Below are 131111 nucleotides of genomic sequence, written 5' to 3'. Positions count from 1 at the left end.
TATCCTTTTATAAATTGTATCAAGTGTAACACCAATGAATTGAATCAAATGTAACACCAATGAATTGTATCAAATGTAACACTAAGATGTGGGGCTATCTATTTCCTGCTCAGACAGAGAACTCACAAATGATAATCAACAAAGTTCTTTTGAAATGTTAAAAAGGATAGGAGCATCTCAAGGTTGTGAGAGAAACAAGATAATGTAGTGACAGAAGTAAGGAAGTTGTTACAATAAATCTTTTGGATGTAAAAGTTCAAAGAAGATCTTTTAGAAATGTAAATGGCATCAAAGACTTAAGTTTTTTTAGGAGTAACATGTATCAAGAAGAGAAAGTATAAATGCCTGGTTTGAAACTTGTTCAGCGCGCTCTTTGAACCCAATCCAAATTGGGAAGAGTCTAAGAGGCCGCATTTACAAACACTTTTATTTTTTTATTTTCAATTTTCTTTTCAATAAATTTTTGCCTTTGTTAACCAGACTTCTCTTTGAGTTGTGAGTATCAAATTTTGGGCTTTTAAATCTCACAAAAGCAATTAAAACTGCAGAACATAGCTAATAAAGAAATATGAAGACCCCATGTTTTTTGCTTTTACAACTATTCATTTAGCAACCATTCAAAGTTAGAACAGAACTGAAAAAAATGACTTATGATTAGTCCTCACATTTACAACTCTCCCAGCATCCTCGTAGTCATGTGATCAAAATTCAGGTGCTTGGCAACAGGCATGTATTTTCACCAGTTGCAATGTCCTGAGTCACGCAATTGCCATTTTGCGACCTTCCCAGCTGGCTTCCAACAAGCAGAGCCAATGGGGGAAGTTGGATTCACTTAAAGATCATATGATTATGTGGGAAGAATCCAGAGAAAGAAATATTTTGGGCAATATTAAAAAGGCAGAAACTTCTAGTAGGATACAAATATGTGAACAAATATGTGAACAACCAGTTCTCTGTGTGGATGCTGCTTCCGGAAGTCCATTCTGGGCCTGGGCAACAAAAAATTAGCTACCAGTTCTGCTGAAGTGGTGCAAACTGGCTGAATCCCACCACTGCCTTTGGGGACATAATAGGATTAACCCACCAATACCAAAAGGGCACACTCAGACTCAGGTCAAAGTATATGACACAGGAAATACAAAGCCTCAAACAGGAACAGGAAACAACCTCAAAAGCCCCAGAAGGTATAAAAACCCACCACTCCCAGCTACATGCGGTCAGCTTTCCCAGAGCCATCTTTCTCTCTGGCTCTGCTCTTTAATAAACCACAACCTTCTTTCTAAAGCAGTCTCCATTTTGTTTATTCCCAGCTTGTACTGGACCCTGATGAAGATTTTTCTTTCAACAATTAACTTAATGACAGCAATGATTCACTTAATAACCATGGCAAAATAGTCCCAAAAGTGCTTTTTTATTGGCCAAAAAAGCACCTTTTGGACAATAATGACCTGGATGACTGAGAATCTCCATAGATGGTAAAACAGGATACAACTCACTTAACATTTGACTTGCTTAGCAATGAAAATCCTGGTCCCAAGTTATTCACTGGAGACAAATTCCTTGTGTCCAATCACACGTGGCCAATAAAGAATCCTATCCTATCCTATCCTATCCTATCCTATCCTATCCTATCCTATCCTATCCTATCCTATCCTATCCTTTCCTATTTTTCTATTCTATGCTGTGCTATTCTGTGATGTTGTAAGTCAAGCATTACCTGTAATGCTGTCCCAGGACCTGTTGAAAAAGTCCAGTCTTCAAGGTTTTCTGAAGGACAATAGTTGCCCACAATCACAATGATCATATACCTTCGATAAAAATACTTGAGTTGCACAATGTTGGGCCTTTACAAAACACCAGCAGAGAGCTGTGTTTTTCTCTTGGCTGCCCTAGATTGGCTGTTAGGATTTTTGCAGCCAAGTTCTGGCAGCCCTAGTGTGGGCCCTCACTTTAGGAGAAGGGATAGGATTAAATATTTGGTTACAGGTAGTCCTTGACTTAAAATAGTTTGTTATAGGTAGTCCTTGACTTAAAATAGTTTCTTTAATAATGACCATTCAAAGTTACAACACCGTAAAAAGTGACTTATTACCATTTTTCACACTTACAACCATTGTCACGTGATCAAAATTTGGATGCTTGGCAACTGACTCATATTTATGACAATTGCAGTGATCCAGGATCATGTGAACACCTTTTGCAACCTTCTGACAAGTCAATGTGGAAGCCAGATTCACTTAACAACCAGGTTACTAACTTAACAACTGCAATAATTAAGTTTGGAAAGGAACGTCTGGTGTTTGAAGCCGTACAATCTCTTGCGAGATGAGAAGATCGTTCAAACTTGGTTCCAATATACTCAATTACGTGCCAGGTGGAAAGAAGACCAGAAAATTGGTTTCTCAATGACTGATGAAAATTTGATAAAGCAAATTAGAAATCAGGGTCCAGCACATATTAAATGGATTTATCTTGCATTGATAGATATTGACTCAGAAACAGAACTTGTTAAAGACTGTATGATAAAATGGGCCCAGAATATTCAAGAAGTTATTACAATGGACACTTGGGAAAAGATCTGGGTGAGGAACGTAAAATTCACGCAAGCCCAAAACCTAAGAGAGAACTTTTATAAAATGTTTTATAGATGGCATTTAGATCCTAAAAAGCTTGCAAGTATGTATCCGAATTATCAACCTAAATGTTGGAGATGTGGTGGTGAAGATGCAACGTATTTTCATATATGGTGGACCTGCAAAAAGGTTAAGGCTTTTTGGATAAAAATTTGGTGGAATATGCAAAAGATCTTTAAGCAAAGGATAAAGTTTTGTCCGCAATTGTTTTTGCTGGGCATAATTACAGATGCTACTGTTGTGGACATTAAGTTGATGTTGAATTTAATTACAGCAGCAAGACTCTTAATAGGTCAATATTGGAAGAAGGAGGAACTGCCGACTATAGAAGAATGGACTCTAAAGGTTTCTGACCTGGCGGAAATGGCAAAGATTTCGGCTTACTTGAAAGATCATTCGCAAGAGCGTTATATTATGGAGTGGAAAAAGTGGATTGATTATATACAGAACAAATATGGGACTAAAAAGTTTCATTTAGCATTTGAATAACTTTTCTTTTCTTTTTTCTTTTTTTTTTCTTTTTATATGTAACATTAGTATTGCTTGTAGTCATTTTATATGAGCTAGAGGGCGATAGAATTAATAGTTTATTGTTTTTAGCATATGGATGTTTATGATTGTTCTTTGTTTTTATACCTTGTACTTAGCTCTGGGAAGTCGGGGTGGGGGGGTGGGGGGAATGGGGGGGAGGGATAGGGAGGGTTAGGTAGGGGTGGGGGGAGGGGGGATTGTTAAAGATAAAATGTACTGTAAAACTTTTCAATAAAAAAAACTGCAATAATTCACTTAACTACTATAGCAAGAAAAGTTATAAAAATTATAAAACGGGGCAAAACTCATTTAACAACGGTCTCGCTTAGCAATGGAAAGTTTGGGCTCAAATGTGATTGCAAGTCAAGGATTACCTATAGTTGGGTAAAAATCTATTTCATGATAGAGAAAGAACTTGCTCTACTTTAGGTGAAGATCCAAATCTTGCAGGATCTGATCAGGGACCATCTAGTTTGGCCTATTGTGCCACTCAGTGGCTGACCAGCCTATTTCATTATTTCTGTTTAGCCTGTGGGATTTGAAGTATGCTGCCTTTGGAATTTCTCTAGTACCTTTTAAAACTATTTAAATTTATTTATTTTGTATGGTTGCCCATTTCACCATGTGACTCTGGATGGTGAACAAAATTTTAAAAAGTTATTTAAAAAAACCCCACTTAAAATATTAAAATATATAGCAGCTGAGAATAAAGCACCGATATAAATTGTTGGCTATCACTCCATTGGAGGGCAGCAAAGATACACTATAGAATTCTGATTCTGGGAATTCATGGTTAATGTTGCTGGTCAGAAGGAGTTTATCCTCAGAAGCTTAGTGGCTTTTGGTGTTTTGATGCTCTTAGTAGAGCTCGCCAAGTTTCCCTCCTGAGAGTGTTGTCTGGGCAAAGGACAAGTGGTTTCTTATTGGGAAGATAGATACTCCACACCCTGATTGTGGCATTGTGGAAACTATCAGTCACTTCTTGTGGGACTGTGTTCAATTATTCACTGAAGGGGAGGGATTTTTTTCTGACTCACTCGAATGGCTCCCGTATTTCATCAGTATCGAGACCAGAGATCAACCTTACTGGTCATTAGCTAATTGTAAAAATTTCTTTTTGTCATCATGAAAAATTGGAATGTTAGCGTAATTGATATTTTTCTAAGAAGGTGGTGTTAGTGGGAGCTTCTGGTCCTGATACAGGTAGTCCTTGACTTACAACCACAATTGGGCCAAAGATTTCTTTGGTTAAGTGAAACATTTGTTAAATGAGTTTTGCCCCCATTTCACGACCTTTCTTGCCACAGTTGTTAAGTGAATCACTGCAGATGTTAGTAGCACCGGAAGCTAGTAACATGGTTGCTAAGTGAATCTGGCTTCTCCATTGACTTGTCAGAGGATTGCAAAAGAGGATCACGTGACCCTGGAACACTGCAAGCGTCATATGAATCAGTGGCCAAGCACCCAAATTTTGATCACATGACCACGGGGAAGCTGCAGTGCTGTGGTAATTTTGAATAGTCACTAAATGAATGGTTGTAAATCGAGGACTAACTGTACTGCATTAATGCACTTTTTTGGTACATTATGGAAGTGGTTTGCCACTGCTTAGATCTGAAATGTTTTCTTGACCTCTTACTCTAGCCAAGAACTCTAAAATTTCCAAGGGGTCCTCAACCAAGTAGTATCATGGGGGATTCTCTTTACAGTAATTTCCATGATATTCAAGGTCAGCTAAATTCTGCTACCTTTGGAAGCAGTGTCCCTAATCATATCGTGCTTATATTTCGTAATCTCTCTATCTTATTCCTAACAAAGTGTTTCTGGCTGGGGAATTCTGGGAGTTGAAGTCCACACATCTTAAAATGGCAGAGGCTGAGAACATGGCTTTAATAACAAGAACTGCTAGTAAAGACTGTTAAATGGTCCCCTCCCCCGCTGATCTGTTTTCATTCTTGTCACCCTTGATAGCATAATATTATTGAATGAAAAATCTTCATCAGGGTCTAGTCCAAGCTGTGAATAAAGATAATGGAGATTGCTTTAGAAAGAAGGTTGTAGTTTATTGAAGAGCAAAGCCAGACAGAAGCATGGTTCTGGGAAAACTGACCACATGTAGCTGGGAATGGTGGGTTTTTATACCTTCTGGGGCTTTTGAGGTTGTTTCCTGTTCCTGTTTGAGGCTTTGTATTTTCTGTGTCATGTAGTTTGACCTGAGTCTGAGTGTGCCCTTTTGGTATTGGTGGGTTAATCCTATTATGTTTCCTGTCCTTAGAATTTGGGTCAGGGTATGTAGATTTTAGGGGTCTTTGTCTTCCTAATTTCAGCAGTTTCTTCTAGCTTCCTAGCTCCAACCTTCCTGAATGGATTATTACATCTGCATTTCTAAAAATTGGTTTCTGCTGAGTTTCTACTTGGGGCTATTAGGAAAAACTGGGCTTGCTTTTCTGCCTTTAAGTTCCTTTGGAGAAATATATTCTGCCTTTTTAATATTTCACAAAATATTTCTTTCTCTGGATTCTTCCCACAATAAAAATAGCTGAAATCTCCATCCCCACTGTTATGTACTGGGCTCTTGAGGGAATACCACGTGGGTTGCTGGAGCAGCTAACGGCTCTCCAGCAACCCAGACTACAAGTCTCCTGTGCTGCAATTGGCTATCTCCAGGCGGCAATGGTTGATTCAAACCTATTGGCTGCCGCCTAGGGGCTAGACTATATATTGTGGCTAGTTGCAGCCATTCCCCCAGTACAGTCACTGCACGAAATAAACAATGAGTTACCCTGTACTCTGTTCTGCGTCTTCATTCCTGTGCCAAAGAACCCGCTATTTAACACCCACCATTTTCCCGCCTGCCCTTCAGGCAGGAACATATTCATTGAAATCTAGAGCAGTCATCTAATACTTCCAATTCTCAAGGCTATTAATATAATCCCTACCAATTCCTCTTCCCATCTGTGAAGACAGGAAGATATGAAGCTGGAAGAGTCTTGGCAAAATAGCAGCCAGTGTCCCTTGGGGAGTTTGATGGACATTTCACTGATAAATTGAAAGAGAGAGCTTACAGGTTTCCTGCACAGGAGTCCTGCTGCAAGTATCACAAAAGGCTGGAGTGCTTTAAGAGTAGGCAATTGGTCCAAATTAGCTCACTCAAGTGCCTGCTGGCTAGCTAAATGGGGAGAGGGGGAGAAAGCTTCCAGCGACATTTGTTGGAACTGGCCCACTGCCCTGGTTTAGCATCAGGCTGTGCCCGGAAAAGAAATTTTCTATATAAAAGAAGAAAACTGGAAATGCTCCTGTGGCCTTGGGCAACATCTAGCGATGGCAGTTGTATAGTTGAAGCCATCAATCTTTTCCCCAAGTCTCCCAAGGAGATGGCTGTACTGTTATATTCAACTCCATCATTATCCTTCTCTGTCACTGCCCTCTTTTTATGATGAATGTAAGCCCCATTCTTCTGCTGAATACCAACTTAAGCCTAAGATTCAGCCACTCAATGCTGCAAAATCCATAGCAAGGCCATTTTTTATTAGGCCAACTCTAAGATTACATATCAGCAAGGAAGCTTTTGCAGTCTCAGGCATTCTCCATCAGATATAATCGGAAGCAAAGGAGAAAGGAAAAAGATGAGAGAGAAAAGCTGATGAGCGATGTTCCGTTCATGTGTGCATTTTGTATTATAAAAGAAGATCAAAAGTGAGAAAGAATATCAGGCCTTACCATAAACCCTGGGACAACAAAATAACTGGAATTCTCTAGATAGCATGTATATTGAAATTATATGTTATTTATTATATTTTTATCATTTTCCCCCCAAATCTTTACAATGATATATGCAGTTGTCTCTCTCCAGTATTACTTTTGCAAAACCCTATGAAGGGCTAGGAAAAAATAGTTATTTAAATTAGAATGATGTCAACCGTGAAAGTCTCTTAGCTGATTAAGATTTTTTTCTAAACTGAAACAATAAAAATAGTTAATATAGCAGTGAAATTAATAATTAAAATTAACAGTTAAAATGGAAGTTAAAAGCTTGTTCAAAGAGAGATATTTTATGGACCTTTGAATAAATTAATTGCAGAATAACGGAGTTGGAGATCTTCTAATCTAGTCCAACCGCTTGCTCAGGCAGGAAACCCTATGCCATTTCAGACAAATGTCTGTCCAGTCTCTTATTCAAAACTTCCAATGTTGGAGCATTCACAACTTCTGGAGGCAATTTGTTCCACTGATTAATTGTTCTAACTGTCAGGAAAATTCTCCTTAATTCTAGGTTGTTTCTCTCCTTGATTAGTTTCCATCCATTGCTTCTTGTTCTGCCTTCAGGTGCTTTGGAGAATAACTTGATTTCTTCTTCTTTGTGGCAACCCCTGAGATATTGGAAGACTGCTATCATGTCACCCCTGGTCCTTCTTTTTATTAAACTAGACATACCCAATTCCAGCAACCATTCTTTATATGTTTTAGCCAGGCTCCCATCTCTGCAAGGAATACATTTCAGACATTATTTACAGAAATAACATTTCAGAGTTTAATGTCGAGTTTGGAGATCCAGTCAGTAGCTGCCGTTGTTACGCAGAGGAAGTCTTTAAAATCTCCTGGGTAACTTCTATTAGTGCATTCCCTCACTATATGTTGGATAGTCTGTCAGGGAGCCCCGCAATCACATTGTGCTGAAGGTGTCTTTCCCCATTTATACAGAGAATCGGCACACACCCCATGAGTCGTTCTAATTCTATTGTATGTCACCCATACTGTGTCGGGGTAGATTAAATCCTGGAGGTATACTATTAGGATTAATATGCTCAGAAATATCTTGGGAGGTATAGCTACTCCATGCTTCCATCCACTTTTGTATAGCGCTCTGATGTTCGGCCATTTCAGACAGTTGAAGTGGCAACAGAGAAAGCTTGATCTTGGTTACTGCCAGATAATCTCATGGTAATATGTGCAATCTCCTCAGATGATATTTATTTATCTATTTATTTATATCCTGCCTTTATTGTTTTTATGAATAACTCAAGGCAGCAAACAAATACAATACGCATGTCAATGGAGATTCTCAGACATCCAGGTCATGGTTGTTCCAAAGATGCTTTTGTCATGAGGCAACTGGACTTACTTCATTTTTCCTTGAAGACCTTTCTTCAAGAAGCTTCTTGGATGAGAAGCAAAAAGTCTTCAAGAAAGTCCAGTTACCTCTTGAAAAGCACCTTTGGACCACACAATACTCCTTCTCCTATTTTCCTCACAACAACAACGCTGTGAGGTAGCCTGGGCTGAGAGAGAAACTGCCCCAAAATCACCCATGTGCCTTTCATGGTTAAGGTAGGACTAGAATTCACAATCTCCTGGTGATTGACCCCAAATCACCCAGCTGGCTTTCATGCCTAAGGTGGGACTAGAACTCACAGTCAGCTGCTTTGTAATGTTTCTAGAGCAAACTGGAGTTTGTGTGCAGTTTCATATAGAAAGAGGCATTCTCTTAAATAACACTAAATCATTCACTGAGTTTCATGTCTGCGCAGAGATTTAAACCTTGCTGTCCACAGTTCAATCCAATAGTCTAACTTGATGGAAGATCCAGGGTCCTCCTCCTTACAGTGCCGAATTCCCAAAACCCACAAATCCAGCTGGTTTCTCCAGTCCAGTGACAGCAGATGGAAGTTGTAATCCAACAAGAATAAAAAGCACAGGTTTGAGAGAACTGGCTTTAGAAGTATAGCTCGGGGCAGACTTTCTGCTAGCCAAATCTACACAAAGGGTGGGACTGTATATTACAAGATGACATGAAGATTGAATGCTGTCCTTGAGGGTGGGAAGAATAAGTGTATAATAAATAAATAGACACTATAGAGAGACCGAAGGTCAATACTAACACCGAAGGCTATTCATCACAGTGAAACTGCATTCATCACAGTAGCAAACACTCCAAGTAAGTTACTTATCCAGAAAAAAGGGAAGTTGTCTTTGAAAGAATGTGTGCATAGACCAGGGGTGTCAAATTCAATTTCATTGAGGGCCGCATCAGCATTGCGGTTGCCCTCTGGGAGCCAGGTGGGTGTGGCCAGGGTGGGCGTGGCCTACTGAGTGGGCGTGGCTAGAGTGCGTATGGCCTACTGGGTGGGCGTGGCCAGCTCTACATCGTTGGCATCAAGGGTGCCTATGGGGGCCTGGGCAGGAGTGGGACAGATCTGAGGGTCTCTGGCAGAAGGAGGGTCTCTGGGCCAGGGCCAAGGCAGTAGGGGCCGTTCCCTCACTGTTTCCAGGATGGCTTCGCGGGCCACATGAAACCACTTTGCGGGCCGGATCCGGCCCCCGGGCCTTGTGTTTGACATGTCTGGCATAGACACAGGGAAAGAAGGAGATAAGGTCCAGGAAAAATATTACTAAACCCCACCCTCTCCAACCCACTACAGATTTTCATGGTTTTTTTCAGCATATCTGAGAAACTATATTGTACTATACAGGTAGTCCTTGACTTACCACCACAATTAAACCCAAAATTTCTGTTGCAAAGTGAAACAGTTGTTATGTGAATTTTGCCCCATTTTATTACCTTTCTTGCCACAGTTGTCAAGTAAATCACTGCAGTTAAGTTAGTAAAAACGGTTGTTAAGTGAATTTGGCTTCCTCGTTGACTGAACTTGGCTTAAGGTTGCAATGGTGATCACATGACCCCAGGATGCTGTAGCTGTAATAAATATGAGTTAATATCCAAGCATCCGAATTTTGATCACGTGACCACGGGGATGCTGTTGTGTGAAAAGTGGTCACTAAAAAGTCATTAAAGTTACAATGACACTTTTTCAATGTTGTTATAAGTTTGAATGATCACTAAATGAACCGTTGTAAGTTGTATTAAAAAGTTTTAGTGCTGCTGGAAATAGCCTCATTCACTGTTGTTTCTAAATAAGAAGCGGCAATTGGCTTAGCTGGTAGTCTGATTGTTGTTATGCCATATTTTGGTGTGCTGTTAACAAATTCCCTGAAAAGAGGAAATGGCATAAAATACATTTTTTGAAGCCAAGCTGTCAGTTGATCACAATATCACATTTAGGAGAAGATCAAACAAGGGTACCCCCTCATTGTGGTAGATAAGTCTCTTGGGCATTAAATAGTTCATTATTTTTTTTTGAGGGAGGGGCAGGAAGTAGGACAGCCAGCATGTTGTGAGAGGGAAAGATTGGGGTTTTTTTTCAATGATATTTAAACCCTGACAAGTTGATACAACAAGCTGTAGGCGAGTGAAAAAAATCAATGGGGCTTCATAGATAACAGCAGTAACAGCAGCATGGAACTAATGCAGGAGGATTATGTTCCTAAATATCAATATATTCATTAATTTCTGAGAGTTGTAGGTTGCCTGTCTCTGTCAAGGCACAGTATGGCTGCTTTATCAACATTTTCCCCTTGCTAGCTGGTTAGGATGGGGAGAGGGAATTTTATGTCTTTGGAAATTCATTTGTTAGTAAACGATTTCCAAATGAAAGGTAATAAAGTCATGGGGTGACCTCAATTCTGAAAGCAAGACCCATTTGATTGGCTGTGATTTATCCAGGTTTAGTTTCTTTTGAAGGATGATTGCAGAACTTGATCACTTTTAATAATTATGCCCAAGTATAAAAATATAGCTTGGAGTATTTAAAAGGTAAAGGTTCCCCCGCACATGCGTGCTAGTCATTTCCAACTCTAGGGGCTGGTGCTCATCTCCGTTTCAAAGCCGAAGAGCCAGCGCTTTTCCGAGGACGTCTCCATGGTCATGTGGCTGGCATGACTAGACGCCAAAGGCACACGGAACACTGTTACCTTCCCACCGTAGTGGTCCCTATTTTTCTACTTGCATTTATACGTGCTTTTGAACTGCTAGGTTGGCAGAAGCTGGGGCGAGTAACAGGCACTCACTGTGCTACGCGGCACTCAGGATTTGACCCGCCAAACTACCGACCTTCTGATCGGCAAGCTCAGTGTCCTGACCCACTGAGCCACCACGTCCCTTGGAGTATTTAGAGCAGTCCAAATTTATACAATGGTGCCTTCTACATTGTGATTCTGCTGTGCTACACTATTTCCACATAAAGTCCAAACCAAATAGTAAGCGATCACTCTCTGGTTGATTTACAATGTGAAAACACTGTACTAACAGTATCAATGAGAACAATCTGAATATATAATCAATGACCACTCTCCCTCTGTGGCTGACTCATGTGTAATTTGATAACTGATCAGAAGTAATGAGATTCAACATTCAGAATACAGGTACTGTAATCTTCAATGTATTTTGATAAACTAATGAAACAGTATATTGTAATTTGGGACTTAAATTATTTTAGCAACATAAAATTATATTCATCATGTGAAGTCTAAAATAAATTTCTCCAAATGAAATTCTAATAATAACAATAATAATTATCATTATTCCACTTTTACAGAAATCGCTGTGAGATGTAGAATGTTTGCTGACTTTTCAATCCCTAAATTCTAGCTTTACTAATGTTGCGTCTTAAAAAAAAGAAAAGAAAGCCAGAGCGAGTCATGGCTGAATGATAGATCAGACACTTAACATGTAGAAGATTTCATTCTCAATAACTCCACCCAGAAGGAAGAAAAACAGCAACACAGCATAAGGTCTAGTTCAGTGCTGTCAAATCTTCCTATAGCAGTACTGTAAAACCAGATGTCTTCAATTTATGATTGTAATAGAGCTTGTCCATTTCAGTTGTAAGTTGTAAAGCAGATCATCACATGACCAACTGAATTTTATGACCCTTTTTGGGGTAGTTGTTAAGCAAATACTGTGAAAACATTGTTTGCTATGGGGTATTTTTGCTGAAAATCCAAAGGAAATGCTGGTGTTCAGCAAAAATGTCATAAATTACCAGTACGTGACTAGGGGATATTGCAAATGGTCAGTGCTTTTTTTGTAAAAGAAAAAGGTGCCGGAACTCACACATGTCATACAACCTGCCTACAAGGTTCGCCTACAAGGTTCCTACAAGGTTCCATCCAAAAAAGGTGCCGGAACTCCATTCTGAGCGTTCTGTGAGAAAAAAAGCCCTGCAAATGGCCATAAATGCAGGTTGGTTCCTGAGCATTTGAAATGCAGTTGTGTGATTTGCAGGAGAGGGGGATGACCATCGGAACTTTGGAACCAAGTCATAAGTACCTTTGGATCTGTGGTAATTTTGAGTGGTTGCTAAGTGACCAGTCATAGACGGAGGACTACCTGTTTTAGGTATTATGAAAAAGGTACGGAGAGTAATCTGTCCATGTATTTCATTTTCATGGAAATATATTGCCAACAAAACAAGAAATGATTGTCCTGCTAGCCCAGTAATATCTTAAAGTTTCTGAGGTTGAGAAACATTGATTTAGAGCATAGTTGAAGATCCCGTGGTTGTTTAAGCTGTAGAGAAGAACGGTAGAATAAGTTGTGTTTTTCACATCAGGAGAATGGGAAACAAAATACTGTACAACTGCCAACAATAACTTTCTACATGATTTGGCTCTCTAAATATGGGATGGGTCATTCGTATCCCCTTGAGACACGCGTCTAGTTCCTGGATCTGTCGAAATGACATGATGTGCTTCAAAGTACGTGACAGCTTTGGGTAACATAAGGGAAAGCTTCGTCTCTTCCTTGGGCAGCTTGTTTACCTCTCAGAAGAGGGAGAGGCCAGACCCTGTTGCTGTTTCAAAACAAGCTCAGAGCCTCAAGCAATGTTATTTTCTTCAAAAGCAAACCTCAAAGGTTGTTATTGTCAAGTCAGGTGATGGCCACATTGGATTGTCAGGTCTGTTGATCTAGATATCTCATATATACAAAACAAGAGAGTTGATCTCTGTACCCTCACATACCACAGATTTCCTGGGCTCTGTGCAGTGAATTCTTCAGTTTAGGGTGTTCTTCTTGGTACAAAAACAATTGGTTTGGTTTTTTTTTGTTGGAAACTGTGAAGCTATGATGGTCTGGTTTTGGTGGATAATTCTTCTGTCAAAGAATCATGAGTGACACTGTAATAAGGAACCTCAAAGCCCATCCTAATCCTGCATAGTCTTCTCCCAATATGCAAATCAGTCCAGATGGGAAGCCCAGAAAGGAAGTGACGTCTCTTGCTCCTCTTCTACACCAACTGGCAAATTACACTGTATTGCTTCTGTAATGTGGATGCAGATAGAGGATTATCAGACATGTGTTGCAAAAATGTGGATGACCACATGACAATCACAAGGGGTTAGATTTTTCTGTATTTCACTTCTGTGGTCTAGTGATTATCTGGACACCTGCAACTTTGCTCTGGCAATCCAAGGAATTTAGTTACCAATACTCTTCCATTTCTGTAATCCCTTTTAAAGGCCATCTGAGCTGGTAGCTGTCTTCACATTTTCTGTTAGCTAATGCTGTGGGTAAGCTGTACACTTTTATTTGTCCCAAAACGCTCACAATTCAGCAGACTGCTTGGAAGCTCTCTTTCTTACACACCTTCAGAATGACCCTTAGTTTATGTCTCTGAGGTCTTTAACAAACAAAGATACAAAGATTAAAAATAAAAGTGGAGCCAAAGGTATATTAAGCTTTAAGCTCAACATTTATCATTTTAAAAAATGATTCATAAATCTCCTGGAGCAAAATGCTCCCATGGAAGCATATAGGCTAAATAACAAATACAATAAAAGTTGGGAAAATAATAAATGTAACAGAGAAGCAACATAAAACAACATCAAATGGAAGTGTAAGAACAACTTGGAAGCAAAGATGATAAAACATGGGCAAATTACAAAAACATAATTAGGTCTGCCAGAAATTCAGTATATCAAAGTTGGATCTAGAGTAGGGGTCCTCAACCCCCAGGCTGCAGCCCCCTACCAGACTGTGGCCTATTTCAAACTGGGCCATGAGAGTGAACCTCATGTGTGAACCTCAACTTGCGGCAGTGGCGAGCAGGCATGTATGCATGAAGTTCCGCTCACACAAGCAGTGGGCCCTCGCACTCGCACACAAAGCTCCACTCATGCAAGCAGAGGGCACTTGAGTGAGGGTGCTTGTGCTCACGCTTGAAGCTCCATTTGCGCAAATGGAGCTTTGCACATGAACACCCTCTGCTCACGCATGTGGAGCTTTAGTGCACAAGCGCAAGTGCCCGCCATTCATGCAAGCGCATTCAGCTCACACATGAACCTCCATTCGCATGAGCGGAGGGCATGCGTGCCCATCCCTCGCACCAATGGAGTTGTGCGCGCATGTGTGCACCTACCACTTAACACACACCCCCTCCCCAGGCCAGGCCGCCAAGGTGGAAAGGTTGGGGACTGTTAATCTAGACAACTTAGCTGGGAAGGACATTTCACATGAAATGTACCATGTTCTACAAAGCCTGGTCTTTGGATGAGCAGGAGAAAATCCCCAGATAACAAATGTGAAGTTTTGGAACGATCCTATTACTCCAGGAAAAATGTTCCTTCAATGAACCAAATCTCTAATTATTCATTATTTCAAATTATGCCTGGAAAAAAACTTGTATGAACTACAATCAACTGTTTAAATGTTGCTGAAATGTTTTGTAAAGAGAACAACAAGACAAAGAGAACAACAAGCAAAGCTGACTGCAACCCTACTTCTGTACCATGTTTTCATTTTATGTTGCTGTTCCACATAGAATCACAGAAGTTACATTTTTTCCCTGGCGGGCACATATTTCTGCATTGAGTAAGTAAGTTTATTTATTTATTTATGTATCTATTTATTTGTTTTTATATACCGCCCTTCTCCTGGAGGACTCAGGGCGGTGTACAGAGAAATAAAGTAAGAATACAATAAAAATAAAAAATTATTAAAACCCAAATCCATCAGGCCAGGCCGGCTTGTTGGAATAGATAAATTTTTAGATCACGCCGGAAGGAGCGAAGGTCGGGGGCCATCCGGATTTCAGCTGGTAAGCGGTTCCAGAGGATTGGCGCACCCACCGAGAATGCTCTCCCCCTGGGGGTCACCAGCCGACATTCTTTCACCGGTGGCACCCTGAGGAGGCCCTCTCTGTGGGAGCGCACAGGACGGAGGGATGTTAACGCTGGCAGTAGGTGCTCCCATAGGTAATCCGGACCCATGTCATGTAGGGCTTTGTATGTCATCACTAGCACCTTGAATTTCACCCGGAAGGCAACTGGAAGCCAGTGCAGCTCACGGAGCAGAGGTGTAATATGGGAGTATCGGGAGGCCCCCAAAAGCACTCGTGCAGCTGCACTCTGCACCAGCTGAAGCTTCCGAGTGGTTCTCAAGGGCAGGCCCAGTAAGTTAGCTTATTACTATTATTTATTTATTCATTAAATTTCTATGCCATCCATCTCACTGATACAGTGACTGTCTGGGCAGCTTACAATATAATGAAAACATTAAAAGCACTAGAAAACAATTAAAATTAGAAAAGGTGAATAGAAAAGCTAAAAAACTAAAAACCAACCAGGAATGATTTGAAGGTTATAATCTTGATATAACTTAAGAAATACTTAAGAAATACTTATACTTAAGAAATGGGAATGGGGCTCTTCTCTACCTGGTCAGTCAACCCAGTGATGGGATTCAGCTGGTTCGCACCAGTTTGGCAGAACCGGTAGCAAAAAATTTTGTTGCCGAGGCCCAGAATGGACTTCCGGAAGCAGCATCCACACAGAGAACTGGTTGTTCACATATTTGAATCCCACCACTGAGTCATCCCCAGTGTAGTAGGCGTCTGTCAGGGCCCCAGGCCAAGTGACAGAAACTTTCCTAGAAGGCCACCATAGGGGTGGACTTCACTTCCTACAGGAAAATATTCCAGAGGGCAGGGACCATAGCAGAAAAGGCTCTTCTCCCTGACCCCGCCAGCCAAAATTCTTTGGCCGATGGGATCCAAAGTAGGCTTTGTCTGCTGAAATGAGTGGAGTGGGCTAGTTCCATTGGGGTGAAACGGTTCCTCAAATACCCTGGACCCATGCCATAAAGGGCTTTGAAAGTAATGACCAACACCTTGAATTGCACCTGGAAGCAAACTGGCAGCCAGTGAAGCTCACATATCAGTGGTGTCACACATGTTACCTTAGGAGCCTTCAAAACTGTCTGTATTGCTGTGTCCTGTACCAGTTGTAGCTTCCAAATACTCTTCAAGGGTATCCCCATGTAGAACCCTCTGCCACAATCCAATTATATAACCTAAAAATTATGAAGCCCATTCATATCAAAGGTAATTTTTCTTCAGTTAATAAGTGTTCAGGTTCCTTATTGGATTTTTATTACAGCTGCAACTGACAGAGAAATAACAAAGGTAGACTTTAAAATGCAAAGGAAATGTGGATTCCTAATAAATAGATGATCAAAGCTCTTCTGTTCCGAAGGAAGGAAACTGTCTTTGTATTATGCCAGCTATAAAAAAATGATTAAAACTGAAGTGAGACAGGAAGCTGATAATTTGATTTATCATCTTAATGGCTGCACTTCATGAATAAATAATAGATGCAGGTTAATCTTGTCTCTAGTAAAATGTTAAAAAGGCAGGGGACATCTCAGCCATTTCTCTAACATATGGTGACAAGAACGATATTCTGAGTCTTGTTCCTCACATTTAGTTTGCTTAAAAGGGTTAAGGGAATAACTTATTTCTCTTTATTTAAGAGATAACGCTTGGCTTTGTTTCTAAGACACCAGGAAGCTTAACTAAAAGCCATGCACTTCCCATTAGCGTTATATCCTGGAAAGAGCAAAGTCCTGATGACCAGATCATCAATATACTTGGCCAAAGAACAGACTAAAAGCTTCCTTAACCTCCTTTGTTTTCTTCATTCTTCTCCCTTCATTCCAGGATGTATTTTTCTAGACTTCCTCTTCCAGTTTTCAATTATTTAATAGCATGTCAGCTACACAGTGAAAATCTGCTATGAGTGCATCCTACAAGAAGTTTTTTTCTCAATGGAAAGTAGGGAAATGTTTTTAAAGGGGTACACCACTTTAAAGCAACTGCACCATGTAAAATTGTACATATACATTTATCTATTTGTGTCCACAAATAGCGCTAAGCCAGAATGTAATACATTTGGCTTTTGTTTTACCCAACAATTGCAATTTTGAGCAATATGATATATAACTTAATGTGTGGAAGAAACCCAGCCATTCAAGATGTATTCAATAAGGCACAAGAAAGCAAATTATAGATCAATACAATGTCTGAACCCAGTCGATACCTGTGTCCTGGATATATGTGTGCCAGAGATTGAGCCTTGATGGAGCAGTGGGCTAATGCCTCCTTAAGTAACACCAGCTGCCTGCAATTAGTGCAGGTTCGCATCCCACCACGCTCAAGGTTGACTCAGCCTTCCATCCTTCCGAGGTAGGTAAAATGAGGACCCAGATTGTTGGGGGCAATTAAGCTGACTTTGTAATAATGCCGCTTGGGTGTGTGTGTGAAAGCCCTAATAAGCAGGCATATACCGGTACATAGAATGAAGGCTACTGCTAAGCTTGTAAGCCGCCCTGAGTCTTCGGAGAAGGGCGGGATATAAATGGAATTTAAAAAAAAAAGAGATTGACAAACACATAGGCATACAGCGGTCAATTTGATACTTCCTTCCAAGCTGAGATACAGCCTAGAATTAAGGAGAAATTTTCTGTCAGTGAGAACAATTGATCAGAAGTTTCCTCCAGAAGTTGTAGGTGCTTCATTGTTGATGGTTTTCCAGAAGAGATTGGACAGCCATTTGTCCAGAACGGCATATGGTCTCCTGCTTGAGTAGGGTGTTGATTAGAAGACCTCCATGGTATCCTCAGAGTCTGTTATTTGTATTCTGCTTGATCTAGCAGTTCTTCTTAGGGGACAATACTTTTAATTATACAAATATAATGTATGGATTGCAGAGATTATATATCCTATATATAATAATAATAGGGACTAAATGAGCTATACAACTCTGCAAAGCTGCATCCTATACTTAAAAATAACATTGCAGTTTTTAAATATAAACATAGAGCTTTATCCCACAATTTTCATGTGAACTCCCCCTTCTGCCATTTTCGGCCCTTCTTCCCTCTCTTTAATCCATGGTGGGAAGACATGAAGTTTGTCTCTCAGACATGATTTGGGAAGAGGTGGGAGAAATAGAAGTAGAGAAGAAAAATCTCTTCTGCAGAACCTATCAGTAAAATATATTATTTTTCTATAATTTCCCATTGAGAGAAAATGTTGCTATTAGAGGTGGAGTTTCAGACATGGTGCACATAACCATTTCTGTTGATAAGCAACAAATTGCCTGACTCACAAGATTCACAAACCTGGCAGGCTTAAATCACAGCACGAGCATCCAACATTATACTAATGACATTATACTAATTTGCCATATACGTTTCTAGATAATTAAGATGACCTTGGATGTTGTTGAGTATTTTTGGGCGGGTGAGGTTGCGTTCAGTTTTGTCTTGTTGTAAAGTTCCTCAAGACCTAAAAGTCCATTTACATTAAGTTTCAACTGAAAATTGAGTCTTCATATTTTGTTTAGAGATTTGTTTTACAAGCCAAGTTTGAATAATGGGCACCTACATCAATAGCATTTAAATTGCTTTTCTAGTAACAAACTGTTCGGTGTTAGGATAAGCAACGCTCTCTGTTTGCAGTTTGCCATTTGGTCATCTCCTTTGTCTTGCAGATGCCTTCCTTTTTGGAAAGAGTCCTTCCTCCTTATTCCATAGAGGCATGACAATGGACAGGGTAGAAGGGACAGTCACTATTTTTACCAACACAATTGCCAGCTAGATGAGCTATTTGTCTGCTGAGAGTCTGAGACAGTAAAGTATGATATGAGGTATGGTTGGCCTCACCTGCTATTGTGGAAACAGATATCATAGTAAAATGACCTGTATAAAACAAAAAGCAAACCAAACAAAAATATTATAGCAAGTTGGAACATTATATCTTGACCTTTCGCTATTAACTAAACAATCTGATTTTAAACTAATGACAGAACACTCTTGCCATTTTCTTGACAAGTGGCTATTATTCAATCTCATATTCATCCTGGTGAACCAAGCAATGCTGCTGTCTAATCATTGCAATCCAGCTGCATTATTCCTGAATCTATCTAATATCTTCTTAAAGCTATCCAAGCTGGTGTCTATTATTATATTCCATAGTAGTGAATACCTTGATTAAACAAGTGTTTTTAATTTCCTGCCATTTAGATTGATAGTGCAAATGAGCCATGATCCTTCTCTCTAACATCATCTTTATAATTGGTAGCCGCAGCCCAGGACTTAAACATATTTATTTTTAGATACCATAATTAGAAACCACCCATCTTCCTCATAGAGCCACTCTGGGCGGTGCATATGAGTCTGAACCTGTCGGGCCTTAGGAAACAGAGCCCTTATGACCATGAGCTCAACCATCTGCTTACTAGATTCATGTCTTTCCTGGCTGCCGAAGGCCTCCTAGGTGATATGTGGCTGGATTATAGCAGTGATAAAACGGCTGTTTTTCTGTTTCTTATAGAGGTGTTGATTCACACACACACCTCTTCATGAGTACTGTTAGACCCAACCGTATTGGGTAATTTTCATTGAAAGGCAGTATGCAACAGTTTCAGCAAGTCCTGTATGAGGCAGATTATCTGAACCCCTTTCAATCATCTTTCAGTCCTGGCTATGGGATGGAAACTCCACTGGTTGCCTGTTGTAAGATGTATAGCAGGAGCATGAAGGGGGTAGTACATCCATCCTTGCTCTCCTTGACTTCTCAGTTGCTTTCGATTCCATCAACCATAATATCCTTATGGACAAGCTGTAGGGGTTGAAGGGGCCTGCACTGTATTGTTCATCAGAAGATCCCACCCTTGGCCCTTAATTGAAACTCTAGTAAATTTTCCTAAGGATGTGTTTTAACACCTATTCATATCAATGTCTCCCATGCAAACCTTCTAACCTTCAAGTTATGTCTTCGCCATGAATATATTGCATGCATTTCATAACCTACGTAGCTGTAATTATATTGCCTCAACTGATACATCATTCAAGGGAAAAAAATACAGATCTGAGTGACATCAGTAAATATATATTTCAAAACATTCACGTCTCATTTTTATTTTTCTGTAGCTGCTTTATAACACATAATAGATCCTGGTAGAGTTTTTATGTAAAATCCCTTTGATTTTGTTAGTAATTCAGGTGCACCTGAACAGAAAGGTGATATTAGTGACTTTTTAAATATTAGTGCTATTTGTAGGGCTTTGCAAATTCTTCCACAGACATGCTTTGCAATGTTGTCTGAAGAATTGCTCTTCAAATAATTAAGGAGGCACAAGATCTAAGACCAATAAGGGGTCAAAACAAAAAAGAAATAGAAATTGGTTAAGAAATCAAGAATAATTCAGTTTCTAAATGAAATGAAAGGAGATTATTGCTAAAATAGAACCAGATATTTGTAGCCTTGAGTTTTAAAACTGTGGAAAAGCCTAAATACTTTTAATCCTTAGGAGACAAAGTGCTGTCCTTGAGAATGTGGATAAATTGTATATCTAGATCAATTTTTACTTTTTTACAAGAGGTTGATGTCTGAAAGGGGAGGGTAATATTATCCTAACCTTTATTTTAAGGATGCTCTTCTCTCCATTCCTGATGATTGTGATCAACTGCAATAACAACACTCTCTTGCGTGACAAGAGTAACCAAAATATCTGCTTGATAAACACTGGAGTGGCATCAAAAGGAAGGAATGGCAACAATTTGAAAAGTAGATAAGTTGTGCGCCTGAGTGTGCATAAGGGAACTGCTTTACTTAGGGATAAGGTAAGGAAACAAGCAGAGTGCTGCAAGGTATTTAAAAAAAAATTGTGGCCCAGACACATGGACACAAATCTGTATTCAGTAGGTAGCAATTTACATATGGGGATACCAAGTTTAAAAAACAAAGGCTGTTCTTTCACCTGCAATCAATGTTCATTGGTGAACACTGTATCGAAAGGAGTTTGGGGAACTATTACATACTTTGGGGCCTATAGCACAACTGCAAAAAAGAAAGGTGGACGGACTCAGTTACAGGGGCAACAGATGCTCTGTTGGAAGACCAGTTTGGGAGAGATCTTTGTAGAGAAAACCTATGCAGCCGCTAAGTGGGAACAATATTTTTATGGCACTCCATAGGTTGTTGTATAACTTTCAAGCATCATTTTTCCCCCAAAAAAAGCTTATGGAGCAATAAAAGCATGAACTGGTTTTGAAAACGTACAAATTCCAAGGGCAGCTTTTTATCCATCTCTTAGCGGGATCTCCCTGAGTCTTTTCTCCAAGCCTGACAAGAATAACTCTTGGCTTTGAAGTGCTAGGCACGGATGTATGATTTTCGAGGTATGAGACAGATTTAGAAGAATAATTTTGCCACCTTCTTTTTTTCAGAAATTTGGGGAGCAGTTTCAGAAGCATAACACTGTAAGGACAGGGGTTCGTTCATGAGGTTTACTTTGAATAACATCCATATGTCAGAGAAGTGTTATTCTTTTTTTAAAAAAAAAAACATTTTATTTATCTTAAAGCTTCCCTTCCCAAAGTACATTACCTTGGAAAATCTTTCCAGACTCACAGTCTCTCACTTGATAATGAACTATAAATCTGCTTTTTCCTTTTTGTACAATTTTTGTAATTATAATTGCCATTAAACTAAAGCTCATACTGCACCATCTTCTCCTCCACATCTGCATTTTATGTCTGTGGAGATTCCCAGTGTAAGTATATATACATATTTACACTGGGTATATAAGTACAGAAGGAGATTTTTAAGAAAAGACTGGACAGCCATTTGTCTGAAATGGTTTAGGGTCATTGGACTAGAAGACCTCCAAGGTTCCTTCCAGCTCTATTCTGATTGATTGATTGATCGTATAGATTCTCTATACTTCTACTGGCCTCTGTGAAATTTTTTTCTTCACTTTAAAGGCCACATGGAGAATTGGATATTCCAAGGCATGGGTGTCGAACTCGCCACTTCATGTGATATGACGTGTCGTGAGGTATCGCAACTCTTTTTGCCTTGCCAGAAATGGGGTGGGCGCAGCTTTGGTATGATGAAACTGACCCACAGGCTGGCAGTTTGACACCCCTGCTCCAAGCGATATGTTTTAATGAAGAGGAATGTGGAGAGTTAACCATTTCTTCCCTAGCTATAGTTCCCCTTAGGAATTGCCTATGTAATAATTAAATCCAAAAACAAATAGTACCAAAGGACAGTCAACAGACAGAGAAAAAGATCCAAGGCCCCACTGACAGAGAGTGTAATATGAGAAGGATTTGAGGTAGTTAAACACCCATCACGCTATTTTCATACATTTTGTTTAACATTTATGACTAATAGTTTGTGGAACAGGCATCTACGTATGCTTCAACACAGTTCTTTTAAAATCCTGTACTAACATATCAAAATCATTTAAGAACATCTGCAATAGTTTGATTCTTAACAGATGTCCAGAAAATTAGACATATATATTCAACATTTATTAAAAATGATAACAACTCCAAATCATGTTCTGACAAATAGCATATGATTGGGACATTTAATCTCAAAACATAAGCAACCTATATGAAATTTAAAACAATAAGTACTCAGAATGGTAGGAGCATCACAATCTTATTAATTTTACTTTTATAGCAAGGACACAATAATTTAAAAAACCCTACAAATTGGTAATTCTGGAAGAACTATTATATTCAATTTTTCAAGCATGCCTGCAGTGCATATAAATTAGTTTATAAAAGGCAAGTCAGATTTGAACCTTGACTTAGCTTCATATCTAAAAAAGTTATGCTTGAGTGAAAGCTTTAAATAGCTTCCTTGAAATTTCATAAAGTTTTAAAGAATGTTAGAATCAATTTTATGTTTTTACAGAAACCTGTTCATTGGGGCAGGAAATAGAAATATATTTGGACATAAGGCTCAGGCAAAGTTAAATATGGTCTGTAGATATTTTTGCATGAAAATTTTGTTAGTAAGAGAAATAAAAACAAAACCTCCCAGAATAATTATAAAAAACGTCCAGAATGTCCTTCTAGGTATGTTGATCTGGTACATCAATCCTGAGGACTCTTACTTTTGATTTATAATGATATTCTTTCAAATACAGCTTTACAGATGGAGGAACAGGAAGGACATTTATGCCATCGTAAGTTGTAGTGTTACAAATAACTGTCCTGCATAGATGTTGAAGGGAAAAGGGGAAAGTTCTGTGTAAGGGAGTCGAGAGAAGTGGCTCAAAGAACATACAAGAGCTTGGATCTTTATAATGTTCTAAAAGTCCAGTAATGTCAGGAGAATGGAAGACACATGGATCATGAGCATCAAAGCTGAAGTTGTGATTCCATTGTTCAATCCTGGCATGAAGAGAACGACTATAACGCCTGAAACTAACAGAAAACAAGTAATCCTCCTGGGCAGAATCGCGTAATAAAAAAGTCCCCTCTGGCTTTCCATCTAAAAGTGCTTCTGCAGCGTATTTATCCATCACGCCCCAGTAACATGGGTTATTATTGATCTGAAGGAGGTCAGGAACAAGACAATGAACATAATCAATCTGGGTGTGATATCTGAGTGGCATCTGCAGCTGCAGCAGGTCATCCTCTGTTTCCCATCGTGGTTTGTTTCTCTTCCTGGAGCTAGTGCAGAGTGTCACTACTTCATCATCAGAGTCCATGTCACTTTCCTCTCTGCTGATCTTTAGCTGCTTACCCACGGCAGATTCCTCTTGAGGGTCACATGGACAGGAAGCATTATCAATAACATTATTTTCCTGCAATACAGCGGAGTCTGGTTCACCCGCCCTCTCCATCTCTTTCAGTTCTTCATCTTTCCTTTCACCTTTTGATGAACCCATACTTAGCCAGCTTTCAGATTTTTGTCTTACAGGGGCAGTGTGCCGCTTGATTAAATGCCATCGAAATGCTAGCTCAGATCGTGGTGGAAAGGGGCATTTGTCCAGCATAAGCTCACTGATATGTATTTTTCTCTTTGGTGAAAGCCCTGAAGAATGCCGAGTGCTACAACTCTTTATGGGGAAACATTGTCCCATCGCATCCTGCAATTTCTGTTTAAAAGAACGGCCTAGGAACCTGTGACCACATACATGTTCCAATTCCATCTCAGTTGAGAAACAGCTCTGTTTTCTCTCCTGATTCCTCAGACTCAATGTAGGTTTTTCTGAGGCCATCTCAGCATTAGAACTGTTCTCATTCTTTTTTGTCCAGGAAAGCTTCTTTCCACTCCATACGTAACCATCCTTTCTGTCTGCACTCCTGCTCCGGCTGGTTTTGGGTCTTACATCTGCATTTTTAGGTTTCCTTTCTTTATTTTCTGCCATGCTTTAATGTTAAATGCTTCCTGAACTAATGAAGACAAAATTCTTCACAGAAAGCACTCGTCATGTGTTCTGAGGCTGTACCTATGAAAATGGGGAAAAAAGAGTATTCAAACGTATTTATTTCTCACATTTCTACGCAACTAGAATTTGAAGACTGTTTATAAGACTAAAAAGAATAAAAAAGGTTAAAAACTCAGTATGAACTTTTAACTGCTCAGAATAATATGACCACCTTCTGCAATGAGGTCAAGTTTGTCACTGATCTAATGTTTGCGGGAACAGGCTATTTCATAGGGGAAGGGCAACCTCAAAAATACTTATTCCCAGGCCACTGGTGAATTTATTTCGTGTGGAGTGGAGACCCACAATATTGTAACATGGAATGAGTATATGTTATGGGTCAATTTTACCTAGTAAAAAATGGTCGTGGCAGTACCTCTAGGAGCCAGCACATTTAGGGCTTTAAGAGTTCAACCCAACACTCTGAATTATACCCAGAAGCTTACTGGCAACTAGAACAAAGCCCGAAATATTGGTGTAACTTAGCAGCAACAGTTCTTTATATCTATACAATATAGACATAAAAATATCTATAGAAATAGTAGTGAGCAGATCATGAAAGACCATCTCCAGGTCTTTAGGGCCAATACGGTGCAGTAGCCAGTTGGACCAAAAGCCATCTTGCATACCTTACCCATCTGCCCATCAAGCAGTTATCACAAAACTATGAGAAAGCTGTGAGAAAAACTAAGTGATGGGCCTGTCCTTGTCAGGCAAGTGCTACCCTACCTAGAGTAACCAACAAAGTAGATAAGGAAACAGATGATCTCTGGGCAAACAGTAAGTCCTTCTTGTTTGGATACAGCCCCAACTTCTTTCATCCTATCCAGCCCCTCAAAGCCTCCAGGCACTAACAGCATTCTGGTAGTACCTCCCCACAGACCTCTCCAACAGCCTCACAGAGATGCTAAGCAGCAGGAGTGAGAGAATCAAACACCCACAGAACCAACTTTTCTCCTCCACTACCACTGATTGTAACTGCTAACTTAGAAGGAGGAAAATCATTGTGGAATAGTGGCACCAATCTTCAAACCATCCAGGCTAAGAAAATTACATTGGCAATTACACCAAAGGTCACTGAGAGGATTAAATGCATTCCTGTCATCCAGGTTGTGACAAAGCTTTTCTACTAGAGTGATTAATGTTGCCTCAATCCAATTCCTACTCTGGCGTATACTTAACCAATTAAAATGGATACCAATAAGCTCCTTCTCAAGCAGCTTTTTTTTTCAACCGCCTTAATTGGAATAGTAATATTGGAGACTAGATAATAATAATGCAGATTTTGGGGCCCAGGGGAGACACCTTCAGAAGGGGGCACATTGTCTTGTTATAGGCAACTGGGATAACCTCATCCACCAAAGAACAGTTATGAATCTCCTGTACTCATCTCTTCTCTCCTGCTCTGGCTATCTGGAAGCGAAATGGGAGTACTTGATACCGCTGACTCGATGCAGCCAGCAAGGGGCAGCCTACTTACGCCAAGTCCTTGCTGCCAACTCACTGGTGCCATCTCTTTGCAGCCCGCTTGCCCGCTCGCCCACCCTCCCAGCTTTCCATCCATCATCCACAGTGAGTTATCCTCACAGCGAAATTAGTGTTGAGATGTCCTGGAAAGAGATGGCGGCAGCGAGTAGGCAGTGAGGACTCAGCTGTAGTGAGAAGGCGGCCCCCTGCTGGCCACATCAAGCTAGTGGCATCGAGTCATCATAGATCCATCTTGAAGAGCCAGGAAGGGCATGGATCTACAGATGGCCGAGCTCATGCCACAAAGCCTTATATTTGTTTCATCAAATCTAATAAATTCCAAGTAACATAAGATGTTGTCCAGCCACCATTTCAAATCCCACAGATGTGGAATCAAGATTGCCGGGAGAAATATCAACAACCTAAGATATGCAGATGATATCACACTAATAGCAGAAAGTGAAGAAGAACTAAAGAGCCTCTTGTTGCGGGTGAAGAAGGAGAGTGCAAAAGTTGGGGTGAAACTTAACATTAAGAAAACCAAGATCATGGCATCCGGCCCTCTTAATTCCTGGCAAATAGATGGGGAACAAACGGAGGTAGAGACAGATTTTATTTTCCTGGGCTCCAAGTTCACTGCAGATGGGGACTGTAGCTAAGAAATTAAAAGATGCTTGCTCCTGGGGAGGAAAGCAATGGCAAATCTAGACAGCACACTAAAAAGCAGAGACATCACCCTGTCAACAAAGGTGCATATAGTCAAGGCTATGGTCTTCCCAGCTGCAATGTATGGCAGTGAAAGTTGGACCATAAAAAAGGCTGAGCGTCAAAGAATTGAGGCCTTTGAACTGTGGTGCTGGAGAAGACTCCTGCGAGTCCCTTGGACTGCCAGGCAATCAAACCAGTCAATCCTAGAGGAGATCAACCCTGACTGCTCTTTAGAAGGCCAGATCCTGAAGTTGAAACTCAAATACTTTGGCCACCTAATGAGAAGGAAGGACTCACTGGAGAAGAGCCTAATGCTGGGAAAGATTGAGGGCAAGAGAAGAAAGGGACGACAGAGAATGAGGTGGCTGGATGGAGTCACTGAAGCAGTAGGCGTGAGCTTAAATGGACTCCAGAAGATGGTAGAGGATAGGAAGGCCTGGAGGAACATTGTCCATGGGGTCGCGATGTCGGACACGACTTCGCAGCTAACAACAAAATCAGTAAACCATTGTACAACATCCTTAAAACGGCCTGACAGTAAATGCTCTTTATTCCCTCTGCAACAGGATATTAGTATCTTTAAATCGGACATCTGGACAACAGTCTGATGATGGAATGCTTCACCACCCTTATCATCATGATGCAGGATGGAACATGTTACCTATGTTCAGTTAAGTTCATCACTAATCACTTATCAAAATATATATGAAACAGAGCAGGCAGTCCTGCTTCCTGCACACTTATAGGACACCACAGGTATACACATTGCAGCCAGATTATAGCCCTTTTCAAGGAATATTCTAGCCCAATGTAGAGAAAATCTGGTCCCTTATCCTACCCTAAGCTTAAATCTACTTCAAAGAAAAGGATATTTTGGAAGAGATTTTGAAGGATAACTTCAAAGTAAACAACTAATTGCAATGTTGTGTGTGGATCTAGCAGTATGTGAGTGATTCTGTAGACAAGGAAAAACTATACAGTAAAAGTTTAATACAGGTATTCCTTGACTTATGATCACATAAGAATCAAGATCACGTGAAGTACTAATACCACTTTACAATGCCTTGGTAAGGCCACACCTGGAATCCTGCATCCAGTTTTGGTCACCACGATGTAAAAAAGATGTCAAGACTCTAGAAAGAGTACAGAGAAGAGCAACAAAGATGATTGGGGGACTGGAGGCTAAAACATATAGGGAACGGTTGCTGGAATTGGGTATGTGTAGTTTAATGAAGAGAAGGGTGAGGGGTGACATGATAGCAGTGTTCCAATATCTCAGGGGACGCCACAAAGAAGAGGGAGCCAAGCTATTCTCCAAAGCACCTGAAAGCAGGACAAGAAGCAATGGATGGAAACTAGTCAAGGAGAGAAGCAACCTAGAACTAAGGAGAAACTTCCTGACAGTTAGAACAACTAACCAGTGGAACAACCTGCCTCCAGAAGTGGTGAATGCTCCAACACTGGAAGTTTTTAAGAAGAGACTGGACAGCCATTTGTCTGAAATGGTATAGGGTTTCCTGCCTTAGCAGGGGGTTGGACTAGATGACCTCCAAGGTCCCTTCCAACTATTACTACTACTTCTTCTTCTTCTTCTTCTTCTTCTTATTATTATTATTATTATTATTATTATTATTATTATTATTATTATTACAATTAAGCCCAAAGTTTCTATTGCTGAACTGTCATAAATCACTATTTTCAGTGTTATAACTTTGAACTGTCATTAAAAGAATGATTGTATGTTGAGGACTACCTGTAAAATTAATAAGACTGAACTTGGTCAATTAAATCCAAATGTGTACTAAACATAATTTTCTTTCACAATTATTTGCTTATTCTCCCATTTCCCTGATCTCTTACAGTGATAACAGTACTGAAGATAATATATTTGCCAGAGAAAGCAGGCAGCAATTCAACTGTACACCATTTAGGCCTCCACTTTAATACTGTTCTCCCCACAGCTATGCCTTTGATTTCAGGGTTTTTTCCCCAAGGTGTTCTGACTAATACAACATCTTCTAATTTCCCTGAATAATCTATGAATTGAGACCTGCAAGACAGTACTATGCATTTTACATTCAGTAATGATTACTCTAGGAAATATGTATACCGTATGAAGTCTTTGAATGTCAGACTTGAGGGCCTTACTGAACACTCAGCTGTAACATCATTGTTCATCTTTGTTTTAAAGAACAGGAAACAGGAAGCTTCGCTTTTAATTAGATGGGGGAATATACATGCAGAAAAGCTGTCCAAACAGAAATAAAATTTTGCTCATGTAGACAGCTACTAATAGTAGATCCTATCTCTATGGAATGTTAAAAAATTGCATTTTATGATTTCTTCTTTGAAACGTTCATAGCCACTATTTAAATTCCTTAATAAAACATCAGCAGATCCTTCGAGTCACTCCTCATCTTTTAGGTCTTTCAGATAAATGGATCTGTGAGTGATAATGTTCTGAATCACATCTAATTGAATTCTAATCTAATTAGCTTTCCAGAGCTTCCTCCATTATCATGTTAAGACAGACAAACTATAGATTAATTTAACTTCCATTCCTGGGAAAAGTCCATTTTCCCATTTTCTTTGCCTGCCTTTGGACAAATGCCATATTCAAGCTTGAAAACCATTCAACAGCAAAAACCCAAACAAAAACCCAAATGAGAGATAAAGCAGGTCAACAAATAAAACATAGTCAAAAATTCATGTAATGCTTCTTTACAATACTAGTTCACACAAGCATGCTGTTAAGAGATGCTATTCTGTGCTGACACTTTCAGGTCATTCTTAAGAGAGAAACTAATTAAAATATGTCACCAATCAGTTATTCTAGTCATTTGCTATTTAAAATGTGTTTTTTGAAGGGTATCCCAAAGGCACTTGAAGCACCTAGGCTTTATGTCCTGAAAAGGATTATAAAAATAACTTGTTTTACTAAAAGCAATTTTATAAAACCCTGACATATGAAAATGCTTTTAAGGAACCGCAGAGGAAAGAAATGACATTACATTACATAAAGTAAGACTGCCTCAAGGTCTAATTCATGCACAGTACATGCCTTTCTTTGGCCTATTCTTTTGTGTTTTCAGAAGAGAATTTAGGGACACAATATTTTTGAAGTGTGTAATAACAGCATCTGGATCAGCGAGGCCACTTTATGAAGACTGCAATTTTGAAAAGCATCTTTAAATATAAGCTTATTATGACATTACTATGATATTACTAAATCCACAGGAAGAAAGCTACAACGGAAGAAGGTACACTCTTGTCTGAAAATCAGATTACTGTATTTCTCACAGTTTGCAAGATATGGAAAGTCTATAGATGGAATATATGTAAAGAGAATGTGTATAAAAAACCAAGTCAAGTAAATTAGATGTGTACCCAGTGGTGGGATTCAGCCAGTTTGCACCAGTTCGGCAGAACAGGTAGCTAATTTTTTGTTCTCCAGGCCCAGAATGGACTTCCGGAAGCAGCATCCACAGAGAGAACCGATTCACATATTTGAATCCCACCACTGCGTGTATCCTTGTCCTGAGTCCTTTTCAAATTCATTTGAGGGTCATCCCAATCTCACGAAGCACATTTGAAGTTACAGGGGCACCAAGTAGAATACATATGAACCAAGGAATTTGAATGGATGTTGATCAGTAGTTTAGCTTAGCCTAGGAGCAGTTTCATTTGTGCCTGATGTCTTCTTACAAATCTCCTGGTTAACCCTATTGTGCCCTACTCAAGTATTTTAAATATCCTTCAAACCTCTTATTGTAGCATTCATCAGATTCAACTCTTCAAGAGTCGGGAGGAGTATATGCTGTGGTTTTCCTAATTTCTATCCTCAAAATAGCAGTCCTATGGGATAGGTTGGTCTAGATAGTAACTGGTAGTCTTCCTAAGGTTCAGCTCAACCAAGAACTGGTTCCCTCATTCCCTCCCTGGAATGCAATTGATCTGGTCCTGGAGAATTATACTCTCACATTAAAGAACTATTCTTTAACCATGGTTCTATCGATCTCTAATCCTGCCTCTTTACCTTGCTCTTCATAGACTTGGTGATAGAACATATATATACTTTTTTGGGAAACAAATCAAGAAGTTGAATAGTGCTACATTTTCTTTGCTATTTCTTAGAGTAGAGTAGAGTGGGATGGGATGGGATGGGATAGGGTGGGTAGGATAGAATAGAATAGAATAGAATAGAATAGAATAGAATAGAATAGAATAGAAACAGAATAGTTGGAAGCAACCTTGAAGGTCTTCTAGTCCAATCCCCTGCTTAGGCAGGAAAGCCTATACCATTTCAGACAAATGTTGACCAATCTCTTCTTAAAAACTTCCAGTGTTGGAGAATTCACAACTTCTGGAGGCAATTTGTTCCACTGATTGTTCTGTCAGAAAATTTCTCAGTTCTAGGCTGCTTCTGTCCTTGATTAGTTTCATCTATTACCTTCATTCAGTAGATGGCATACTGATTCTCTTCCAGTTATTTTGAACATGTGTCAAGATGCTCTTTTTATATTTCTTAACATCTTTTGCTAAATCAGCTTAGTTGAAGCTTTCATTTTCTACAATTATAGTATTAGATTACCTGCCAATACCCTCCCTAAACAACTGGAACTCTTTCCACTTGTTATATGTTCCCTTCCCCGCTGCCCCTCTTTCAAACTGAAAACAATCCGGGCACGCAAAGATTAGTTCCAAAATACCAAACTATTCAGAGTCAGAACAGAGAGGATCCTCTCCCCAATTATTGTATTTCACAATCAACTTACCTTTACGTTTTTCTTGGTAGGAGGGATAAAGCTTTGGGCTGCACCATCTATATTACTGCAGATTTATTGAAAGCAAACACCTTGCTCTTTTTGAGTAGAAGAAACCATAAAGCAAAAGAAATACAAGTATCCTGTCACCGCGATTAATGCTTTTATATTAATTCAATAGTTCTCAAAACGTAAGGTGTGACCTCCTGAAAGCAATTCAGAAAATAGTCACAACTAAAAGAATGACATTGGCATGGTAATCAAGTTTAGGCTTTGGGGTATTACTAAGCTTATAAATTGGTTTTCAGCTTCCTTTTCTTGTGAATTGTCAGCAATACTGTATTCTTCAAACTATTATGTATGTAAAAGAACATTACTTTGAAATAAAGTTTTTTTTCATATTTTCATATGTTTATTCTATGAAATGTTTAATCAATTAAAATCCTTAATTAAACTTGTCCATTTTTTTGTACTTTAACTTAGGTGCAATAGTTAAGGCACCAGGATAAAATCTTGGAGACCGTGAATTCTGTTTCCACCTTAGGCATGAAGCCATGAAGGCAATGGCAAACCATTTTCAAAATCTTGCCAAGAAAATTGTAAGAATTAATCTAAGCATTAATTTGGGCTTGACTTTTCCTAGAAATATTTCTATGTTTCAGGCATTTCTGCTCATGTGGTATATAGTAGTATAACTATAGATTTTGGAGTGTCTATAAAAATGTATGTTAGTGATGTGCCAATTTTATATATTTTATAAAGCTGTAAAACTATGTCATGGTTTTGTTTAATATACTAACATTTAATTATTAAGAGTAATTGGTATATTTTTTATCTGGCCCTAACCTCAATGAAACCATTAGCTTTATTTGGGGGGAAATCACACAAATTCATTCATTATTTAAGGAGCTGCAATATTACAGAGTTTGAGAACAACTCTTTTGGTTTTTAGAAGAATTTTAAAAATTCTCTATCTAATTGAAATCACAATTTATTTTTTTCCAGAGTAAGAAATATGCTTGTCAATATTTTAGAAAAAGAGTGTGTTTTGAGCCCACTATTTTTCTAAAATATCGACAAGCTTTTCTTATTCTGGGAAAAAGCAAATCTGTGATTTCAATTATATAGAGAATTTTCCTTTCTACATTCTGCCCTCTTTCAGCCCTAGTAATCCTCTTTTAATAAACTAATTGAGATGATAAAAGTACTTTTATCTTGCTCAATCACTGACTGAGTGATCATGTATAAACCCTAAAATAATAAGTCTACCCTCTGTTTAACTAATATATTCTCATCATTTTATATCTTTACTGATTGTAATATTGCCACTGAGAGATATTCTTCTTCCCTGACTTATTATTTTAGGGTTTATACATGATCACTCAGTCAGTGATTGAGCAAGATAAAAGTACTTTTATGTTATATTAAATGTTATATTAACACAGCAGTATGCTGAACCTAATGATAGATTTAAAGCAATACCTAAGTCCACAATACACAGTTAAAAAATCTTATGCATGTAAATACAAAATACTATTAACACAAATTGGGAATATAACTATCAACATAAAGGCCAATTACATTTTGACAGTCTGGTGACGAAAAACAAACACAAATCCAATTCAAAAGAAGCACTCACATAAATTGTATTCATATAGATTTACTGAAGTCCATATTTCATTCTTGCTCTCCTTCCCATCACTTTCACCCTCTGTGCTTCATAATATGTTGTTGTTGTTAGTTGCGAAGTCGTGTCCGACCCATCGCGACCCTATGGACAATGTTCCTCCAGGCTTCATAATATATAGACATTCAAACTACCATAAATACACATAGCTTCATGTCAGCTAATGCAACAAAACAAATCAAAGTAAATGGCAGTCTAGTTATTAAGTATATTTTCACCCAGAGGGCAGTATTAATGGAGTGAGCCATTTGGGAAGTCAAGATATGGCATCTGCTTTATTTTAACAGGAAATTAGCAGAGGTGATATAGACAGGTCATCACAGTAGAGAGAAGGCCTGCATCTTCCATTTGTAACTGGTACTTGAAAAACATTTAAATGTGAAGCTAACTCTCACAGAAACAATAAAGCAAAGAATCCTTTTGAGTTATATGATTTTTTGACTACAACAAAAGTCATCATAGCATGAAAATCACTGAAGAGTTTTAGCTATTGTTCCTTGACACATGACTGCTTCTATGACTATAATGTCATATCTTATCGGAGAGAGAGCATGAAAATTGATGCATTCACTTTAATTTCACTTAAAGCCTGATGTGGATTTTATCCTGAAGGGAGAACATACATATTTGACTGATCTTTTCCTACATCAAATCAGGAGGATAGAATATTGCTAGAAGCCATGTCCTAATTCTTTTCAAGTGCACATCATCACTTTTCTGATACCAGATTTTGACTGGAACAGAAGTTTCATAATGGCTTTTGCATATTATCAGGACCACGTAAGGCATTTGTGCATCATTTTACAATATTGACTGAAAATGAAAGGACATTATTATTCACTTGGAAAATACTACATTTAGCCATTTTGCAGTGAATTTTACATAAGAAAAAGAGGATATCATCAATCACTTCAGAGTTTACTCCCTCTCACTAATTTGTTAACACATATTATATTACCAAATGTTTTTTTCTTCAAAATAAAAGCTGCACAAGTGATTTATCCTGAACATTCATGTATGTTAGATATAAGGAATAATACCGGTATATTGAACTGGACTTGCCAAATACATTTTGGATTCAGAGATGAAAAATCCATAGCAACTAGCTGATATGGAACACAATTAATTCTGAATGACTCCTATTTCAACCTTTCCTAAATGAATGACAGCTGGGTAAGTATGTACCAGAAATTTTTATGGTGAGAACTTCCCAATAAGATTAGGATCAGTTCAGCTCCAGTAGGAGCTAAAATCAGTAAATTCTCTTGACATTTGGTCCTGAAAATCCACAAGGCAATTGAGATGAGAGAAGAGACAGATGTGTCAAACTAAAAGACTTGCAAAATCAAAGAGCAAAACATTATCCAAAAGAAAAAAGTAAAAACCAGTAACAATAAGATTGAAATGTATAATGAGAACAGGCTGATAGGAAATTGTCTACTTTAACTGCTCTCAAGCCTCCTAGATGGTTCCATTCAACTTCAAAAATCATTTCTCACAATTCTCCTAAAACTGCAGATGTTCTAAATAGATATTAAATGGCAGAGAAAGTGCAAAGAGCATTAAGAACATTTTCTAAAATAAAACAGTAATTATCCTCAGTTATTTTGGTATAATATGCTTTAATGCTACTGTAAGACATGACATTGTACCTAAATATTTGATTAGATATTTGATGACTAAATGATTAGAACAATATTTTAATTAGAACCAGTTAAAATATAATACCCATTTTCCTAGGACCTAGGAAGAAAATAGGCACTGACTTTTTTAAAAAATAAATTTCTCTATGCATCTACAAAATGATCTGCTCGATTAACAAAGCACAGCATGAGACCAAAAATATTTCCCCATGTAGTGTAAACATGACCAAATAAGCTATCCAAAACTATTTATATATTTTGTCAGCTAAGAGTCAGCCAAACTAACTTCACAATACAAGAGGGCAGGAACAAGAATTCACACGCCATATGCTTTCTCCGACTTTTAGTTTTTATTCTAAAAGCAGCAGCCTCAGGATGAAAATATAAACAAATGGCTTTTGGAATATTGTCAGTAAATGTCCCAGAGATGTCTATTTCAATTAGTCTAAGTGACATTTCCATGCAACTTTAAAGACTTTAAAATGTATTGAGAAAATTGCCAGATGCTGAACTTTTTAGAACTACGAGTAGGCAAATCAAAGCTCTTTGGAACCAAACAGGTGCTTGTTCTAAAGATGAAATCTTCTAACCTTAAGTCCTACCATTCCTTGGCTAAACTTAGAAGGTGGATGCAATCACTATGATGGCAAAGCTGAACTAAACACAGTGGATATTTCCCATGAAATCTTGCCCTTGAAACAATCAGCAATGTAGCTATTGGCCACAAATTCTGAACATTTTATAATATGCACTTCCAGAACGTTAAAAGAAGCTTTGAAAGTGATAACTTTTTCTAGCCTAAAATTTCATGTTTTAAAGGGGGGAGAACTGTTGCATTTAACTGTTTTTAAAAGTTATGTTGCTGAAATGATGGCTGTAGCTATGAAATTTAACCTTGAAACTAATTTTCGGTTTTTCCCCCTTTTCCTCCAACCACCAACAGTGGATATCTATCTCAAGTTCAAATTCAGTTCAGTTTGTCTCCCCAGGATTTCAAGAAACATTTCACCAAGCAGTCGACCACGGTAGCTAATAAAAGTGGAGTATCTTTATTGGAGAGGGATAACTTTGTCAGAATGAACAGATGCCAGTTCTTTCCACCTCTCCCCTTCCCCGTGCCCTGTACATGCTCTCACCTGCTGCTTTCCCGAAGAAACATTTTGAAGGGATGCCAAAAAGCAGGGAAGAAAGAGAAACCTCGTCCGACGCCGTGGCACTGACAGGCACCACGGCTCGCCATCAGACACAAAGGATGACGGAGCAACTGCACAGCTGGAGGAGGAGGAGGAGGAGGAGGAAGGGTCGGCGCTGAGGGGTCCAAGGATGCGAAAGGAAGATGTCGGAATGGAAGGGGAGGGATCTTTAACCCCCTCGCCGCTCCCCGTGTGTTTGTGTGTGTGTGTGCGTGCGTGTGTGTGTGAGAAAGGGGATTGATTGGAGGATGAGGATTGAGAAAATGAAGGAATGGGGGAAATTGAAGGGCAAGGTATGCTAGGAAAAAGTGGCTGAAGATGGATGGAAATTAGCAAGGAGAAGCAAGAGCTGCAATTCGAAAATCCATTCGTTTGCAAGGAAATCCCTTTACGATTACATTGGGAAGTTATTTCTGGTTACATCTGGTAGCTGCAAAGGAGAGAAGACCGAAGATCTAGAAAGGCTTCAGAAATCTCGATATATGGAAAGTTGGGAACGGGGGAGGGAAACAGTAAGAAGGGAAAGGGACCAAGAAAGCCGCTACTAACTGCAAAACAGGAGCGGGTTGTTTTCTTTCTTTCCCCCTAAAATCTGTGTCCCCCCCCCCCAAAGAAGCGTTAAATAGCGGGGAATAGTACAGAACGGGCGGGACAGGAGAGGAGAAAAGAAGGGCGACGGAGGGAGCGGAGCAACGCCGCGATGTCGAGGGAAAAAAGGGGCTAGGAAGGTCGCAGAGCCAGAGAAGCCCGGCGGCTTTACCGCCTTTCCTTCTACCCCACCCTTCCCGCCGTCAGCCCGTCCCTCAGCCTCGCTGCCACAGGCACCGCTTTCCCTCGCCCCCCCCCCCCCCCGTTCCAGGAGGTTATGACGGCGCCGTCGCAGCCCGTCCCGTCCCGCCCCTCGGCCTCCGAGACAGGATCCATCCGGCTTAGTGGGGCGGGACCGAGCGAGGGACTGAAAGCGCAAGGGCCGAATGAGAGGCCAAAGAAAAGCCCGGCCCGCCCCCTGGCGCCGACGATGTCACTCGGAAGCGAAGCGCGGGAAAGCTCGAAGGAGACGGCGGGTGAGTGAGGGCGGTGGGATGGCGTAGCTTTGCCGGTGAGGGGCTGTGAGCCGCTCTTTGGGCCTGTGCTTGGAGAACGAGCGTCCCCCGTAGCTTGTCTCACGCACGTTCTCGGGATCCGGAGGGGGGAAGGTCCTGTCGCCGTTTCTCGGGTTTGGACAGCCATTTGTCTGAAATGGTATAGGGCAGGGGTCTTCAAACTTGGCCCTTTGATGACTTGTGGACTTCAATTCCCAGAATTCTTCGGCCAGCATGCCTGGCTGAGGAATTCTGGGAATTGAAGTCCACAAGTCATAAAAGGGCCAAATTTAAGTTGGCCCTTTGATGACTTGTGGACTTCAATTCCCAGAATTCTTCGGTCAGCATGCCTGGCTGAGGAATTCTGGGAATTGAAGTCCACAAGTCATAAAAGGGCCAAGTTTGAAGACCCCTGGTATAGGGTTTCCTGCCTTAGCAGGGGGTTGGACTAGATGACCTCCAAGGTCCCTTCCAACTACTTCTTCTTCTTCTTCTTCTTCTTCTTCTTCTTCTTATTATTATTATTATTATTATTATTATTATTATTATTATTATTATTATTATTATTATTATTATTATTATTAATTACCCCCCTGAAGCTTTGCACCGGCTCGCCACAGGGCTGCCTGCTTAGCCCCTACCTGTACTCTTTGTACACATGACTGTGTATCATCCGACCCATCTACTGCGGTAATTAAGTTCGCCGATGATACGGCCTGGTGGGTCTTATTACAGGTGGGGATGAGACAGCATACAGGGTGGAGGTACAAAAACTATCCATGTGGTGTGGTAACAACAACTTGCACTTGAAAATCGGCAAGACGAAAGAGATGGTGCTAGACTTCTGGAGAAAAAAAGGAGGAACCTGCCCCACTTTACATCGGGGAGGACTGTGTGGAGAGAGTTTCCTCCTTTAAATTTCTGGGAGTCTACCTCTGCGAAGATCTGACCTGGAAAGTTAATACAACCCAGGTGGCCAGAAAGGCCCAACAGAGACTCTCAGGGTCTTGTGGAAGAACAGGGTAGAACAACGGCTTATGACCCTCTTTTGCCAGTCTACTATAGAGAGCGTCCTCTCGTTCTGTATTGTGGTTTGGTATGCTGGTCTGACAGCCGCGGATAGGAAAGCATTACAGAGAGTGGTGAGCACAGCACAAGACATTGTGGGCTGTCCCCTGACACCACTGGATGACATCGCCAGGGCTCGCTGCCTTGGAAGAGTGAGGAAAATTCTCAGGGACGACTCACACCCTGGACGGTATCTCTTTACTCTCCTACCATCGGGTAGGAGATATAGGAGTATAGCCAATGGTACCAACAGGCTGAAGAACAGCTTTTATCCGTGGGCTGTTAGGCTTTTGAACGGGAAATAATTTTATAAACTTTATGCATAATTGACTTGCGAGGCCGGTGCGTTGTGCAATTAGCTTACAGGGTGTAATAAGATGGAGGGTTTGTGTCACTGCAAATTGGGGGTGGGGGCACGAAGGGAGGTTCAGCCAATCTCAATGTATACATGGTTGTACTTTGACAATAAAGGTTCATTCAAATAAGGCGTGTTACATTAGCTGACCCATATAGACAGTCTTCCCCAACCTGGTGTATTGGACGACATCTCCCATCATCCTAATTCAGCGTGGATTGGGGGTGGGTGGGGCACCTGACTGAGAAAGCTTGAAATAAAACGTAACCTTTAGGGTTTCTGTCCCTGATCCTGAAGTTGCAGCCATAATGACCATATAATTGATAAACTTCTGGATGACATGATCAACATCAGTAAAAAAAGGGATCCTATGTATTTTGCAGTTTTTTACTAAAACATTTGCATTTTATTTCTGCTAGACTGAGGGCTTTTAATGAAGGATATAAAAACCCTGCTTTTGTTATGGATTAAGGCTTGTATTTAATTGCTGAAGCCTTTATAATATTTAAATAGGCAAAGAAAATGTCCTCACAAAAACCAATGAGATACGGACATACAGAAGGCCAGACAGATGTCTGCTTCAATGATACTGGAAGGTGAGTGATTGAAGCTTTGCTTATCTAGTGATTTACTTCAGAAATATACCAATATTTTTGAAATGTGCTTAGTTGCATGAAAACATAGAAATCTATTATTGGTGGCAGATGTCTCCAAGTGTTTGTTTTCTGCTTTGTAGAACACTTTTATGTTATATTGGCAGTCATTCTGGGCACCGCTGTGCAGAAAGGCAGAGTATAAATATTAAAATGTTTGTACACTTCAATTGCAGTTCCACATAGATATATATGGAAACATACATCTGATCCTTATGAGTGGAAAGTATGTTCCATGGTCATCTGTGTCTGACTGAATAATAAACAGTAAAGGAATTAAGAGAAACTACTGTTGGATTCATGACAGCATATTATAAAGTTCTTTAGTCTCTTTTCAAAGTGACTAGATTTGAACTCCCCCTAGCCCACCATGCAAGCCGTGCCAAAGTTCTTTCCCAATGTAATTAAAATAAATAATCAAAATAATTCAACATATATAGATAGTTAACAATGGCAACTGGAACCAGAATTGCTATCACTAAGCAACATAGTCCTAAAGTGTGGCATCATGTGTTCACACTACTTAGCAATGTAATTCCAGCGCTGCCAGCTGCCATCATTAAGTGAATCTTTGGGGGTTTGCATAGATATAGTTAGCTAGGTTTGCACATTGTTTTACGTCATAAAGTGGTTTAGAAATCAGATTTGCCTAAGATGGGTGTCAAACTCGCAACTTCATGTGACGTGACGTATCACGATTTTTTTCCCATTGCTGGCAGTGGGGTGGGCGCAGTTTTGGCATGACGTATCTGGCCCGCGGGCCAGCAGTTTGACACCCCTGGGCCCTAAGACAAAAGAAGACAAAAGCAAGGAAATCACAGCAGGATTTTAATACCTGAGATTAATTAACCTGGGGAGCTACTTAGGAAACCCCAATCCTATAAATACTATTCTTGGAGACCAGCATCTTTGCTGGTAGTCATTATTTAGTCTTTAAGGAAAAAATACAGTTGGATGGTGTTATCTTTTGTTACTACAGATTTTAATGAAATCTGAATATGTGTGTATGAAATAGTTATGCATATTGTTACTATATCCTTGTATTTTGATTTTGTTTCTTTGAATAGTTGTATTGTAACTTGTGGCAGTGATGGAGATGTAAGAATTTGGGAAAGCCTGGACGATGATGATCCAAAGTCCATTAATATAGGAGAAAAAGCCTACTCATTTGCTCTCAAGGTACTCCTGAAACGGATACAAATGATAGCCTGTTTTCTTTCACTATATGCATCCATGTTATTTGTGACAGTACCTCAGCTAGGTTCATTTATTATTTTAGTATTAGTATTTTGCTAAGACGTGATTAGTGAACTGTACTACAATTGGCGGATTCAGACATCATTCTAAGTTACACAAGCCATAGTGTATAAACTGCAATACTTAGAATAACATTACATTGCTAAGCAAAATCCAAACAAAACATAAGTTTTTATTAGATGTGAACCAAGCCATTGAATAGCTAGTATATAATGGTGAACTAAATCCTATTTTGCATGTAAAAGTTGATTATTTTAGAGGGGTTTTGAATTCAGAATATAGCATTTCTAATTCAGTAGGGTCATTCTGAAACTGAAATATGATCAAAACAGTGGATATCATCCTGGCTCAGATTCAAAACCAGTGCATCCAAAACTTATTGTAGTTGGCAATTGGTGTTAATTTTCAATTTCTTATATGTGTATGATTCTGGCTTTGAGTTCAGAAAAGGGTGTTATTAAATTGGGTTTGAAAACAAGTGAAGTGTTCATCTGAGAAGAACAGAATTAGGATGAGATTCACAGATTTTTGTAAATTTTTGTATAAATTGAAATTTTTTTCATCCATTCCTTTCCATTTTTCTGGTCACATGTGCCTCAAATGATTAATTTGTGGGGACTTAGGGTTGCAAAATGTGATAACTTTTTCTGCAAGTTACAAGACTTCAGTTCCATGTAATAGATATATTTATTCATCGAATGAAATTTAATTTCTTTATGTTGACATCTATATTTTATTGTGAGTAATAATAGAAATGTCTGAATTTTTAAAGAAATTATTAATCTCCAATGTAGAAAATCAAACATATGCAAATTCCAGTTTTCCCTGAATCATTATGTGTCTCTAAGCTTTAAGTCTATTGGTGTCTAGATCAAACTTCCTAAGAGAATTTCAGTATTCAGTCTTGGATGAAGTCTGCCCCCTAGTGAATCTGGCAAGTTAAAGCAAATCTAGTGCTTTCTAATAAAGATATCAGAACTTTATATCACAAGTGGAAGCTGAACTTCCTTTTCTGTCCTGTGTGATCTGGGTTGAATGTTTTCAAGTTATCGTCTGTTAGACTTAGGAAAACATAAGAGACGTTGCATCAACCTTAAGCCTCTGCAAAAACTAAAGCTTTTATTTCCCCCCCCTTCAAAAGGACCCCCAAATTATAATGTGTTGACCCTCACATTCCCTGTGAGTCCCAAAGAGGAGGCTGGGAGGCCACATTTATAGTCTGATTATTTTCTTATGTTTGCATATGATTAATGTCTATGTATCCAATCATTTTAATAATTACTCTGCCATTTTTTCCTTCACCACAGTTTTGCAGTTTTCTCCCAAGACATTATTCACTATTGAACTTGTTCGGTAGTTAGTTTCTTAGTCTTTCAAATATGAGTATGTAGTTGGTTCTTTCTTGCCATTCATCTACATATTTTCAGAATACTCTTGTTTTCATGTTTCCTCATTAACTTTGTATATACATACATGAATCATTACAATGTGTAAAGCAAACCATCAGCCTAGGTCAGGGGTCGGCAACCTCGGCTCTTTTATGACTCGTGGACTTCAACTCCCAGAATTCCTGAGCCAGCATAGCTGGCTCAGGAATTCTGGGAGTTGAAGTCCACGAGTCATAAAAGAGCTGAGGTTGCCTACCCCTGGCCTAGGTCATCCAGGATTAAAAAAAATGATCAATTAAAAAGGGACGTTTAAAAAATGGAATCTGGCCATATAGTATCTGATACTCTGATATGAGAAATTGATTCCCAAAATTTATAACAAGAAATTAATCAAAATTGCTGAAATATCCTAAAATAGGCAAATTATGCAAGATACCTGGCCTCTGACACTTTTTGATGTTGTGAAGAGCATTTGACACTGGGTGAAATCTTACATAACTGCAATGCGAAGTGGTGGCTGACTCTTGTTTTAAAGCATAATCTTAAGTAAATATATCAGCTTTAATAACATCTACCGATTCTGCACCTCAAATATTGTCCTGTATAGTTTTCAGCTTTGGAGTTGTATATAGAAAATAATTGGTTAAACCTGAGATAGAAATGAGGCTGGATTCCTTTTTTAAAAAATCTCAAAACATATACAGTAAGTTCACCTACAGTTGCTTGGTGTAATCAATGTCTTTAATATTTGAAAAAGCAGTTGGAGATAAATTACTGGAGTTTTTTTCAGATCTTTCCTTTTGTATCTGTCAAATTGCATGAAAGATTATTCTGTTCAAGACAACGAAGGATGGTAGTCTATAATCCTAATACTGCTTTATTTGTAGAATGGAAGATTGATTACTGCAGTATCAAACAACACTGTCCAAATCCATTCATTCCCAGAAGGTCTTCCAGATGGCATCTTGACCCGTTTTACCACAAATGCAAACCATGTTGTTTTCAGTGCTGATGGAAGCAAAGTAGCTGTTGGATCTAGGTAAATATATTTGGGAGTTGAAAAGAAAAATAGGCAAACTTTTTCAGCTATGGATTATTTTTCCTACCTGAATTTGCTGTGAAAGAATTATTCTTTTAACTAAGACGTAAGCATTCTGTGCAAATAACTTTGTATGTACTGCTTACTGATCTTCTGAGACGGAATTTAATTCATCCTTCCCCTATCCGCTGTCCTCCAAATGGGTGATTTATGTTTTCCACTTCATAATTCAAAAAGCCAGTGGCAGACCAAAATAATGGAATTTTCAGCCAAACAATATCTGGAAGCTCTAGGGATAGAGAGGTTGCCTCAGATTTTTAGTGTTTTATATACATAGCAGCAGTCTACGAAAGTCATCCATTTTTTGGGATATGGAAAGCTGTTTTCCTTATGACAAAATAATTTCCACACTCTTAACTGTGACTTATAGTTATCTGAATACAAAAAAGGGAATTTTGATGTTGAGTGTTTCACATAAGTGGAACAATAGTATTTGCTATGGAAGATTAATAAGTTTCAGAAAGTTGGTTTTAAGCTGCCACATTTTAACTGCATTCTACAGCCATTCTTTAGTTCTTGCTGTTATAAAAAGATTTGATGGTTTTATTTATGTAAATGTTTTAGGGTTCGTTCTAATTTTTAATTGATCTGTTAATAAGGTGTATTTGTGGTAGAATTTTCTTTGAATAATTGTTTATTTTAATCAATAATTAGCCTGGTTTAATTTTAAAATTAGAACCAGTTTGATGTAATGGTTAAGACATCAGTCTAGAAACCGGGAGTCTGAATTTTGGTTTCACTTTAGGCATGAAGCCACCTTGGTGACCTTAAGCCCATCACTTTCTCTCAGCCCTGGGAAACAGGCAATGGCAAACCACATCTGAAAAACCTTGTCAAGAAAACTGCAGGATCTAGTCCAGCCAGTTGCCAGAAGTCAAAAAATGATTCAAAGGCACACACACACACACACAAAGTTTAGAATAAATAATGTGAATTAATCTATTACTTGTAGAGATTTTTACTTCTGCAGTTTTCTTCGCTAAAGAATGACTCTAAAAGGGTAGTAAAAATACTGTTTAGAGTGGTGGTACACGTACATACGTGTGTGTCCACAGATGTGCCCAAGAATGACTCTAATAAGGTAGTAAAAATACTATTTAGAATGGTGGTACAGTGACTGTTTTTTCAGCTTAAAAATACTCTTTTTTAATTATAATTATCTCTAGTGATTTTCTGGTGAAAATAGTGGATGTAACTGACAGCAGCCAACAAAAGACATTTCGAGGACATGATGCACCTGTTTTGAGTGTATCATTGGATCCAGCTGGTACCTTTCTGGTATGTCCTATAGATTTTTTTTCCCATTGCTCTTTTAATAACATATGCTTTATATTGTCGTATTTCCCCAACACAGCATTTCATTTGGAGATTCTGTTGCAGAAATTTGCATATACTAATTTATTAACTTATGCTTTATGAGTTAATCTCATGAAATTATTTATTTCTTGGTCCTTGTTAAGGACATGTCCAAAAAAGATTAAATGATGACAAATCAAAATAATATGATCAAAGTCAAATTTATGGATGATGTATGAACCTATATGCATGAAAAAAATTCTATTAAATTATACTGTTAAAGTGATTTAACAATTATCTTTTGCTTAGGAAAGATGAATATAGATTTGAAGGGGTTGTTTGTGGTTCATACTTAGAGAAATTATTGTACCAGTGTATCCTGTGTAAGTGAAAAATACTGTCAGGCATGAAACCAAAAACGACATGTTGATAATTCTTCCAAGCTGAGTTCTTTATTATTTTCACACCTATAGACAAAACCTTGCCAGACTGAGGACTACTATTTGCATCTACAGTATACTCGATGTACTATTAGGGGGGGCTGTTTTAGGACTGAGTTGCCATTTGCGTCTCTGGAATGCACCCCCACCTCTTGGGGATTCACTTTCTCAAAATATTTCATCACAAATACATAGATATCAGTGCAGTGGCTCAGCAGTTAAGACGCTGGGCTTGTTGGCTGGAAAAACGGCAACTTGGTTTGAGACTGAACTCCCCATGATGGCATGTGTTCCTCTCCTTGCCCCAGCTCCTACCAACCTAGCAATTCAAAAGCATGCAAATGTGAGTAGGTAAATAGGTACCACTCCAGTGGGAAGGTAACAGCACTACGTGATGTCCTGCTGGACACATGACCACAGAAATGTCTTCAGACAATCACTCAATGGCCTTGAAATGGAGGTGAGCATCGTCCCTATAGTCGGCAACAACTAGCAGAGTAAAATCTGCATGGACTCCTTTTGTTTCCATTGTTGTTGTTGTTAGCTGCGAAGTCATGTCTGACCCATTGCGACCCCATGGACAACGTTCCTCCAGGCCTTCCTGTCCTCTACCATTTTCTGGAGTCCATTTAGGTTCACACCTACTGCTTCAGTGACTCCATCCAGCCACCTCATTCTCTGTTGTCCCCTTCTTCTATTGCCCTCAACCTTTCCCAGAATTAGGCTCTTCTCCAGTGAATCCTTCCTTCTCATTAGGTGGCCAAAGTATTTGAGTTTCAACTTCAGGATCTGGCCTTCTAAAGAGCAGTCAGGGTTGATCTCCTCTAGGACTGACCGGTTTGATCGCCTTGCAGTCCAAGGGACTCGCAGGAGTCTTCTCCAGCACCATAGTTCAAAGGCCTCAATTCTTTGGTGCTCAGCTTTTCTTATGGTCCAACTTTCACTGCCATACATTGCAACTGGGGAGACCATAGCCTTGACTATACGCATTTTTGTTGGCAGGGTGATGTCTCTGCTTTTTAGTGTGCTGTCTAGATTTGCCATTGCTTTCCTCCCCAGGAGCAAGCGTCTTTTAATTTCTTAGCTACAGTCCCCATCTGCAGTGATGTTGGAGCCCAGGAAAATAAAATCTGTCACTACCTCCATTTCTTCCCCATCTATTTGCTAGGAATTGAGAGGGCCGGATGCCATGATCTTGGTTTTCTTAATGTTAAGTTTCAACCCAACTTTTGCACTCTCCTCCTTCACCCGCAACAAGAGGCTCTTTAGTTCTTCTTCACTTTCTGCCATTAGAGTGGTATCATCTGCATTTTTTTACATAGATAGCTTAAATAGGTGAAAAAGGTATATTTGTTGGACTACATGATAGGTGAAAAGTACCCAGGTTTTAAATAATTTATGTATTAAAATGTCCTGCTTTTCTGCTTAAAAAAGCATTTATTTTCCTCTAAAGTGGCGTGTTTCAGGAAAAGTATGTCAGCAAAGATGTGGTTTCATAAAGTGTCATGATACTGAACTCTGACATTTTAAATGTAAATACTAGGCAGTAAGTAATGCCAGGTGCTATTATCTTTTGAAATGTTCATTTTACAGGCATCGGCTAGCTGTGATGGATCTGTCAGAGTGTGGAAAATTTCAGAACAGGTAAATATTTTCTGATTCCCGTTTTAAATCTTGATTTAAATCCTAATGAAATTTTTTGTTGGGGGCAATATAAGCTGTATGAAAGCCCTAATAAGCAGGCATATACATAGAATGAAGGCTATTGCTAAGCACATTGGTTTGTGCTTAAATTGTAAGCCGCCCTGAATCTTCGGAGAAGGGCGGGATATAAATGGGATTAAAAAAAAAACTAATATGCAGCAATTTGCAAACTATAATTCTTTTAGCAATTTGGAATAAACCTTTTTGTATTCAGTAAGACCTAGAACACAAACCTTAACATATACAGTAGTCAGTTATAAATACTACATTTAGGGACATTTTGTGTTGAAAATTGGTTGTGATAGTCCAGCTTATTTTATGGATGATGCATGTTGTTACTTGCCTTCTCAGTGAGGAACTCTTAATAATTCAAGAAATCCCAGGATATAGTAAGAAAGTCATAACGTGAGAAGCAGTAATTAATTTTTATTTACATTGGAAGAGGAACCCCTTTTAAAGCAATTGACTGAAAAAATAGGGCTGTCGTATGAATTTGATAAACTTGTTACAATTATCTAGGGTGTTTTGTGTCTGGATGACCCTAAACCTGGATCTTTAATGTTCCAGCAATGACCCAACACCCACTTCTTGCAACTTGTAAAATACTTTGTATTCCAGAAAGGTTTATATCAAGCTAGTTAACTACCGTTATTTTATTTTACTTCCAGAATTGTGAGATAAGCTGGCCGCTGCTGCAAAAATGTAATGATGTGATAAATGCAACCTCCCTATGTAGACTGTCCTGGCAACCCAAAATCGGAAAGGTAATATAAGTTAGCTTATCTACTTTTTGTTGTAGTGTGTGCGTACATGCGTATGCATGTGTGCACATAGGCATCCGTTACGAGGGTCTGCAAGAAGCAGTGCTGATGACACATGTCATAATTTGGATGTCACTGCTCTTTTATATGGATGCCTCTGAGGGTGAGTACATGGGGGCAGACACATGCTGACTTACATAAGTGGGTAGATGGCAACACCAAAGCTTCCTTCTTGATTTCCTTGCTTGTGAGAGCTCCCACAAAATAGTAAAAAAGTGAAAAGACACAGTGGAAGTCCAGGTTTCCTATTGCCCCATTTCCTCTTTGCTGCTTTGGAAGAATCAGAGGAAAATAATGGGAGAAACTATGGGGAGGAAAGATGCCTTTCCCTTTCTTTATGCCAAGAAGTTACAGGATCCTGAAAGTTCCCAGGCTTTCTTGGGCAACTCATCATTCCTTTTGCCCATTTTCTGAGAATTTTGTTCACTTGCAAGAAGCGTTGTGGTGAGAAAAGAGAAGTGAGAAAAACTAGCAGCAATGGAGGCAGGAGTTGGAAGGAAAATTCGATTCATTTTTGAAAAGCATCAGAAAAGTCATAAAGAACAAGAGGAGAACAAGCCATATTCACCTGGACAAAGCAAGTGGAAAGAACAAAAAATGTATCAGAGGAGATGAGAGTTATCTAGTAAAGCAGAGGTCACCAACCTTTTCATGTTGGTGACCGGAGGGAAACGGAGCAGCTGTGAAATTTATGTGCACGTGCGTGTACAAAAAGGACTGCGTGCACCCGCACAGCTAGCAGCCCCGTTTGCACATGCATGCGCTAGTGTCATGCACATGTGTAAGCTAGTGGCCCATTTGCGCATGCGCTAGGTGCCGCTAACTCCACACACATGCACAAACGGGTCTGCGGGCTCTACTGCGAGTGGGGGTGAGTGCACACACACACCTAGTGGCCAGTAGGCCCTGGCCTGGCATTGGGCTGCAGAGTATAGGTTGCAGACCCCTGTAGTAAAGAATACCTCAAGAATGATAATTTAAAGCTAATAGCAGCATTTCTCTGCAAAGCCCGTTGTATTTAGGTTATATTCAGAAAAGTGTTTTAGCGGTCAGTTCTGGAAAAGAAGTGAGCATGCAGAGGAGCCAGGAGCAAAGGAGTCTGCATATCATGCTTGCCCTGGATCGTGAGGATTGAGTAAGAGTGAAGTCTTAATAATTTTGGTGAAAATCCCATTTCTCATGTAGGCTAATTTTGTCATTATTGGTTGACATGGAATGGGCTAGAGGATTCCCATTAAAGTAGACTTGACAAATTAAGTTGCTGATGCTTGGCATGTTACCATGTAGGTGTTTGATTAAAATAGGATATTTATTGGAATTTTATTGCTCTTGAGGACTCACAAAAGGATTTTAAAATCCTGCCCTATTCTAACTCAGCGTAACATCTGTGATTGCTTGACATTTACTATCTCTTGAGACTTGGTTCAATAGTTTATGAAAAGTTTTTCTGGAATAGGATACAATCTGTATGACTCTTGGAAAAAGTGCAGAGAAGAGCAACAAAAATGATTAAGGGGGGCGGAGGCCAAAATATACAAAGAAAGGTTTCAGGAATTGAGTATGTCTAGCCCAGGGCTAGGCAACCTCGGCTCTTTTATGACTCATGGACTTCAACTCCCAGAATTCCTGAGCCAGCCAAGCTGGCTCAGGAATTCTGGGAGTTGAAGTCCATGAGTCATAAAAGAGCCGAGGTTACCTACCCCTGGGCTAGCCTAATGAAAAGAAGGACTAGGAGGGATATCATAGCACTGTTCCAATATTTGAGGGGCTCCTGCAAATATGAGGTGGTCAACACTATTTTCCAAAGCACCAATAGGCAAGGCAAGAAACAATAGTTGGAAACTAATCAAGGAGAGACGCAACCTAGAACAAAGGAGAAATTTCCTAATGAAGAGAGCAATTAACTAATAGAATAACTTGCCTTCAGAAGTTGTGGGTGCTCCATCACTGAAGGGTTTCAAAAAGAGACTGGACAACCATTTGTCTAAAATGAAGCAGGGTCTCCTGATTGAGCAGAGGGTTGGACTAGAAGACCTCCGAGGTCCCTTCCAACTATTCTGTGTGGTTCAAATGTATTCCGCGGTTCCTTGATTTGAAACCAAGACATTTAACCATTTATTTATAAGATTTATTGGCCGTGTTGAACAAACCATCATGGCCAATATTTATGTTCACAAATCACACTAAACTAAAAACCAGTCCCATTATAGCTTACCCAGATGTGTGCAACCAGTCCCATTGTAGCTTACCCAGATGTGTGCAGACCAAGTCCTTGTCCCCTCTTGAGTTTTTTTGTAAACAAAATCAGGATAGGACTTATTAAAAAAAAAATTAAAAATCAGGTCCATCTTACTAACATTTTTTTTCTCCCTAAATAGCTGCTAGCCATTCCAGTAGAAAAAATAATCAAAGTATATAGAAGAGAAACATGGGATCATGAACTGGATCTATCAGATAATTTTATCAAACAGGTTGGTATCTTTTTAGAAAGCTGCTTTTTAATCTGCTCTTGTTCTAAGTAATGTTTGCTTGGTGTCAGGGAAGAGAAAATCATATTTTCTTGAGCTGATTGATTGTTAGTCTGTTTATGAAAGAGTTTGGTGCTAAATGGGAAGTCTGTTTGATATTTGGCTTATGTATGTTATGTCCGAGTAAAAGCAGAGACCTATGATCGATAGTAGTAATCAGAGGTTAAGGTTCCTTTGTTTTATGAGCTGTGTAAAATCTTTCAAAAGCAATAGTTGTGCTGCCTGTTACACAAGTGTGCTTTCCTCTTAACGTTAGCTGGCAAACTACTTCAACACACCTATTCTTACCAAAAAGCAATGCAAAAAATCTGTTCTCTTTTATTATTCTATCTTGGTTGTCCTTTATTAGGCTCCTGGCTAAGGGGGAAAAAAGGAAGTCCCAGCTTGCCTACTCGGCCCCCTAGAGTGGCATCCAATCTCCTTTCTAATTTTGTACTTTTCATATGGATGATGATAGTAAAAAAAACAAAACAAAACAAAACTCAATTATCTCCCTGGATAATTGGATCCCATGGATCCAAATTGAACTTACCTTCTGGCCTGGCTGAAACCAGACAATTCTGCCCATGTTTTACTGCGGTTAAGTGGTAGGCTTCCAGGCTGGTCTCCACTGCTCAGTCTGCTGAGGCTCCTATCTCACCACCATTAATAGTCCCACGATGGGCTGTCCAGGCTGTAGGATGGACTGTGGCTTCCAGTTTGAATCCAGCAGCTGTTCCTCGGCCTTCAGACTCCTCTAATGTCCAACATCCCCAAAATAATTTCTTCTGGATAAGACTCCAGGCTGCCATAGTTGGTTGCTTCTTGCTTCTAGACACTCCTGTGAGTAATTTCTGTTAATCAACCCAAACCCACTATGACCCACTGCCATCATGAATTTCTGGGATGTGTGTACCAGCACAGTTCTGCCATTGCCACAGGTTTTCTGCCCAGATATAAATTTGTCAATCCCTTCTCTTAATTTCTCTGTCCTCCTCCAAAACAGTACTGTAACATGATACTAACAAATCAACAACAAAAAACCCCGCTAAAACACCTTTCACTCTCTGCTCAAAGGATGAGTACATCAAACACAATCTTAGCCAAAAATTTATAATATCAAGGACTTGTTTTGTTTTTTCCATGTTAGCCCCTAAATATTGTGGCCTGGTCTCCTTGTGGACAATATTTGGCAGCTGGAAGTATCGGTGGTTATATAGTCATTTGGAAAGTGGAAACACAAGAATGCCTGGAAAGGTATCATCCAGTTTCTGTATCTCTTACAAAGATGGGCTTTTGCAAAGACAAAGAAAATTTATGGGAGCCACTAATATATGACATAAAAGGTTTGGACAATCTATATACCATAAAATCAAAACTGGCAAATTTTGAGACTTTCTTCATTCACACTTCTTTATCAAGTAGCATAAAGTTAATTGTTTGGTTTTGGTTTAGCACATAGTTTAAGACAAGGGTCCCCCATTACTGGGCCATGGCCTGTTTGAAATTGGGCCATGTGAGCAGCAGGCAGGCGCACACGCTTGCAGCTTGACCTGTGTGAGCAGTAGGCTAATGTGCGTGCACACACATGTTCAAGTCGAGCTGCGTCTGCATGCGTATGCGCACTGGCCTGCCACTTGTGCGGCTTGGTTCCCCTCTATTCCCCCCCCCCTGGGAATAGCCAGAAAGGTTGGAGACCGCTGGTTTAAGACCATTAGGCCTTAGCAGCAGCTAATCAAAGGTCTTCTTGTCCGAATGATTTCAGATGCATCTTTTATTATTATTCTTGCCTTTTATAGGGTGAAACATGAGAAAGGTTACACGGTCTGTGGTCTGGCATGGCATCCCAAAGGTAGCCAGCTTGCTTATACAGATACAGAAGGCAATCTTGGACTACTTGAGAATGTCTGTGATACAGAAAGGAAGAAATCAATACATAAGGTAATATAAATTGGAAGTTTCCTTGTTTTTTATTATCTTTGTGATTATGAACCTAAATATATGAATCTGACATTTATTGACTGGAAGGCAGATCTTTCCTTTTTTTAAAAAAAAGTTTGCTAATTTAGTAAAGGTAAAGGTAAAGGTTCCCCCGCACATGTGTGCTAGTCGTTTCCGACTCTAGGGGCCGGTGCTCATCTCCGTTTCAAAGCCGAAGAGCCAGCGCTTGTCCGAGGACATCTCCGTGGTCATGTGGCCGGCATGACTAGACGCCAAAGGCGCACGGAACGCTGTTACCTTCCCACCTGAGTGGTCCCTATTTTTCTACTTGCATTTTTACGTGCTTTCGAACTGCTAGGTTGGCAGAAGCTGGGACGAGTAACAGGCGCTCACTCTGTTACGCGGCACTCGGGATTTGACCCGTCAAACTGCCGACCTTCCGATCGACAAGCTCAGCGTCCTAACCCACTGAGCCACCGCGTCCCTGCTAATTTAGTATACTGTTAAATCCTGACTTTAGGCACCTAATGCTTCTAGCAAAAGCTATGATGACCTTTTTGATGAGGATGCCAAAGAGGACTTTCTGAATAGGGATTTCAGTGAGGATGACTGGGGCTCTAAGGCAGCAACAAATGATGATGAAGATGAAGATGACTTTAAGATGATGTCGGGACGTCCCAGAAACCGAGGCGCAATAATAGAAGATGATGAGAACTCCCTAGGTGAGGATTTCCCAAAGTGGGAGGTTTGGAGCAGAGGGAGGGGCTGAATGCTGGGGCAACTGTAAATCTATAATCATTTGGTAATGCTGCCAGTTTGGCTGCCAGCATTGTGAAGATGCTATAAAATGTCTTGATGCGATCTCTCTGCCTTTCATAGATACTGGATTGCTGAAAGCTAATTCTGCCCTCGATAAGGAAGATGAAGAGGATGATTTGGACAATTTTGTTCCAGTTCAGCCGCTGCCGTCCGACCAGAGGCCAGTCTACAGTGGGCCATTGCCAACTCCTCGGCAAAAGCCATTCCAGTCTGGTTCTACCCCAACACATCTCACTCACCGCTTCATGGTTAATTTCAGGTTTAAATTGCTTCATTAGCTGATCTTTTAGACAATAAGATTATTAATATTTTAAGTAATTTCTAGGAGTAGGCCAGAACTTATAGGAGTAAGGGAGTATATAAATTTAAATAACAGTAGTAATAGTAACAGCAGTAATAATAATGAAGCTTCTAAATAGCCTGTATAAGCAGCTTCACTTAATGCAAAACTGAACGGCTTTTAACATGCAACACAGTGCTGGGATCACCTTCAAACTCTAGCTTTATCAGCCTAAGCCTAAATTGATAAAGGTCTGCAATTCTCATTCAAAAGCAACTTCATTTCATAAGTAGCTCTTGCTCCTATAAAAACAAGGTAAGTGTCATCCGCTGGTCCCCTTAACATTACTGACTGCACTTTTTGTGCAGTCTTTTCTTTTTAAAGCTTTGAATATTTATTTAAAGTGAGCTGCAAAAAATAAAGGTAGGTGTCTTTACAAATAGGAGGGAAAGAGAAATGTATTTAAGTATATTTAGATAAAGGTAGGGTTAGAATCCATTGCTGCTTCTTTTAGAATGGAAATCTGTTCCAGAAGTTAGGAATTTGGCTTACTTATCAGATGTTGATCCTGCGTTTTGCTGCTGACCTATTCCGATTCTTCAGCAGACTGTCTTACTTCAATAGCAAATTCGTGTTGCAACTTATAATTTATCCATCTTGTATATAGTCCTCCACTGATGGTGCTGTTATCCCTCATTCCCTCCATCTCAAACTTCCCCTGCTGATTAAGCATACCCAGACTATATGAATGGGCTGTGTGTTAATCATATGGCTTATGCATACATATATACTGTATATAGATGTGACAGATCTGAAGTCAAACTTGCAGAAATATTTCTATCTTCTTAACAAGCCTTAACATCTCCCTTATAGGTCTGGAACTCTGTGGGCATTGTTCGCTGCTATAATGATGAGCAAGACAATGCTATTGATGTTGAATTCCATGATACTGCAATACATCATGCAATGCATTTGCCAAATAATTTGAATCATACAATGGCAGACCTTTCCAGTGAAGCTATTTTATTGGCCTGTGACGGCACAGAGGAACTAGCAAGGTAAAAAGATTGTGAACTATAGCCAATAAAACTCACCTTTGTATTCCATCAACTCACAAGGGAGTGAGCGTAATAAGGATGGGATCGGGGCACTTCAGAGCTGCTGCTGCTGTGTTCTGATCGCTTCAGATTTTCCTTTAAAAAATCATGGAGAATGAGGAAAAAGCGAAACCGATTACTGCCGAGCTCCAAATTGGAACGACTAAATATTAATTCGAAAGCGTAATCAACAAGCATTTTAGTTTACAATGCTCAAAAGTGCAAGGCTAGAGGCGTGTATCTGGACCTCCCTATGTTCGTGTTTTACTTATATTCGTTTCTCTCATTTTTAGCAAGCTTCATTGCATTCATTTCAACTCCTGGGATCCTAACAAGGAATGGACTGTTGATATGCTGCAGGATGAAGACATTGAAGCTATTTGTTTGGGCCAGGGCTGGGCTGCGTGTGCCACTAGTTCTCTTCTGCTTCGTGTCTTCACCATTGGTGGCGTTCAGAAAGAGATTTTCAGTTTTCCTGGACCTGTGGTGTCGATGGCAGGACATGGAGAGCAGCTGCTGGTGGTCTTTCACAAAGGTGCTTTCTGTATCCTTTCATTTGTTCTTCAGTTGTTTAAATTTAAAATGTTGATTATTCAAATCTCTTTCAGGCGTTCTTGTATGGGGTGTGGTTTTCCAGGACCAGGAATCTCCAAAAAAATTGACCTTAGAAAAAGTTTGATGTTGAATTGAGCCCTTCTACTTTCTGAGTCTAGGGCAAATTTAAATCAAACATTTGGTCATTCTACATAATTCCCTCTTTAATTTTTTTAAAGACCATACCATTATAGCTTTGAATTTATTAAGCCGTCCCATTTCCAAGTAGAATTGAAATTTTAATTTTAGTCAAATGACTAAGCTGTCTTGAAGTATCTAAGAACTGCATCTGTCATTTTCTGTTACCTTTATCCAAAACTAGAATTTGCCACCTAGTTCTAGTGCTTACATTTAGGAAATCTTGGGCTAAGAAGCTTTTTTAATTACCGTATATACTTGAGTATAAGCCGAATTTTTCAGCCCACTTTTTGGGCTGAAAAACTCCACTTCGGCTTATACTCCAGTCAACAAAAAAAAGAACTGTCCCTTCGTTCGGAACAGGCTGCTGAGAGAAGGGAGCGGCAGAGCCTTGCAGAGCTGGCGGCAGTCCAGCGTTGTTTCTCCCCCTCGTGCGTGCGTGTGTGTGTCAGACCCACGGGAATGGCTGGTAGGGAAGCGGCATTCCGGCATTCCCCCCCTTCCTGTGTGTCGAGCCCACGGGGCTTGACACACAGAGAAACGCAACTAGCCATTCCTGCGGGTCTCACACACACACACACACACACGCCGCCAGGCTCGGCTCCTCGGCAGGAGGGGCAGCCCCCGCCGCGCCCCCCTCCCGGCCCGCAGCGCCGCGCCGCCGCCGCTTCCTCCGGGCAAGTCGGGGGGGCTTGCGGGGCAAAGGCACCGGCCAGGGGGCAGGCAGGGTGGGAGGGCGCGAACTCACTGCCGCCGCCGCTTCCCCCCCATCTCTCGCTTGCCCGCTGCCTCGCCCGTTCCGCCCCCAACTCACCCGCCGGCGCTTCCCCCCCATCTCTCGCTTGCCCGCTGCCTCGCCCGTTCCGCCCCCAACTCACCGGCCGGCGCTTCCCCCCATCTCTCGCTTGCCCGCTGCCTCGGCCGTTCCGCCCCCAACTCACCCGCCGGCGCTTCCCCCCCATCTCTCGCTTGCCCGCTGCCTCGCCCGTTCCGCCCCCAACTCACCCGCCGGGATGGCTTCGTGCTGACTGCTGACTTCACGTGTCTTGGGCTCCCGTCGGGACTGGGCGCGCGCCTGCCTCCTTCATGCGCTCTAGCGCCTTACGTTTCGCTTTCCTTCCCGGCCTTTACTTACGGTAAGCAGCCGCCTTTCTTTCGGAAACCATGAGAGCTACCTAGGTATTGCGCCCGGCTTGCCCGGTCGCCCGCCCGGCAGCGCAATCGTAGCGCCGGGTGTTTTTCCTAAGCTTGACCGGACGGAGTGGCGGTGGGGGGGAAAGCGCCGGCGGGTGAGTTGGGGGCGGAACGGGCGAGGCAGCGGGCAAGCGAGAGATGGGGGGGAAGCGCCAGCCGGTGAGTTGGGGGCGGAACAGCCGAGGCAGCGGGCAAGCGAGAGATGGGGGGGAAGCGCCGGCCGGTGAGTTGGGGGCGGAACGGCCGAGGCAGCGGGCAAGCGAGAGATGGGGGGGAAGCGCCGGCCGGTGAGTTGGGGGCGGAACGGCCGAGGCAGCGGGCAAGCGAGAGATGGGGGGAAGCGCCGGCCGGTGAGTTGGGGGCGGAACGGGCGAGGCAGCGGGCAAGCGAGAGATGGTGGGGGAAGCGCCGGCCGGTGAGTTGGGGGCGGAACGGGCGAGGCAGCGGGCAAGCGAGAGATGGGGGGGAAGCGCCGGCGGGTGAGTTGGGGGCGGAACGGCCGAGGCAGCGGGCAAGCGAGAGATGGGGGGAAGCGCCGGCGGGTGAGTTGGGGGCGGAACGGGCGAGGCAGCGGGCAAGCGAGAGATGGGGGGGAAGCGCCGGCCGGTGAGTTGGGGGCGGAACGGGCGAGGCAGCGGGCAAGCGAGAGATGGGGGGAAGCGCCGGCCGGTGAGTTGGGGGCGGAACGGCCGAGGCAGCGGGCAAGCGAGAGATGGGGGGGAAGCGCCGGCCGGTGAGTTGGGGGCGGAACGGCCGAGGCAGCGGGCAAGCGAGAGATGGGGGGGAAGCGCCGGCCGGTGAGTTGGGGGCGGAACGGCCGAGGCAGCGGGCAAGCGAGAGATGGGGGGGAAGCGCCGGCCGGTGAGTTGGGGGCGGAACGGGCGAGGCAGCGGGCAAGCGAGAGATGGTGGGGGAAGCGCCGGCCGGTGAGTTGGGGGCGGAACGGGCGAGGCAGCGGGCAAGCGAGAGATGGGGGGGAAGCGCCGGCGGGTGAGTTGGGGGCGGAACGGCCGAGGCAGCGGGCAAGCGAGAGATGGGGGGAAGCGCCGGCGGGTGAGTTGGGGGCGGAACGGGCGAGGCAGCGGGCAAGCGAGAGATGGGGGGGAAGCGCCGGCCGGTGAGTTGGGGGCGGAACGGGCGAGGCAGCGGGCAAGCGAAAGATGGGGGGAAGCGCCGGCCGGTGAGTTGGGGGCGGAACGGCCGAGGCAGCGGGCAAGCGAGAGATGGGGGGGAAGCGCCGGCCGGTGAGTTGGGGGCGGAACGGCCGAGGCAGCGGGCAAGCGAGAGATGGGGGGGAAGCGCCGGCCGGTGCCTCACCCGCCGGCGCTTTCCCCCCCACCGCCACTCCGTCCGGTCAAGCTTAGGAAAAACACCCGGAGCCCAGTACTTCTAGTACTCCTGCACCAAAACAAAGACGCAGGTCATACGAAGCTGCTTTCAAAGTAAAGGTTGTGTCAAGAGCAGAAAAAAAGACTCGGCTTATACTCGAGTCACCAACTTTTTCCAATTTTGGGGGGTAAAATTAGGGGTCTCGGCTTATAATCGAGTCGGCTTATACTCAAGTATATACGGTAAGTAAAATCATTCATTACTGTCAAATCTGCCAATAGCAGTAATTTAAAACCAGGACACTTTATGGTGTGTTGCTGCTTTGCTTCTGGGTGGAGATATTGAGCATGTAACCTTCTACATGTTAAGTGTCTGCTCTGTCATTGAACCATGATTCACTTTGGCTTTCTATTCTTTTGCCTTTTTTTTTTTTAAAAGATGCAATATTGGTAAAGGTAGAAGTTAAGGATACAAAAGACCGCAAACATTATTCTACAACTCACAGTGATTGCTATAAATGTAGAATAATGATAATTACTATAATTATTATTAGAATTTTATTTGGACAAATATTTTAGACCTCACTTCATAAATACAATTTTATGTTCCTAAATTAAGTTCCAAATTATAGTCATGTTGATAATGTTTAAAATTACTCAGTGAATAGAATTCCATCACAATCATTCGTAGGATAAAGAAGAATTTGCATCTGTACAGCTAAATTCCTTGCTTTTCTTTACCCTTCCCCACAACTCTTTAGTGTGACTTACTTTGGTCAGAATTAACACTGCACCTTTCCCACTCCCACCTTTAATTGTAGGCACTGGATTTGAAGGGGATCAGTGTCTTGGAATTCAGCTTCTGGAACTTGGGAAGAAGAAAAGGCAGATTTTACATGGTGAATCGCTTCCTCTTTCCAGGAAATCCTATTTAGCATGGATAGGATTTTCAGCAGAAGGTAAGATGGTTCATTTAAGATATAGTTAAATCCTAATTTATTATTCCATTAAAGGTAAGGTAAAGTTTCCCCCGCACATGATTGCTAGTCGTTTCCGACTCTAGGGGCTGGTGCTCATCTCTGTTTCAAAGCTGAAGAGCCAGCGCTTGTCCCAGGACGTCTCCGTGGTCATGTGGCTGGCATGACTAGACACCAAAGGCACACGGAACGCTGTTACCTTCCCACCATAGTGGTCCCTATTTTTCTGCTTGCATTTTTACATGCTTTCGAACTGCTAGGTTGGCAGAAGCTGGGACGAGTAACAGGTGCTCACTCTGTTACGCGGCACTCGGGATTTGACCCGCCAAGCTGCTGACCTTCTGATCGACAAGCTCAGCGTCCTAACCCACTGAGCCACCGCGTCCCTGTTATTCCAGTAATGAAATAATATTGAGGGACGGTGAATGTGACCAAATCCTTTGTACATTTGCAGTCCTCAACCCTGTTTCATATCAAACACTTTTCAGACATCAGGAATGGAACACATCACATGCTTAGTTGATTAAAAATTATGCATCCGTTATCGATGTTAAAACAGTGCTATTGGTTTAGAGCAGGGGTGTCAAACTCAATTTCATTGAGGGCCGCATCAGCATTGCGGTTGCCCTCGGGGCCGGGTGGGTGTGGCCTGGGTGGGTGTGGCCTACTGGGTGGGCGTGGCTGGAGTGAGTATGGCCTACTGGGTGGGCATGGCCAGCTCTGCATCATTGGCATCAAGGGTGCCTATGGGGGCCTGGACAGGAGTGGGACAGATCTGGGGGTCTCTGGCAGAAGGAGGGTCTCTGGGCCAGGGCCAAGGCAGCGGGGGCCGTTCCCTCACTGTTTCCAGGATGGCTTCACGGGCCGGATCCGGGCCCCGGGCCTTGTGTTTGACATGTCTGGTTTAGAGGATGAAAGAGAAAAGGAAATGGGTGGACTACATTGCATGTCCATGTATTTTTACTCTGGATTACCAGAAGAGGGAGTTAATGCCAAAGTTTGCTACAAATCTGTTGATTTTCTTCAAAATGTTTTGTACTTTTTAATATACGTGATGATGATGAGAAATGTAGCGTTTAACATCATGTTCATTCATGAATCTATACAGCTGCTTCAAAGAAAACTGATTGTCGAAACAAAACTATGTGCTTTTCTAACGAATAACTAGGTACTCCCTGTTTTGTGGATTCTGAGGGTATTGTACGAATGCTGAACAGAAGGCATGGTAATATTTGGACCCCAGTCTGTAATACAAGAGAGCACTGTAAAGGGAAGTCAGACCATTACTGGATTGTTGGCATTCATGAAAACCCTCAGCAGCTCAGGTACAAATATAATTTAAAATTCTCCCTGTTCTTTAGAACAGTGTTCAACACAGAAATATTCAAACATCTGTTGAAAGATAATTTTCTCAATCATCCTCTCTTGTCAGCTTCCTGCCACCTTATTAAAACTAGAGCCTCCCAGGATTATTGTTTTTTTCACTAGAAAGAGGCCTCTGGAACTAGCAGTTCACCTGCCATATGCACAAAAATATTGTGTTCTTCCAATTCCCCTTTCAAGTAACTCTTTTCTTGGAAATTCATTAAAGCCTCAGAAAGTGTCAGCCTGGGAAGATGAGTATGAATGAAAGTCATTGTGGGTTTGTTTTTTTTCCTCTCGCTCATCCAAGATAAACGATGATAGAAAACACATCATTTAAACACAATTTAAAAAGAATGTCTGTGAAAATGTTACCTTCATTGAAGGCTTGGTTTTAAAAGAGCGGCTGATTGGGTTAGACATTTAGATTGTGAAAACACTTTCCAGCTAATATTTTTAATTAGTTCATTGAATAAGAATGATGCATTTATAATATTTATTAGGCTTCATTCCTTTAATCCCTATTGTAACATAATAGACAATGAAATATAATTAGTAGAAAGGCAGTAGTAGAGTTGTGGATATAAGAGATGGAATTTGAAACCCTCTCTAACCACATTTATGCTCACAACCTTCTAGTCTCATTTGATGCACTTCTCCAGTGAATTTGGCATCTTGATAAAGTAGTTTTTTCTTGGCTCAGCCTTGCAAAGAAGCTGATTTAAGTTACTCGTTGATTTGCCTAAAAATGGCAGCATATTATTAGGCCAGTCCATACTTAAGATGACTGTGACATTATACTTTCTGTGTGAGCAATCTTTTCTTGTCTGACTTTACTAAAAGCTCTGCTAAATAATTCTAAAACATGGCATCTTACATTAAATGAATTAAAGTGACAAAAGAATAATTCTGCTATTTTTAGAGAACTCTTATTTAGATGCTAAATAAAGTATTTGCCTATTCAAGGCTTAGAAAAAAACTCCAGTTTTTTCCCCCTGAAATTTGTTAATTTTTAGCCTGATACTAAAAAAAATTGAAAAAAATGCAAAATTCGTATTCTTTACATGTATACTGCTGAATGTGTAAACAACTTGTTCGTGCTATGGTGACCCTGGGAAGGAGAAGGGGGTTGCATTATATCTTTTGATTCTGTGTTTTTCTTGAATAGATGCATTCTTTGTAAAGGAGCTCGTTTTCCAGCTACGCTTCCCCGTCCTGCGATAACAGTGCTGCCATTTAAGCTTCCTTTTTGTCAAACTGCAACAGATAAGGGTCAAATGGAGGTGGGTAATCAGAATTTATAATTAGGATCATTTATACAGTTTACTTGCAGTTGAATATAATACACATGCAAGCCCAAACTACATCTAGAAACAGTGGCCCTACTTGCATATGTATGTCTCAGCTTTAGGATGATGGTATGCATTCTGTGGCAATATTTATACATAATATATAGTGTACATTATGTATTAATTTCTCAGCTGTTCCCGCCTCCCCAATAAACAAGCTAACAAGTTCCTAATCCTTAAAATTGCCAAGTTACACTTGGAAGCGTATGGATACCATCTGCTGAAATCTTGAAAGCAAGAGGGGGTGAAGATGAATAAACTCTCAAGTTAAGATGCTATGTATCTAAATGTTTGCATGGCTGAAAGGATGTTTTGCTCTATTTAATTTTGATTTTGTAAAGTTACCTTTACATTTTCAAATTAATTCCAATTCCAATTAATGTGATCTATTTTGTTCGCCTATTTCTAGTCCTTTATTTAATTATCACAGTTTCGGAGTAATTTATAAACTTCTCCTGGTTCAGTACTAAATTTTATATTATGTATCTTGCAGCCATGATAAAACAGTTGCATGAACTATGTTTTTCTTTCCTTTCTCTGCATGTGGTAGGAGCAATTCTGGCGCTCAGTTTTGTTCCACAACTATGTAGACTATTTATCTCAGAATGGATATGAATATGATGAAAGTGTGAAAGGCCAGGCAGTCCAAGAACAGCAAAATCTCCTGATGAAAATGTTTGCAGTAAGTGGGTAAAGTTATAAATCTCTCTTCTTCAGTCTAATGCCTTTCAGTTGTACTAGATTTCAGCTTCTATTAAGCCTTAGCCTACCGAGCCAATACAGGAGTTAAAGGGAAACATCAGAAGGGCACCACACTGGGGAGGATTATTTCAAATTTACCCTGAGTAAAATTTCTTAGACGGTCGATTATTATATTACTTAAATAAAAGATCCTATTCCATGATTTTTTTTCTTTGTAATTTTTTAAATTGTTCTACACAATCATTTATTCCAGAGTTAACTTTTATTAACCCTGAAATGGACAAGGAATATTTTAAGCACAAAACTAGGCAAAATGTAACTTGTTAATATATATACTGTAACGTTCAGTCTAAGTTGAGACAGTCATCCCGGACAATAAGTAGACATTTGCTAATCAATAGGAAAAAAAATACTGGAAGTGTCCATAGCAAACCGAGATAACATCAAAAAGATGAAATGTGCATCACCACCCAGTCTTGCCTTTAAATGCTTGCATCCTGATGTCTGATGCGTGCGTGTAAGTTGTGAGCTTTGTGTCATGATACTGCTTCATTGCTTGCCTTCTTCCCATGGCCGTAGGTAATTTGACTGTGGAGAGAGCTGCTGCAAGAGAGGAACCATAGCATTGGCATAAAGCTGGCAGGAAGGCTCAGATAAGGGGAGGATGGATCTAAGGCAGAAGAAACTTTAACTAGAGGAGATGAACGTGTTTAGGCATTTGTGTCAGGAGTAGCAAGAGCTTTGAGAAGCCGGAGGCCAGATCCGGAGATAAAGGAAGACCAGGCTCAGGAAATGAGTCGCCTTGATCAGCAATTTATGTTCAGTGCCGACCTAGAAATGAAATCAATCAATTGTGTGACTATCCTACCATGTTTTATAAATAGCCTCAGGAAGCCCAAGTATTCTTGTAACTATGGGGTGAAGACTGAGAATTTAAGACTTATCTGTACTTGCCAGGATCCTAATAGAAATGGCCTATCCTAGCCAAACCCGTTTGTTTTTCAAGATAAGCCTGTTTCAACTTCCTTGAAATATAAAGGAGAGACCATTTTTGGAGAGGAACCTGAGAAGGAGAAAGACTCTTAGTCCCCCTTCTTCCTCAGCCCATACTTCTTGCTTACTCAGGCTCCCAGTGGCTTTTATGTACCGGGCAGGTTAATTATTAGATAGGTTTGGTCCTTACTACACTCTTATTATAGCCAGTGCTTTTTTTGTAAAAGAAAAAGGTGCCGGAACTCACACATGTCATACAACCCACCTTGCCTACCCTACAAGGTTCCATCCAAAAAAGGTGCTGGAACTCCATTCTGAGCGTTCTATGAGAAAAAAAGCCCTGACTATAGCTATCTGCTCATTATTGTAATAGAATGTTTGAAAAGCAGAAAGAGACACGGATTTCTTGAACTCGCTATTTTTTTTTAAATTTAAAAAGCTACTATATAATATGGAAGTTCACTGTTAAGTATAGTTTTTCTTCAGTGGATGTTTCACATGCAGTTTTCCTGAGATTGCTCACTTTGCATCATAATTGGAGTTATTTCCACAGCTACGAAATGGCTTTATAAGCAAATAGCTGGGACTCATTCTGTTCTGGCATGGATGTGTTAGGGTTCCTTGAATTTCTGTCTAGTAAAGAATGAAATGAGAACTGAATGTTCTGTTTTAGAGAACAAACATTTTTTATCCTTCCCCCCCCCAAATAAATATTTCTCTGATAAATATTAAAACTTTCCCCCCCCTCTTTAAAAATAGTTATCTTGCACACTGGAACGTGAATTTCGCTGTATGGAGCTTGCTGAACTCATGACACAAAATGCCACGAGCTTAGCTATCAAATACGCCTCTCGCTCACGGAGGCTGATTCTTGCCCAGAAGCTCAGTGAACTTGCTGCGGAGAAGGTCTCAGAGCTGGCATCTGCTGAAGAGTATGCTGAGGAAGAAGAAGAGAAGCAGACACCGGCGGATTTTAGAAACCACCTGAATGCTGGGTAAAAATGAACTCTGAAAGGGACACAACACATAGTAAACTTTTATACTTTTGTTTGTGTTTGAAGCTAGGCAGGTGCTCTCTAAATCACTGTGAGGAAAATGCTCCAATTATCCCATTTTCTTGCTGCAGGACAGAGTCAGATTGACAGTGTGCAAAGGCTCTTAATTACAGGTAGTCCTCGACTTGCAACCATTCATTTAGCGACTGTTTGTAGTTACAACAGTGTTACAACTGGTTCTTGCACTTACTTAGCATCCCCATGGTCATGTGATCAAAATTTGGGCGCTTGGCAACGGGCCTGTATTTACATTTGCTGCATCCCAGGGTTACACAATCGCCATTTGAAACCTTCCCAGCGAACTTCCAAGAAGCAAAATCAGTGAGGGAAGCCAGATTTCCTTAACAGCTGCCTCCATTCACTTAGCAATTGCAGCGGTTTTCTGAACAACCGTGCCAAGAAAGGTGATAAAATTGGGTGCAACTCTCAGCATCCACCTGGCTTAGCAACAGAAAATCTCATCCCAACTGTCGTAAGTCGAGAACCACCTGTATAATATCAGAAGCCCAAGGCCTGGATTCAGTAGCAACCCAAGAAAATGCCCTAGTAATGCAACTGAGCTGGTGATGGGATGGGAAAAATCAACAATCCAGCCCTTTTAAAGGGCTCCAGGTAAATGGAAAGAGGAAACTTTAACTGGAATGGAAGAAAGGGACGGATGCGGTTAACAAAGGAGAAAGGCTTTGGACAAACCCAGTGGTGGCTATTGCCACTGAAGGGGGGGGAGTACAGTAGCCTGTAATGAAGTGAATCTTCTGGGCAGTAGTACAGATGATCACATTTTCTGTTTTCAGAAAAGTGACAAAAGTACTATTATTTTAACGGAAATGACTGTTTTTATCAGAACTCAGTAACTGATTCCACGAGGACCAGGATAGCCTGTATAATGGAAACGAAAGGAGTTGTTTTATCATTCTTGTTAAACCTGGCTTTTCTTGTAGGGGATGCAGGGCAGCTGCCCCTTTCTTAATATTTAAGCAAAGGAATAGAAGCCATTGGATAATTTGGTTTCTCTATGCAGGTACAGCAATAGCCCCACAGAATGGAGTCATGCTCAAGAAAGAAACATTCAACGCCAGCAAAACATGGAGTCCTATGAAGAGGATGAGGAGAAAGTGAATACCGCTAATGAGGCAAAATCCAGTAAGCTGAGCAAGCATCCCTGGCTACGTGGTTATAAATTCAGACTCTGAAGGCTGGGTAGTCTTTTCAGAAAAGGATCACTCCATGGAACAGAGATGGGCAATTTGTGAGGAGCTCCTCAGGCTTCCAACCTCAAGGAGGTCCCCACAGGAGATCCTCTAGTGGTACAGTGATGACATTGGAAGAGCACAGTGAAACGTTTTATGACTAGCTATGGGGAGAGGGTAAGCGCCTGGATGGAAGGCTGAAGCAGTAAATGCAGACATGAAAAATGCCCAGTTAGATCTGGATACTGTGTTTGATCACACAGGATGGCCCTGGTTGATCCAAGAAGCAGATCCTGCGCCTGCAGGGGGGAAAAATGCTAGGAAGAGTCGGGGGGGGGGAGATAAGAGTGGGTGTGAGAAGTTCAAAAGTGCTTAGTTCGTGTTTAACCCTATGGTACATCCTTTCTGTATCAATATTTATCACATATCATGGTCATACTCAATTAAACTGGGAAATGTTTTAAGTATTTCCATTGGAATATTAATGTTTCCTCCACTTAAATTCTTCTGAAGGCTCTCCCACGCTGCATGGAAATGCATCTACTTCGAAGTCTGGTGAGTCAAACCAAATTTATTTTAGGCAAAGAAAACCCCTTAATTGTTAAACATTTTGTCCAAATATTAGATTTCAGCTAGGCAACCGTACTCCCACACAATTTGTTAAATGCTTCTCGTGAACAACTTTTAAGCTGATGGAAATAAATTGGAAACCTTTATACATCATTCAATTTTTTTCCCTTCAGTAGTTCCTCCATTGATATCTTGATGCCTGATTAATAGAAAGCTCTTACTTCCAATGTTGCTGCTGTATAGTTTACCACTGGACTGTGATGCATCAGTTCAGTTTCACAAATCAAGGGCTGCACTCTTCAGGGACCTTTTATTCAGAACAGTGTCACGCAAAAGAATACTAGTTTGGTGGCTTTTAGCATAAATCTTCAGCCCCTCATTGGGACCAAACTTCTCCTTGCAACATTGCAATAGGGTTACCGGTATGTAAATTTCTGAGAGACCATGGTATTTAGTGATACAAAAAGTAAAGAAAATTGTACAAATATTGCAAATCAGCAGATGCATAAAAAGGAAAAAAATCAGAAACTTAACAGTTCTTTGTAAAAAAAAAGTTTTGGGTTCATTTTCCCCCTTTTTATTGTGTGTTGTGGGTATCATATTCGCGCTCTCTGTCTCTCTCTCACTCACACACACATAACAGGACAACAGAGACTTTGGTATTAAGTAATTTAGGTTAAGATCAAAACTTTTGTAGTAATCCTCAACTTACGACCACAATTGACCCAACATTCCCATTGCAAAGCAAGGCAGTTATTAAGTGAATTGCACCTTATTTTACCGCCTCTTTTGCCACAGTTGTTGAGTAAATCACTACAGTTGTGGTTGTTAAGTGAATCTGGCTTTTCCCACTGCTTGTTAGAAGCCAGCTGGGAAGTGGTTGCAAGTGGGGTGATCACATGACACTGGGACAGTGCAACTGTCAAGTACATGCCGGTTGCAAAGCACTCAAATTTTTATCCTGTGACCATGGGGATGGTGCAATAGTTGTAGATGTGAAAAACGATCATAAGTCATTTTCTTCAGTGCCATAACGTCGAATGAATGATTATAAATCGAGCACTACCTACTGCATAACAAATACCTTAATGCAAGGCACGGTGTGTTCATTTTTATTTTTTATTTTCCAATATTGTATTTAAATGAAAAAGCCAAATTTTAATGCTCATAACATCGATATCTTAAATTCTAGTTTATATTTATAGTATATCTACTTTTTCACTTTAGTTTCCAGTTTTCAAGTTATCTACATTCAAAAAGTAGCACTTTGATTAGATGGGAATCCTGGGAAGGACTTGAGCACCACAGTCTGCTGGAGAAGCAGCAGTTGTGAAGGCAGACAGAAGAATAGATGCTAGATTTTATCTGGAAATATCTTTTCTTAAGCTGAAATTGTCTGAATGCTAAATTAACATCCAGAGACAAGTTTCTGTTCATGTCTTAAAGATTAGATTAGATTTTTTTATAAATAAAAAAATGTTAAGTGTAATTTCTTAATACACATGCAGAGTGTTGTAAAGATTTGCACTGATATTCTTCTTTCCTTGCATTCCCCCTTCCCCTTTTTTTGGTTAATAAAAGCTGTCCTCGCATCTAGCAACTCAATACGAGTAAACCCTTTTAAGGTGAGAACTGATGATTTTAATTTACCTTACTTTTAAGTAAGATATTTTTGAGGTGCTGTAGGGGGGAAATTGAGTTCTTAAATATCTTGCTCCTGTAGGTATCCAGTAGCCAAAAAGATGCATTTATTCACTCACCCAATATTCTGGATAACCTGACTAGGCTGCCTAAGAAAAATCCTACGATGAATGGTCAAGGCGTTTCAAACAAGAAGAGTCCAATTATCAAACCGTTGATTCCCAAGCCCAAGTCAAAGCAGGTGATGTATTGGACCTTTATCATGTTTTGTGGAAACAGAGCTTGGCAAAGTTATTGTTCTTGGGTGTAGTAAGTCTTGGGAATGTAATGGAAGCAGAAGGACTATCCAAAGACTGATTGGCAGGAAAAAAGATTGGAAAGGGTGGGGCAGGATACTGGTATCAAATGGACTTTTCTTTTTTTCCTAACAAGTTTGAAAATAGCTGGTAGTAATATTAATTAAGTAGTAAAAGGAAGTTTCCACTTAATGGCCACTTAGGAAATGTTTACAAGTTGGTCCAGATGGGGGTTTATTTCCTTCTCTCCCTGTCTTGCAGTGGCTGAATAAGAAAGGTAGGCAATAAGGTGAAATAGACAATTTGTATATTTACACTTGGAAGTGGCCCAGACATGATGTTTAATAATTTTAACTTTGTTTAGAGCACATAAAAGAACATTAGCAGTGTACCGTATATTACATACTTGGATTACTCTAAGTATATACAAGTACTCTTAATAGCGCATACAAAAGTAAGGTTCTGCATTTAGGCAAGAAAAACCAAATGTACAGGTATTATATAGGTGGTACCTCGCTCAATAGTAGCAACTGTGAGAGGGATCTTGGAGTCCTAGTGGACAATCACTTAAATATGAGCCAGCAGTGTGCTGCAGAAGCCAAAAAAGCCAATGCAGTGCTAGGCTGCATTAACAGAGGGATAGAATCAAGATCACATGAAGTGTTAATATCACTTTATAATGCCTTGGTAAGGACACACTTGGAATACTGTATTCAGTTTTGGTCACCATGATGTAAAAAAGATATTAAGACTCTAGAAAGAGTACAGAGAAGAGCAACAAGGATGATTAGGGAACTGAAGGCTAAAACATATAGGGAACGGTTGCTGGAATTGGGTATGTGTAGTCTAATGCAGAGAAGGACAAGGGGGGACATGATAGCAGTGTTCCAAAATCTCAAGGGCTGCCACAAAGAAAAGGGAGTCAAGCTATTCTCCAAAGCACCTGAAGGCAGGACAAGAAGCAACGGATGGAAACTAGTCAAGGAGAGAAGCAACCTAGAACTAAGGAGAAATTTTCTGACAGCTAGAACAATTAATCAGTGAAACAACCTGCCTCCAGAAGCTGAGAATGCTCCAACGTACTGTATATTTACTAGAGCCAGTCTGCAGGAGGTTGCACTAGAAGACGCGCACACGCACACACACACACACACACACACATGCCTTTCAATTACTGCTTATATACTGTTTATATTTACTAGAGCCAGTCTGGCATAATGGTTAAAACACCAGGCTAGAAAGTGAGAGACTGAATTCTAGTCCCACCTTAGTTGTGAAAGCCAGCTGGGTGAGTTTGGGCCAGTCATTCTCTGTCAGCCCAATCCACCTCACAGGGTTGTTGTGGGGAACAATAGGAAGAGGGAGATGTGTTGAATATGTTTGCCACCTTGAGTTATATGTAAAAATAACAGGTGGGATTTAAGCGAACAAAACTACACTTCTCATCTGAAAGCTATTGAGAAATAAACTTTTATGTATTTTTTTCTAGTCAGAGGCTGCACTCTAAATAGTCAGCAATCAAGAAAGTGGGTGGACCCAGAGCAAAAATTACATTTGCTTTATTTTAAATTAAATTGGAATACAGTTAACATGCTTACTTTCCATTTAAATCATAGTTTGCTGCACTGCCTAAATCCTTACGTATTTCTTTATCTCATTATCTTCTTCCCTTGTAATTAATATTACTGCTTCCAGAACTATTGAGTAAATAATTACTGCAAAAATATTTTCCCTGAGAAGATAAGTGGATGCTTACCAAAATTAGAGGTTCTTGCTCTGAGAAACTTAAGAGTGTGAAATGCAATATATACAGAAACCGTTTACGATGAATTACTGAAATACATATTTTATTGCTCAGTCTGCAGCAACTGCCTTTTTCCAACCCCGAGTACTTACTACTGAAAAGAAAGCCAGAGAAGAGCGAGAGGACAAAAATGAACTTCAAAGTGTGACTGAGAACAAAGACAATAAAAGGTCAGTGTGCCAAAAAGTCTTACACTGCTATTGTGAGGCGACTCTGACTTCTGGGAATAAAAATGTTCACAGGTAGCGTAAAGGTTTTATTTCAAAATCTTTTCTTTTTTTTCAGGCCAAAGACTGGATTCCAGATATGGCTAGAAGAGAACAGAAGCAGTATTTTATCAGATAACCCTCATTTTGAAGAAACAGAAATAATAAAAGAAGGCATGGTGCGATACAGAACTCTCTCTGCTGAGGAAAGGATGGTAATGGGATCTTCTTCTGGAGGATTATGCCTTTGTTTACCATGTAGAAATGCACAAGCGGCCCTCAACTTACAACCATTCGTTTAACAACTGTTCAAAGTCACAACACCACTGGAAGAAGTGACTTATAACTGCACCTCACACTTAGCAACTGTTGCAGCATCCCCACAGATGCCTGTTCAGAATTTGGGTGCTTGGCAACTAGTGTGTATTTATGACAGCTGCAGCAGCCCTGGGCCTCAGGGTTGCTCTTTGCGCCTTTCCCAGCCAGCCTCCTACGAGCAAAGCCAGCGAGGAAAACAGATTCATTTAATGACTGCGTGCTTCCCTTGACCACTGCAATGATTTGCTTAACAGTTGTGGAAAAAAGGGTCATAAAATCAGGCATGGCTTACTAATTGCCTTGCTTAGCAATAGAAATTCTGGTTGTAAGCTGAGGACTGCATTAATTCCTTTTTTCACTTTTCCTGAAGACGTACTATTTTACAAATAAAAAGCAGGAAGTAGTCTTTTTTTTGGCAGAGATATGTGAGGAGTTCCTCCCCTGGATGCATGCTTGACTAATAACCCATTTTGTACCTTGCCTCTTCTCCGAGAAGTTTTTTCCTCTTGCCCATTGCAACACTGCAATGATCCTATGTAGTAATTCAGCAAAGAGAGTAATTGGCCAAAAAAAAATTCATTGAGATTTATGGCTGAATGAAGATTGAACATGATTATCTCTAATACTACTTCAGTACCAACCTTGGAACCACACTCAGCTGAAGTACCTGGAACATGATACTGTGAAAGTGTGCAGGGCCATTTCATGCCATTATTTTAGTGCCAGGTCATTCAGCCACTTGGGCCTTATTCTTTCTATACCTGATTTCTAGGAAATTAAGAATAACTTTGTCACCTTTCTAAAGATTCAAAATTGACAAATTCCAGTATGGTTCCATTGCTAATGTCTTCAAGATTATTATTTGTTGTTCAGTTACTAAGTCATGTCTGACTCTGTGATCCTATGGACCATAGCATGCCAATCTGTCCTATCTTCCACTAGCCATTTGATACTGTCCATGGGGCTTTCTTGGCAAGGATACTGGAATAGGTTGCCATTTCCTTCTCCAGTGGACCACATTTTGTCAGACATCTCCACTATGACTTGTCCATCTTGGGTGGGTGGCCCCGCACGGCTTACGGCTTAGCTTATAGCTTCTTTGAGCTGCACAAGCCTCTTCACCATGACAAGGCAGTGATCCATGAAGGGGCCTCAAAATTATAGTCACACTCACTCACACACACACACACACACACACACACACACACACACAATATTAATATTTATGGGAAAGTCACATTAATGATAATAATTTAGTAGCGATTGTAGAAGTCTTATTGTTTTGTTTTTGTTTCCATTAATGCAAGGCGTGGACTGAGAAAGCCAAAGGAAGAGAAACCAGTGATCCATCTGAAGGTAAAAAGCGAAAGCGCCCAGAGGATGTTAACAATAAAGAGCAAGAAAGCCAAGAACAAAATTCAGAGGATGTGGGCTCTGCTAAAAAATCCAAATCATTTAATCAGTCTACCTTCGCAAAACTGTCAGCATTTGCATATAAGCGGAGCTAAACAAATATTTTACTTGTCAACATTAGCCTGTAGTATTAAAACATTTCCAACAGATGGATAAAGACTGTTCCCTTAAGGAAATGTGCTTCTGTTTTGAACATTCAAGAAAAGGAAGTTTGTGGAAACATGGCAATGGAGATATGCCACTAATTTAGGAGTGGAGGTTCAGCATACTCTGGAGCAAGGTGACACGTTCTGAAACTCTGTGAAATATTCTGTTCCTGTGCAAGTACATCCTTGATGGCTGTATAGTTTAGCTACGTTGTGTTGGATAGTTAGTAACCTAATTTGCCTTTATATGTCTCAAGGTGTTACCATTGTAACCATAGGATGGGTTCCAACTGATGTACGTTTGTGACCTAAAGCCAGGTATTCATTCTCTAAATTGCTCCTTTGGGTAGCGCATGCAAATAGTGCTTTATAGGACACTAAAGCAGGATGGAGCAAGGAGAGGAGGAAATATGTGACTCAGGAGAGGAACTCTGCTACCTTGACACCAAGTTGTGATTTCCAGGTTGTTTTCTCCATTCCCTCCATACCCAGCACATAACAAGGATTGTTAATTTTTGTGCCTCATTGTCAGCTGAACTTTATATTGGAGCCAGCTCATTATACCCTTGCCATTCAAGTTAAACCCTCCAATGGTTTGTATCATTCAACTTCCATTCAAGAAAAATCCATAAAGAACGTGTTTTAGTTACGTGGGTTCAGACTCCTGCCAGACTGACATCTGCTATATAATTCATATTTCACTCCCAGGCAGCATTGTATTCTGGAAGCTAAATCAAAACCCAGTTTGGGGAAAGATCCTACTCCCTGGGCATTTAAGGGTATCCTTTAGTTCTGTGTAGTCAACAGAAAAAACCCAGGCTCAGACTGTTATGCCATTGTTCTCCAGATCTTACAATGCTTTATTTTTATGTTAACTGCTGTTTTAAATAAAACAAGATTGTTTTTTATTTTGAATGTTGAACACTTCATTTCCATTTCCAACATCTTACACAGGTAATCCTCACATAGTGACTAGAATTGAGACAGGCAACTCCATTGCTAAGTGTTGTGGTTACTGGGAAGAAAATCATTTTCTAATAAGTGCAAAGGTTGCTATGGACTTATAATATTACTTTCCGTGTGGTTGTTAGGTAGGTCAGCACAATCATTAAGAGAAACATCACATGATAAGTTATGATTTTACTTCTATATTCACTAGCTCTGCTTGTCACAAGCCAGTTGGGAAGAACGAAAATGGCAGTCGTGTGACACTGGGACACTGCCGGTTGTAAATGTGCCAGTTGTGAAGTGCCCAAATAGCAACCATGCGACAGGGACACTGACAGTCATAAATGTGAGGGATCGGTCGCAATTGTTTTCCTACTGTTCCAACTTCAATGGTCATTAAACAAGTTGGTAAACAAGGGCTACCTGTATTGCAACTGCTCCAGAGAATAAGAAGTTAGTTTATATAATTTATTTTTCCTACATTGCTAGAAGTATGTGTACCTTAGTCATTTCTGAGGTCAGGAATCAGTCATATAATTGTCTTTACTTCTAGCTACCTGAGAAGGCTGAGAATACATTGAGAATGCCAGGAGCCAATCAGTGTTCTCTCTACCTGACCCACAGGATAGTATAAAAATACAGTTCAGTGAGTGGGCTGAGGCAAGATTTCAGTTCACTGCTTATATACATAGCAACCCCTCATGCTAGGCAGGTTCAAAAAAACCAAATATGAGTAGGTATAAATATAGAAACTGGCTAGAAGGATTAACATGGGATTTAATGACAAGATTCTGAGCATCCCAGAGTTACTTATTTATTTATTTATTTATTTATTAGTTTTTATAAACCGCCCTTCTCCCGAGGGACTCGGGGCGGTGTACAGAGGAAGGAAGGTATACAGATGAACAATAAAAAGTAATAAAAACAATAGTGAAAACAAACTGGGACCCCAATTAACGCTATCATGCCAGGCCGGACTGCTGGAACAGGAAAGTTTTTAAGTCGCGACGGAAGGTACGGAGGTCGGGGGCCATCCGGATTTCGGTTGGTAAGCTGTTCCAGAGGGCCGGCGCACCCACTGAGAATGCCCTCCCCCTGGGGGCCACCAGCCGACATTCCTTGAGCGGTGGCACCCTGAGGAGGCCCTCTCTGTGGGAGCGCACAGGACGGTGGGGTGCTGACATCGGCAGAAGGTGCTCCCGTAGGTAGTCCGGACCCATGCCATGTAGGACTTTGTATGTCATTGTTAGCACCTTGAACTTCACTCGGAAGGCAACCGGAAGCCAGTGCAGCGCACGGAGGAGAGGTGTGATATGGGAGTATTGGGAGGCTCCCAAGAGTGTCCGTGCCGCTGCACTTTGCACCAGCTGAAGCTTCCGAGTGGATCTCAAGGGCAGCCCCATGTACTTAAGATTTGGGCCATATGAATTGTCAAATGAATAAGATTGTGAAATCTACAAGTTCAAGCAACGGAAGGCAGACTGAAGCAAGAGTGTTTTATCAATTGGGAAACAGTCTGTCACCAAGCCTGTAGAGCAGGGGTGTCAAACTCAATTTCATTGAGGGCCGCATCAACATTGCGGTTGCCCTCAAGGGGCCGGGTGGGTGTGGCCTACTGGGTGGGCGTGGCCTACAGGGTGGGTGTGGCTAGAGTGCGTATGGCCTACTGGGTGGGCGTGGCCAGCTCTACATCGTTCGCATGAAGGGTGCCTATGGGGGCCTGGGCAGGAGTGGGACAGATCTGAGGGTCTCTGGCAGAAGGAGGGTCTCTGGGCCGGGGCCAAGGCAGTGGGGGCCATTCCCTCACTGTTTCCAGGATGGCTTCGCGGGCCACATGAAACCACTTTGTGGGCCGGATCCGGCCCCCACGCCTTGAGTTTGACATGTCTGCTGTAGAGCATCCATTTTGCAATCTCAGCTATGCTAGAACTGATTGGGAACAACAAAAGATGGGCTGCACAGGGTGGAATACATAGGAATTCAGCAGTCCATGTGCTGGATGAGTGAAAATGTCAAGTGATTGTGCTGCAATGCTCTCAAATCAATGGTTCCATGTGAACCACAATTATGGCCCAGGGTTTTTGTTTTCTTGTTTTATTCTTGTTTTATTTATTGGTTAGATGGTTGTTCTAAAATGCCTAGAGTTGCTTAAGATTGGGCGGTCATATAAATCTTTTAAATAAATAAAGCTAAATGGGAAGCCTCAAATTTAACAAATATAAATACAGAGCAAATAGCCTGCAGTAAGAGTTCAGCAACATATCTTCCTGTATTAGAAAAGCATTTTTAGATTTTTCAAGCAGGACTGGAAAGATTCCCTTAAAGTATTAAGACACCAACAGCTAAGCCACAATGGAGTACATGTATTAATCAGTGCTTCAACTCAACAGAAGGCAGTTTTTGACTGATGCCCGAATCACAATCAATACACTTTTATCCTTTTAAGAAGCAGTTTGTGAATATTCCGTTTATTATTATTTTTTTGCATCATTAAAACAGATGCATATTTGGGCAAATGAACAATGAGTAGTAAACACGTAAAAAGATTTATTATTAGATTATCCTGCCTTTATTACTTTATAAGTAACTCAAGGCAGTGAATATACATAATACTCCTTCCTCTTCTTTTTTCCCCTAACAACAACTCTTGTTAGGTGGGTTTGGCTGAGAGAGAGCAACTGGCCCAAATTCACCCAGTCAGCTTTTATGCGTAAGGCAGGACTAGAACTCACAGTTTCCTGGTGATTGGCCCAATGTCACCCAGCCAGCTTTCATGCCTAAGTAGGAACTAGAATTGACAATCTGCTGGTTTCTAGGCCAACATCTTAACCACTACACCACGCTGGTATAGGACATTAGCATAGGTAAGTGAACTGTGGCAAGTTCTTAAAGAGATGGGAGTACCAGACCATCTTATTTGTCTCTTGAGAAACCTATATGCGGGTCAAGAAGCAACAGTGAGAACTGGACACAAAACCACTGATTGGTTCAAAATTGGGAAAGGAGTCCGGCAAGGCTGTATACTGTCGCCTTGCCTATTTAACTTATATGCAGAGCACATCATGAGAAAGGCAGGGCTAGATGAATCGAAAGTTGGAATTAAGATTGCCAGAAGAAATATCAACAGCCTAAGATATGCAGATGATACCACTCTAATGGCAGAAAGTGAAGAAGAACTAAAGAGCCTCTTGTTGCAGGTGAAGAAGGAGAGTGCAAAAGTTGGGTTGAACCTTAACATTAAGAAAACCAAGATCATGGCATCTGGCCCTCTCAATTCCTGGCAAATAAATGGGGAAGAAATGGAGGTAGTGACAGATTTTATTTTCCTGGGCTCCAAGATCACTGCAGACAGGGACTGCAGCCAAGAAATTAAAATACGCTTGCTCCTGGGGAGGAAAGCCATGGCAAATCTAGACAGCACACTAAAAAGCAGAGATATCACCCTGTCAACAAAAGTGCGTATAGTCAAGGCTATGGTCTTTCCAGTTGCAATGTATGGCAGTGAAAGTTGGACCATAAGAAAGGCTGAGCGCCAAAGAATTGAGGCCTTTGAGCTATGGTGCTGGAGAAGACTCCTGTGAGTCCCTTGGACTGCAAGGCGATCAAACCGGTCAGTCCTAGAGGAGATCAACCCTGACTGCTCTTTAGAAGGCTAGATCCTGAAGCTAAAACTCAAATACTTTGGCCACCTAATGAGAAGGAAGGACTCACTGGAGAAGAGCCTAATGCTGGGAAAGGTTGAGGGCAAGAGAAGAAGGGGACGACAGATAATGAGGTGGCTGGATGGAGTCACTGAAGCAGTAGGTGTGAGCTTAAATGGACTCCAAAAGATGGTAGAGGACAGGAAGGCCTGGAGGAACGTTGTCCATGGAGTTGCGATGGGTCGGACATGACTTTGCAGCTAACAACAACGTGGGTAAGTAAGAATATGGATTCTGCCTGAGCCTTAATTGGTAGTGCTGCCAATCTAGATAGGCTTTAAAGGTACAATGGAAATCAACACCCCTTTTTCTTCCTGGGTTACCACCTCAGTCTAGTATTTATGAATAGTGAAAGGCTCCAATCTTGTGGAACATCATTTTCACCTAATAGATAACATTTAACAGCAATTTTTGCTGGACTGAAGAAATCCAGGCATTTGTTATAAACTGTATTGAAGTATAAATCACTTCATCAATATCAAAACAATATAAACAAATAAGGAAATGCATGAACACAGCTACTTTGATCCATAAATTGACAAGCAGGCCTTTGTTTTTCTTTCTTTTCTTTTCTCTTTATTCAGAGGAATTTTGAGAAGATGGTTGTTTTTAAAAAGCAGGAGTCCTTTGACAGTTTAGCGAAACTGACTACGCTCTATGTGAGACATATTCAGTTTAAATTTCACCTGTACTGTAAATGGTTTGCTTAAGGCCTGCTGCAAATTCTCAATATAAAATATCTCACCTTATGTGGTAATATAAAGGTTACTGGAATGATTGCGGATGAATACTTCTTGTTAAAGTGATATACAAGTATAAACATTTTTTGTAGCCAACTGAAATATCCAGTTGGGAGTGGAATTCTGGTCTTAATTAAAATTATATCAATCAATATTCATGATGCTATTTTTTTGCATCTGTTAGTATACAAGCATTATTTTTCCAGATGAATCCAAGGAGCAGGATGTTCCATAGGACAGGGGCTACCACAGAAAAGGCACCTTTCCTAGGTCCTATAAGATGGCAGCATTTATGGGAAAGGACGTAATATCTGTCAGGGATACTTTAATTTGGATTTGGTTATTGGTGTTCTATTTTTAAAACTGCCTGTATTTAACAAATAGATAATAGTCACTCAACAGTCCTCTGAATAGCATTTGATCATCAAGAATTTTCTTTCCTTGAAGCAATGAGATAGACTGGACCTGGAAACAAAAGTATTTAACATTAGATAATGACCTTTGCTTTGGGTAAACATTATAGAAGAAATCTGGCCATAGAGAAAGGTATTATTGACCAATGCTGGCTGAGAATGCTAGAAGCGGTTTTAGCACTTACGGTTCCTGAAATGAGGAGGGCAGGACACCAGAGAGAGGGAAACTTCAGAATAAAGCAAAGCTCAATGTTTGGAGAAGTTCAATATTTGGGGACTGCAGCATTCTTTTTATTGATTAAACAAGGTTCAGTAATATTTGACCTTAAAGGAGCCACTACTCAAAACCCAAGGTGAAAAATATGTTACATCACAACATGCCGAGTTTCCCAGAGGTGACTAAAGAAATGTCAATGCAGTCAAACTCATCATTTGAACTGACCTAGTTAAAAGTGCAGTGTAGTTGTAGTTGTAGTACACCAGTTTGGTGTGGCGATTAAGGTGCTGGCCTAGAAACCAGGAGGCTGTGATTTCCAGAGGCATGAAAGTCTGCAGGGTGATTTGGGGCCACTTCCTTTCCACTTCACAACCAGCACATGGGGACAATAGGAGAACAAAGAAGTGTTAAGTATGTTTGCTGCCTTGACTTACTTACAATATAAAACAATAAAGGTAGGGTAAGAGTCTAATAAACAAGCCAATTAAATTGGTTATTCCCAGGGAAGGGCGTTCTCTGTGGGCGCGCCGGCCCTATGGAACCAACTTCCCACGGAATTCAGGACTGCCCCCGACCTTTGCTCATTTGGCCGGGACTTGAAAACCTGGTTCTTCGAGCTGTTTGGCCCAGACTGAGGGGTTTTAACTAATTTAATTTAATTGGGTTTTAGTTTAACTTCAGCGACTGTAATTTAATCATAGTTTTTAACTGCTTTTAATTTTTGTATGCTATGTATTTTAATTCTCCCTGTAAACCGCTCTGAGTCCTACGGGAATAGGGCGGTATCTAAATTTAAATAATAAATAAATAAATTTGTAGGATATCAAAATTTTTAGCAAACACGTGTCTCAGTAAATGACCTGGGAATAATAAACACTGCAGCTTCACTGAATTGGTCATTGGGGTAGTGATATTTGGGTAGAAGATGTACTAAGGGCCTCTACCGTATGTTTATTTCTAAATTTGTACCTACTATGCTACTAAAACCTCACTGTGGCTACAGAAAATACAGTTATAAAAACCAAGAAAGCAACTGAGAGAAATCAGTTTTGATTTGGGGAAGATCGAAATAAAAAGGGTAAAAGTAATCAAACACCTTTTAACTTCTAAGATCAGGCTGGATTTTGCTACTGTAATGTTATCACTAATAAGAATCATGGGTGAGGACAATATTATTTCTATAACAGTTCCTGCTGTAGAACATTCTTTCTGCATTGTGAGGAAAGGCCAGAACGTGCTTAATTTTAAAAATGAGTAATTAGAATCCTACCTATACTTCTCAGAGGAAAACTAGTTGAAGAGAGCGTCCTCTCGCACTGTATTGTGGTTTGGTATGCTGGTCTGACAGCCACGGATAGGAAGATATTACAAAGGGTGGTGAGCACAGCACAAAACATCCTGGGCTGTCCCCTGACAACACTGGATGACATCGCCAGGGCCTGTTGCCTTGCAAGAGTGAGAAAAATTCTCAGGGATGACTCACACCCTGGTCGGTACCTCTTTACTTTCCTACCATCGGGTAGGAGATACAGGAGTATAGCCAGCCGTACCAACAGGCTGAAGAACAGCTTCTATCCATGGGCTGTCAGGCTCTTGAACGGAAAATAACTTTATGCATGATTGACTTGCGAGGCCAGTGGGTTGTGCAATTAGCTCACATGGTGTAACAAGATGGTGGGTTTGTTGTCACTGTGAGTTGTGGGGGGGGGGCAGAAAGGGAGGCTCAGCCAATCTCAATGTATACATGCTGTACTTTGACAATAAAGGTTCATTCATTTATTCAATTCTGATTGCCTTTCCCACTATTGGGCAAGTGCTGGCAAAATTAGAAGCAAAGCACTAGAGAACAAACCAGTCTCTTACAGTAACAATGCCCAGGTGACAACTACTTCTTCCACTGACAATCTGTCATGATAGGAAGGCAAGAAAAAGAAATATAAAATTTTAATTTGGGGACAGCTATATAGGCAGGGTTTGAATCCCAGAGTCTGAAGTAGTTGCTTTTCATCATGATAAAGTACTATACAGGCATGAAATCTGCTGTCCCCATTGAAAATCCCTAATCTGCTTCTATTGCCTCCTATTTCTAGTCATTACCAGTCACTTGACCTTCTAGGTCAGACATGTCAAACTCAAGGCGTGGGGGCCGGATCCAGCCCACGAAGTGGTTTCATGTGGCCCACAAAGCCATCCTGGAAACAGTGAGGGAACGGCCCCCACTGCCTTGGCCCTGGCCTAGAGACCCTCCTTCTGCCAGAGACCCTCAGATCTGTCCCACTCCTGCCCAGGTCCCCATAGGCACCCTTGATGCAAACGATGTAGAGCTGGCCACGCCCACCCAGTAGGCCATATGCACTCTGGCCATGCCCACCCAGTAGGCCACGCCCACCCTGACCATACCCACCCGGCCCCCTGAGGGTAAGCGCAATCGTGATTTATTGGTTATGTGCCATCAAGTTGGTGTCAACTTACCACATAGATTTGTCCAGAAGCAATGTCATGGGGACATGAAAAAACAACAACACATTGCCAGGATATGTTTGGGTGCAATTGTGGAAAAGCCTTGAATAGTTCTAGAGAGGATACAAAAAGGGTCTATTAAAATTTGTGGGGGAAAAGATACTAAACACATAGAATAAATGGTCTTTTTTAATTTAAGAGATATCTTTAATAATTACAGGTGTATTGGAGGGCGAAATATAAAATAGTGTATAATTATTCTGGGAAAAATAATAAAATAGTAAGGAAAAAAATCACAATTTCTTGTGCACATATTTTGTTTTCACTTTGCACCACTAAAGATTACATGCAGAATTCTGTATGTAAAAGTTAATAGGCTAATAAATGAGCTGTATCTCCAAATTAGGTCTGCCCTCCCCTGCGTTCTACTTTGGAAAGAACTTAGAGCAATGAGGCAGTAGCTGAGGAGGTTTATTAGACCATCAGGAACAGTTCAACAGAAAACATTTACCAATACAAAATATTTCAGTAGACAGGCTATTCTGAGGAAAAATCAAGCAAAGATGAGCACAATATTAGGAGACAGTATAAGGACAGTCCACAGAAATGTATTTTAAACCAAACAGCCCTTGATGGTTTGGAGGGTAAACCAACATGGAGATCGGAGACCAGAAGGAAATAAGTGAGTTTGGGGGGATTTGATAGAAAATTAAAATTAATGAAAATAAGGCACATTTCAGCAATTTTGTGTCCCCCCTCCCCTCCAAATGTTTGTAACTTAGTTCAGAGGTCTCCAAGGCAGACCGGAGGGAAAGGGAGGGGGAAGCATTTTACACACACATGCGTACGCACACAAAATGGGACCACAAACACGCAACACAAATGGGGCAGTGCTAGCGCCCGTGTGCCCCATTTTTGCAGCGTGGGTGCTAACCGTCCTGTTTTCGCCACACAGTCCCCCATTTTCACCCCATGGTACCCCATTTTTGCCTTGGCAGCGGCGCTAGCACAAGTGGGGATAAAGCTCTCACACACATGTGCGTGCCCTGGCCAGCCTGTTTTGTGGCCTGCTGCCCAGCAGGCCATGGCCCGGTAGTGGGCCAGAACCCACAGGCTGGGGACCCCTGACTTAGCTGATGTACACTAATGTCATAGCCATTATTTGTCTGTTGATTTGTTTTCTCACCATAAAGTTTTACTTTCCTAATCCTTAAATCCATACAGCTAATCCTCGACTTACAACAATTCATTTAGTGATCATTCAAAGTTACAACAGCACTGAAAAAAGTGGCTTGTGCCTGTTTTTCACGCTTACGACCATTGTAGCATCTTGATGGTCACGCGATCAAAATTCAGATGTTTGGCAACTGGTTCATCTTTATGACGGTTGCAGTTTCCTGGGGTCATGTGATCATGTTTTGAGACCTTCTGAACAGCAAAGCCAATGGGGAAGCCAGATTCACTTAACAACCATGTAACTGTGTAATTGCAGTGATTCACTTAACAACTGTGGCAAGAAAAGGTCCTAAAATGGAGCAAAACTCACTTAACAAATGTCTTGCCTAACAATGGAAATTTTGGGCCTAATTATGAATGTAAGTCGAGGACTACCTGAACTCTGCTATCCTTGCCCTTATATCTAGATTTCTAGAACATGCCATCTATGTTTTTATTTTAAAGTCCATTTTGCCTTTTTTTTCCTAGGAAAAAAATATAGTAGCAGTGCTGAGTTTTAAATGCAGAGTTTGGGGTGGGTGGGGGATGGAGGGCAGTCAACAAATAACTGTAACTATCGAATTTCCCTCTGGCTTAGCACACTGGTAGTACTGAGTAGGACATCAAATAGCTTGTTACTGTGATCATATCATTATTACTGTTGTTTCTTCCCTGCCAACATAATTTAGCCAGCCATAGATATTCTGACTGTAACCTGAGAGAGACTATTTACAGTTTGGTTCTTAGCTTTTATTCGTATGTTATTCTTTTTTCTTTCTTAGTTTTTTTTCTTTCTTAGCTGTTATTCCTTTTACTTCAGCTGCAGAAATACTGCAAACTTTCCCTGAATCTCAAGCTGGCCCAGTTGCTGCTATTTTCTTTTTCAATTCTATTAGTGACTCATTTCCTCACCAGCCTTGGGCACTCATATGCATTTGTGACATTTCATTGGCTCTGCCTTTTTGGCAGCCTACAATTTCAGCTCATCCGTGTGGCAGCCCATAATGCTGACCACCGACTGATGGGCAGGAGTTACAGAGGGAAGGATTCGCTACTGTTGTTTTTTTTAAAGGTGTCATGATTTCTTTTAAGTTTGTATGATGCTTCTGTGAAAAAGAAATATCCCGTCAGGCATCAAAATAAAGATTCAGCTATGATGTTCTGATATATGAAACACTGGAAAAAGTTTTCAAAGTTAAGTTCAGGGAAAATATTCAGTGACATTTGTAGGGGAAATTTTAAAAAGGCAAGATAGTGATTGTGGCAATGTGACAAGCTCAGTGTTTTTCCCACCCATCACTCATCTCCTGGATGCACAGAAAGTGTTTTACATAGGATTAAACTGTTATACACAGTTGATCCAATAACTCCTATTTGCTACAATGGCCAATTAGACATTTATGGCACGCCCAAAAATAGGACATGAGCCCAATTATGCGGTGTGGTTCTTGTTCCTTTGATCATAGAAGTAAGTTAGTATCATCTTGAATATTGCCCACTCATTGTCTTATGCTCGCTATGAATTTTTGTTCTTTTTAAAGCTATGTAAACTGATGATTATCATTTCTAATGGGTATCGTGATTATAATAGAAATAGCACTTATATACCACTTCTCAGTGCTTTACAGCCCTCTCTAAGCAGTTTACAGAGTCAGCATATTGCCCCCAACAATCTGGGTCCTCATTTTACTGATTTTGGAAGGATGGAAGTCTGAGTCAAACTTGAGTGGGTGAGATTCAAACTGCAGTCAGCCAGCAGTCAGCAGAAGTAGCCTGCAGTACTGCATTCTAACCACTGCACCACCAGGGCTAATTCTCATAATGCAGACATGTCAAACACAAGGCCCGGGGGCCGGATCCGGCCCGCAAAGTGGTTTCATGCGGCCCGCGAAGCCATCCTGGAAACAGTGAGGGAACGGCCCCCACTGCCTTGGCCCTGGCCCAGAGACCCTCCTTCCGCCAGAGACCCTCAGATCTGTCCCACTCCTGCCCAGGCCCCCATAGGCACCCTTGATGCCAACGATGTAGAGCTGGCCATGCCCACCCAGCAGCCCAGATGCACTCTAGCCACGCCCACCCAGTAGGCCACGCCCACCCTGGCCATACCCACCCGGCCCCTTGAGGGCAACTGCAATGCTGATGCAGCCCTCAATGAAATTGAGTTTGACACCCCTGTCATAATGTGATCAGACATGATGGACAAAGAGAAGAACTAGAGGTGCCATGATATGTGACATATTTGAGAGGCCATCACAAAGAGGGGGACAAAGCACTTGAGGTCAAGACAAGAAGTAACAGACTAAAATTATCAAAGAGAAATCCAACCAAAATTAATAAGAAATTTCCTTATCAATGAGAACAATTAATCAGTGGAATGGCTTGCCTTGTGGGTTCTTAAACACTGGAGGATTTTAAGAAGAAATTGTCTGAAATAGTATAGGGTCTCCAGTAGGGGGTCAGAGTAGAAGACGTCCAAGGTCCCCTCCAACCCTGTTATTCTGTGTGCAAAACACTAAGCCATCGGAGAAGAAATAAAGGTCTTTAAGTTCCATCAAAATAGAAGTTACCAGATGTGGGTGTGTCAAGTGTCTTGTGATGGGTCAGATGTGGGTCATCAGTTACAGTACACCTGAGTTACAGATATTCACCACTATTGCAGATTAGATTTATTAGGATTTGCTTGGCATATACTTATGAACTTTAGTGTGAGATAGTTAATAAGAAGTCATCACATTTCTATTCAGGCTACGTGTCTAGTCAGATGGTCCTTGACGTATGACCATAATTTAAGCCCACAATTTTATCAGAGTTGTAAAGTAGGTTATCAGGTGACCATGTTGATTTTACAACTTTCGCAGCTGTCGTTAAGCAAATGAAACTGGAAGCAAATGCTGATTTCCAGCAAAAATGTCATAAATTACACTGCACATGATTGTAAATGCAGGTTGAATGCCAAGCACCCAAAAATGCAGTCACGTGATCACGGAGGGGGGAAAGGACATCAGAACTTTGAATCCAGGTTTTAAGTCCATTTAGGAGGAGTCTGTTTAACTTCAAATGGTCACTAAGCAACCAGTCAAGGACTACTTACATTCTCACAGGATGAAATTTGGGTGCGCATTTCAGGCCTGAAACATCAGGAAAGAGTATGTGATAAAAATAGAATAGTAATTGAAACCCTCTCCTTAGCTAACTTTTTTTCCCAAAAAAATAAATACGTAAGTAAATAACGTGCCATTTTACAAATAAAAGAATTGTTTTAAGTATGTTCATTATTCTAATATAGGTAAATAAGTATATCTCAGCACACATTACACATGCATTTCTTTCTATCTGTAACCAGACTGGAGGAACACCTCAACAGAAAGTGTAAGTGCAACTTTTTACAAGGAAATTATAATCAAACGGCCATCTCCAGGTTAAGGTTTGGCTAAGGCACTTTTAAAAAAATGCTGTGCCCCCCACTCAATCTTGACTCCTGACAACTGCCTGGATAAATCCCTGCAGATTTTGAAAGTAGTTTCAATCAATCAATCATTCAACCAACCAATCAATTCTTATTATCATCACAGACCACATAGGAAGTAGTCTACCATTGCTTTCTTTTTCCTAAGATCTCTCTCTCTCTCTGTCTTTGTCTCTCTCTCTCTCTCTCTGTGTGTGTATGTGTGGGGAGAGAGAGAGAGAGAGAGAGAGAGAGAGAGAGAGAGAGACTGCCCAAGGTCACTCAGCTGGTTTTGTGCCTAGGGCAGGATTAGAATTCACGATCTCATGGTTTCTAATGCTTTAAGCACCACACCAAAGTGGACTTCCTTGACTAGGTTTCTGCTTAGTACCTATTTTATAAATGTGTAAATTGTAAGTCAGTTTTATAATTGCCACTGAAACATTTTCAAGAAGCTTTTAGTGTAATACGGTATAAAATCGAGCTAAATAGTAATGACATGATGTTTCTCAGTGACTCTTTTGTCAACCTGGAGAACAACCGAGGGTTCTGTGAAGTTCTTCTCTCTTGTAACTTATATGAAAATTATGTACATACTGAAGGATGCTCATTCAAAATACACTTGGCTCCAAACTTGAGAAGAGAGCAGCTAAGGTATTAAAAACAGGATTAATGGTCAGAAGGGTCCAAAATGAATAAATGGAATGACAAATGTAATGTTTTGCAATGTACCCGATAGGCGTGCAACGAGTGACATCTGAATTTACAGCCACCTAGGAGAAAAACGATGGACAGGATGAAGGAGCGTGCTGGGGCAGAAACCAGAAGAGCAAAGTCCAAATTTTGCCAGTGTACGGAGGTGGCAATAACTAATGCTTCCGTTTGCCCATCCCGCTAAACCACAAACACAAAATGGCTTGGGTCAGTGTTGTAACATAACAACACGTCCCTAAGGTTTGAGTAATTATTTAAGTACTTTCCCAGAAGGAAAGTCCTCGGTGGTCATGCTTTCCTACAACTCAGCCAATCTAAAGCCGCTCCGAGAACCATCCGCACCCGCCCACCTCCCCCGCCGCCGCCGGCCGCGGCTGAGAGCGGGACGTCTCCTTCTCCCGGCCACCGGCGACCTCTGGCAACAGGAGAAGCGCTCGCCAAGCTTACGCTGCCTGCGGCTTCCGGCGCTCGAGCCTCTGAGAGGCTGCCCGGCGGGGTGACGCACGGGCGGAGGTGCCCAATGAAAGAGGCGCGCCGTGCCCGGGATCGAAACCAGGCGAGGTATAAAGTGAGGCGCGCCGCCTGGAAAGAAGGAGCGAGAGGGGGGAGCGCATTGCGAGGGTCCCTGTGGGGCGGCGGCGGCGGCGGCCTTTTTCTTTTCCCGCTTGTCAGACGGGGTGGCGGGAGGAGCCTTTTGGCCGGGCACCACGCGGCAGACCCGGAGGCCGGCCGGTGATTTTAGAGGCGGTTTCTTGAGTTATCAGTTCTCACTTCGGCCGCGGGAACCCGTGTAGAGGAGCCAGACGTTTCCTTTGGCTCCAGGCTGGGCGCACGAGCTGTCAGGAAACGCCTCTCGCCCGCTCCACTCCCAACTTCTAGCAGGGTCCGCCTCTAGTCTCTGCTCCCTTTCCAGCGCGCCCAGGAGTCTCTGAGGAGCACCGGCTCTCCAGGGCTGGGCGCCTGCCTTAGACCAGATGGAGAAAAGGAAGCCGCGGGCCGCGGTCGAGCAGTCCCTGCGAAGCGCCAGCTGCAATGGGTACGCGCTGGCAGAGAAGCAGCCGCCCCTTCAGCGGAGTCGCTCGGGAGAAGCGCCGTCCCGTAGCTGCAAGACCGCGGCTGGCGGGCATCCCTTAGAGAGCTGGAAGGAAGAGCGGACCCGCAGCGAAGAGGACAACGAAATGAACTTGCCCGGCCTGGCCGCCGCTTACACCACCATCCTGAGTGCTTTGGGCGAGGACCCGCAGCGCCAGGGGCTGCTCAAGACGCCCTGGAGGGCGGCCACGGCCATGCAGTACTTCACCAAAGGCTATCAGGAGACCATTACAGGTGGGGTCCGGGCGAGGGGGGGGCGGGACCCGTGGCTTTATAAGGCTCAAAAGCATGGAAATGGGGGAATCTTCACAACAATCCTGTGGGGTAGACCAGTTATTACAGATATCCGGGATGAGCTGGTGTAACAGTAGGGTTCAAGTGAATGATCACAGTTTCTGGAGCCCTGCTTCCATTTAAGGTGTACGTAGTGTTAAGAAGTTTTAACAGCTTTACTTGTAAGGCAGGTAGTGCCTACAGTTTTGTCTATTGGGGATAGCGGATGAGAGAGAAGTGAGAAGCAAAGTCTGGAGTACACAAAGGCTTGTTGGAGGCTGGTGCACCCAGCTTCCTTCCAGTGAAATCCACATGGCTTAAAAGAAAAAGTGTTCCTTTACATCTGGATGGCCCGTTAACTCTTCTGTAGTCTTTTACAAAGCTGAAAGAGGTGGGGCCGTGCCAGCAAGATGCTTCCACCCAATTGCTTAATAAATAATAGTTAAAGGTGCTGGATTAGGAGCAGGCAGACAAGTTAGAGTTCTCATCCTCTGGTAGGCAAGAGAAGCCAGCTGAGTGACGGGGCTGGTTGCTTGCTCTGAGCCGAGACTGGAAAGTTAAGAAATATTGCCACTTACGCATAGCAAATCCCTTCTGAAAATCTTGCCTAGAAAATCGCATGGATCTGCCCATGTGGTCACTAGGTGTTGGTATCAACTCTCAGCAACAGCAAGGGGTGGAGTTGTATCAGCAGGATCCTTTCCCTCAGTTGCATCATAAGTAATAAGACTGCCCTGCTTTTTCACAGTCCTGACCAATACAGCAGTACTGAAGGCCTGGGTTGCGTCTTGCCCTAGTCCAAAGTGTGGTTTACTTGTTTATGGCTTAGTACTGAGTGATCTTGGTCCCTGTGATTTGCAAATCATTGTTCAGGGGGTTAGCATATTGCATAGGAAGAAGGAATATTATGTATGTTTGCCACCTTGAGTTACTTTAGAATAATAAGGGTAGGATAAAATCGGATAAATAAACTATGCTTTGCCAAATAAACTTTAAACACGATTGAACAAAAAAACATGCCTTGCTGCCTAATACGAACATAGCCAAAACGTTCACAATACTGGATACTTTACAAAGATAGCATTAATGCTTTCAAATATACTGAGATGATGGAAGTCATACTCCAGAACAACAGGAGGAATATCAATTGTAGAAAAACATTTATTACTATCTTTATCACTCTGTAATTATTTCCTTTTCTCTCACGTGATTTAGATTTAAACTTATGTCTAGATTTAGATCCTGTCTTTCCTGCAGGAATGGACAATGTCTGATGTATTCCTTTTTTTTTTCCGCAACAGCAACCTAGTGAAGTAGGTTGGGCCAATTCTTTCTTGACTCAGACAGCCAGTGAGTCGCTGAATCTGCATCGCTTTGGCCAAAGGCCACTCACTAGCTTAATCACTCCACCACACTGCCTACTCCAGAATGAAACAAACGTCCTCCTAGCTTAGCAAATATGTCTTTACATATTTAGTGAACAAACACTAAAACTCTTTTTCTATGTGACTGTAGGCAAGAAATTTATGTTCTGAGCTAAAATTTCCATCAATCTAATGGTTACCATAAATCCAGATCTTAGAAAAAGGAATCTACCTGTCATCTATTCTAGTTTTTCTCAGCTTTGGCAACTTTATGATTTGTAGACTTCAACTCCCAGAATCCCCCAGCCAGCATTTTGTTTTATCCTATTAGGTTGACAAGTTTGGGCTCCCTCTCCTGTAACCAACAGTTTTGAGGCAGGAACTCTAAAGGGAATTTCTCAACATGCTACTATAACTTTCACCACTGATTAATTCCAGTGCATAGTGATAGGAAGGGCTGGAAAATCACAAAGTCAAAAGACTTTTTTCTTGACTTTGTTATCTCTGTCTAGGTCATGTTCACAATCCTTGTGGGAGAGTTGGGACATAGCATTAACTCTACATAAAAGATTGCAATTGATGTATCCATTTCAGGATTGACTGTCCTAGATCAAACATGGACTTTGTGCTGCTGATTTTTTGGGGGGCGGGGAATATGGTGTTTTTCCATAGAAAAGAATGACTGAGTATTTTTTTTAACTCCCATGTAATTAGCACATGAATAAAATGAGAATGAGGTGGCCAATTTCTGTCCAGCAATTCCTGTGATCAGAAGCTGTTGAAGACATAAAAATGAGCAAGATGTTTCTGCAAAATTATGGAGCTTTACCAGGTTGAAATCATTTAGATGAAACTTTCCCTGTTGTATCTTGAAGTAGCAGACTTCTTACAATTGTTTTGTAGGAACAATGTGAAGATAGCTTTTCCCATTCTGCAGTCCGGGGTCATTGGACTTACAGCCCCATCATATTCAACCATTGAGATTTGGTTCACAGGAATTGTGGGAGTTGCAGTTCAACAATCCTGAAAGATGGTTTCGTTCCAACTTACCTACATTTTCTTTAAAGTTCATATGCAGTAGCTGGTCCAGTAGTGCATCTTATGTAGCATTGCATTGTTATGTAGCATTTAGTAGGAGTAAGTTTTTATTCAGGCGCCATAACAATAGTATGAAGATAAATAAGGGACTCTATTGGAGTGGGTGGCGATCATAAATTTAATAAATTAAATAAATTGGAAATGCTGAGACAGAATGAAGTGATTATGGGCATCACTTCCTTACAGCCAATATCCCCATGTGATACCTTCATGTGTGTTTAATAAACTCCTGTCTTCCCAGCCAGAATAAGGAAAATAGGAATTATAATCTATCTGGTGGGTTCCAAGTTGGAGAAGGTTTGCTAAAGTCAGGAAAATTTTAGGAAGCCAAGTGAAAATGATCTTAATTGCAATATTCTCTTTTTTATTATGCAGTTTTCTGAACTTTATGAGGTGACAGACAGGGAATCATGCTGATATTATATTCCATTTGTAATTTTTCTTTATAATTGTGTCTTCTTTTTTCCTTACTGAAAAAGAACGTAGTTAAGGAGGCAAAAGTGGAAAGCCTGTGAAATACCAGGTAGCATTATCATATTTGGGCTGAAAATACCTGAATGACATCTAGATAACAACAAAGAATTAGTCTTCTGGATCTCCAAGAAAATTGAAGAAAACACAGTACAAAAAATTTGTGCAATATGTTGCTTCCCTACCCTGTGCACCTAACCGAATTCTAACTTAAACTAATCCTGGAGAATCTTTTTCATCCCCTAAGTGTCCATGTATGTGTTTTTTTAAAAAAATTCTTATAATATTCAGGAAAAAAAGAAATATAACAAAATTGGTAGATCTAAGGGGGAAAAGAAATTATTAAATTATATTCACACTAGCAATAGCACTTAGACTTATATACCGCTTCACAGTACTTTACCACCCCTCTCTAAGTGGTTTACAGCAAAGGACAAAACTATGGATAAAACCTAACCAATAAGAAATACATTAATCAACCATATTGAAGAGTATTAGTCAGACTTTTTCTTGCATTGATATGAAACAAGTAAGGAAAGTAAGCAAATCTTAACAAGTAAGGAAAGTAAGCAAATCTTATCAATCCATGATTTAATTTTGGGTTCAAGGTAAAGCCATTTTTTGAGTGACAGTCCATATACAATAAATCCAGAATTCTTTATACATCATTAAATGTCACATTTTTCATATATATTTCAGCAAGACATTAACATCCTTCAACATTATTTATTTATTATTTATTATAATTTGCATGTATTACTCCAAAATAGGACAAACATTTCCAAAACATGTATCAATGTCTCCTTCACCATTTACATTTCCAACATACTAAGGTTGTCAGCCGGTCTTTAAACATCCTTTGAGGTGTTCAATATAATTTTTAAAACCCAATATTTTGTTGAGTTAAATGCATTTTAAGACCAGAGACACATATTTAACATTTTTTAAAACCTTAACACATCTGTGCCTGTTATTCCGGTTATCTTTTGGCTTCCTACTTTAGCATTCCAATCCCCCATGATGATAAGGACATCATTTTTTGGTGTTAGTTCTATAAGGTGCTGTAGGGCTTCATAGAACCGGTCAATTTCATCCTCTTCAGCACTGGTGGTTGGGGCATAGACCTGGAATACTGTGATATTGAATGGTTTGCCTTGGATTCGAACTGAGATCATTCTGTCATTTTGAGGATTGTATCCCAGTATTGCTTTTCCTACTCTTTTATTGACTATGAAGGCTACTCCATTTCTTCTGAGGGATTTCTGCCTGCAGTAGTATACCTGATGGTCACCCATTCCTGTCCATTTTAGTTCGCTGATTCCTAAGATGTTGATGTTTAGTCTTGTCATCTGTTGTTTGACCACGTCCAGCTTTCCTTGATTCATAGATCCTACATTCCAGGTTCCTATGGAGAAAAAATCTTTACAGCATCGGACTTTCCTTTCACCACCAGATCCGTCCACAGTTGAGCATCCTTTCGGCTTTGGCCCAGTCGCTTCATTCTTTATGGCGCTAACAGTACTAGCCCTCTGCTCTTCCCCAGTAGCATATTGGATGCCTTCCGACCTGAGGGGCTTATCTTCCAGCGTCATATATTTTTGCCTTTTGGTACTGTCCATGGGGTTTTCATGGCAAAGATACTGGAGTGGGTTGCCATTTCCTTCTCCAGTGGATCACGTTTTGTCAGAACTCTCTGCTATGACCTGTCCGTCTTGGGTGGTCCTGCACAGCATAACTCATAGCTTCACTGAATTACGCAAGACCCTTCGCCATGACAAGGCAGTATTCCATGAAGGGGCTCTATTAATACACCAAACATTTTTTTAAAAACACACAGACATAGACACACAAAAATGTTCCATTGAGGAAAAATCCTAGGAAGGAGGTAGGATATGGGGAAAGACTGAGTAAATGTTCTCTGGGAAGAGAAGATAAAGTATATAATGAACCTGGATGGAGATGAGGTGTAGGGAAGAGACAGCTGGACAGAGCTTGCTCGCTTAGCTCACAGAACACACTACACAAGTTAATATTTGGTTTCCCTAACATACTGAACAATAAGTTCACATTAGCTGAGTCTAGTTGTGTGAATCTAACAGCCATACAGCTTCTTCCTCATATACTATTTCAATCTCAGTCTGTATCAGTCTTATTAACTTATCTTGTAGTGATATTGCAATATTATAACTGGCTATCAAGAGAAATACGCTGAACGCTGAAAAGCACTATGCAACAGTTAAGCTTTATTAGCTCCAAATCTTTTCTGAATATGTAAAATGTTATCAACCTCACTACAAGCCTTTGTGCTATCCTTTCACACAACTCCATCAGTTGTGAGAACAATATTCTTCCCTGGGCCCTATATCTATTTCTGAAGAGTTGATTTTTAAATCCAAAGTGGGCCTACCCTTGTAGCAGCCCAAGAGTGCAAAGGGGTCATGTTTGTCCTTGAAACTCAAGAGGAGAGCAAGAGAGAGATACATTTGCAAGGCTTTTCCATCTTCAGATTGCAAATTCAGAGAAGTGGAGGCTGGGGTTACTGGCTTACCATGCTCTAGAAAATGCTGAAGCCATCACTAGAGTCAGCCAAGGATCCTTTTCTTTTAAGTTTTTTCTAAAGTTCATGCTAAGAGTTGGTTTATTATATTAAATTGGAATCTTATAAAACAGTTTTGTCCCATGAGCATCCAACTAATCTCTCAAAGCTCTGCCTAGCTCCATTGAGCTGTTGTCTCTTCAGAAAAATTACTAGTGGCCTATTAAGCTGAGCAACTCTGCCTGGCCTTCCACTTAGTTATGGATAGGTCACTGATCTTTGCCACCTGCATCTCCAACCTCCAGGACTTTCTAAAGCATCTACCGGCTATAGTCATTGTATGGGTGGCAGGCTGTTTTCAGTACAGTATGTTGGTTTATAAACTTTGCAAGGCTGCCATTGTCTCTTGTTTAATGGCAATTCTTGTGCCAAATGTTTTGTATAGTTTTAAAATAGCTTGATCTGAATCCATTTTAAAAGTGGCAAAATTAGGCTAAGGTTCCCCCCCCTCCTGCAGTTTCAGTCTGCATTTTCCTTGGTAACATAGTAAGTGTTAAATTATACCTTTTTTTCATTGCTGTTGGTGACGAAATTACTAGATATTTTCCAAACAATTGTTTCCACTTGGGCGAGAAGAGACAATGTGTGTTTGCAGACCTTGTTAGTGTTGGAAAATTACTGTGGGTAATTTCCGATTTAGTTTCCACCCAGCACACTCCCAGTCATACCCTGTATCCGGATCAGAGCAAACAAGCAGAGCCATTCCTTTCAGTTAGCAAAAATATTGGTTGGTTTGTAGTTCTTAAACAGCAATCAACATTTTAAAAAGCCCCAGTTAACTGGCAAAATGGGATGAAAGGCAGAGAGACAGAAAGACATGAACAATGGACAATAATTTACATTTTTTACCTCTACCAAAATGCACAAAACTTTCTAAATCAGAAAGACTGTGTAATTAGCAGGAACAACTCAAAGGGAGTGGCTTATTCCAGCCTTAACCATTTTATGTACATAACAATAATACAATAGAGATGGAAAGTAGGACACCAGGTGATCCTTCTTCCATTCTGCATCATTAAGGATGGCAGGGATGTATCTGACAATTAGAGATTGTGATTACAGAGCCCAATTTTGTGGTTCTTGTGTCTTAGAAATACTGTTTTCACAGGTGCTGCAACTTGGACCTGTTGTCACTTAAAACATTTTGTTTTATTTAGGTTGTTTCCATGTTTATTCTGCCATGTTTTCACCTTATTTTATCTGCCTTATGGGGCCTCTGATAAGTATTAATTAATTTTTGCTCTTAACGCTTCCCTCTCTTACCAAATGTGGTGAAGTTGTAATGAAGACTCTAGATAGAGCAACAAAGATTATTAGGGACTGGAGGCTAAAACATATTTATTTATTTATTTATTTGTTTCGATTTATATACCGCCCTTTTCCCAAAGGACTCAGGGTGGTTTACAGGGCAAATTAAAACCATATAAAGAATGGTTGCTGGAATTGGGTATGTCTAATCTAATGAAGAGAAGGGCGAGGGGTGACATGATAGCTGTGTTCCAATATCTCAGAGGCTGCCACAAAGAAGAGGGAGTCAGGCTATTCTCCAAAGCACCTGAAGACAGGACAAGAAGCAACGGATGGAAACTAAGCCATAATGGTTTTTGGGCATGCCCTACCTACTATATGAACAGAACTGCATTTTGTTAACTTGGAATCGGCTGTTGAATGAAAACCCAACCAATTTGATTCTCTTTGTGTCCCACAAGCCCTCTTTGGCGTACTAAGTACTTTTCTTACTTCTATACTTTAAGCAGAGACAGTCAAAAGGCTTTATTAAGTAGTAAAGCCTTCTTACAAAAGTGTACTACTCTAATAGTGACAAAGCAGGTACAAGTGAATGGCTATTCCAGCTTTAATCCTAGGCCCTGTGAATATAAGACAGAGAAATAAAAACTAGAGATATCAGGATATCAGGCAAACTTTTCCCTGTACTGCTCTAGTAAAGAAGCCATTTGGTAGATATGGATGATGTATCCAATGAAAGGAAAGAAAGAAATGAGCTGTTGTCAGCTGCCCAGCAGTTGGTGCCTAAAGTGATCATCTTAGTCTGTTAATTGATGGGGCTGACTCCAACAGTCAGGAGTTTTGTGGCACTTTAAAGACTGATATGGGACGTGGTGGCTCAGTGGGTTAGGATGCTGAGCTTGTCGATCAGAAGGTCGGCAGTTTGGCAGGTCGAATCCCGAGTGCCGCGTAGCAGAGTGAGCGCCTGTTACTCGTCCCAGCTTCTGCCAACTTAGCAGTTCGAAAGCACGTAAAAATGCAAGTAGAAAAATAGGGACCACTCCGGTGGGAAGGTAACAGTGTTCCGTGCGCCTTTGGCATCTAGTCATGCCGGCCACATGACCACGGAGACGTCCTCGGACAGGTGCTGGCTCTTCGGCTTTGAAACGGAGATGAGCACCGGCCCCTAGAGTTGGAAACGACTAGCACGCATGTGCGGGGGAACCTTTACCTTTACTAAAGACTGATAATTTTAGTTCCTGAGCATTGAAATAAATTTGGCAGCCTTTAATATACTACAGGTCTCTCTGCTCTTTAAAAAGTTCATGATTCTGTTTATTCCAGGAATGAAGTAAGTTCTCAGTTGCTCAGCGACCATTAAATATGTCTTCTATATTTTGTTGACCTGCCTTTTGAGTATCAAATCAACGGTGCTTCTGAGAGGTTGCCCAAGTGACATTAAAGCCATGCAAATAGTTTCTATAGCAACAGGCTCCCTTACCTCTGACGCAGTCTGTGTTTCCCTTCATTTAGGTTTTATCTTTTCTCTCTCTCTTTCTTGCTGTGCTTCTTGCTTTTATCCAGCATAACTTCCCTTGACTATGATTAATCATGTTCCACCATCAGCATCTTCTAAACCTTTCAACTCAAAAGGACAGACACCTGATATGATTACCGGGTATGGAGATTCCACATCCCTTTAGTTATGGGTTAAAAGAGATTGTGCCCATACAAGATTTAAACTTGGATTTAAAAAACTCAGCCTAGGTCTTGTGATTCTTCAAAAAAGTTTTTTTGTGGCTTAGGAGCAATCCGTTGGCCTAGATGTGACACCTGTTTTGTCATATATGCAAATTCTTCTACTTGTCTATCAGACTTAGAGATATACATAAGTTAATCTCCTGTGAGTCAATTTGTGCCTACAGAGAAATAAAATTATAAATTTGAATTGTAAAATAAATTATAAATGTAGCTAAATTGCAATTAAAGGCAAAAGACTGAATCTGTGATAATTTGGTCAATTATAAATTTATGTAAGATGAGCCCAATTTTCTTTAATGACAGTAGCAACTATATACAAAACGATCATCTTCCTAGACCAACATCTGTTCAGATCATATTGGTAGAAATGGCAAAAGAAAATTAAGTAATCATATAGAGACACAAACATTGCTGACGGAAAGTCAGCTTGATTCTGCAAAATAAATCCTGCCCTGCCAATTTCCTATTTTTTTATTTTTTTGAGAATGTCAGCTGGCACCTGGATGGAGAAGATCCCATTGATCATATAGACTTGGGTTTTCTGGAAGATGTTCATTAAGTTCTTCCTCTTGCTAGTTGTGGTATGAGAAACCTTTCGCTTTCAATGGATTGCACTCTGGTTAAATAGAAAGCAATGCATAAATGGGCAGTTTTATGGGAAATATGAAGTGAATTACCTGAAAGCTGTGTGCTTCAACCAGTGCTTTTTAATTTGTTCGTACATGTTCTTGGTTTAGGGATAAGCAGTAAGCTTGGAATTATTGTTCATAATATTAGGAAGGTGATGATGTAGTGTACAACAGCTGTGAAAGGGCCTTTTTGTGTTGAGGATTATTAGGAAAGGAATTGAAAATAAAAATGCCAACACTGTAATGGCCCTTTACAAGTTAGAGAAGATGCACTTGGAGTGCTACCTACAGTTATGTTCACCAGATTTGAAAAAGAATATGGAACAGCTGAAGAAAAGCATCTCAAAGAATAGAAAGATTGAAACACCTTGGAAAAAAGAGGTGGAATGTCTGTAATTCTTTAGCTTAGAAAATGACAATGGGGAGAAATTTTTCTTCCTCCCTTAAATCAAAGGACCTGGGGTTCTTTGATGCTGATGGGAAGGTACCCTAAAGGAGACCAAACAAACTCATCTTATTACTGTGGAATTTGTTACCAAAAGATGTGGAGATGGTTGCTAATTTGGAGGACTTTGAAATAAGGGTGATAAATTCTTGGAAGGCTGATTCATTCTAGAATTTTAATTCTTTGATTCAATGTTATCTTGAGGTTGGGGACAGAATAATGGGGGAAAGATATGTTTCAATCTCCTCCTTCAGCCTACCAGAGGCATCTGTGTGGCCATTGTGAAAAATAAATTATTGGGACTGCTCTAGACCTGGCCAGCAGTGCTATATTTTTATGTTTTTTCTCAGTTTATCCTCACAAAAACTACTATATGAGGTAGGCTGGAGAGAGAATGACTAGCCCAGGGGTAGGCAACCTTGGCTCTTTTATGACTCGTGGACTTCAACTCCCAGAATTCCTGAGTCAGCCACGCTGAGGGGAAAGGGAGAGGTTTCCAAGCTGAGCCATGCTGGCTCAGGAATTTTGGGAGTTGAAGTCCACGAGTCATAAAAGAGCCAAGGTTGCCTACCCCTGGACTAGCCCAAAGATACATAGAGAACTTTGCAGGTAAGTAGGGACTTGATGTAGATCTCCTTAGAACAAGCTCAACACGAATACCTTAACTACCTATGCCACACAGGGTCCTATATCATTTTTGGGGTGATTTGAAATGTTTTTACTGTTTTGTTTTTTACAATGTAGATGAATGTCTATATTTTTAAATTTTCGTATAGAGAATCATAGCAATGGGTAGTGGAACTGCTCTGCTGACTTCTACTCAGAAGTGTAAAGCTAATTTAATTCAGTGGGATTAATGCTCAGGGAAGTGTGGTATAGTTGTAGCAGCTGTGATCCTAAATATCAGCCTTCCTCCTACCAGATGCTGCATAATCATCCAGCCAACATAGATAAGAAAACTGCCTGGATGTAGTCAACCAGGAGTCAAACCTGACTTAAGGGGGTATTTACTATTTAGGGACAAAATGTTTTATTATCTAAAACCTATGAAACTTTCCCATAGTAGCCTCATTCCTGAAACAAAGCCTTTGGCATGCCTAATATGTCCCTTGCATTGACAACTTTGTCCTTTCTTCATAGCTGAAAGAGGCATTTATAAAAACCTAGAAATGTGATGTTACAGTGAGGATAAATAGATGAATACAGATTGCATTTTTCTGGGAAGCAAATCTAAAAATTAGTAGAGCTACTTGGTGGGCTGGGTGAGCTAATCCAAATAACTCCTCCTTACATGTGCTATTGGATTAATAGATGCATATCCTAGACTAGATTTTTTTTTTAAATTCCAAGAAAGCAGATTATTGCTGGGTTGCATGTAACCCATGACTTGAACAGGCATCTCTCCTGAGATAAGTGGTTGCCTCTGTTGCCTGGGCTGAACTTAGGAGGAGAACTTGTTAACACCCAGAGATTTTGGTGGAGGCAAATGAATTATGGGAAGGGAGGTGCTGAAAAGCCAACTGAGTCACAACTGCTCTTCTGAGCCTTTTTGTTGGAATGATATTTTATCTTTCCTCTCACCACCACCCCCTCCACATCCCCTATTTACAGGCCTGGCTTCCTTAAGACCTTGCCAATGATGGACAGTACGTAACAAAACAGTAGTGTGCCTCTAAACTCTGGTTGTCAGGGATACCTACGTCTGTCTGGCAGCACACAGGAAATTAAAACCACCCCTGATAGCATATCTCGCCTGGCCTAAAGGGCAGTTCATTGGTATATGTGCCTGTGTTCATAACTGGAAGGGATGCACTCAGCAGAAGCTAGAAAAGGGGAAGTGGCTGGCATGGATGTTGATTGATTTTTTTTTTTTAGCTTTTTGGTCACCTGAAGATGAGAAGGAGGGTTTTCATGGCATCAAATCCTTTGTCTTTATTCAGATCAATTCTTAAAAATATCTAAAAGTGTGAAAAAAAATAACATGAGATTAATTTATACTTTTATTTATAGTCTTCGTTTCTTCGTTTCTTCGAAGACTTCTGCCTTCCCATAATTCATTTGCCTCCACCAAAATCTCTGTATTAACAAGTTCTCCTCCTAAGGTCAGCCCGGGCAACAGAATGTATGAGGCAACCACTAATCTCAGGAGAGATGCTGTTCAACCCACCAATAATCTGTTTTCTTGGGATAATTTTTTTTGATTACCATATTAACCAGTTTTCCAGGTTGCTGTTGTATCAGTTTCCACAATAAACATGTGAGATAGGCTATGATTGTTCAAATTTTTAATAGAGGAGAATGGGTACAGAGATATCTTTACATTACAGTCAACAGGTTGCAAAGTTGAGTTCCAAACTTGACGATCTATGTCTTAAGTCTGGGTCCACATACTAAGCCATTAAGTTATTAGTTTGGATCAAATGAATTTCATATGATCTCAGTCATTATAACAACCTTAAATTGTGGTTAACTGTAGTTTTCTTTGCAGGTAGTTTGACTAACTCCAGGGCCAGTTTGGCTACTATAAATTAAATCTAGACATTTTAGAATTTGAGAACAAAAGCAGCAAGTTCAAAGAAAAATATTGTTGGAAAAATATTTCTGCTACAGAATTACTGATGCATAAGATATGTATCATCATAAAGTCTTGCTCTTAAAAACAAATATAAATATAAAATGGCAAATTTATTTTATTAGATGCATACAGTGTTTTTTAAATGTTTGTGCCTTTTCAATTTTCAATGTTTCTGTATACATATGACCTGAAATGTGACCTGTTCTCCACACAAGTCTTGAAACTGGATAAAGAGACCGAAGTAAACCAATAAGTCAGTAAACATAACACTTGTTCATTTATTTATTGAAAATGATCCACAGCTACATATTTGTGGTCATATTTATACAGAAATATTGGATATTCAAAAAGGTTTAGAAATTTAAGCAAGACTGTAAATCTGTGTATGTTTGTGTATATCCTACCACAATTTGGAGGTGGTAGAATTTTAAAGAAGCTGGTCCAAGGAAATGGAAATGTCTGAAACGTAGTTAAATTTGCAGATAAGACAAAATAGATGTTCTCTGTGTAAAAGAACAAACCATCTTGCATCACCAATATTAGATTTAAAAACAAACAAACAATATCAATAAGAAAATAATGGAAGTACCTTTAAATTACCCAGGATATTGTGTCGCTGATGCTCAAGTGTCACTGTGAACGAGGGCTTTAAGCATTCGTTAAATACCACTTCAAAACTGCTCTGAGAATGTTGGTTCTCAGTAATGTAACCAACATTGTAATTTGGATGATGAATTTGCACTCTATGTTTTTAATTTTGTTGATTTCTCATGTTTAATGTACACCGCTTTGAATCCAGTTTTTGGATAATGGTGTAGCTTATACATTCAAATAAAACGACATAGAAGGAAAGCAGCAAGTAATAGTTACATTGTATGTGCCTGTCTTGATTTCAGATGTACTCAATGATGCCATATTTGATGAAGACCATGATGAGATGGTGATTGTGAAGGATATAGATATGTTTTCAATGTGTGAACATCACCTGGTTCCATTTATTGGAAAGGTAAACTTTTAATTTCTTTTTCTCAGCTATAAAGTAGTATCAATAAGCCAATCTTTGTTAAATGCTTGATTTGCAAAACTTTGTGGGACAACTTTTGCAAATCATCAAAAATGTTTTTAAAGAAAATACATGTTGCATACAGAGCAACCAAGCCAGATGTTAGGCCATTAAACAAGGTACAAAATGCAAGGTGGGTAAAAAAAGCCCAGCTGTTAACATCAGAAGGTGGTGTTTCAAACTGCAGCTTTTGGGGAGTCATGAATAGGCAACCCGGCCCATAATTTATTTGTTGCTATTCAATTTTTAAATATGTTTCAGATATATTTATTGTCAAAGCAAGAACATCCAATGTTCAGATTTTGGCTTCGACCATGTATGTGCCGAAGCTATGCTACTCGAATAAAGATTCTATAAGGTAAAAGAATGCCTTGAAGTTCTTTGAAGAGTTTCATTTGTCGGAACCATGACATTTATGAAATAAATGAATATGAAATAAATATGAAATAATTATCTTTATTTTGTAAAGGAATAGGTTCACAGCGTTTAGTGCATCCTCTCTCCAAATACCCTAATGATCAGTTGTAAAAGCTCTGTACCTTGACTGAAATGACGTCAAAGGATTATTTACTACTCCATTTAGGCAGTAAAACATTTTAAGCATACTGTATATGCTACACAGTTTAATAAATAGAGAATCCCACTTAAAACCAAGAATGGATATGTAATGCTTCTTTCCCTTGTCCATTTGTTATGTCTGGGTTTTTGTAGAATAAATGCAGATCGAGTGTTTTGTGTTTTGGTCATTTTGATCGTATCCTGTGAGTCAAAGAAGGGGGAGTCACAGCTGTTGAGAACAAAGGCTGAATGAATTAGTTAAAAAAATAGATGTCAATTTGTTTGCTCCTCTGGAACAGTCATTTTATAGGTCATTACTCAGTGCTAATAGCTACGCTCCTCTTTGCTTTATCTCAGTATCTGCTCTTCTCATTCAACTTCGCATTTAACTGCCTGCCTGCCTGCCTGCCTATTCAGTGCAAGTGGGAAGATTTAGCAATGCTGGATTTCTTTTGTTCTTTCAACAAACAAAAAAATAAAGTAGAATTGGAGCTGGAAGAATCACATGATCTGGCACTAAAATAATGACAATCCAATGGTATTTATTTTCTTAATAAAGAAAAGTACGTGGACCATAAACAATAATTCCAAACTGATACTTTTATTGAGCTGATTGAAGTGGGAATGACAGCTGCATATGGCAGGAATAACTTAAAATGGATGGATGGATTTTTTTATTTTTCAGATTTTGGCTTGCATATTCGTAGCAAAGCCAGCCCATAATCATTTACAATTTTAATTTGCCTATAATACTTTTAGTTAAAATAAGCAAACGTATGAATCATGTAGCAAAATAAATGTTACAATAAAATTTTCCATCATAATATTAAAACAGCTATTAGTACATGATGTAACATGTGCTTAAGCAAGTAAACACCAGCTTATGAAAGTAAATTTTCAGGCTGTATTTCAAAGACATCAGAGAGAGTGAAAAATTAACCTGCGGGGAGAGAATTCCATGGCACTGGATCAGATACAACTTGGATTATTCCAGCTCACCCTTGATGGAGGAGAATAACTCTCAGTCAGTAACACTGGAAATGTTAAAAGACCTATTTTGAAACTGAGCCGGGGTGATTTTATTTTCTTCCAGGGAGGGAGACTCCATAGAAGCCAGGCCACCAGGCAAGGCATGCTGCTGCTGCTGAAATGTGTTCAGTGATGCCATTGTGCAAAGGCTGACCGTACATATTTGTGTCCCTTATTTATTTATTTATTTGATTACATAAGTGGAGTCCTTGGTGCTCTCTGAATTTGATTGTTTTTTTGCCGACATTTCATTACCAAATTCGGTAACATGGTCAGTGCTAGTAGCGAGTGTGATTTGTTCTTATTTTGAATACTAGTGGCTGCTCTAGTATACTGTATAAAATGAGAGCAAACCCCCACTTCCTACTAGCACTTATTGCCTAGTATGGTAATAAACCATCTTCAAGAAAACAAGCAATCTCAGAGGGGACCAAGGCCGCTACAGTTCAAATCTGAGCTACAGATATTCTCTTCTCTTGATTAGATAAGTTGCAGCATTTCCATGGAATCATTATGCATCTCTTGTTGTTTGCTTCTTCCCACTCATCTTGATACTTACAATGGCACTGCCTTCTGGCCCCACTGTGACTTCCAAGTATCCTTCAGAAGCATATTTCACACAAAAGTGCATTACAATAATGTAATCTATTCAGGAGGTAACCAACGCTTGGATTATAGAGGCCTATCAAAGCAGGGGTAAAGCTGGTAAATGCCCCTCACCACCACATTTACTTGAGAACTCAGAGGGAATGTAGGGCTGACGACAACACACACACACACACACACTTGTGTGCCTGGTCTTTTAGGGGGAGTGCAACTCTGATCCAGGGCAGGCAAAAATCCTTGTGATCAGCTACCATCAACACTGGCCAGCAATCCTTGAAAAGTAAGTTCAATGACATGGGGGTGGCTTAGTTAAGAGGTGTGTTTGTATAAGAAAACAAGAAGAGATACTGCCATAAATGAATGGGTGCTGAATGCACATGAATTAAATATAAAAATAGTGACAAGTACAAAAATATATTGAATGAATTTGATCACAAAACAGATATATGAAAAAAAACCCGCGTGAATGTCAACAGCTTAAGTCATTAGGCTTATCCTGAGTGAGCAGTCATTGCCCGGAGCTGTCCAGCCCCTCTGCTGATCTGCACCATCAGCCTCCTGCTGTGCTGTCCTTTGTGTATGCTGGGAGGCATACACTGCAGTGAATTTGCTGAAAGGAAAGGAAAGACTATAGTTGGATAGAACTGAGGAAAACCTAAATAAGAGCAAGGTGAGAAATTTAAAGAACAAAGGGGAATACTGGTAGTCCTTGCTTAACAATAGTAACTCCACACTAAGTGACAAGGTTGTAAAGCGCAATGTCATGTGACCACACTGACTTACAACTGCAGTTATGCTTTGGGTAAATTCGGCTGTTTGGTGAATTTCATGCAGTCACAGTGTCCTGAGTTGACATGATCACAATTTGTATCTTCTGTTCTCTTCCCTGTTGACTTTGCTTGTCATAAGCCTGCAGTGAAGGTCACAAATGACGATCACATGACAGTGGGACACTGCGACCATCGTAATGGCGAGTCGGTTGCCAAGCCCCTGAATCATATGAACGCAGGGATGTTGCAATGGGCACGACTACAAGTCTCCTTGTTCAGCACTGGCATAACTTCAAACAGTTGCTGAATGAGTGGTCATTGAATGAGGATTACCTGTATATGAATGTGGGTATGGAGTGTGATGGAAACAAGGATGTTTTGTGAGTCTAGCTGTGTGAGGCTAGAGGTATCTTGAATGATGCTGATATAAATTAGATTTCCATTCCTCTTTTCTTCTTGCTTTAGCTTCTGTTTTCTTACCACTTCTTAATTTTTTTCTGTAATTTGCGTAATGTTTACCACTAAAAGTATTAGATTAGCATGTATTTATATGTGAATACAGGAAATTTTGTGGAATGCAAGCTTTAGAATTCCAACTAATCTTCGTCAGAGAAGCTGGCTAGAAGGGAAGGAAAAATGTAACTGGTGTCAAACTCCAGTCTGAGTACATTATTATTTATTTATTTTATTTATTTTATTTTAATTCCATTTATATCCCGCCCTTCTCCGAAGACTCAGGGCGGCTTACAAACTTAGCAGTAGCCTTCATTCTATGTATATGCCTGCTTATTAGGGCTTTCACACACCCCCTAAGCGGCATTATTACAAAGTCAGCTTAATTGCCCCCAACAATCTGGGTCCTCATTTTACCTACCTCGGAAGGATGGAAGGCTGAGTCGACCTTGAGCCTGGTGGGACTCGAACCTGCACTAATGGCAGGCAGCTGTTGTTCCTTAAGGAGGCATTAGCCCACTGCTCCACCAAGGCTCTTTTTATTAGAAGGGAGTCCTTTCAAACATGCAAACTGAATCTTATCTGGTGCAGAATAATGTTATGTTATGTGCTATGTTATGTTATATATCAGTTATATATGATGTCATGTTATGGTTATGTCATGTTTTATGTTTTGTTATACATGCTAGGGGATGTCCTAAAATTTCCTGAAAAGAAGATATACAAATAAATGTATTGCTTCTATGCATTTTGGATATACTCATATGTTCATTTTAATTTAATTCAGGTTTAAAAAGGTTTACAGGTTCAGGTTTATAAAGGCCTGAAGCTTCAGGAAGTTGACAAATGAGAAACAAGGGTGGATTGAAATCAAAGTCCAAGTTGCTTGTTGGACTCTATAGGCATTTAGTGAATGAGTAGGACATGTTGAGGTCAAGGCTTTCTGACATCTAACATCCACAGCAAACTCTCCAAGCACAATGTCCACCTTTCTTTAGCAAGAGCCCTGTCAGTATGCTTCTTGTTTTGATCACCCTGCACTAGTCTGGATTTCTCTCGTAATGGTTTCTGACATTTCATTTCAAAGCCTTTGTATAGTACCCCTGGTGGCATGCCTTTCGGGCAGAGATCTCTGTATTAAATTTGATCATCACAGACATAAACTTTGACTTCTTCTGGGTCACAAGAGACCTGTTTGAAAATGCCCTTGGCCTGTTGCAGCACAGTAAGAGCAGTTTTTCTACTTACCTTTACTTTCTCCATTTGCCCTCTCCATTCCTTTCAAAGGGTAATCCTTTCAAATCCATGTAGCCTAGCTAGGCAAAATTCTGAATGCTGACACTGTGTGATAGAATTGACTCAGAGTCCCTTCTCCACTTGTTACTAAAAATACCGATTAAAAGGTATTCAGTTTTAAATCAGGAGAAGCTAGTTGTTAAATGGTCAAGGGCCATCTTGGGTGGAACAGTGATGGGTCAGGCTTTTTGGAGGAGAGTTTTGGAGACTGGTTTTAAAAATTATGCTGTGCTTATTTTATAGTTTCCTCTATAGCAATAGGATAAGATAGGATAGGATAGGATAGGATAGGATAGGATAGAATAGTTAAGAGTTAGAAAACTTTGAAGGCTGGATGCAAAGGGACTTTTGAAGGCCACATAGTCCAAGACCTCAAGTCATTCATCACTGACTTGAAATGATGTTGTCCTTTCTCTGTTGCATTTCATTTTCTGTAAGATCTATAGTGTATACTGTTATCTCCTAGTTTTTCTCTGTAGAGAAAATTAAATTCCGTGAATGGCTTTTTCCGTCTCTTAAATAAAAAGAAAGAAAGACTAGTCATTGTATATTGTGTCATTAACACTCAGTAATAGGCAGATATTCCATAGGGGTGGCTTGTGCTGAAAGGGAAAAAATGCCAATACACCTATCTTCAGGTTCTGAATTTAAAGATCTTCAAAGCCAGTAGTGTTTGTGGATGCTAATATATACTAAGGTAAAGATAAAGGTTTCTTCTGTCCAGTCATGTCTGACTCTAGGGAGCGGTGCTTATCTCTGTGTCTTATCCAAGAGAGCCAGCATTGTCCGAAGACACTTCCATGGTCATGAAGTGCTTTTATCTTCCCACCAAAGTGGTACTTATTTATCTACTCGCATTTGCCTGCTTTCAAAATGCTAGGTGGGCAAGAGCTGGGGCAAGTAATGAGAACCCACCTTGTTACACAGCACTTGGATCTTGAATCTGAGCTGTAGGCTTTTCAGCCAACAAGCCCAGCTTCTTAACTGCTGAGCCATCATACCCCTATATATATTATTACTTCTTAATTATCTTACTGTGTTCCCCTTATGGGATGGTAATGTTTTATTTCCTTTACTTTCCAGTGGGATAAGTCAGTTCTGTGGTGTTACTCTTATTTTGCTGAGTGAGATATTGGTCTTAAAGTCCTAGTCCTATAGTGCTCGACTTAGAATTTATTGTTCATGTCTTTTCACATACTCTGTTTTTTCCAGAAAATCCTGGTATTGTTCCAAAGAACGTCCTATAACACAGACTGCCAATCTTCTATGCCGACTCAAGTAATTTTGATTTCTAGGCATCTTATTTCTCTTTTTTAGGATCACAAAGGCAGTCTCACTGGCAGTCAGCTTAAAAGAAATATACATAATTTATAGACTAGATTTCTTTAAACTGAATGACCCCAAAACTGAACTATGAAACACATTTTCTTCACTTTCCCTCCCTCATCAGATGAAATTTAACATCCCTAATTCTCTACATTCTAAATACATATGTTGATGTTTAATTTTTAATACCAGCTAATTAGAGAAACCTTTGTCCTTTTTGGAGCTCTTTAATTGGGGCTTCAATTACCAAATTCCTTAGCAATTCTGGGAGTCCAGACCTAGACACAAAGAACCATGGATTAGACAAGTGTATCATGGTTTGAGATTGACCCTTTCAACATCATCTTTCCCAGACCCATCCTGCAAAAAAGCCATAGAAATTCAATAAGCGTAATCAGGAATCTAGTTTTATTCTTGTGCTAAATAACTCAAAGTTGTTATATTCTTTACTGGGTAGAATGGAAAACATATACCAAACCCAAATGTCTTCAGCTTTCTTAGCCTTAGGATTTGGGCTATAATTCCTATTATCCATGAAAAGCATAGAGAATGGGGGTTAGCCTCTCAAACTTGCAGGGCATTAGATATGAGAAAATTGGAACAATATGACCTTTTGTGCTTAACTTAAAACCAGCCAAAATTGCCCTGGAGAATTAATTGTGGCTGTAGAAATCAACAAATCCTTGTGCTCATATATGACCAGTGCTTTGAGCAACTGAGTTATCTCTGAAATTCTTTGACATGTAGCCAGATGGAGGGAATCATTAGCCTTGCCCCTAAGCCAGGGGTGTCAAACTGCCGGCCAGTGGGCCGGATGCATCATAGCGAAACTGCGCCCACCCCATTGGCAGCAATGGAAAAAAAGTCGTGATACGTCGTGACACGTCATGTGACGTTGCGAGTTTGACACCCCTGCCCTAAGCCATTGGTGAGCATCATTTGTTATCCAGGGCTGCAGGATTAAACGGTCACATCATATAGCAGATAGGGCAAAAATATTAGGGCCACAGCCAAAAATGGATATGGCCCCCCATTTTCCTCTTTTGGCACACTCTTCTTTCTCTCTTATTTTAGACATCTTTTTTTCCTTGGGTGGCTGAGCAATGGAACAGATTGTTCTTGTTAGAAGTCTAAACAAAGACCAAAGTTTGCAGGTGGTTGTCAGGTCAGAAGCTACCCACTTCTGCCTTCAGCCATCTCTTTGCTTCATTTATTGTTTCTGAGATTGTTTGCCTTCTGCATTTCCCATTTTTGCATCCTGTTTTTATCAGATTTGCTAATATGTCCATAAATATAGTGAACTACTAAAGAATTTTTTCCTGATCTGCCAGCTCAGATTTGCAACAAATGGATTTCATGTTAGAAAATCTTTCCGTACTTTCACTGCTATCTATAGGACTTATGTAGCCATTCTTGTTTTTTTTTCCAGTAAGCTTAATAAATAGTAAACTGTGAAAGATTTCTGATTGCATCTTCTATTCTTTACAGGAAAGAAAGGAAAAAAAGTGGGAAGTGAGTTCACAAGCATGTTGGTTTTCTCTTTATCCTTGACATTTTAAGACTTATGCAACTGCATGACTGTTTGCTTCACTCACCAGTTTTTAAAAAGACAATTTCTGGGTCATGTCTGACATGGCATGGGCGCACATGCATGAATCTCCCAGGTCAATGAGTCCTGAGCTTTGTTTAATGACTTGTTCTCCTTCTGCCTAGGTGCATATAGGTTACCTTCCCAACAAACAAGTCCTTGGGCTCAGCAAGCTTGCAAGGTAAGAAAAACAAGTGGTGTGAGTTATTTAACTGCAGATAACCAAAGTAAAACTAGTATGGCATGGTTAAAAGCACTGGGCTAGAGAGCAGGAGGTGGTGAGTTTTAATCCTGCCTTAGGCACAAAGCCAGCTGTGTAACTTTGGGACAGTCACTTGTTTTAGCCCTAAGATAAAGATAATGGCGACAGCAACTCACTTCCAACGATGTTGCCAAAAAAAGTGCATGGTTTTGTTCATATAGTCACCGGGAGACTAGACTGACTTGAAGGAGATAAAGATATAGAGACAGAGGTAGAAATAAAATAAGGGAAATGACTCCCAGATTCATCTATATGCAAAATGTTGAGCAAGTTAATGAAGTTGTTCTTTGGGTTCCAGTAAGCTCACCAGAACAGAGGGGGAAGGGCCACAGTGTAAAGGAGAGTGAGGAGGGTTGGTGTTTCATTCTTAAACTCACTTTCAAAATGGGTATTGGTTCCATTTAATTTTGCAATATGGCCCTTAATATGCTACACAATACTAATGTGTCTTCAAGCCAATGGTGATCTATCTATATACAGTCTCTGTTTAGATAGCCCACGCCAGTAGATGAAAATGATCAAAGTAATAATCATTAAAGAGTCAGTTTGATGCAGTGGTTAAAGGCTGCAGGCTAGAACGTGGAGGCTGTGAGTTCTGCTTCTGCCTTACACATAAAAATCAACTGTATGATTTTGGGCCAATTACCATGATTTCATATCAGAGGTATGAGATATTTGAGGTTCATTAGAGGTACCAGAGCCTTACTAGTCTGTATAAAAATCCTTGAGATAGTAACTTGTTTAAAGCCTTGGAAATGGTAGAGGTAGAACTTTAACCCATCTATCCCAGATCTGATTTTTAACTTGGTCTGGGTAAACAGCTCCAGCTTACCTAGTTTGGTAATGAAACGCCTGCAAGGAAACCTCCAAGCTCAGAGAGCACTAAGGACCACACAGTCCAGCTGTTTTGGTCCAGATATCTAAAATGGAGCTAAACTAACCCTGCCTTCTTTTACCTTCTTGCTAAATATGTCATGATTAACATAGGCAGGAAGAGTTCCAATTAAAAAAAATCTACATGGTTGCTTACCGGTTTATAAAAATAAGAAACTATGCCAATTCATACTACCTATGTTGGGGTGTCAAACTCAATTTCATTGAGGGCCGCATCAGCATTGCGGTTGCCCTCAGGGGGCCGGGTGGGTATGGCCAGGGTGTGGGTGGCCTACTGGGTGGGCATGGCTAGAGCGCATATGGCCTACTGGGTGGGCGTGGCCAGCTCTACGTCGTTCGCATCAAGGGTGCCTATGGGGACCTGGGCAGGAGTGGGACAGATCTGAGGGTCTCTGGCAGGAGGAGGGTCTCTGGGCCAGGGCCAAGGCAGTGGGGACCGTTCCCTCACTGTTTCCAGGATGGCTTCGTGGGCCACATGAAACCACTTTGCGGGCCGCATCTGGCCCCCGGGCCTTGTGTTTGACATGTCTGACCTAGTCCAAGGTTGTCAACACTGGACTAGAGAAATTCTTGGGCATTTCAGAGATGATTTTAGCTTCTCTGTTTAGACAGGGGGATTGCTTACAAAAGTAGGTGATCAGGTTTAAGATAGGAGTAAAAATAATTCTTACAGAAGAATACAAGATATAGTTTCTCAGCATCCAGATGATAAGTGGGAAAGGCATTTTTGAAACACTAAATCCTCCATTCACAATTTGGTCTGACAAAATTTGTTTTCTCTCTACAATGACCTTCTGTTTTAATCGTCTCAGTTAAATATGACCGTACGTGCTTCATGGTATCCCACAGGGATCAAGAACTATACAAGCATAAGCATTTTCTTTTTTTCTTCTTGGAAGTATTTAGCTGTCTCATAAATATCACATAGCTTGGAGGCAAAACTACATTTTAATTGGAAAAATGGCCATTTTATTGGAAAATTAACTTACCTAATTTTAACTACAAGACCTTAACTACATGACCTATTTCCCCCCCCCGTAACTACGATAGTTGAGTTGAGAGAGAGAGTGGCTGGTTCAAGGTCACACAGTGAGGTTTTGTGGCTGAAATGAACTACAACTGGGTCTCTTAGCTCCTAGTCCACAGGTCTGCAACCTGCGGCTCCGGAGCCGCATGCGGCTCTTTCAGCCGTCTCCTGCGGCTCCCAGTCCTCTGCCATGTGCAGTCCAAAAAAAAAAAGTGGGACTAAAAAAGTTCAACCAATCAATTCAAATATGCAGGGTAGGTGCATATCTCACCTTGGCTCCACTCTTCAGTCAAACCCTGTTCTGCACATGTGCGCATGTACGTGCATGTGCACACATTTTTTGTGGCTCCCAGTTTTTCCTTTTGTGAGGGAACCGGTTCCGAGTGGCTCTTTCACTGTTTCAGCTTGCTGACCCCTGTCCTAGTCCAACACCTTAACTACAAAGCCACCCTGGTGTGTCTTAGAGACAAGATACAAATCCATCATTTATAGAGTGAGCAGATTGTATACCTAGGTGGGTGATCAAGGAGGGAATAGGAACCCATTTGCTACAATTGCAAGAAACTTGGCAAGGGATTTTGCAGGTTCTTTTTGCATCTCCCGTTTCCTCTGATAACATACAGACTTCTTCTGCAGAAGAAAAAGGGGTAGATTTAAGGACAATCTCAGATTCCTTTCTCAGATTCCAGCATAGAAAGGCCATTCTACAAGAGGCTAATCGATCTTATTTTTCCCCTATCCCTGTACACAATCATTTTGCATTAATAAGAAAAACAGATTGCACTGTGACTCCCTCATAATCCCATCCAACTCAGTTGGATTCCTTGAGGGTGACAGTTTTTTGCTCTCGAATAACAAGTTCTGGCCATCATAGATGCTGCAAAAAGCAAGTGCTTAGTGGCATTTCACTAAACAACTACAGGTAGTCCTCGACTTATGACCAAAACTGAGCCCAAAATTTTATGTTCCTAAGTGAGACATTTGTTAAGTGAGTTTTACCTCATTTTACAACCTTTCTTGACCTAGTTGTTAAGTGAATCACTTCAGTTGTTAAGTTATCAACATGGTTGTTAAGTGAATCTGGATTCCCCATTGACTTTGCTTGTCAGAAGGTCGCAAAAGGTGATCTCCTGACCCTGGGATACTGCAGCCGTCGTAAATATGTAAATAGTTGACAAGCATCCGAATTTTGATCACGTGACCATGGGGATGCTGCAATGATAGTAAGTATGAAAAAAGGGTCGCAGGTCACTTTTTTTAGTGCCATTGTAATTTCACGTGGTCACTAAGTGAACTATTGTAAGTCGAGTACTACCTGTAGATACTGTGCAAAGTTCAGATAACTGAAAATGAAACTAGGTGAGAAGCTGGTGTAGGTAAATCTATCACTGAGTGTCTGTATATAGGTTACGCCTACAATTATTTTCCTTTTAAGCAATTGGGGATGATGCGATTGGGGAAGTGAAACTAGGGGAGGTAACATTTAACTTTTCCCAGCAATCTTTCTGCTAGCTAAAGTCCCTCCTTTGGCCCCATACAGAAAAGTGTTTATGCACCATTGAGATATGGAGATACATTTTCCAGTCCAGGGCAACTAGTGGCTTTGAGGATAGTATGGAAGTTTGGTTAGGAAACACCTGTTTGAGAGAGTGTTAAATATCCCCTTTTCCAGCTCTGGCCTTCTGGCTGTTCTATCATTCCCCTCCTGTTGCTTTAAGCCAGGGGTGTCAAACTGCCGGCCCGTGGGCTGGATGCATCATAGCGAAACTGCGCCCACCCCATTGCCAGCAATGGCAAAAAAGTTGCAATACGTCGCGACACATCACGTGACGTTACGAGTTTGACACTCTTGCTTTAAGCTAAACAGTCTATTATTTGATTAAAGTAAGAGTTGGCAGGAGAGAATGCATACAAACTGTATGTAAAGGGGTGAGTTTGCACAAGACTAGAAGTTGGGTTAAAATGAGGTTGGGTAATCTGTGACCCTGGGATTATAGCCATTGTCGCAACATGTTGAATAAACCAGACTAGCAAGCCAAGCCATAATTTAGTTTGTCTGGGCAATACTGGTAATATGCTGTGTGATTACAGGAAGTGTATTTTATTAACCCAGAGTTAGAGTTTAGGACATTGCATAAATTCTTATCTCTGGGGTGGTAATTGTGAAACAGACTGAAAGTGCATTGGATTTATATATGTAAATTTGCACTTCGTGTAGTTCAGCAGCGTTTCCAACTTGAACTTTGCTTTCTTCTCTTGCACGGAGTAGAAGAAAGAGGAGGGCACACAGGGAACTAGATGGCTCTTAGTAGGAACCAATCTGCTAAACCTGGGTAGCTTCCTCTCCCCCACGTTTTGTTTTTTGATTCAGGAAATGGTAATGAAAAGAGCAAAGATCATATTAGGGGGAAATGAGCAGGACATTCTACCAAGCCTTTATAGGAATGATGCAAGTTTATTTTTATTGATTTATTTCTCTATCAAATTTGCACGCCACCAATTTCGTTTTTATTCAGGGCTTTCTCATCCTCAGAGTGAAATTGTAGAGCTCACAAAAGCATGAGAAAGGCACTAGAGTACCTCCCTCTGAAGGAGTATGACATTGTTTGGTGATTTTAAAGCTTCCAGCAAATTAAAGTGCAGTTGTACAACAATGACAAGAGAAATCATAATAATTAATAGTAATTATTAAATTTATATGTTGCCTGATTACCAGTCACTCTAAGCAGTTTACAAATTTGTGAACTTGTAAAAATTTGTAAAACATGTTAGAGTCATGTGCAATTGCATATGGAGAAAAGGGATATATGGAGAAACATATGTTATGAGGAAAAGAAATTCTCCTCTTTTTTTCTATCAGTTGTTTTTGGAATCAGCTCTGGAACTTCTTTCCAAACAAGGAGGATTTTGGAAAAATTGTTAGAAAAAAATGGTGTTCTTAGACTTACAGAATGATGAGGTAGCCAAGCAATATGTGTGAATGTCCCATTTTACATGAAACAATCCTCTCCTCAGTTGCTTATTGCCTCCCAACTTACTGTGTGGATTATGAGGAATTCCTTTTCTGGCTGTTTTCAGTAGAACTGCTGAGATAAAGTCCTATTTCTTGAGAAATTTTCTGCCCATAAATTAAGTAGACAATTTCAAAAAGCCATATCTCGCCAAAGACTGGAAGACATGGAAGAATTGTTGGGATGGTTGGCAGAATTGACTGATAGCATATTTAGAGGAAGCAAAACAGTAATATAAATAAATATATGAAATTGACTACTACAAATAGTGGCGACAGCTGGTGATTTTGGGTGCATCTGCGTTAGCTCAGGGAACTAACTCTGGTTAGATTAAATAGTTTAATTGTCAACTCCATTGGCATGCTTGATCCCCACCTGCAAGGTCAGGCAGTTCATTTATTAATCTACCTACCACTTCCAGTACATGTAAAAAGACAAAATACAAAAATGAAAAGAGATTAAACAAAATGCCCACAACTCTTACAATAGGTTAAAACACATTAAAAGTAATAAAAACCCAACCCCATCCCATCAGGCCAGGCCAGCTTGTTCGAAGATCGCGCCAGAAGGAGCGCAGGTTGGGCGCCATCCGGAGCTCAACCGGAAGACGGTTCCATAAATCCGGCGCGCCCACAAAGAACGCCCTCCCCCTGGGGGCCACCAGTCGGCATTCTTTGACCAGTGGCACCCTGAGGAGGCCCTCTCTGTGGGAGCGTACTGGGCGGAGGGAAGTTGATGCCGGCCGCAGGTGCTCCCCAAGGTATTCCGGACCCATGCCATGTAGGGCTTTGTAGGTCAATACCAGCACCTTGAACCTCACCCGGAAGACAACTGGAAGCCAATGCAGCTCGCGGAGCAGAGGTGTAACATGGGAGTATCGGGAAACTCCCAGCACAACTCTTGCGGCTGCATTCCGTACCAGTTGGAGCCTCCGAGTGGTCTTCAAGGGCAGCCCCATGTAGAGAGCGTTGCAGTAGTCCAGACGAGAGGTCACGAGCGCATGAGTGACCGTACGTAAGGCATCCCGGTCTAAATAGGGCCGCAACTGGTGCACCAGGCGAACCTAGGCGAAGGCCCCTCTAGTCACAGCTACTATGTGGTCTTCTAAAGAAAGCTGTGAATCTAGGAGGACTCCCAAGTTGCGAGCCCTATCTATGATGATGTGATCTGTTGAAGATCTGTTGCTTCTTACATCAATGGAAACCTTCCGGCACTCTGACATTTGTGATTCGCTTACCTCACATCTATTGACTTACCCAAGGGCTGCTTGTGTAATAATTGGCATCTTTTATCCGCCTGTGTTAGTAAATGTTGAAAACATTATATGGTGCCTCATCCATCTTAATTTGCTTTTCATGGGGGGGGGATTTATTTGAAACCTGTTATCAGCCTTTTGTTTTTGATGGCCTTGGCAGGACAAATCAGTGGATTAGTATTGCTAGGGTGGCCCCCCCAATTACCTCTAAATTGCAGCAGCAGAGCAAGGACTTTAAACTTGATTTGTCATTCACATCTGATGATTTTCTTTTGGTCTGTGAATCATGGCAAGCATCATTTTCTTTCCCGGTTTTACAAATCAATACATTGCTGAAGTTAAATGGTAAAGGATGTTGAATCTCTGTGAGGAGCTGCTTCTTATGTTATATTGGTGGAGGAGGCTAGACGTTTGCATACAAAGAAGGTTTGTGCTTATTCTGTTGCCAAAAAGGTAGAAACTTTATCTCTAAACCAAGAAGATAAGATTTGCATTCAATTTGCATTTAGAAACTGTTGCTTTGATTTTATTAGCAATATGTCTTACCAAACTGAGAAAAACAGTGTTGAAATAATCTTGTGCTCAGCTGCAGTCTAGGGATTGTGGCCTATTGATAAGCAATTCTGTTAACTTTTCTCAATATAATTTGGACAGTGCACCCTTGAAATTGAGGGCCATCTTGTATAAAGTTTGACAGATTGGCCATCCAGATTTTTGTCACTTCTGGTATTTTGTTAAATGTTATTAATCTTTATACATCAGCAGCTTTTTGCAAGAATGTGCTTTTTCTTGGTGAGATGAAACCCAAGAATGAAATACAAGAATTGAAGAGTATAAGTTATAGAATAGGAACAGACCAGAAAGTGCCACTGTGTGCAAAGAAGTGTACATAGGTATTGAGGTCCCAAAGTATTTCAGTAGGAACAAACGTGAAGTGCTTCAGTAATCTGGGGCATAAAATAGGTTGGTGGAGACTTCATTCGGCTACATGTGAAAGGCATCTGAGTAACTTCACACTTCATAAGCATTACACAAGCTAATAGTGTGACCCAGCTGCAAAAGAAGCAGAAACAACACTAGGCTACATCAACACAAGTGTAATATCAAGATGAAGAGAAGTTATTATTTTTATATATTCAATATTGGCAAGTCTGCCTCTAGAATATTTATTCACTTCTGGAGGCTGCATTTTAGAACGGATATTGATGGATCCAGAGGACAAGAAAAGCTTATGGGAATGTTTGGAAGCATTGGGTATATTTAGCACAGAGAAGGGAAGACTGTAGGAAGCCATGATATCCATAATAGGTATCTTCCTAACATCTAAAGGGCTGTAGAAAATAGGACAGCATCATTCTGAGAAATTTCTACCGTCAAGCAACTGAAGCCTGCGGCAACTAGTTGGTAGAAATCTAGAGCAAACCAGTTTTCTCCCCAAACCCAGTTGTTAAGAACTGTTTTTTGAAAGCCTTGTTTTGCTAGATTGGCAAGTAAGGTAGAAGAGATTGCTCCAGAAGTAAACTTGGCCAACCCACTAAGGAGCACTTCTTACTAATTTAATTTAATTTTTAATTTATTAATATTTCTATACCGCCCTTCTCCCGAGGGACTCAGGGCGGTGTACAGGGCAAGAATAAAACATGAAGTTACAAAAATTAAAAAGTTATTAAATACATGCCCATAAAAAGCAATAAATACATTAATAAAACCCCCGATAAAATAGTAATAAAAACCCCAGCAATCCCACCCTCAGGCCAGGCCGGCTTGTTCGAACAGGTATGTTTTCAGATCGCGGCGAAAGGAGCGAAGATCCGGCGCCGTCCGGAGCTCAACCGGTAACTGGTTCCATAGCTCCGGGGCGCCCACAGAGAAAGATCTCCCCCTGGGGGCCACCAATCTACATTCTCTGACCGGTGGCACCCTGAGGAGTCCCTCTCTGTGGGAACGGACAGGGCGAAGGGAAGTTGACGCCGGCAGCAGGTGTTCCCTAAGGTACTCCGGCCCCCTGCCATGTAGGGCTTTAAATACCATAACTAGTACCTTGAATCTCACCCGGAAGACAACTGGCAACCAATGCAGCTCACGGAGCAGAGGTGTGACATGGGAGTATCGGGAAACTCCCAACACAACTCTCGCGGCTGCATTCTGTGCCAGTTGGAGCTTCCGGGTGGTCCTCAAGGGCAGCTATGGCTGTTGGCCAAACATAATCTGCCAGATCAAGAAAGCCAATTGCATTTACTGTATTTCACAGGCGGTCTGAAGCATGACCTTAATTCTTCTATTACAAGAATCAGGGCTTAGAAAAGCTTATGTCTGGGAGCGTCACATACCACACTGAGACTTGCATGGCCAGTTCTGTCATTCTGTCTCAGGATACTTTATTATTAAATCCCTTGTGCTAAAATTTCTCACGACAACGATAGTGTAGTTTGCAAATTTTCAAAAAAGAGTGAAAATTAGCAGAACAGCATCCTGCCCATTCCATTTGTTTAAGCAGTTAACAGTGAAAAGGATTGCTTATTTTCATATCTTCCTGTTTTTTGGATCCCCCAGGATCTCTCTGTGCAAAGGCCTGGTTGCCAACAGGCAAATGCAGGCTGGATTCTGGCAGATCAGAGAGGCTGAATTGGTGATTGGAGTGGCCTCTTAGAGATTTCCCTCTAAAGAAGTACATTTCAAAACTACAGGGCCAGAACATCTGTTGTAATAGAGTAGAATAGGGGGTTCCTCCTGTGTTGCTAAACCCTGTACTTCCCAGCAAGTGATACAGTGGTGAAAGAAGATGCTAGAAAAGTGGAGGGTTACATCCCTGTATTAAAATACATTGTTGAAGACCAGGGCTTCTCTAACTTGGATAAATTACCCAAAATTGAGTAAATGTATTTTTCTTTTCCCTTTGGGTAATGATACACAAACCCATACCCATCACAACAGGGACATATAAATTGACTTAAAGATTGCCATGAGTGTTAAAATATATTCAAAATACTTCCCAATTATTCCTATTAAGAAAAAAATGGATGAACTTATCAATAGTAATTTCTTGAAATGACATAAAGATCACTCAGAGATACTGTTTTTATAATACAGAGAGTCCTCTAGTTACAACCATTCGTACAATATCCATTTGAAGTTCCGACAGTGTTTGAAGGAAGGGACTTACAACTGATCCTCAAAGTTCAATAAGGTTTTATTATATGTGGGTTTGGGTAATAAAAGAAAACATTTGGAAATACCATCCTAGACATGTCATTGTTTCCAGAGAAATCTTAATGGAATGCATTTTTCTTCTTCTAGGATTGTGGAAATATACAGTAGACGATTACAAGGCAAGTAACAACCTTTGGTGCTTCACCTAGTGAAATGTATGTTTTGCCATTCTAGTAGAATTTGTCATGCAATATCAAAAGACTATTAATCACCTGTGACAATAAAAATAGAAGGTATGAATGTGCTGTGAACAATTTATTATATCTCATTACACAGGAAGTTCCGTAGTCATGGAGTTCATTTGTTCGTTTGTTCATTCATTCATTCACTCATTCATTCATTCATTCATTCATTCATTCATTCAGCCATCTATTTCAAGAAGTTACTCTGCACATCAGACAATAACAAAGAGAATAAAAACCATGATAAAATATCAGTATGTTCATCAGTGAGAAGCATTTAGCCTAGTCTACTTTCTATTTGGAAGGATTTGCAAATATACATTATCTACAGAAATATATAGTTTGATTTGATAATATGGCCAGCCAATAAATATGTTCCTCTGCATTTCATAATCCATCATTATACAAGCAGAGTAAACCCTGATGGGGAGACCTGAATGGAAGCCTGCTGCCCCACCTCTCACCACAAGGTGGCTCTGCATCCTTCAGGTCCAGGATCTTCCTGTCTCCAGATGTAGGTAGTCCTTAGCTTATGACAGATCCCTTAACAACTGTTTGGCATTATGACAGACCTGGAATGGATGCTTTATGGCCTGTAAAGCACTTCTGGCTGTTGTAAGATGTGCCACCACCATCCACCCAATCACATGACAACATTGCAGGTGTTTGGCTGGCCTTTATGACTGGCTGCAGTGTGCCATGGTCACATGACAACAACTCCAATGCCTACTTGGAGGAATGGGTTTGCACTTATGGCAATGGATTTACTTAACAACCACGGTGATGCGCTTAATGACTGCAGCATAAAATTGAGTCTTGTGTGTAGGTGCCTCAACTTACTACCGTAACGTATGACTGTAAAGCCTGTCCCAGTTGCGGTTGTAAGTCAAGGACTGTGCTGTGGTTTCCCATATGCAGAGGGTCAGCACCTGCTTTTAAAAGGAGCAAGTGGGAAAGATTTTCTTCTTTTCTGGACTCTGATGGATTTCCTTCCATTAAGGAGGAGACTTCCAGCACTTTCTTCATCAGTAGACTTTGTGGGCCATGAAAATATGATTAAAACTTACAATTTTTAATTTTTAGTGAGCTGTGCCTTTAAGAAACTCTCTCCTGAAGAGGATAATCATTTTTCTTCTCCTTTTCATTGCAGTTCAGGAGCGCCTTACAAAACAAATTGCTGTGGCCATCACAGAAGCCTTGCAGCCTGCTGGAGTTGGGGTGGTGATTGAGGCAACGTAAGTTGATGTGGATTTTGTGATGTGTCCAAAGAGTAAAGGAATTCGGGGGGGGGGGGAGAGCGAGCGAGCACGTTCACTATTCAATTTCTTTACAGATAGTTCTTGACTTACAAACATTTGTTTAGGGTCTAAGTTACAATGACATGAAAAAGTGACTGCTTTTCACACAACTGTTGCAGTATCCCCACAGCCATGTGATCAAAATTTGGATGCTTGTCAACTGGCATGTAGTTATGATAGTTGCAGTGTCCCGGAGTCATGTGATCACCTTTTGTGACCTTCTGGCAAACATAGTCAATGGGGAAGCCAGATTCACTTAACAAGCATGTTACTAATTTAAAAACTGTAATGATTCACTAAACAACTGTGACAAGAAAGGTTGTAAAACGCAAAACTCAATTGTCTTGCTTAGCAACTGAAATTTTGGGCTCAATTGTTGGCTTAAGTTGAGGACTACATATAATTCTCTCTATGTATACTTCTGTGTGTGTGTGTGTCTGTCTGTCTGTCTCGTATCAATCATCTATAATATCATCTATCTTATCTATCTATATTAATCTATCTAATCAATCTATATCTTTCTATATCTATCATCTATCTATCTATATTATCTATCTAAATCTATCTAATCAATTTATATCTCTATATCTATCTATCTATATCTCTATCTAAATCTATCTAACCAATCTATCATCTATCTATCTATCATCTATCTCTTATCTATCTCTTATCTATTTATCTATCTATCTATCATCTATCTATCTATCTATCTATCTATCTATCTATCTATCTATCTATCTATCTATCTATCTACCTACCTACCTACCTACCTACCTATCATCTATATCAGACATGTCAAACACAAGGCCCGGGGGCCGGATCCGGCCCGCGAAGTGGTTTCATGCGGCCCGTGAAGCCATCCTGGAAACAGGGAGGGAACGGCCCCCGCTGCCTTGGCCCTGGCCCAGAGACACTCCTTCTGCCAGAGACCCTCAGATCTGTCCCACTCCTGCCCAGGCCCCCATAGGCCCCCTTGATGCAAACGATGTAGAGCTGGCCACGCCCACCCAGTAGGCCATACACACTCTAGCCACGCCCACCCAGTAGGCCATGCCCACCTGGCCACGCCCACCTGGCCCCCTGAGGGCAACTGCAATGCTGATGCGGCCCTCAATGAAATTGAGTTTGACACCCCTGATCTATATCATCTATCTGTATCAATCTAGTTATCTAGCTATCTCATCTATCATCTATCTCCCCCTCACATCCCCCTATCTCATCTATCTATCTATCATCTATCTCCCCCTCACATCCCCCTATCATCTATATTTACTCACATTCATTGAGGTGAGTAAATATATAATTTACTCGCCTCAATGAATGTCATGGCTCAGTCATCAGCAAAAGAGTGCATGAGAGTGAAAATACTGAGGGCTTGATTTTTTTAAAAAAAATGATTGGCAAGCCATTATACTGAAATTAAGATCAGATTGGATTTCAATTGTGCAGCCAAACTTTTCCATCCTACTCCTGCTGTTTTTTCCAGCGGAAAGAGACAGGCAATTTTCTTTCAGCAAAAATATTTCTGTTGGATTTCTCCCCCCCTCCCCCCGTCTTTCCTTCCTGCAGGCACATGTGTATGGTGATGCGAGGGGTTCAGAAAATGAACAGTAAGACTGTAACCAGCACCATGCTTGGAGTATTCAGAGAAGACCCAAAGACACGTGAAGAATTTTTGGCCCTCATCCGTAGCTAAAACCGTGCCATCTATCTTCCTTCCTGGACTGTCTTCTCTAGCATCGATGTTATTCTTTTGCTGTTTGTGTTGCTCCTTCTCTTTTTGAAAAAGTAACAGTCACTTTAACATTTCTGAAGTTCTACTGTGTTGGTGGTAAGATCAACATGTATTGTCTTTTTTCATACGGCTCCTTATGTCATGGGACCATAAAGATCCTGGAAATATGTTCTCAATCTATGTTATGTGACTGTTTTAAGGCAAATGTCATGCGGTGGCTATGTGTTTTTGTGTGGGCTTAGTTGGGGTGGGTCTTGTCAAAGTCATCAGAAGTGTTTGAAGGACATATCCCCACTGAGACAAACGAAACCCTTCGCCCTAATGTCCAGCAAATTTCTCCATCCATTTCCAAGGTCAGGAAAGATGGACAAAGGAATCAGAGGCTTTTTCATAGTCTAGACGTTAAAGAGAGGGCGCTACTTCCTTACCACATGATCTTTTCTTTTACAGAGAATGATTGAGCCATATTTTCATCCCCCCAAATTAAGGGGTTGATCATTCATTCATTCATTCATTCATTCATTCATTCATTCATTCATTCCTGTTTCTTGTTTAAGAGCAACTTGTACCACCACTTCCTTGGCCCTCTGTTTTGTACTTCTGTTGCAGCTAGCCCAATTCTTCACTTTTGCAACCACTTTTACTTCTTTCAAATGAGCTTGGCCCCACCATTTCCCCAGGAGTATGGGTTTCTGTTGCCTTTGCTCAGGTATCTCTCCAATCCCAGGCAAGTAGAAGCCAACTCCTTCTATCGATTTCCAATGATGAAATGAGAATTATGGGCCTTCTCATAGAAGGAAGGAAAATCTGGACATGGTTAGATTATTGTGTCCGTTTCTGATATAATAGGATTTTTTTTTGTTCTGAAAGACCCAGGTCTGAAATCTTGAGATACTCATGTTAATCTCATCATAATGCAGGAAACTGGGTAGCAACTGCTTTTCTTGGAAAGGAGTTGTTTAAACGGAAGAGATTTGAAGAGAAAAAAATTAGTCACAGCTTTGCCTGGGGTTTATTTCACTAATGGGACAAAATACAAAACAATTACTTTTGAGGCGATGGGAGCAGAACTACCGGTATGTACAAACCCAGCCTTCCTGCATAAACTGGGTCTAAATTTCCAGGCTTGTTAGGAATTCTGGGAGTTGTAGTTTCAACACATTTGGAAGACAAGATGGGCTGTCCTCAGGCTTCCAGTACTGATTACATTTTGATAGGATTGGAGAATGGTATTTTTCACTTATATGAAACTGATTTAGATGTTCTCTTTAGTAAACTATAGTAAATTTTTTACCACGCGCTTTCTGTTCAATGAAGGCTATGATTATACTCTGGACACTATAATATGGTTTATATTCTATATTGCACTGTTTTCAAGACTTGCATTCGAGTAAGAACAATTTAAGTTACTTCTTGGATGTCAGCCCTACATTGTTTACAATGTGGTGCCAATTTCAGACCTCCTCCAGCCTGAGATTCTGCATCTTTGCTATATAACAGGCCTTGACAGGAACATTTTGAACAGAATCAGTTTTCAAACTAATATGAAGTAAAGAATATCAGGGGGCTGTATTTAGCAGCCAATTCCTTATTTGTCTTCAGTTTTTCTATTTGTCTTTTTACTGTATCCTGTTCAGAAGTGAGTTTGTAAGCTAAAACTATGTGGAGGAGAACACAAGGATCTCTGGTAAAATACAGAGTTTTGCCTTCCTGATCCCCTCCTGGGTACTGGATAATATTATAGACTCTGTTTCCTTGGCAGAGTTAGCAACTGCTCTCTCCTCCTGTGGCCCTTGGCAAGTTCCCATCAACGGGAGGGGAAAGCTAACATTTAGATTACGAAGCAGACCGTCTGCACAGCTCTACTGGGTTCTGGTTGTTTGTGTGAAGGACTTTGAAGGATCTGCCTCGACTCAGTTCTGCCCATAAAAATGCCAAAATGCTCAGCTGAGTTCAGGCTTACCAAATCAACATCCAGAATGTCATGTTCTTAGGCAACTTGCATAATGTAATTTGCTCAGTCATAGTAGGAGAGAAGGAGGTGTGCACGGCACAGAACTCCTTATTTCCAGATATTTTGTTCAGTGTCCCTTTGGGGTTTGGAGATGTCATCATCCATTGCTTAGTTTACAAGTATTTCTTTGCTGCATTAACTCAAATTCTCCTGGAACTGACTTCAACATGCAATTCTTAAATGGCTTACTGTTGGATCCATGGCAGGATACCCAGATATAGCATGCAGAAACTCCAGCCAATGATGCCTTTCTAACAAATGCTGCCTTCTAGGGAAGTGGGCATTATTTCATTTCCACACTTTAATTTTAGACATCTTCCTAACCCAGGATGGGCAACCTACAGTTGCAGGCACCTGATTTCTGTTTATGACTCTCAGAGCTTCCTGGCCATGATGGTTAAACATAAAGGCCAAGTCTCCTGCAGTTGGATACAGGATACATGAAAACTGCTATACAAGCCTTAAAATAGACAAAATTGCTAGAACCACACCCCATCCTCCTCCTCCTCACTCTTACATGATATCGCCCGCTCTCTTTTTGCTCCTACGCCCCATCTCAGTCTTAAATGCAATATTGGACAGCAAAGTTGTCCACTTCTGAAATAGGTATTTAATTCTTGTGTTGAGCAGTTTCTTCCTTCACCCTACAGTCCTCAGCAGATGAGAGATTGAGAAAAGTTCACACACGGGAGTTGTGAGCATAACAACCCTGGTTTCTACAAATATGTTTTGTGTTGTCCAAAGTAGGTCAAGCTCCCTTCCCTCTTGTGCAACTGGAATTTCATGAAAAGCTGCTTACTGGAACTGATCTGAATAATTGCCTTCTGAATGGAAAATGTATTAAAGAAAGTTTTACAACTGCTCTAATTAGGGAAAGATGAGATCAGACCCACACCTACTTTCTGTGAGATGCTCATTTCACTTTGTCCATTGGGCAAAGCTGCCTTTTTAGCTGGACCTGGTTGAAACGAGTGAGGTGCTGCTGGCTTGCCATTTTGATTGTTGGCTTTGGAGATTAGCTACCATGGGAAGCAAGGGTGAAGCAGCAGCATTGGTGGAGGAGGTGTGGGTCAAAAGCTGCACGATGGCAGATGTAGTATCACAATCCAAACCTTGTTGCTTTTGCATGTGGATTGGTGCATTCACATACAAAATGGCAAAGACCTTGCAGATGCTGTCAGCTGTGGTCACTGCTGGGATGGTGGACAGAATTTTGCAGCATTGGCAGAGCCAATATTTATGGATTTTTTTGGGGGGAGGGAATTGGCTGGTGGGGGGTTTTGAGGCCAATGCAGAGGTTTAAATTATCCCTTGCATCCTTTGAAACTATGATTATCGTAGGATCCAATGTCCCTATTTTGGAGAAAGCTTTAAAAGGCAAAAGAGGCGCTGTAAGACTTTCCTTCTTAATTTGCCAATTACCCCATATCATGAAAAAAAATCCACCATAGACTCTGGTGAGGTCACATCATTAACCAAATTCCCTATGGCCATCAGTGATGGTAAGACATTAGAGCATAATTCCCAGGTTGCCTATCCTTGGACTAGGCCGATGCTTTGGATTAATCCAACGAAGGCTCTGTTTAATTTTCTTGCAGATCAGTCACAGGAATATGTAGTGATTTGTAGAAATTTTCACCAATTTTCTTTGTTTTGCTTTTCTTCCAAGAGTCACATCTGGGTTTCCCACATTTTATTATCTGGGGGATTAAAAGCAGCTTCCCGGCTTGACTGAAGTTTTGAGTCTAAACATCTCTGATTTGTACACTACGTCCCTCTAGGTTATTTTACAAATTGCACTCTAATGTCTCAAAGGCCTAAAATTGCCCTGCGAAAGTTGGGAGAAGCAAGTGATCAGTCTGAAAAGTTAAAGTCGTTGCACCTATGCTTGAAACAGGAAATAGCTGCATCCAACTAGTCTGTCTGTCTGTCTGTCTCTCTCTCTCCCTCTCCCTCCCTCCCTCTCCATCAATCCTTCCAACATACCTCTTAACTGGTACCTGGATGCATCCTTAATAGCACTACTTCCTCTCTTGCATAGTTTGAAAGTGCATGAGGGATGCAAAGAAGTTGATTTGGAAGAAAGGAAATTCCAAGTGGCTTGTTCTCTTTGTGGCCTTAATGTATTGAGATCCTTTGGCTCAGTGAATCTTATTTATAATTTTTGTGAAGTCTCTCTCTTGTCTCTTACTGTCCTTATACTACCAAACCTATGTATGTTCATGTAAGTATGTGTTTATCCAAATATGTATATGTACATGTATGTATATCACAGGCAATTTGCTGTTGTCTCCCTCCAAATTCTGGCCTATTTATAGTATTAAAATGCAGTGTTGATCACTTTCGGAGATAGTCCTCTGTGTAATTTGTGAACGCAGTGCTCTCTTTTACTTGCTGAATACTCTGGCACATGGGTTTTGTGGCCAGACTGGTGTGGTGATGTGGTGTGGTGGTGTGGGTCAGCAGAAGGAGAGAAGGCAACATGGGGAGTGAGGGGACCTTGGTGCTTGCTGAGTTTGGTTGTTTTTTCAGACGTTTCAGTACCCAAACTAGGTAACATCATCAGTGCTAGTAAGAAGGGGGGTTTGTTCTCAGTTTACATTTAGTGACTTGTCCTGTCGGCGTTGGTGGGGACGGTCTTAGAGGTTCTTTGATCGACACTGACTGGGCAAGCCACTAGAATATAAAGTAAGAGCAAACTCCTCAGTTGCTGGAGGAGGCTGCTGGTTTGAGCCACAAGAGGGAGAGACGAAGAAGTACAGAGAAATGTGTTTGAGTCTGTGCTGCTTTAAGGTATGGAGGTGAAAAGTGTCTTTGGAGATACCTGGGTGGCTAGCTGGTGTATGCTAGGGTTGAGTGGAGATTCCCAGTCTCAGAGGAAGAAGACATCAAATGTGTTTTGATTCAGGGTCAGCCTGTGGGTTCGGCAGTTGGGTCGGATGACTCAGAGGAGGAGGAGGGGGGTGTTGAAGACCTTGCTGAGGGGGTTGAAGATCTTGCTGATGAGAGCCCTCAGCCAGGCCCCTCCTACTTGGTCACCACGGAGACCCAGCTGTGTGAGCCTGACAGCGTGGATGAAGATGACCCACAGCTGGCCCTGTTCAAGGACGCCCGACGCAGGAGGCAGTCAATTAGGAGTAAACAGAGGAAGGCAATGGGGCTTCTCGGAAGGAGGCAGAGAGAAGCCACGCCCTGAACTCTATATAAGGGGAATGTGTGGGGAGGGCTGGTTTGCTGAAGGCAACCGCTTGGATAGTTCGTGTTTCTTAAAGCTTCTGTTTCTTGGTTCATGTCTTGTTTGTTTTTGTAGCTATATATTTGGCAGGCGTAATTCCAGCCTCTTGCCGTTTGTAAAGGGGTTGTCCCTGCCTTTTCTGCAGGGCCGGTAGCAGGCTGGTACAGAACAAAATGGAGGCTTCCTTGGGAGGAGGGCAGTGAAGACCCAGACATGCCCAAGACAGATGGGGATGGAGACGGGCCTGCAATCGGACACCTGGAGCACTTTGGGAAGCCCAAGAGAGCGGTGCTGCACAGAAGATCCTAGCAGAGGGACAAGTGCAAAAGGACTGAAGCCCACATTGGACACAGCCAGTTCCCTACCTCCCTCTCTCTAGCAGAGAGAGAGATGGACAAGAAGAAAGGGGGGAGTTAGTAGCTTTCCTAGCAAGGGCTATGTGGAAAGAGAGCTACAGAAAAGTAGAAACTGAAAGGTTTGGACACTGCTGGACTTAGTTCTGAAAATACAGATGAATATAGTACCCCCCCTCCAAAAGACTCCCCTATCTCTGCCAATCTCTGTGAAGCCATTGTCCTACTTAACAATACCCTCATAGAGTTGTAAAAGAACCCAGTCATGCTATGACAAATAAGTAACAACTTGTAGTTAAAACTATTTGAGAATTTTATACCCCCTCCATTCAGCTTTGGAGGCAGCTGAACCCTACTCTGAAGTGCAAGGTACAAGTTAGAAGAAATCTTCCACTTTTTAGTACAGCGGGAAATCCTCTGCCGCACGCTGGTGGGAATTAGATGAATAAAGAGATTGTCGCAGGTTTATTCCCGGATTATATAATGAGGTTGGGCTTTTAAGATTTCTCTGCCTTGCTTCCTTGGTCAATGTAAATCCATGCCAGTTTATCCTAAGACAATGGATTTGGGGGGTGGGGTGGGACAGCACTTGTATTTTCAAAACAGAATCATCTTTTACTTTATATTTGAAGTGAGTGAATCCACATTTTTCCCTTTGTTTTTGTTCATTTCCGGTGACTGCTCCCCAGTTTTCAAAAGCAGCAAAATGCAGCATTTTAAAAACCAAAAGGCAGTGTCAATATTAATCTTCTCAAACACAGCCTGGCTTAGCTGTCTAATACTCTTGAAATTACATATATCACCACCTTCGTTCAGCTTTATTGAATCCTTAAATGAACTAAAATGTTGACCTTTAATTCTGGCAGGAGCAACATGTCTTTAGAGGACTCACCCCTATCTGGGCCATTTGTATCCATCCTTCACAGCAAAAGGATGCTTAGGATCTCCCTGCCTTCCTTGAGTCTTTATTGTTTATTTATATTTTATTTAAGAAAATGTATATAGTATTGCAGCTCAGGCTCGGTGATTCCTGGCAGGAAAACACCCCCCCCCCAATGCAGGTAGTCCTTGACTTGTAACCATTCATTTTGTGACCACTCAAAGCTACAATGGCATTGAAAAAAGTGACTTCTGATCATTTTTCAAGCTTTTGACCTGTGGCTGAGTGATCAAAATTTGGATGCTTGGCAAATGGCACGCATTGATGACGGCTGCAATGTCCCAGGGTCGCGGGAATCACCTTTTGCAACCTTCTGACAAGTAAAGTCAATGGGGAAGCCAGATTCACTTAACCTTGTTACTAATCTAACAATTGCAACAATTCACTTAAGTGTGGCAAGAAAATTTGTAAAACTGGGCAAAACGCATGCTTAGCAACAGAAATTTTAGGCTCAGTTGTAATTATAAGTCAAGGACTACCTGTATAACCAAAGCATCCGCCATGGGGAGGAAGTAGGGAGGTGTGTGTGTGTGTGTGTGTGTGTGTGTAGGGTTGGTGATGGTGGAACTGAGACACTGGTGCAGGATGAGATTAACTCTTTACCTTCTGTGCCATTTTAGTCACTGAAATTGCTTCATGACTGAACTAATCTTTCCCTATGGGGGGAAACCATACTGTATAGCAGGGGTCCTCAATCCCCCCATCTGCAGACCGGCGCTGGGCCACATAAGCAAGCTAAGCCCCATCTGTGCACGTGCAAGATGCAGGCAGCACACAAAACCATCCCACCTCCCCACCCCTGGTCCAGCTGCTGCTGTATAGCATATTAGCCAATTGGTTCCTCCAAATATTCTTTGCACCAGGGCTTTAGGGAAAGGATGAATTTAAAGTAGAAACTGACCTTGATAAATTAGCATTAGCTCCACTTCCAGCAGTGCAGCTTTTAATTTTCTGCAGATGTTCCTTCTCTGACACTCTTATTAGAGCTTAAAAACGAAAGAGGAACATCAATGACATGTCATAACTAGTTCATAAATTTTAATCTGAGTTGCTTCAGGACCTCATTATAAGTGTCTGCCAAGGCTGGAAATGCAACTTGCCTTCTCTTTTGGATTCTCTGGTGAATGTGAGAGAAAGAAGCAGGTCTCAGGATGAAAGAAGCCCCTTGCCTCTCATTTGCTGATCTGCAACCGTAGACCACACTGGCATCCATAACTCACTTTGGAGCAAATAATATTTTACATTCCGCCTTTTCTCCAGGAGTTCAGAGTTCAGACTATTCCCCCTTCCAATGTTTCCCTATCATAACGATCCTGTTTTGATTGGATTGAGATGCCAAGTTTTGATTGGATTGAGATTCACCCAATGAACTTTCATGGCTGAGGATGGACTTTCAGTCTGGATTATTCCAGTCTTTGACACGCTTCTCATAATAGCCATGCTAGCCGTTTAGGTATCTTCCGGTATATGTATTTCAGAAATCTCCTTGGAGTATTTTCTTAACGAGGGAAAAGCTTCCACTAATGGAACCACCAGAGACAGAGAGATGGTCGATGTCATTGGATGTGTTTAAAGACAAGTTACACAATTCTGCTGTTTGAGATGCTTGAATTTGAATTCCTGCACTGAACAGGGGATTGAACTCCCTGGCCTAAATTATTTCCAATGCTATGATTTGATATATGAAGTGTTCCCTTCTGTATGTATTATGGATACAAGAGATCCTTATGTTGCTGATATTTGGCTCTGAGATGTGTTCTTTGGATGTCTGAGGAGCTCATGCTATCTTCAGTTAGGGAATATGTGGGCCACCAAATTGATATTTAGCTCAGGACCCTTTTTCCTGTTTTATACTATAGCATTAGCTTGCTGTGAAAAAGTTAATTAGTGTATACTCATGAGCTTTTGTTCTTTTATTTCTTTATGTCAGCTTTGGAGTTTAGGAAGAGTTACATCCGCCTATCTGGAAGAGAAGCTAGTTTAGAAATGGAACAAGGGTCAGCCTGGTTTTCTCAACCACTGAAAAGGTTCCCTTGATCTTTTGCTGGGTGTGTATTTGACAGATCCACCCCACCTCCCTTTGCTCTTTCGTAAGAGCACTGACGCTTTTGCCTACCCAGCAAACTGTTATTTTGAAAGCTCCTGCTTCCAGCGTCACAAACCTTCTGATCTCACCAGCTGAGGATTTAATGAACATCTGACTGCAATTTGAGTGGTCTGGGGAGACATATCCATGTCTCAGGCAGGAACTGACCTCAAAAGTACCCCAATAGTTGCACCATACTGGCAAGGAGAATGGTTCCAGGGTGTATATACTGCCCCCCTTTCAAACAAAGTAGAGCACCGAGGCCCAAAATGCAGCACCTAATCTTCCACCATGGACAATTTCCAGTAAGATAGTTCTGCTAGTCTTTTACAGCAAATCCAAGAGCACCCTCTGTCTGATCGACATGGACCCCAGACCATTTCCACAAAAGCTTAGGCAATAATCAGTTTGCACCTGCTGCCTCTCTGCCTGAAAGATACCAATATTTATTTATTTAAAACATTTATATAGCTACCATCTTATACCTCATATTGGGTGGATCCCAACCAGTAATTAATGGTATCTTTCAAGGTGGACATGCTTTGCCTAACAAAAATTGTTCAGCCAAAAAGTCTTCACATGCTAAGTTATTGTGCAAAGCTGCTAAACACACTCCTGGAGTGAAAAGGGAAGGAGCCTGATGTTATGTATTAGTCTTTATTGGAACACCTAAAGCTTGTATAAGAGTCACCACCAGGAGGTGTTGAACTGTAACTGTTTTGGTGGGAAGCATTTTCGGCGGGAAACAGAGGTTTAATCCGATTGGTTGGTTGAGTACCTGGCCAGGTATATATAAGAGTGCAGTTAGCCCCTATTCCCCAGTACAGTTGCTTCCACTAAATAAAGAGCTGTTATGTTGTACTCATCGTCTCGGCGTCCTTCCTGCTCTCCAGAACCCACTACACAACAATAACCTTTCATTGATTTTAGGTAAACATTTCCCCAGATTTCTCTTTATCTCAGTTTTGCAACTCAAGTAAAGGTTTTAACATTAACTTCTCAAATCTGGTCACACCAGGGAAAGGATATAACACTGAAATTACTTAGGAAACGTCCCTTTTTAAAGTAGCTTTTGACTTTGGAAGTATAACTGTATACGAGAAGAGAGGCCGTCGTTCTGATCTCCCTCTCAATAAAATCTTAACATTTGAACCAACAATTGGAATAATTGCAATCTGCTTCTAACAAAAGGACATAAAATTCAAGCCTCTGAGCAAAGAGATATTTCAGTGGCTTTAAAGGGAGCTGATTGTGTTGAGTGAAAATATGCATTTCCTTTCCAGGGCTGAATCTCAAAGAGATTACTGAAGCTGAAACAGAGGCTGGGTTTTCCTACTGTGTAGCATCTAAAAAAAATGTAGTTGATAAATGGATGGCTTATCAGGGTGCAAGTATCTTTTTTTTATTAAGTTTTACAATACATTTTGGAGAGGGGGAAGAGGGTGGGAGGGGGTTGGGAGGGGTTTTTCTTTTTTTAGGGTGCAAGTATCTTCTTACTGAGGTTTTCAAAACATGGTTTGTGATTTAGCTTGTTGTACAAACCCAGCCAGTTCAGTTTTATCAGTCATAGTCACAACTGACAGAGTTTCTGAAATTAGCTGTCTCCAAAATCAGGGTGATGGGTACACAAAGTCAGTTACAATTACAATGCAATTACAAAGTCAAGGATGCCACACATTTAATCTTATTCTTCAGATCTCAGTTTGTGGGGAAATGTGAGGGTTCCAGCCCAGTGATATAATAAACTATATTATATAATATGTATAATACATGTTGTCCTTACTTAATGACTGGTCAATTAGTGTCCATTTTAAATTAGGACAGACCCCCCCATCTACTTGCAACCTGGTTTTATACTTTGGATAGGTACACACATACCCATAGTCACATGACTGAATTTGAGATTCAAGGTGCTGGTGATGACCTATAAAGCCATAAATGGCTTGGGTCTGGGATATCTGAGGGAACACCTGCTGCCAGCATCAAGCTTCCTTCGTCCAGTGCGCTCCCATAGGGAGGATCTTCTCAGGGTGCCGCCGGTTAAAGATTGCTGGCGGGTAACACCCAGGGGTAGGGCCTTCTCAGTGGGTGCGCCTGCCCTTTGGAACCAGCTGCCCACGGAGCTTAGGACTGCCCCCGACCTCCGTTCATTCCGCCGGGACCTGAAGACCTGGCTCTTCGAGCTCTCTGGCCCAGGCTGAGAATTTTAACTTTAACTGGGGTTTTTATTTTTCTCTCAGGGATTGATTTAATCTTCTTTAATTGTTTTTAACTTTTGTATTGATTTTTCTTTTAAATATCCTGTAAACCCCCCTGAGTCCTTCGGGAAAGGGCAGTATATAAATCCAATAAATAAATAAATAAATAAATAAATAAATAAATAAATAAATAAATACTTGACAATTGGTTCAACT

At 40.8% G+C, this 131111-nt stretch overlaps 3 protein-coding genes across 4 annotated transcripts; 2 read left to right on the top strand and 1 right to left on the bottom strand.

Annotated features, from left to right (window-relative positions):
* Positions 1-22045: 22045 nt before the first annotated feature.
* SOCS4 (suppressor of cytokine signaling 4) lies at positions 22046-36753 on the bottom strand. Of its 2 annotated transcripts, XM_083366646.1 has the most exons (3): positions 35983-36753; positions 33156-33309; positions 22046-24599 (listed from the first exon to the last, which is right to left on the bottom strand). In XM_083366646.1, the coding sequence occupies exon 3, from the start codon at positions 24516-24518 to the stop codon at positions 23214-23216; it is 1305 nt and encodes a 434-aa protein (XP_083222772.1). In that variant the 5' UTR covers positions 24519-24599; positions 33156-33309; positions 35983-36753; the 3' UTR covers positions 22046-23213. The 2 variants fall into 2 exon arrangements, with proteins under 2 accessions (XP_083222772.1, XP_083222773.1); XM_083366647.1 differs by lacking the exon at positions 33156-33309.
* A 2313-nt stretch (positions 36754-39066) lies between these two features.
* WDHD1 (WD repeat and HMG-box DNA binding protein 1) lies at positions 39067-71997 on the top strand (the record flags this gene model as incomplete). Its single annotated transcript, XM_083357946.1, has 25 exons — positions 39067-39140; positions 40265-40376; positions 42730-42881; positions 44108-44219; positions 46271-46321; positions 47050-47145; positions 49581-49673; positions 50860-50966; positions 51509-51650; positions 52171-52372; positions 52530-52717; positions 53623-53807; positions 54140-54381; positions 57922-58059; positions 59246-59402; positions 60608-60722; positions 61339-61470; positions 63243-63478; positions 64560-64681; positions 65242-65283; positions 66880-66923; positions 67022-67180; positions 69094-69209; positions 69325-69460; positions 70871-71997. 25 exons carry the CDS (start codon positions 39067-39069, stop codon positions 71069-71071), a joined length of 3354 nt encoding a protein of 1117 aa, XP_083214072.1. The 3' UTR covers positions 71072-71997.
* Positions 71998-85591: 13594 nt separating this feature from the next.
* GCH1 (GTP cyclohydrolase 1) lies at positions 85592-120515 on the top strand. The gene is made up of 6 exons (XM_083378443.1): positions 85592-86301; positions 99403-99512; positions 107321-107376; positions 116942-116973; positions 118187-118271; positions 119904-120515. Exons 1-6 carry the CDS (start codon positions 85950-85952, stop codon positions 120028-120030), a joined length of 762 nt encoding a protein of 253 aa, XP_083234569.1. The 5' UTR covers positions 85592-85949; the 3' UTR covers positions 120031-120515.
* The last annotated feature ends 10596 nt before the right edge of the window (positions 120516-131111 follow it).

The sequence above is a fragment of the Vipera ursinii genome, assembly GCF_947247035.1.
Source record: "Vipera ursinii genome assembly, chromosome: 1".
NCBI lineage: Eukaryota > Metazoa > Chordata > Lepidosauria > Squamata > Viperidae > Vipera > Vipera ursinii.
The sequence above is the reverse complement of the archived record's forward strand: the minus strand, read 5'-3'. Positions and strand labels throughout refer to the sequence as shown.

Coding starts and splice junctions, on each gene's coding strand:
- GCH1 (XM_083378443.1), top strand. CDS start 85,950: ATGGAGAAAAGGAAGCCGCGGGCCGCGGTCGAGCAGTCCCTGCGAAGC. Junction 107,377..116,941: donor GGGCTCAGCAAGCTTGCAAG/GTAAGAAAAACA, acceptor TTCTTCTTCTAG/GATTGTGGAAATATACAGTA. Junction 116,974..118,186: donor ATACAGTAGACGATTACAAG/GCAAGTAACAAC, acceptor TTTTCATTGCAG/TTCAGGAGCGCCTTACAAAA.
- SOCS4 (XM_083366646.1), bottom strand. CDS start 24,518: ATGGCAGAAAATAAAGAAAGGAAACCTAAAAATGCAGATGTAAGACCC.